The sequence below is a fragment of the Dermacentor variabilis genome, chromosome 10, assembly GCF_050947875.1.
Source record: "Dermacentor variabilis isolate Ectoservices chromosome 10, ASM5094787v1, whole genome shotgun sequence".
NCBI classification, from domain to species: Eukaryota; Metazoa; Arthropoda; class Arachnida; order Ixodida; family Ixodidae; genus Dermacentor; species Dermacentor variabilis.
The window spans coordinates 23,337,637-23,465,146 of record NC_134577.1 but is presented as its reverse complement, the minus strand read 5'-3'; the positions used below and the strand labels follow the sequence as shown (position 1 = coordinate 23,465,146).

Genomic DNA, 127,510 nt, shown 5'->3' with positions numbered 1-127,510 from the left:
TAAGTTCAAGACCATTAGAAGCTTCTCAGACAGGAGATAAGGGTCTACTTGCTTGTCTTAGTGACTACTTGTGCTGGCAGAGTCCCATCTAGATCTCTTGAATAAAGAAGAAAGAAAGCGTTGTTATTTGAGCCTTTCAAATCGTGTTCCAGAAATGTATTAGCCTGAACATAGATAACTTGTGTTTAGAAATCCAGTTACATATTTCAAATGTCAAAGGCTCAAAATGAATGTCGGTAGTGGAATGACTCTAATGATATACCTAATTGGCTTTCCTTGCCATATTGTTGTGCAGTTAATTTGTTAACAAAACGTTGTTTCATGCACTGAAGCACACAAGTAACTGGAACGCCAACGCATTTTTCCGCAAAGTTTGGGAATTTATATCTCGAAACTGGTGTCGTCCTGAGAATTCGTTCCAAGTGGATCCGCCTTGCGAAGTCCACTGCTAGAATTTGTAAATTGCAATATGGGTCGTAAGATAATTGGCTAGAGGTTAATTAGTGAGTCCTTGTTAATTAGTCGATTTTGCATTTCAGTTCTTTGTGCAAGTAGTATCCGCCGTTTCGAGTAGACCGCCTCATAAACTAGAATTGAGCAGTCTGCCACAGTCTGCCAAAAATTTTGAATAGGTCCAGTGCATAGGTAGTTGAAGAAACGAACGGGCACACTTACGAAAATTGCATGTTTAATGGTTTAACATTTCAGCTGTGGCACAGCCTTCGTCAGATAAAATCTAAGCTGTCTTGAGAACTAGCGCTGTCCTGTGCCTCTATCAAATCCATGTCTTTTTGAATTGCGCTGAAGGCTTTGCCATTGTGAGTAAACCGTACCAACTAGCCCGAGAATCAGCCATGTAGAGAACTGCATAGTAAATAAGAGTTCGATTTTTCTGGCAGCACGTTATTATTACGCTCGCAAATGGGAGGCAATGATCGCGGAGATAAATAGGAGGCAGGGATTGGCTGTCATTTGACGTAAGAAGAGCATAACACCTGTCTGCTCACGAGAAAGAGAGAGAGAGATAAAAAGTACATAGAATAAGAATAGTAAAGAAAAGATCAAAATGTTAATTTATATGCTGAATTAGGAAAACCCTAGAGACTGCCACTTAATGTGCACGACCATGAACAACGCAAGTCTCGGAAACAGAGTGGCTCTGTAGCCTGACTGCATACAGGGCAGTTTTTTTCCTTTTTTTTTTTCGTTTTTGTTTTTTTTTTTTTTCAAGCTGCATCAAATTTTCTAAAAATTGGCTGTGGCGATAGTACAATTCCAACCCTTCATGTAAATTTACTCGATGAGGTGGTCATGACTTCTTTGTGAAATCAAAATGCTTAATTAAATAACTAAAAGAGTTGCATTAATTCGCTTTTTAATTACCTTACGGCTCATATTTCAATCGATGAATTTTAGCTAATGAGTATGCAAGGCATGTCGACTTGGAACGAACTCCTTGAACGGCACTGGATCGCCAATGCACTTCGTCGGACACTTCAAAAATTAACATCTCGAAACTAGCGTCGTCCTGACGTTTCGTATACATTCAAATGCAGCCTACAGACCGCTCAAAACACAAGCACCGGCGTCAGCACCGCTCTTCGACTCGCGCCTTTCCGTTACTGTTTTCAAAAAGTGCGCGCGCGCGCCGCCGCCGTTTCTTCAATTAGTCGCCAGGTGGCGCGACGCCGGCAGTCTGTTTCGGCCATAGCGTACGAAACTCTACACGCTTTTGGCGTTGTATTTTCCCTAGCCGGGGCTACCAGCGCTGCACCACCAGCGCTGCCCTGGCGTTTCCGGGATAGGTGCCGCCACTGGCAAGGAAACTAGGGCGGCGCGCTCTCTTCCGCGTTTCAAGCGACCCGCCGGGGCGACCGCTCTATGTGGCGGCTCAGAACCGGTATTTTGACAGTTCACCGCCAGCCCCACGTCGCGAAGGTAGCGCTGCCGCTTCTCCCGTCCGACTCTCCCGCTCCCCAGTTTCGCCGCTGCATCGCGATGGCCAACGACGGTGGATTGGTGCTCGTCACCGGGGCCTCCGGCTTCATAGCGCTTCACGTGGTGCGAGCCCTGCTCAAGCAGGGCTTCCGAGTGCGTGGCACGGTCCGCGATGCCAACAACGACGCCAAGACCAAGCCCCTCCGGTCCTGCTACCCGGAGGCACAGCACCCCGTGGAACTGGCCGAGGCCGACCTCCTGGACGACGCCGGGTGGGCCGACGCCGTCAGGGGCTGCCAGCTCGTCGTCCACGTGGCGTCTCCGTTCCCGAACGCCGAGCCGGGCCACCCCGACGAGGTGATCCGACCGGCCGTCGAGGGCACACGGCGCGTGCTCAAGTTCGCCTCCGAGGCCGGCACCGTCCGGCGCGTGGTCCTCACCAGCACCATGGGCGCCGTCCACGGGGAGGTGGACACTCCGGCCGATCGCGAGTACGACGAGAACGACTGGACCAACGTGGACTTCAAGGGCCTGGAGACGTACGCCAAGAGCAAGACCCTCGCCGAGAAGGCGGCCTGGGACTTCGTCAACGCGCTGCCGGCCGCCAAGCGCTTCGAGCTGGTCACCGTCAACCCGTCGCTGGTGTTCGGCCCGCCGCTGCACGGCACGTACGGCACGAGCATCGAGGTCGTCAAGCGACTGCTGGACAAGTCGACGCCCCTGATCCCGTACGTCAACTTCGCCGTGTGCGACGTTCGCGACGTGGCCAAGGCGCACGTCCAGGCCCTGATCGTGCCCGAGGCGGCCGGTCAGCGGCACATCATCAACTCGGGCAACATCTGGCTCAAGGAGATCGCGCACACCCTCCGCGAGGAACTGTGCAGCCAGGGCTACTACATTCCCTTCCTGTCGGCCCCCAACATCGGTCTCTGGCTCGTCGGCTTCGTGGACCGGTCGGCCAAGATGCTCTACCCTCGGGTCGGCAAGGTGTTCAAGTTCTCCAACAAGCGCATGCGCGAGGTGCTCAAGGTCGAGCCGAGGCCCATCAAGGAGTCCATTCTGGACACGGCCCACGGTCTCATCCAAGCCGGCGTCATACACGAAGCGCCCAAGTACGTCCGCAAGGAGCTGCGCCTGGATTGACCTCCCGGTTTTGCGGCTGTGGACTTCTGACCAAGGGACCGACTGCTGCATGCGGGTCGGCCGTGTATGCTGTATGCTATCATTATTGCTAACTTGTGGCATGCCTGTGGTTTGTTTTCCTTCCGAGGCCACGTGGGAGCTCCGATGCAAACAAATGGTCGCGTGCTATGACGGTGTCGCCCCTACGTCCGGGGGTATGCCGCATTCTTAACTGTCGTAACCGCGCGCACGAATTTCGGGTAGCATTCGGCGCCCCCCGTCCAAGTACTGCCTTTGTCCAAAGTTTGGCACAGCCAGTGGGCTTGCTGTCTTACCCGAGTAAGTAATATGCCGCGGAGCGAACATCTGTATGGTTTTTTGGCGGGCTTGAAGCAAAAAGAAAAAAACGAAAAGCGTCTTCGGTGTTTTGGCCGTGCATCCTGGGCAATGCACTTTAAGACTTAGCAGAAGTGGCTTTGACCTCTCCACTATTGGGAGTCGGTGTGTCGACGACGACCATCGTGGTTGTCGTGTGCTTCGCCTGGCCGTTTAACGCTTTCTCGCGCAAACGTTTCTTACCACCCATTCCATGTGCATTTCGTGCGTACACCGAGAAACTGTACATCCTGAATAAAGTGTAAAGGCATTGTTTTGAATACGTAGTCTGGTCGTCGTGGCTTCCAGTGGATACGTGTGATGTGCCCTACAGTGTCGTCTGGATGCACGATACGCGATGTTTCCCAGCTGGCACATCCAGACTTTCACTGCAGTTCAGCTTTAGAGATGGAATGGCTTTTTTTTCCCCTCAGCGCCCTGCCTTTCAATGCTTCAACGGGACTTGCGGCGTGACAAAAGGCCAAATCCTTCGTGTCAGCATGCGGAAAACTCTCCTTTCGTGGTAAAACCTTGCTACTCTCAAGGCACGGGGCTTTGCGCTCTTCCACGAAAGTGTCCGCAAACAATAGATAGGTACACCCCAGCAACCGGTCTCGCCAACGTCTGGCAGTTTACTCTTCGCACGGTTAAAATAAATTTCACGCCGGCCTGATACCTTCTTCGAGTTAGAACTGAGGTGGCTGAATTTCTTTTTTTTCCGCGGACGTGAGGCGCTGACGTAGCTACTATACGGTAAGGGACATCTTATCCTGATATGAGCATGAACGCTTGTCAATGACTGCTGCATTCGGTGAAGATGGTGCGAGCTCTAAAAGCGACGTTACTGCGTTGGACGCGAACAGCTTCGGCACATTTGTTCAAGGAATAAAGCTCGCACTCTTTTATTTTTCTTCTTATTTGTAAAAGAGGTATGACCTCGTGGAAAAGGATGCGAGAGTTGCGGGATACTATCTCTTCAGATTTGAAAAAAAAGTACTAAACCCGAAAACAAACGTTTCCACAGGAATTCACTTAAAGCAAGTTTTAAGAGGACAAGAACCGCGACTTCAGACGGGACTTAACACGAAGTGGACAACTGGACCAAAGTTCCCCCTTCTTGAACGCTTAAAGCAACTTCGCGTTGTCCACCGTTCGCACCTTCAGCCGTGCCTACAATACGAACCACAATGGCAAGTATAGTAGACGACCGCGCGTATATTGCTCGCATTCTCTCAGACGTGCGTGTGATTGGCCAAGACAGTGAAGGGGCGCAAAGGTGGCCTTCGTCTGGTTTCACCTGGCGAAGTGTGTTGGTGGGGCTCCAAGGAATCTGGCCACGTTCTCTGAAAGCAGAATGGGGGTGGGTGGGGGGGAGTGGAGAATGGCACCCCCCGTAGTCACCATTAGCACCGCGCCCTTCCTCTCCTTTGGAATGAGTTGTAGGAGAGTTGATTGTTGGGCTACTTGGTCGCCCATAATTGAAGTAGTAACATAGGGCGACAAAAACACGGAAACAAGAAAGGTGGACAAGGACGCGCTTGTCCTTGTCCACCTTTCTTGTTTCCGGGTTTTTGTAGCGCCAAGTTACTACTTCCATTATGGAATGAGTTGGTACGACAGACGGCTGCCCGCCAAGCGCGATGCGTGCTCGGCTAATGAGGCGTGGAAGGGGAGAACCACAACTTGTACAAAAGTCTTCGGCGCACACCCTCATCAGGAAGGAAGTGAGGTTGATGTGGTCGTGCGTCCGAGACGAGCCTTCACCGTACAGTGAAAGCTACGGGTCCCGTCAACCGACCCGAAAAGATAACAAGATAGGCTCCCGCGCATGGCGGTAAAGCCCTTCTTTCCCTCGAATGCATCGTACACCGCCGCTACACAGCCCAATCCGCCCCGGGAAGGCCCCACCGAATTCGGCTCGGCTTTGGGAGGCGCAGCAGACGACTCCGCACCGCGCCGTCTGTTTCGACACGATCTCGTCGCCAGGGCGACAGTCACGGGCGATTGAGTGCAAATGGCGTTGTCGTTCCACGCGCCAAGTTGTTTCCTTAACTGCGCCGGCGACGTCAGGGCACTTATTTGCGAGTGCGTCGGGTACGCCCGCGCTCGCTTCTTCGGTCAAGACCAGGGCCGCTTATGGTACGCTTGACGTCAACCGGCCAGGAAAAATAATAATAATAATAAAAAAGAACCCGAGGGGCCACTCGCTAGCTTACGCAGCGCCGCCTCGGTCCGCGCTCTCGTTATACCTGTGCCTTCCTTTCTCCTAATACAGTTTGCCCCGCCTAACAGACGCACGCGCCGTGCGGGCCTGCCTGCCTCAATTATTTCCTCCCAGGAATTTCAGGTTTCCTTGCGCAAGTACCGTATGGACTTTCCGCAAGTGCAGTTATCTGAGCACGTATGTACAGTTGGCACTGAGCCAGATCGTCGAAGCCGAGTGGACGACTTGAAGAAACGTGTAGGATGGGGACTTCCCTTGCACGAGAGAACTCTCTGTTGCAAATAAACACGTTCGTCGCCGGACCTACTACCTTTGCGTGTGTTCTCAAAACCAAAAAGGAAAGATGCCACGTTGGCGCCCAGCAATATGCCTCTGGACGTCCCCTATCCCCGTCAGGGGCGCACATTGATAGACTGTCCACCAGTGTGTCGAATTCGCACAACTTTATTCCAAGGCGCTCGACAATCCATTCCAAGAAGACAATGCGGTAGGACGGTACTTCGTGTATTGTAGAGTGAGTCATCGTAATTAGAGAGTAATTGTAGCTATACATTTGTTGTGTTCTCAGTAATGTTCTTGCATAAAAATGGTTGAACCGCAGGCGTCGAGTACACGCAAAATTTAGCTTTTCTGCATTCACTAGGAGGGAAAACATTCTTCTTTGTTTTTTTCTGCGTTGCTGCGGTAACGCTGCACGTTGAACGTCCCCGTCAAACGTAGTAGCGCCTCCACAGCTTTGTGCTGAATTGAAGAGAAGGCGCATTCAGTATGCAGAGGATTTCATTCACCGTCCCTTTATTTTTTTTTTTTTCGGCCGCCCCTGAAAAGAGCTGGCAAAAAGCACGTCGCGTCCACAAATAGACGCGATTTGTTTGGTTCCATGTTTTGCAACAGATACAAAAAGAGCAGGCGACTATATATGTAGGATGACACGTCTCTTCCTGGTGAAAATGGAAAGAGCCCTGGTGTGCTTATACATAGTTGCATGCATGTTAAGTAACCTCGGCTCCCAAGAAAAGTATCGGGCGACATTAAGAACAAACTTTATTAAAGAATGGTCCTGCAGTTTTGTTGGGGTGGCCTCAGGTGGCGGCTCGAAGTCCTTGGACTCGGGTGGCATCTTCGACTTGCTGGACGGCCCAGAGCTGGTTGGCAGCTTGCCCATAAAAATCTTGGAGGATAGCAAATAATTTTGTACGTCCAATAAGGTCACCCTGAACGATTTCCTGAATGGGAGGCGGTAGAAATTATTCCAAACCCACCACTGCGCTACCAATTTCAGACCAAAATGGAAATAAAAAGGGGTGGGAACTAGGTGAGTGGATAGGTAGGAAGATTCTACAATGTGGCTTGCTGGGCTGCTAACACCTGGAAGGAGTTGTAAACATTCGTACAAGGGCCTGTAGAAGAAATGTTTTCTTTTAAAAAAATAAAGGAAAGCCATGTCGACGCCTGCTGCGTGATACTCACCTTGTTCCCTCCGTCTTTTATTTCCATCTTGCGCTAAGTGGGCCATAGATCTTCCTTTCTTGACGGTGTGTAATTCAGCATGAACCGACTAGCACAGCAACACGTGTTGCTCGACTGCCGATGGGATCTTCAATGGAGGTCCCATTGCAGTCTTTGACTTCGGGATTTCCTTCAGTATCGTAACATCCCGTAATCTTTCTAATCATCAGAGTAAAACCGATTCTGATTCTTATTCCGACGTCCCTTATAGCATAGCCCGCGTTGCACTGTCGGAACGTTGAGCCCTACGATTTCAAGCTGGCGAACTCGCAACGCCATAACTGCTCAGCAACCGCGGCGAACCTGGATCGTTGACGTATTCCTATTCCCATAACTTAGTTAAAAAACATCATCAAGTACAATCTGTGGGCGGTCGTTTCGAAATCGCATGGCGCAAGGGTGTTTGGCGCTTGAACTTTGCACCGTACACATCCTCCAGGTTCGCACAGACTCCTGGGTGCGCTGTGGCTGCTCGGCTGAACCAACGAGATTTATTTTATCATAAACTACCTGAAAACCAGCTGTATGTAGTAGGCAAGGTTCGGACGGTAAACCAGTTTAAATGGTCCAGTATTTTCGCCTGGCCAGGCCGACAGTTTTCGTTGGTTGGAGCGAAGGCTTACAGGGCAGGCCGACTTGCAGAATAGCCGATGGTCGGTAAAACCTTATGTGGAAGCCGTTTGCGGACAAAAGCCAAAAGCTACCTTTGGCAAACAAACGCTTGCGCAAATTCTGTCTCTTTCGGTGTTGGCAAGAAGATAAAGCGTGTAATTAATTGTGAACTGGAATGTTTTAGATGTGCCTTTGGGGCTCGCAATGAAGATGATTGCTAATCGGCAACTATGTACATAAAAAAAAAGACAACGCCATTAGAACGAGTCTTTCTTCAGCATTGCTTCCGAGACCGTCTTGACTCGAGAGGTAGTTTTACCACGGGGAGAACCAATGGGAGAACTCCCATGTCACTAGTCAAATACACATGACACGCGGAAATACCCTCGTTGATGAACTGGTGAACCGATGGGAAGTAAATTTGGGGCATCTGAAAGATAATTCTTAATTAGGCAGGAAGCAAAATTATGATTTAGAGCGCAAATTTGTTTACAAAATGTGCGAAAAATCGTCATGCTTAAAAAAGAAAAAAAATCCCAGCAGAACGTTTACAAGTTGCAAAAATAGATATCGCGGTTCCGCCAACCGCATCTGTTAAAGGACCTGAAGCGGACAAATGTTTGGGGCTTACCTGAAATTGTTATAATTGTATATAAATTTTAAGGTTCTGCAAAAGTCGTATTCTCAGATCAGCAGTACAAGTACATTGCAGAGTTGTGTATAATACATCAGTTTTGTCCGCTTTTGATTTCTCAATAGGTAGTGGTGCAGTTTACAAAACTGTGATATCTTTCCTTATCAGAGTATCTAATACAAAGGTTTAAATTTGATACCTGTTCTTTTCTATAATTTGTATGTTATTATGTTCAGTACATATCTTTAATGCATGTTGACCCAGTTGAAAATCTACTGGCTACAGTCGGTAGAAATTAAATGAAAATTTTCTAAATGCAACATACCTTCAAAATCGATGCAGTGAATGCTGAGCGAAAGAATCTCTCCTGTTCGAGTCTATTTAGTGGGAGAGATGCTGAGCAAAAGCTTCCACTCAAGGCCGACACAATTTTGCTCTCTGATGTTTTCTTTTTTTTTTTTTGTTTGTTTGTCGTTGTTAAAGGCCTTGCAATTAAAAGTCCTTTGACGGAGTCTAGTTGGTGCGACATATGTCATGGTCGAAGTCGCTCTGTGCATATATAAATGACATACAAAGGGATATTGACGATTTCATGTGTAAGTAACGCTAAACGTAATTTTTTGGCGGCTTGTTCATTCGCCCGAGGCTTCTCGTTGAAAGTAGGCAAGTAACGGATGGTATGTACGGAATACACACATAGTTACCCGCCGTGGTGGCTTAGTAGTTACGGGGTTGCGTTGCTAAGAAGCACGAGGTCGCGAGATCAAACTCCCAGCCGTGGCGACCCCATTTCGATGGGGGCGAAATGCAGAGAAGCCCATGTACTGTGCATTGGGCGCACGTTAAGAAACAAAAAAAAAGAAGGAAAAAAAAAGAACGGGGCGAAAAAGAAAAAACTAAGGTGGTCAAAAGTACGTGCTAGCCCACCGCGTCATACGCGTGAAACCGCGCATGACACGCGGATCACGTGCCAAAAACGCATGGCACAAACCATCATCCGGCACGCCACCTTTAATTTACGAACGTAAGAACGTGTTTATGCTAAAAAAAAAAAAAAAAAAAAAGGAGAAAGAGGCGATAGTGCATCGGCAGAGATCCACGCAAGCTGTTGAGTATGTCCCTTCGTTTTTATAGGCGGGGCGATCGAGCGTCAAATGAACGAATAAACACTTGCTAATGCACACAGCCTCTGTAAGTACGTTTCGCGTTCACGCGTCAGTGTCCTCTTGTATGTCACATTGGCACAGCGCGACTTCAGAATCAAAGCAGACCTTACAAAGGACCAGCAGCGCAAAGCATCCGCCGATCCTTGACAAAAGTATACAAAGTCCCTAGATAGTAGATTTTTTCAAGAAATCGAGGCTACGAAGGCAGTCAGTCTAGGGACACAATACGTTACGTCAGCCATATCTGGGCGCCGGAATCAGTTGATGAAGTCGGCGGCGAGCGAGGTGGCCGCGTTTTTTTCGTTTACCGGCCTAATATCTCGCTGTAACCGTGTTCCCGCAGTCGAACGGATTCCGCTGTGTTCGAAACGCAAAGTGTGAAGGACGCAGTGTCGTACGGGAGCGGCGGCCCACCATGACCGAGGCGAGTTCGTTGGAAGTGCGGACACCGGGGCAACTGAAAACGACGCTACCCGCCATTTTCCCGCTCTTCCTGCCCCATCACTCGCCGTCGCCGGTTCGTATATGCATTGCAGACGCATCGCTGCTTCTTCGTAATTGCTCATCGTCATGCTTGTTCTGTACTTTACGTGACAACATTGAGCGAACTACTTCGTGGCTCGGTGAACCCTAGGTGAACTGTTGCGTGTCCGTTCCTGCCAAAGGAAGCAAGCCGTCATGGCGTGGAAAGCTGATTAGCTCCGATGTCGCGGCTAGGGTTAAGAAGCCGCCATCTTTGAAAGGTGAGTACGGCAACGCTTTACGCCGATTCTTGGCTCTACGAGACGTTGATTTCCTATTTGCGCTTAGCGCGTCAAACACACGTAAAGTGTGAAGGACGCAGTGTCGTATGGGAGCGGTGGGCGATCGTGACCGAGGCAAGTTCGTCGAAAATACGGGCATCGGGGCGACGAAAAACGACATTTCCCGCCGTTTTCCCGCTCTTCCTGCCCAATCACTCGACATGGCCGATTCGGGTGTGCTTTGCAGACGCATCGCTCCTTGCTTTCGTCCGGAAAACTTTGCGTGATATGCTCCGTTAGGCGTATAACGTGTTTTTGAGCTATGCCGTATAGCTTGGCGTTTTCGGCTTCTGTTTCGTGCCGTAGCCCTCGGTTGAAGACGAATTCGTTTTCAATACGCTCTCGCTTGCTTACTGGACGACGCGGTTTGTGGCGAGCGCATTTTTGGCGCGTTATAAAGTGTTGTGCGCGAATCGAAATGCACCGATGTGTAACTGCTCTTGTCTCTTGTGGACAGCGGTCACTCCCGCTGTATATTGAACGAGAAATTTGGCGGGAAAAAATCGCGCCAGCAGGGCAATGTATTTATTCGTCCGTGTCTTTTTTTTTTTTTTTCCATAACGTACGACCAACTCACCCTGCTACAGTTCGTGTACAGCACCGCAGCATACTGTGCGGAAAGTAGGCTACGAGTATGTCCGTAACGCGTAAAAAAAAAAAAAAAAATGTAGAGATCAATGTATGCTGGGGGGGGGGGTACCCACGTCTGGAACAGCCTCGCCGTGTCGTCCAACTGCCCGGTCTATTCAACTGCGCAGTGTTGGTAAATCGTAATCAGCGGCTTTTCTTTCTTTCTTTTTTTTTTTTAGATCCTCTAGCGTTTTCTGTTTCGATGCAGCTGAGGATGCTGATCATGCAGATTGCTTAATCAGGGGTGGGATGCGTTTTTTTAGTTGCGCCCAAGTATACATCACTCATGGGCTGTTTTCTTCTTTGGGTGGGTTAGGAGCCTTGAGCTGTGGAACGTTCTTCTGGGCACTTCCAAAGCATTTCTACGCGACACAGGCCTCAGTGGGAAGACTGAGGTGCCTTGAATTACGCGCTTGTTTGTTTCGGATGTTGGCTGTTTTCCATTATCAATTTTTTCACGCGGGTGGGCATGGTTACGTTTACGTGATCAATAATGGTCAGTCATCTTGATCGCTTCTTTAGCGTGTGCCTTTCTAACTTTGGATATAGGATCCTTCCGTATTGGCCGTTTGGATCAAATGGAAGGGAGGTGGGGTGAAAGCGTCACGAGTTTCATAGATCGTGATCTCTCGATCGTTCGTGCGCATACTGAATCACGTTCTCGAAGATCGTGTCTCGAGTACCTCCGGGCCAGGTGTAGGGAGCAGCCACGAGCGAATTTCCGTTGATCTAAGTGGCCGCGTACTCGTGGCTTTGGAAGGGGACGGGTGTGTGGCGGCGTACATCTGTGCAGGGTACATAGCTACGTATCCGCTTACTCTCCCGAATTTTGTTTCTTGTAAAGTGCATAACTTTAGGCTCCTTTACGATGTGACAAATGTTGCGTCAGTACCGAATTTAACGAGAAAAAAAAATCGTGTTCGAGAAGACGTTTTGCTCGTCGGTCTGCGAGCCCTCCTTTAGAGCTCTCACTCAGGATGTGAAAGGGTGCCTGAGGGATATTTGCTCCGAGCAACTTTATAAGCGTAGTTCATGAAGCATGCGAAAATTCAATAGCAATTCTGGCCGAAAAAGCAATTGATTTAAAAGCAATGTGTTGCCTGTTATTCCTCGCTGTTCCAGGTTTGCTGCTGTTTGCGTGCCGGGTGTCGTTGCTAATAATGATAATAAACTAAAGTGCGTATACAGCCCTCTAAAGGTGTATGCGCACTTATTCAAGACAAGCTTTAAACGACAAGCGTTAAAAGAAAAACTTTAAAAAAGACAATCTTTGAAAAAATAAATGCCATCTCCCAAATTCGGCGTCGAGTCCGTGGTATTTTGCGCATTTTAATGCTTTTGCCCGTGACACCTTAGTTTGAATCGGTGTAGGATTCAGTGCGCGTGTTGGGCTGGCTTACGACGGCGTCTAATCATGATCGTAGCATGGCATGGCCTCTGAGATCTGAAGTGTACGCTTTCTCCGATCTCGAAGGTCGTTGTTGCAATTGTGTGTAAAGGCGACAGTATACGACCAATTGAGAAATTCGAGAATCTCCTCCGTTGTGAGTCTGTCGGGTATTCGTCTTTTACTCCCTTGTGACCCAGCTGGGACTCAGCGGGATGCACATTAGACGCGCGCCAATTGGTTTCACGTTTGCCCACTAAGTGGTGGATCTCCGAAACCGCGCTTTCGTCGCTTGGTGAAATGGTACAACAGATCTTCATCTTCCGTGCAAATGATTTTATTCTTCCCCACCTATTATACGTGAAGTGACATGCCAAGCCTTGGGAAAGTACGGCACAGAAAAGACGTGTCTGCATGTGTGTCTGCATTGTTCTTTTCTTTTTTTTTTATTGCGAAAGCAATACTGCCCGAGGTTTCCGCTCTTGGCCGTCGTCCCGGAGAATCCACCATTGGCCTTTAGCGTGACCTATGTGTGACGTCATACCAGCTGTGGAAAAGCGGGGCCCCAAAGCGGCTCGTCGCGATCGTCCCAGCGAATCCTCCATGCTGTAGCTGCGCGCCGCTGCCGCGAGGGGCGCTCGCTGTAAGTGGCGTCATGCCAGCTGTGGAAAAGCGCCCCCCTCCCCCAACTCGGCTCGTCGCGATCGTCCCAGCGAATCCTCCATGCTGTAGCTGCGCGCCGCTGCCGCGAGGGGCGCTCGCTGTACGTGACGTCATGCCAGCTGTGGAAAAGCGCCCCCCTCCCCCAACTCGGCTCGTCGCGATCGTCCCAGCGAATCCTCCATGCTGTAGCTGCGCGCCGCTGCCGCGAGGGGCGCTCGCTGTACGTGACGTCATGCCAGCTGTGGAAAAGCGCCCCCCTCCCCCAACTCGGCTCGTCGCGATCGTCCCAGCGAATCCTCCATGCTGTAGCTGCGCGCCGCTGCCGCGAGGGGCGCTCGCTGTACGTGACGTCATGCCAGCTGTGGAAAAGCGCCCCCCTCCCCCAACTCGGCTCGTCGCGATCGTCCCAGCGAATCCTCCATGCTGTAGCTGCGCGCCGCTGCCGCGAGGGGCGCTCGCTGTACGTGACGTCATGCCAGCTGTGGAAAAGCGCCCCCCTCCCCCAACTCGGCTCGTCGCAGTCGTCCCAGCGAATCCTCCACGTTATGTCGGATGATGTGTATAAGGTGAAGCTGCAACGATGTGCTGCAGAAGCGGCGTCGTGCGGAAGAAAAGCGGGAACAACGTTTAGCTAAACGGCGTGCACATTATGCAGCCAGGCGAATGCGCTCAACATCTCTTGATCTGGGTGCATCTATTTCGTTTGTCTTCCTTGTGTCGTTTGTATTATTATTATTATTATTATTATTATTATTATTTATTATTATTATTTATTAATACCTCAAGGGTCCAAAATAGGGCATTACATGAGGGGTGTGCATGTAAAAGGCAGGATTGATGATGTGGAGATTAGAAAGATGAGTCGGAACACTCAATGGCAGATCTAAAGCGTGCTGTATCGCGGATGAGTGCAGTTTGTCTGGGAAGGCCATTCCAGTCTCGGGCAGTTCGGACGAAGAATGACTGCAGGAACGTAGTGGTGCGGGCTTGTGGTGGGATTACGGAGTTCGGATGGCCTGTTCGACGAACACGATGAGCCAGCTGGACCAGCTGGCTGTCACGAGGTATGGAATAAAAAAACTTGTGATAGAGACATAGGCGAGAGATGCGACGACGAGAGGCAAGAGGCGATAGGTCTAGTTTAGATTTTAGTGATGAAACGCTAGTGTGATATGAGTAATCTGAAAGAATAAATCTAGCAGCACGGTTTTGAACGCTTTCAAGGGCTTTAGGGAGATTAGTTTGGTAAGGGTCGAAGATAGCACATGTATATTCAAGTTTTGGTCGCACAAGCGTTTTATAGGCAACTGATTTCACGGGTGGTTGTGCCATGAAGATATTACGGCGAAGATAACCAAGAATTTTGTTAGCTGAATTAATTATGTGGCTTACGTGATTTGTCCAAGACAAATCTTTGGATAGGTGAATTCCTAAGTACTTGAAGGAGTCGGTAGTAGATATAGTGCATCTTGTAGGCAGGGGGAATGTAGTTAGGTCGACGATGGAATGAAATATGCACAGTCTTACTAAAGTTTAGGGACATGAGCCATGTACGCCAGTCTTGAATATGAAAGAGGTCCTCCTGAAGAGTAGAGACGTGTGCGACGGTATTGATAGGGCGGTATAGGACACAATCATCAGCGAAAAGACGTATGGCAGAGGTTACAGTGAACGACAGGTCAATAATGTAGATTAAAAATAGGAGTGGCCCAAGAACAGTGCCCTGAGGTACACCAGATAGAACGGAGGAAACGGAAGATGTAAGGTTGTTAGCATATACAAACTGTTTTCAGTTAAGAACAAGTGGGTGGATTTTAGGCGTGATAATTTTAGTAGAAGGCAAGAATGTGGAACCTTATCGAAAGCCTTTTCGAAATCTAAAAACAGGGCGTCAGTTGGAATGTTAATCGAGGTTTAAATGAATATCATGAATAAATAAAGCTAACTGCGTTTCGTATGAGTGATCTTTCCTGAAGCCATGTTGATTAGGGTGAAAGAACTTCACTGAAGTTAGGAAGTTAGCAACATGAGAGTAAATGACATGTTCCATGATTTTGGAGCATACGCTGGTGAGTGAAATGGGGCGGTAGTTACCTGGGGAAGACCGATCACCTTTCTTGAAGACTGGAATGCCGTCGGTTCCACAGGATGATGAGCACTTCAGGCCATCTATTACCTTAACGATGCCTTCCGGCCTAAAATTAATACCTTCAATTGGTGTAAAATCGAAAAATTGTAAATCTGGTAGTTCATTAGCAGGTTCTTTTGTAAACGTTGAACAAAGTGCAAGGTTCAAGGCATCAGGAACATTTGAGTCAGAAATGGGTGAGCCAGAATTATCACATAGAGAAATAGAGTTATTAGTTTCGGGTTTTATCGTTTCTCCAAAACGCCGCGGGTTAGAGTGCAACATGTTTGGGACGGTAGTAGAAAAGAAATTACGTTTTGTGTGTGCTTTTAATGAGTTATATTCTTTGGTAGCTTTGATATATTTTTCCCAGGCAGAAGAACCTGAGCATTTGGCTACACGAAATAATCGTTTTCTCTTATTGTTTAAGCGCTTTAAAGTAGTGTTGAACCAGGGGGAACGCGCTCTTTCATTTATCGTGATAGTTGGAATGTAAAGACCTATTAAACGCAGCATTTCTATCTTGAAAAGTGCCCAGTTAGTCTCAGTCGACCGCTGCTGATACGTAAGGGCAAGTTGCTCATGAAAGATAGAAAGTTCACGATTAATGCTTGGATAATCGGCTTTATCATATAGTGTTAGTACTTTCTTTGATATTTTACTTTTGAGTACATTGCAAGGAAACGTGGCATGAATGACGGTGTGATCGCTAAGACCACTGACGTACGTAAGAGGAGGCATCTTATCGGGGTGCGACGCTAAGACGAGATCTAGGATATTTGATGAGTGTTTGGTTATTCGCGTAGGTTTAGTAACGAGCTGCGATAGACCGAACAGCAAGCAAATGTTTATAAATTCGCTAGCCATGTTTGTTTGTGTTAGACATGACGCAACGTTACTCCAAACTATAGTTGGAAAGTTGAAGTCCCCGAGTAACAATATGGGGGTGTTAGGATAAGCCGTTGTTAGTTCAAACAACGCATCGTGAAAAAACGAAAGAAGGGAGCTATCAGTGCAGGGTGGACGATAGCAACAGCCGATGAGCGTACGCGGTGAAGTGGCGTGGCAGCACGTCCTAATCATTTCTAGAGGCGTTCTTATATTTACAAAAGAGCACTTAAGTTGGCGATGAGTAGCAATAGCCACACCGCCGCCACGGGTTCCATCGCACCTGTCTTTGCGAAAAATATCAAATTCTGGTAGATCTGGAAGAATTTCGCAATCAAGCATTGTGGAATTTAACCATGTTTCCGTTAGTGCAACAATGTTACTGGATGACGAGGAAATGAGGCTGCATAACGAATCCCGTTTGGGTATCAGGCTGCGCATGTTAGTGTAGAGCAACGATAGATTGTGCTTAACACGCTGGGTCAGCCTCAGTGGCTTTTGCACTTGCTGCTATGATTGACGTTCGATGACCGACTGTTTAGCTTGATCGTAAACGTAGGTTTTTCGGCCACAGATAAGTTTGTCGTAACGGAGCTTGAATGAAGATTGCTGCGCTTTTCCAAATTCGATTAGACGTCTCCTGGCCAGACCAGTTTCTGGGGAGAAGTCTTCGCTAATGCCGTATTCGGTGCCCTTCAGCTTACCGCTTGAGAAAAGGATGGCTTCTTTATCTTTAAAGGGGGCGAATTTTGCTATTATTGGCCTCCGTTTTCCCTCCTGCAAAGTGCCAAGTCTGTGGGCACGTTCTATATCACGGCTGTGAATAGTTACGCCCATGTTTTTGTGGCAGTGTTCAATTATTGATTCCTCAGAATCACGCCACGACTCATTTCGCGCATCGCTGATACCGTAAAAAACCAGGTTACATCTGCGGGATCTGTTTTCTATCTCATTAATGCGGTCAGTCCGCACAGTTACCTGAGCAGCGCTGCTATTAGCGACGCTTTCTATGTTATTTACTTGGGACTTTATATTCGAAAGTGACAACAGGTCGGATTCAATCTTGGTCAACCGTGCGCCGAGTTTGCTGAACGTTTTCTCATGATCAGCAAGGGTTGACCTAATTGAATTTAGCTGTTCAAGCATGGCCGACTGCCCGATTTGCAATGTCTTCAGAACATCAAGCATATCAGCAGGGAGTACAGTTGGATCATTTCTAGGTCCAGGATTAGTCTCAATATCTCCTGCCAACAAAAGTAATTTCAATAGCATGCGAGCACAGTCAAATACCATACAAAGAGAGCGCCGTGGGCTCGGCAGCACGAGTAATGTTCGGTAACCAGTGCGTTTAGCGAAAAGGCAACAGCAATTTGTTACCTGCGTAGCGAAGAAGTGAAGTCGGTTAGGATGGCCCATCACTGACGTGCCGCCAAGCCCACTGAGCGTGGCGATGGTTTGTCTAGGCTTTATATCGGGGATCCGAGGGAAGATGGCGCTGTCAATCGAAGATAGTGTGCCAGGAAGCCAGGGCGTCAGCCGATGACACCGCAGCGACAGAAGTGGCGTAATCTGTGATGCGCAGTCCGATGTTCCGTAGAGGTAGGTCCGGCGCAGCTCGCCATGGCAATGCGGGGCGTCCTCATCGGCAGGCAGTGGAATCCAGGCAGGCTGTTCAGAGCACGGTGTTAGCTTCAGAATCCAGGACAGCACCAAGAACTGCGTAGCGAAGAAGTGAAGTCGGTTAGGATGGCCCATCACTGACGTGCCGCCAAGCCCACTGAGCGTGGTGATGGTTTGTCTAGGCTTTATATCGGGGATCGAGCCGTATTTGGTACGTGTCAAGCATGTCGCCTGGCCGTAACCTCCTCAGTTATCATTCAGCTTTGTCTGTCGTAACCGGGGTTTGCAGCCGTCCCGAATTTAGCGGGACTGTCCCGCCTCCCGACTGGACCAAACCGGGGCGGCCAAATGTCCCGACTTTCGTCCCCCCCCCCCGCCCCTATGTTGAATAACAGTCAATGAATTAGATTTTATTTTTATAATGCCGGGCAGCTTTGTTGCATATTCTTACTTGTATTATGTCGTACCGTCATAAACATAAAAGCGGCCGCTACTTGCGCAGCAGGCTCGAACCTTTCACAGGGCCACTATATATCTGTATCGGTAGTCGTGTTAGCCAGGGTACAAGTGCACCTTTCTTGTTGTAAATCGCGATATGGTAGGGCTGAATAATAAATATTTGCGCAGTTTTGTTGCACGTACCAATTGGCGGCTGTTGATACTGACGAGGTCAGTCGTCGCTAGGCGCCTCCTCTCCCGACTTAGTGCACTCCAGAGTTCGAAATCATAGTCGTAACTCCACCGGGTTTCCGCAGAACTATTACGTCAAACTCTTGCCTTCGCTTCGAGTTGTCGATGAATTTGACTTCGACCGGTCATCTGCTAGCCGCCTGGCTAGCTCGGATGGTGGAGCGGCTGCCCCGAAAAGGCGGTGGTCCCGGGTTCGAGTCCCGGACCAGGACGAATTTTTCTACAACTGCTAGTTTATTTTTCTTTCGACGAACCCGTATGAGTTTTTCTTTGTAGCAGTTTGCTACGTTTGGGTCGATGTCTCATTTTACCTTCATTAATTACTCTCTCCACCTTGCGGGTTTCCGCAGGACTAGGTTCCCTCATATACTCCTGGACCCATCTGTAAATTATAACCTATAAACAATGTGTGGTCAGCTGGCTTTCCACTTCCTTGTTATCCACTCTCCTATATACAGTGCGTGCGCGCGTCCGTGTGTGTGCTTTAATGTTAACCGAAGTGTTTAAGGTCGCCTGTGGCTACATTGTACACATCTAAATACGCAGTGAGCTAAATTTCTCGAAGAGGTGGGCATTAGTTGCGCAAAAAATTAAAATGCCCAATTGCCCAATTAGCACTTTCATTAATCAATTGTTCTGACTTACTACTTTTGCGCTCATATTGCAATTAGGAATATAAGCGAGTGACTTCATGTGCAAGACAAATCAATCTGGAACGAATTTCGAAACACTAGTTTTTCGCAGTACTTGCCGTCAAACTTATGGGAAAATGCAGTGCTGTTTCACTTCTCTTTCGTCATTTACACAAAGGTTCTTTTTTTTTAACGCACCGAAGCTCAAGAATAGCTCGAACAACAGTGCATATCGTCGCGCGTTTCGGGAACGGATAATCCGAAACTGCTGTCATTCTCAGCTGCTCTCATCCTCAGAATTTGTCCCAAGTGGGCACGACTTGGAATTCCTGTCCGGCTACAATTCGTAAATTGCAATTCAACGGCAATTAGCGAAATAGTGTCCGTCTCACCGATAGCCCAGCTCAAGGAGCACGTACGTGCTGCAAGCTACGGGCGATTTAAAAGATATTCCTCTATTCTTATTTATTTAAAATAAAAAGAGCGTACTTTATATAGCGTGTACTGTAGAAAATTCTTTGGAAGAATTGTCGAGCAAATGGTGAGCCTCCTCCCCAGCCTTTGAGCTGGGGAGGAGGCTCCAGTGAGTAGCGTTACATTACGTAATGCCTGCATTTAGTTCTCAAGTATATCCTTTAATTGGTCAGCGCTCGTGGTTAAAGAGAGACAAAAAGAAAGTCGAGCTATAGACGGAAAGAATAGGCTTCTGTAACAACGCATTCTTAATTCATAGAACATCTAGGTTTTGTAAACGAGAAAATTACGAAAAAGAAAAATCGATGTGGCGTCACTCGTCGTTCAGACTGAGGTGCTCCCCCATGTGACGTCATTACTTATTGACACACAGAACTCGTCCGTTTTGGGCCGTGCTATTCAAATGTAGGAACAACAGAGGGACCTTCGGCGGTAATTTTCTACTCAACTGATACATTGGTTCACCAAAAACGATGACAAATTTCTAGACGAATAATCTATCGATCTACCTCCTCTTAATATTTTTCTTTCGGCCGGGTCCGTTTGAAGAGGCAGATTCATAGTAGCCGCTAAGCTTCAATAAAATCAGGTGGCCCTCCTGTAAGTTTCTGTAACGGTCCTTTCTTCTGTGTTCAGAATACACGGACGGAACGAACACGCCATGCGAGCGAGATGGTATCTAAGAGGAACGGAACGCCATGCAAAACAAGACGATAAAAGAAAACAATATTTCTCCCAAGTTTGCAAGAAGGAGCCGAACGTTCTGTTTTCGGCGCGCGGTCCTTATAGACGGAACTGGAAGCGAAGCTGTAGCCTGCGTCAACCTAACCTTACTGCCAATGTAAACGGATCCGGCGTTATCCGCGTCTACCAGGAAAGTGCGCCGTTCTACTACCCCTCGTCGCCAGTTGCTTCCGGCTCCGTTTTCCAGATTTAGCTCGGCGGACACGCACCTTTGTACTCGAGCTCGCAGTACTCGCTGCTATTTTTACTGTACCGGCCGTATGGGGGCGGCACCGGCGGTAGAGGAAACGAACAGCTTGATCGCGTGCTCACAGACGGTAGCATACTTATACCGGATACACCGTAAAATAACCATTCGTTGCGTGTCGCTGCCTCGCCTATACACCAAAAAAATTGCTTAGCGACTGGTGGCCCGAGGCACCTTGCGTGTATTCGCGGGCTTACTGAGCACCTATCGAGCAACAGAAAGCTGCATCGGGAGTTTTTCGTGTGAATAGGATTTTAGCGCGTCCGCTATTCCGGCAAACGGGGGCAGATTGGTGGATGGTCGGGGTCGTAACCGTGAGCGGCCGGAATGGTGCATCCGCCTGGTGGCGTAGAGCGCAACTGGACAAGCACAGAGCTAAAATTGCAGTAACCTACTATATTCTGCTTCCCTGCTGGCGCAAATTTTCGGCAGCGGCGTAATTGTGAACACGATTGCGCCGCTGTCTAAAATTTATCCCAGCAACTGAGAAGAATATAGTAATTGGCTCTGCTTGTATGTGGTTGAGCTGGCCGCTCACGTTTACGCGCCCGCTCATCCGGCAAACCGCCCATGCTTGCCGGAATACGGAACGCACTAAAATTCAATGTTGCTCTACAATTTTCTTATTGACACTTTTCATCTATATATAACATTCGAGAAGTTGATTAATTAAGACTAATTATGTAATTAAGAATAACTTCTGCTGCTTGCGCAGGAGGTCTCGTATTCGATTTCCTGCTTGGCCTCCATGTCGAGTGCAGAATGCAAACCCGCTCATGTGTTACACCGAACACTACTTGCATGCGCGTGCATACAAAAGGAACCAGCTATAGGCTGTCATAATTCATCCGGGGCTCCTTGCCGAATCGAAGTTCGCATGTATAAGTACTTCAGCAGGTTCCAATGGACACATGGCGTTAAAAGTGCGGCTGTTCGAATGGCGGTCGAACGGAGCACAAGTATGACGAATACTATAGCTTCGAGGGATCAAATCGGATTCCGAATATTATTTCCTTTAGGATAAAGGAATAAAGGAACATGTATAGTGGATGCAAACTGTAGGAGGCGGCGCAGAGATGCAGCCGCCGTGGATACGGTTTATTCAGGACGGCCAGCCGTAGTGCAGTGGGATCCCGGGCGGCACCCCGACACAAGCGGTTCACAGAGCGTGGTCGCGCGCTGGAACACGGCAGAAAATGACATAGTTTCGGTCATTTTTCCAGTCATAGTTTCGCGCGCGATTGCATGGCGTAGGAACAAGCAGACGAAACGGAAGTACATTTCTCTTGCTACGGTGCAAAGTAAAACAAACGCATGCAGCCATTGGGTTTGTGTGTTTTATTATCGCTCTAAACCTTAATTCGTCTATCGACGCAACAGATTATACAACTTAGAGATGTTGCCTTGAATAAATTCTCGAAGTCACTAAGATTGACGTCACAGCAAAGACACGTGCACGTAGGCGCACTGGCGCATGTCTAAGGTGTCTGCATCGCCTCCCGACCCTGGGCGATTAATAAAAGTTTATCTTGGAGGTCGCGCTTTGCCGTATCTGCAGACGCTGGAAGTGGTGTCGACGCCATGTTTTAAACATTACTCCGAGGGCTGCATAGGATGGTGAATTCGTCTTTCCCCCTCCCCGCTCGGATCCGCTCGAAAAACAAAGAAAGATATCAGAATCAATACAGCAGTCACGTAATGCATTTTTCTCAAGGAGTGAAATAGCTCTGGTTATATTGAACTATCCAGATCGTGAATACGACATTGCTGCAAAACTTGAGTGACCACAAAGAAACAGGTATGCGCGTCTTTTTTTTTTCTTTACAATTTGAAAAGCAAAATTTAGCTCTCTGTATGCCAGTCTAGAGTTAGCAGGCGTTGTTCTCATTCTATTATACGTAAGCTCCCAAACCTCGAGGGACCCGAGCAGTGCAGTCGTATCCTACGGCGCGGAGTTCCTTTGCGTGCACTGACCTAGAACTTTGCTCTTACAGTGGACGATTGTCCAGTCTGCGGAGCATTGCGCGAAAAAAAAATAAATAAATGATATCATGGAGTGCCAGGGTCTGTTGCGCGCGTTCACAGCGGAAGAATGCAGCGGCACCAAACGGACGTTAGGAGCGCGACCGTGAGGCAGACGACGGCGTTCTCTGCACATTTTTCTTCCTTTTTTCTTTTTTTGCTCGTCCTGGAAGCACGACGCCGCAGCTATCATCAAGAACAAGACCTGCGCTCACGTTCGCCGTCTGGTCGACAGTCGGCAGAAGGAGGAGGAGGAGAGGGTGGGAAGGCTTTGATCTCCGGGCGGTCGAGGTCGGTCATCGTTGCCTCGGAAGCGTCGTTTGTCCTTTGCGCTTAGTGCGTCCGCGCCGTACGGTGAGGCCTAGCTTCGAAGCATTTGCGTGGAAGACAAATGCACTGAACGACGCACGATTACACCTCGGAGCTGCGCGGTGAAAAAAAGAAAAAAAAAAAAAGAAAACGGAACGTCTCACTTGTGCGTGGAATAGAAGCCCTCGCCTTTTGCCCGTTCAGAAGGGGAAATAATCGAACGGCGGGAACGAGTTCAGGGCGATGGGTATACGTACAGGGTTCGTCTGCACTCCGTTGTGGCGCTGCCCGATTGCCTTCTTGCCTTCGTTGATTCTTTGAAGACATCACAGGGCCCCCGAAGGAGCACTGAGTGTGAAAAGGCACAAACAAAGGAAAAATACGTAGGCCGACAACGAGTGAAGCTAATAAGTTTCATAAGTATACAGCACGAAACTATTCAGTATTAAATTCAAAGCGAACAGCTCCATCGTTTATTAAACTGTTCGTTGCTACGGTCATCAGTACTGGAGACATCATCGGCATGATCATTCCAAAGCACAATGAGTGCGGATGAATTTGAAGGCTATCTGTTCTTTCAAAAATGCGTTTGATGCTCAAGAAATACGGGTGTAGCCGTCGAGGTGTGGGTGCAGGGGGAGCAGGGATCGGTAATTGATGTGGTGGTAGGGTACGAATTTATTTATGTGCAGTGTACATTTTGCGTCCGTCGATTGGTAGTTGTTGAATATTCATATTTCGGGTCTTCATATTTCGCAAGCTTGTTTGTCTAATTACCGACAGCCTTTCAGTGCAGCTATCTCTGCACGGTCTATACGTAAGCGTGCGAATGTGGGGCACGACCGAAAGTGCGGAAGGAACTCGACGTCTTTCGACTCTGGCGCTGGCGTACAGGCCTTACTTAACCATTCGATCGAGCGACTGGTTAAATTAATAATGGCGTAAATAAGCATCCCCCTTGAAACGGGCTGTTGACACACTCCGCCAAGCATGCTCTCTAAATTGTTCTGTCGCGTTTAAATGGGTAACGAACCTTATACATTAAGTTACATAATCCGAGGAAGTTCTCTTAATTGCTTGTTTTTTCCCTCATCCATCTGCTGTCTCCTTAGCAGTTTCGATCGTGTCTCAGTAGTGCCCTTGAAACCAAAAGCCTCCGAGAGTCAAGCCAACCGCTTTTCACATTTATCGCTGGATGGACACTCAACCGACCGGAACTCTACGCCATTTCCACACGCTGTACACGAATCTTCTCATGAAAAAAATTCATTCTATATTTGCGCGTTCTCGGACACCCTGACCTAGCTTCGAACAGTGAGGCACTGCCCCTTGATGATGATGATCTGTGATGCTATCCCCTTCGAAACGGGGTGGCAACAAATATTACCTTGTAGTCTGCTTGGGCTAAGCAGGTTTTACTGCACCTATCAGTCTAGCATGAAGTATACCTCTACTTATCTTGTTAAGTTACCTGTCCCAGCGACGACGTACCTCGCCCCCATCTTTTCCACGCTTTCTATTTGGTGGTGTCCAAATCCACGCCCCAGTGGCTGTTGCCTCTGAATGACATAACCACATCTCGAAGGCTATGTTTTTGTGGGCTGCATGCGCCGGAAGTCATTGCGGAGCCGGAAACACGTCATGGCCTCCGCGTTTTTAGACATCAGTATATAGATATGTATCTTGACACGCGCACATTACCGTTTTCTGGTGACAGCTGCGTTTCACCGGCTCACACACGTTTAAGGTTATCGCTCAGCGCAAGACGCGCGACCACCTACCGGAACATTCTCGATCGTTCTCACCGATTCTATCTGTTGCCTGTGTTCAGACGAAGACCACGTGGTCAGACTGCATGTGCGACACGGAAAGTGTTGTACATTCTGGAAGGCGCGCGAGCTTTCAATAACCCCAGCTCTTCTGGAAGGTGGACGTTCCCTATACGGTTCTGGCTGGGCGAATATCTTGGCATTGCGTACCGAGTCGAGTCGTCTCGAGATTTTTTTTCTGCTGCAGACACGTGCCTCATCACCCTGATGCGAATATTTGCCCCTGTATGCTTTTTTGTCCCGAGGCAGCTAGCTCGAGCGTCAGAGACCCAAACCACAGTCATTTGCGTTACCGTACTAATATTAATGAGCAGCATTCCGGGTAAGTTGGTAATCCATTACTTAAATGATATTGCTGGACAAAAAAGAAAAAAAAAAACGACATGGACGTTAGAGAAGACGCTTGGTATGTCGTCTTCTCTCACGTCCGTGTCGTTCTTTCTTTTTTTGTCGCGCAATATCAATTGAGTAGGCACTAATATTGTTTACTGATTGAATTCGACGGACTGAGCGTCCTGCAGGGGCCCTTTGTTGCAACATTCCTCAAATGTTCCGGGCTGCTTTCGGGCGTTCAACTCCTAGCTGTAATGAGTCTTCCATCAACCCCCGTTCTTACAGACGTGGAAAAAAAAAAAATTTTGTAAGCGAACGGCGCTCGGAATCCCGCGACCTTTCGCGCTTTCTTCGTGACACGCCGCCAGCGTCGCCGTTGGGTTTTCGGTCGTCCCGCTCCCCCCTCTCGCATTTCTTTTTATCTCTTCTCTATGCTCGCGTTTCCTCTTCGCTATAGCGGGCCGTCGAGTTCAATGGCAACCGGTTTTTGGAACCATTGGTGCGGACGCCATCGCCGGGTCAACCGCCCCGGCCGCCGCTGCTCGGGTTTCCTGATGGCCCACATTGGGGCCCCGCCGTGTGTGTATGTGCGCGCGAGCGCGCATTCGAACTCGCCGCCAGCGCGTGCCTCCTGCCGGAGTGCGGGGAATGCGCTTTCCGTAGCGGCCCAGGCGGCCGGCTGCGTTCAAGGTCACGCTTCGACGCGGGCGTCAAAACACGGTTGAGAGTGCGAGGAGGAGAAGGAGGGGGGCACGAACGACCTTGTAGAAGAGGCACAGAGTCGCCGCTTTCCCGCACTCGAAACTAATGAACTGAGAACTTCGAGTACTACTACTTCGATATATATATATATATATATATATATATATATATATATATATATATATATATATATATATATATATATATACGCTATCGAAGTAATTTGCTCAGTATACGCAAGTCATGGACGGCTTCAATTCGAAACTGGGGGAAATGGAGGCAGGTGAACAAGCAAGTGGCAACTACGGTCTCGATTCTATAGGGACACTCGAGGAGAGATGTCTGTAGAATTCGCGGAAAGGAAGAAGCTGCGAATAATGAACACCTTCTTCAGGAAGATTTGGCACAAAAAGTGGACCTGGAAAAGCCCTAACGCTGAAACAAGAAATGAAATCGATTTCATACCTTTCGGCCGATTCCAGCATTGTGCAGGATGTGGAAGTGTTAGGTGGGGTAAAGTGCAGTGATCATAGGTTAGTGAGGGCAGAGTCCTTCCATGTTTTTTCTGGTCACGAAACTGCCGCCTCAGTTTCATATAGCGCCAGCGCCCGCCGCTAGAGGCGCAACCGTGCATGAGAGGGCATGCGAACGCCGCTACCGCTGTGGTTGTGTGTGGGGCAGCCTCGGTATTCTAGCTTTCTCAACTTCCTCAACGATCGCTTTAGTTTCACGTAACTATTTTTAACATTGAATATAATTAAATTACTGCCTGAGCGTGTCTTCTGCGATGATATGAGCGCACGGGACGAAAAAAAAAAAAAAAGCCGCTCATAACATGGAGCTTGCGGCGGTCTCAGACCAAAAAGAAGAAAGATCTGGAATTTTAAGAGCCAGAACCGCGATACGATTATGAGGCACGCCGTAGTGGGGGACTCAGGATTAGTTTTGACCACCTGGGATCCTTTAAAATGCACCTAAATTTAAATAAACGGGTGTTTTGCATTTCGCCCCCGTCGAAGTGCGTCCGCTGTACACGGCCGGGCGGTCCCGGTCCGGATTTCTTCGTCATCGCCGTTCGCCTCAACGCTTCGGTGGGCTCCGCTTTTTAATATTTGCCTTAAATTAAACACCGCGCATTCGCAACAAAACGCCAGTTGTCCCACTCATCACCAGAGGAGTAAGCGCCAATTCTCCGTTGCGCATAGCGCCAGATTGTTCGCCGAGCACAGCTGTTCAGTTTCTGTTAAACTGTGGCATAGAAGGACTCTGTGGGCAGTATCTTATAACGAGATCAAAAGAATGAAATTGCTATTGCAAAGGGCTGCTACCGTAGAATACTTAATGACAAAGAAAAGGGAACTGAGCTGCTCCATGCGCTTAAGATTTCTTGCAAAGCGATATCATTTCTGAATAAGATTTAGGTAGAATTAATGCAAGACGAACTTCGCTACTAAATGTCTTCCTAGACAATCACATGTAAGAAGACAGGACAGACAGACAGACCTGTCCTGTCTTCTTACATGTGATTGTCTAGAAAGCGCAGCCAATGTTTCCTATTACAATGAACCAACTTGCCCAACAACGCATCCTGCTAAATGCCTTCGGTGCGGCTTTTAACAACGGATGTCCTAACACCTGAAGTGTTAGGACCTGCACAGTTGAAACTAGCTGTAATTAGGCAATTGCCTTAGCAAGCAGTCGTTTAGAAGCGTCAGTAAGCCCAGCACTTCACTGCTCGTGGTTTCGACGCAGAAACGACGAGACTAGGTATTTTGGTTCTTAATTCGCAACTATTTACAATATGTTAAAATGTTGCAATCACCGGTCCTGATATTCTTATCATGGTCGAAAAATGAAAAAAAAAATACTTTATAATTCGATTAACAAAATAAATAAAACGTGTTGGTGCAAAAACAAAATACAAGCACGATCATTTATTTATCATGTAAAATAAGCGGAGCGAAATACAGATAGCACGGAGGCGTCCGGTCACAAATGGTCCACCATTCACAATGCAAGAAGTTTGTTAAAAGCATGACACTGATATAATACGCATAAAGAAATAAGATCAAACGTGAGAGGTATGCATTGGGAGGCAGGAAACAAACACCAGCAAACGAATGGCAATAAGTACAGAATGCATAGTCGATTGTTTCTATAAACAAGAAAGTGTAAAGCATAAGCATTTCATAACACACGGCTAAAGAACTCTCAAACGAACACAAGTAGCCACATCACAAATACAGCAATTTTTTTTAAATGGCTTGTTAGAGATACCACCTTTCTACTTCTTCAGCTGTTACTTAAACATGCAGACAAAACTTGCTCAGCAAATCACAATACAAATGTAACTAACAGTGTGCTAATAACCTTACTCATAGCAGCTTATAGACTTAATAGTACGTGCAATTGAAGAATTGTAGCCCATCATTAGCCAAGACTAAAGGACAATGGAAAATAAAACAATGCATATTATTCTGTTTTAACACTTGCATTTAAAGGAATTCTAATGCTATACCTTTCATAGATGGTCGGGGTAAGGGCGCTATTGCTGTGAACTACTCTATCCTGGTATAACACAAATTGAGGTTGCAACAAAGCATAAAGCAAATGTGTTCAGCGTCGGCTTCTCACGCTCCAGGGACACGTCGTCGCCGTTGATGTTGAAATTGTACGCAGTGACGATGTCCGAGGCGTCAAAGTGTTTCGCGCACACACGTGTATACTTCGATTCGAAATTAAAACCGCCACTTTCCTGCCGCGGTATGGCCCGCTTCCATTTCTCGCGCTGCTCCTTGTTATTAGGTAAACAGAACAACGACACCTTTTCGGTCGTGCCCTTGTAGCCGGAACGGCACCCAGGCACGCAACACGTGTTCGGCATCGTTGTCCCACCCCACCACTTCAACCAAACAGCCCAACACTCGAAAAATAGCACAGCACATGCACAGAACGTACCCGAAAAGTCAGCTCGCCTCGCACTGCGCCCGCATTTCGGTACACGAACGATGCCCTCTGTGGCACAGTGGCGCCGCGTCGCGGCACCTTTGGGCAGCATATGAACCTCTCCCATAGCGTGACGGCGGAGTTTCGTGACCAGAAAAACATGGAAGGACTCTGGTGAGGGCTAGGATTCACCTCAATTTGAAGAGAGAAAGGGTAAAAATGACCAAGAAACAGGTCAACTTAAAGGCGCAGTAAGGTTAAAAGCAGACCAATTCAGTTTGGCACTTTCAAACAAATTTGCAGCCTTAGAACAGAGAAGGTGAAGATGACGTAGAGACAATGAATGAAACCATAAGTAGGCTGGCTTCAGAAGCAGCAATTGAAGTGGGACGTAAGGCCTCAAGGCAACCAGTAGGTAAGCGCTTCCAGGTAACAAAGGACCTAAGAAAGAAACGACAAAGAATGAACGTGTCTAACTCAAGAGATCAGATAGAATTCGCGGAACTGCCAAAACTAATCAACAATTAAGGGTAATATAAAGGATATTCGAAATTATAACGTGAGAAAGACTTAGGAAGCAGTAAAAAATAGACGCAGCCTGAAAACAGTGAGAAGGAAACTAGCTAGCATCGGACAAAGCAAGATGTATGCAGTGAAATATCGACATGTTAATATCATCTGCAATCTGGAAGATATAATAAAAGCAGCGGAAGAATTCCATACTGACCTGTACAGTGCCCAAAGCAGCCACGATACCTCCATTCCACGTAATAAAGAACAAATTAGAGAGGCTCTTTCTATAAGTAGAGATGAAGTTAGAAGGGCCTTGCAAGACATGACACGGGGAAAAGTGGCAGGAGAAGATGGACTACCAGTTGATTTAATCAAAGATGATGGCGACATATTGCTTGAAAAACTAGCAGCCCTTTATACGAACTGCCTATCGACTTCAATGGTCCCAAAGAACTGGATGAATGCCAACATTATACTAATCCACAAAAAGGGAGACGTTAAAGAAATGAAAAACTACGGGTCCATTAGCTTACCTCCAATATTATATAAAATATTCCCCAAGATTCTCCAGTAGAATAAGAGCTACACTGGACTTTAGTCAACGAAAAAAACAGGCAGGTTTCAGGAAGGGATACTCCACAGTGGATCACATCAATGTCATCAATCAGGTAGTCGGGAAATCCGCAGAGTACTATCAGCCTCTCTATATGGCTTTCATAGATTACGAAAGGGCATTTGATTCAGTCGAGATACCAGCAGTCATAGAGGCATTACGTAAGCATGAAGTACAGGACACTTATGTAAATATCTTGGAAACTATCTACAGAGATTCCACAGCTACCTTAATTCTCCACAAGAAAAGTAGGAAGATGCCTATAAAGAAAGGGATCAGACAAGGAGACACAATCTCTCCGATGCTATTCACCGCACGCTTGGAAGAATTACTCAAGCTATTAAACAGGGAAGGCTTAGGAGTGAGGATCAACGGCGAATATCTCAGCAACCTTAGATTTGCAGATGACATTGTCCTGTTCAGCAACACTGGGGTCGAGTTACAACAAATGATTGAGGACCTGAACAAAGAGAATATAAGAGAAGTTGAAGATTAGTATCCAGAAGACAAATATAATGATCAATAGCCGGGCAAGGGAACGCCACGTAAGCCTTGCAGTGCGGGATCGCCAGTCAGCCTCTAGAGTCTGTGAAGGAGTACGCTTACTTAGGTCAGTTACTGGCAGGGGACCCTGACCATGAGAAGGAAACTTACAGAAGAATAAAAATGGGTTGGAGCGCATTCGGCAGACATTGTCAGATCTTGAAGCTTACCATTATCATTAAAAAGAAAGGTGTACAATCAGTGCATTCTACCGGTGCTGATATATGGGGCAGAAACTTGGAGAGATAAAGAAGCTCGAAAACAAATTAAGGACCGCGCGATGAGCGATGGAACGAAGAATATTAGGCGTAACGTTAAGAGATAGGAAGAGAGCGGTGTGGGGTCAGAGAACAAACGGGGATAGTCGATATTCTAATTGACATAAAGAGAAAGAAACGGAGCTGGGCAGGTGATGTAATGCGTAGGTTAGATAACCGGTGGACCATTAGGGTTACAGAAAGGGTACCAAGGAAGAGCAGCGCAGTCGAGGACGGCAGAAGACTATATAAGTGAGGTGATGAAGTTAAGAAATTCGCAGGCGCTAGTTGGAATCGGTTGGCGCAGGACAGGGGTAATTAGAGATCGCAAGGAGTCTTCGTCCTGCAGTGGACATAAAATAGGCTGATGATGTATATACACACACACTGAGCGTTTCAGCAAAAAAAAAATAATAATAATAATTTTAGTTGTCTGTGGCAGATAGCACAATTCTTACATTCTATAGACCTAATTATTCCTCATCACATTGAGAATGGCAGCCCGCAAACAGATAATATCATGAAGCGTAGCATTCACATATAATCCGAGACTATGAAATATTCAGAATGAGAACAATATCAGTGCTTAAACCTGAAAGCGATCTAATTTTATACTGGCGTTGTTTTTTACCCGCAGCTTATATATATAATGGCGCCGGCGCGATACCGTTACAGGCCCTATACAGGGCGTGTCAAAGCTTTCGAGGGTGCCAGAAATTTAGTCCCACTCGCGTATGTCGCGTCTGCGTTTAGTCGGACTTCGTTCTTTAGTCAGTGCTTCGCTCTTCGGGCGAGACTGCCAATTTCGTTCAAAATGAAAACGAAGTCAACTTCAATTTACAGAAGCCGCAGCACAACCAAGAAATGCACCGTTATTTTAGATATATTAGCGATAACATTTGAAAAAATCTCAGCACGTCGCAAGTTAGACGGTTAGCGCGCACGAAGAGTCCGATTTCGCTCAGATTACTCCATAGTCATCTCCTGTCGTTGGTGAACAATTTTGGGCCTTCCAATCGGTCGAACGGTCGTCTATAGTGGAGTCATTTATGCTTTGCACATCTATATGAGCACTAAAATCGAGTTTGTCTCCAAGTGGAGCTTTGCTGTCTAGCTATCTTCTCCGTTTATCATGTCGCAGCTGAGAATGCAGAGTGGCCGACACTTAGGCACGCACGCACGCACACGTATATACGTATACACACCACCTGCGCACAGCTGTACACTCTAAAAACACTTTACACCCTTTGGAGTGCCCCTTCTGCCACGCAACAATAATCGTCATCTGCCTCAATGCGTTTCCTTTCTTTAACGCTGCGAGCCCGGTACTTTCCGGTAACGAACGGCACGCGCGTTATCAGCATGATAGCATTTCCTGTCGGCAATGCTATCATGCTGATAACGCGCGTGCCATTCGTTACTGGAAAGTACCGGGCTCGCAGCGTTAAAGAAAGGAAACGCATCGAGGCAGATGACGATTATTGTTGCGTGGCAGAAGGGCCACTCCAAAGGGTGTAAACTGTTCTTAGAGTGTAGTTGTCTAACGTTGTTACTTTCCTTGTTTTTCTCTTCACCAGCATCCCTACCCTCAGTGTTATTGCTGAATATATTATTGATTGATTGATCCCCCTTGTGGGGCTGTCTGCACCGCAACGCACCATGATGTGCAAGCCGAGGAGGAAAAAAAAAAAAAAAAACTTGTGCCCCCGCGTCACCGTTTGCTCAGCCGGCGCGTCTGTTGGCGGGCGCGCTCGACCTTGCCGTTTGACACGGTTCGAACTTCCTTCCCACTGGCTGTAGCTGCTGCACTGTGTCCCACTACATCCATGCAGCGAAGCGAACGCTGCGGGTCTATTCGGGCTCCGAATCGGGAACGAAAACCACGTTCGTGTATGCCCGACTTGAACTGCACAAAGGCTCGTTCGTTGCGGACCGCTAATCCTCACGTGACCCCCGCATTCCATGTAAATATGTCGCCCGATGCTTTCATACGGCTAGGAAAAGCGCAAGTGGTATCACCAAGAGGGAAGAAATTCACGACGCGTGCGTTAGTTTCAACCAGTTGTTCAACTAACTTAGGTGGGTTGATTACTGAACGCTGACGCGACCCGTAGCTTGGGCTACGCCACACGGATCTAGTTAGACAGGTGCCGCGAGGGTATGAAGTGGAGCGCCGAGTCGTGATGGCGCAAGTCGGTAGCAGCAGTGTTGCGTCATGCTTCGTCATGCTTCAGACGGCGATGACATTTCACGGTCGTATCGGGAGTGCGCGCGCTGCCGAGATATATGCGACGGGCGTTCCTAACCTCTTTACAGCCTGAATTTCCAGCCTGGCGAAAATACATTTGGTTTACAGATTGAAGCGCGTCTATGCGACGCTGGAACATTGACCCAAATTACTTTTTTACACCATTTGGTACCCTTCAGTGAATTAAATTTTGGGGTACGGGAAGGAAAGCTTAAAAATTGGTGTCAGTTCAAAGAACGCCTCCATGCATTCGCAAGCTCTCGCACTTTACAAAACTTCGTGGGTGACCCATATCGTAAAACAGTCACAACTGCGAAGACGACGACGACTGCAATATGTGTGCACCTGTACGGACGCATTCGCGTAGGACGTAGGCTGGGGTAAGCGTCAGGAGGAGACCGGCGCCCCCAGCCAGTCAGCACTTCAGTAGCAGACGAAATGAATATGTCCACTAGGTGGGCACTTACAAAATGTCGCCCATCTGGTTCGGGCATCGAAGCCGGCACGAACGCCATTTTGGGGCGGTCGATATATATATATATATGCATTCGAGATAACTGGGAGGTTAGAAGATTACAAAGTGAGGCTGAACTAACAGAAATGTTGAAGAGCCGGGACACACCTGGCTAAAAACTCCTGGTTAACGTCTTTATTCGCTTAATGTTGAAGAAATGTTGAAGAGCCGGGACACACCTGGCTAAAAACTCCTGGTTAACGTCTTTATTCGCTTAATGTGAAAGCTAGAAATTACAATTGGTGCGGTGATTGTAAACAAACAAAAAGTTTCTGCCCTCACCCCAGTTCTTGTTGAAGCTGATTTTGATTAGGCTGATCTTCCACATCTTTCACAATCGTCACTGACATCCAAAAAGGACTGCGGAGCAGGCAGGAGAGAGAGAGAGATAGATATGGGGGGGGGGCAGGGATGTTAACCAGAAATGCGTCTGGTTGGCTACCCTACTCTGTGGGACGGGAAAGGGGGAACAGAAAGATGAGGTAGGGGGAGGAGTGGGGTCCAAAAGGCCGGACCTCAATTCGATATGGGGCTGCAGAAAACCACGAATAAAGTCGGCGCAAAACAAACAGGAGCAGACGACACAAGCACTGTGTCGTATTTATGGCGTTTGTGTCGTTTGTTCCTTGTCCTGTTCCTGTCTGTTTCGCGCCGCCTGTAGCCACGGATCCGTACTGACTACCAACTACACTTGGCGACAACTTTTTGTAGCAGCACGGCGAAGGATACGGAGCCGAAGCACCTACCTATTAGCGTTGGTCGTGCTGCCACAGAAAGTTGTCGCCAGGTATAGAGCAATGTTAGTTGCAGAATTGTGCGTTGCTCTATTCTTTTCTGCTGCGGAAGTCGACTTTCGTTTTGTTCTGGTCCTTTTCCTCTACCTGTACGCGGTGTATAACTGTACGCATTATCTGAAGAGCCACGCGCCATTTTTAGACAAAAACACGCCCACAGAGACGGTATAGCATGTTCGGAGAAATACCCGCATACACCCAACTATAAAATATCAGCTCGTCATGTGGAGCGCCCTCAGCTCGTTACATGCAGGAGCGTTGTCCAGCCGGTTGTTTCATTATCTCAGTCGGCACTCGAAAAAAGAAAGAGTACGGTCAGATAGGCACGCCATATATACCGCAGTGCTTTGCGTATGCTTTACACAGTAGACATGTCCTTGTTGTCTAGTAATGGTGCTTCGATTGTTCGATCCATGTTATGCAAGGCCCCGTCCCCGCCGTTGTCGCGCGTCCCGCATAAATCACGCGACGGATGATGGTCACTGTCCATAGGGGGCACGTGCATGATTAATAGTGCCGGTGATGACGCTAAAATGCTTCATTACTGAAAATAACACTGAGCTGCGCGCAGGAGCGTATACGCATGTGACGCAATTCTTCAATATAAAAACCGCTAGAGAGGATGCATTTATCAAATGAGTCATCACTTTCAGTCGGTTCCGACCCCTCTTCGGACAAAACAGTCGCTTACTACCCCATTGTCGAACGTGGCACCCTTGGTAGCAACACCTGCTACCAATAAGTGCAGTCTAACTAAAAGTCGCAATTTAGCCCGAGAGGCGAGGCATCGATAGGGATTACAGAGTGTGAGGCAACTACACGAACCAAGGTTCGTGGTTTTATCGGCCATACAAACTGAAGCAAACATTCGCTTACTAATTCAGCTAAGAAACGTGGTGTCACGCGCCCACGGGCAAACGTAAAGAGATCTTACTCGATGATCGCGAACACTCACTGTCCCAACGCTGGCGTGACGTAGAGCACGCTTCGCGCTGCCTCTGGCGTCAACGCGTCCCCGACACTTATTTGACGCCCAACGCTAGGCGCGCGCGAAGACAGCGCACTTGGAGCAACTAGCCATCTCGGTCTTTCCAGCCGCCGCAGACCACCTCCGAAATAGGGCGTGCGTACAACCATGCGCAGCCACGACCGGGCTATAGGAGGAGGCGGCCCTCACTCCTCCCCCTCCCCCCCCCCGCGCCACCAGGACGAGCTTCATCGCTCGACCTTCAGCACTGGGCGGCGTTGCGCATTAAGCCACCATCTTTCTCGGCTCACCCTGGCGCGTTCTCCCTGGCACCTGCTGCAAACTTGCCGCGCCTAAATTTTATGATGAACCTCACGGCGACGCCGACGACGAAAATTAACCTGGGGTATCCGCAGTTGCTGTTGTAATAAAGGTACTCTCTGTGCTGTAACGAACTCTTGCTGTACCAGTTGATATCATTCAGCTGCGGCTTTTATTGTTAGAATCGAATACTGCGCAAGTACCCACGTTTACATTATCAAATGCTGGAGGCGCAGGCAAATATAGCAGCGATGGCGGCTACATCGCGCCGTTGTGTTCGAACACTGCACGTAGAACTTGTTGCAGTGCATGGCCGTGTCCTGGTTATCTGCTGTTTAAAGTTGCCGGCAGTGACGAAATCTTTAATTGTGGAAGTATTCTGCCTCCTCCGTGGCCGAACACCACTCAAGGTGTGGCGAGGTGCCCATGCGCAGAGCGGATCATAAAACGTAAAACTTTGCCTCGTGACAGAAACCGTTGCGGTTAATCGTAAGAGTCAGCGGTAGCTTTCTCGTGTGACCTATGTACCGCCTATTTCTGAGACGTCTCACACAGGGCGAAACTTACCGCCATGCATCGACCAACATACCGAAGCAGCAGCGAGGGTGTTTACTTCAAGACGAGGGAGTGTTGACAAACTTGAAACGCGATCCGGCGCATGCCTTGTGTACGCTCTGTACACGTGTTGGTCGTGACGCGAGGCCCGCATCTGTGTTGGGTGCGCGCCTGTCTTTCAACGCTCCGCACTTAGCTAGGCGACGGCTTCCTCCGAGATCGTGTGGCGCGTCGTTCGATCTCGGAGGTCACGTTTAGATGACGTCATTGCGAGCGTTCTGCAATCGCGCGATCCGCTCTCTCCGGCTCCACACCCGCGCTTCCTCCTATATATGCATCCTGTTGCCGCTCCATCTGTGGAGGGAGAGACACCACGCATCCAAAGTAATTGAAGGAGCTAAAGTTATATCGTCTTAGCAATTACTATTTCATCAGCTGATAACAGTACCGCGATTGCCGTGGAATACAATTTCATACTAAGCGCACGTTTAATTAGGCCTTTAGCAACACAGTGTTGGGTGTTTCTCTACCGGGAAATGTTGCTTAGTGCCTCAAAAGGTACTTCCGGCGAGTTGTCTGCTTCCCATTCGCTGATGTTTCTTGCGATCAGAAATTTTCAGCTTTATTTCTCAATTTCTTTTTGATGAACTCCCACTGCCACAAAGAGTTCATTCAAGGACATACAGCGTCACGCAAGGCAAAAAAGTGAGAGATTGCATTACAAAGGTACATCTCACTTTATTTTTCGTGTGATCACAGTGCGTAAAAAAGTACAACACGACGATGACAGCAGAACACCGACAGAGTTCGAAAAGATCACCAAGCTCTCGTCAAACAGAGTTCTTCGTAATTTTGGCTTAGTTGCTGTCGCACGCACGGCCACAATGGACTAGCACAAAGACGCACCCATTTATATATGCCGACGGACAGTGGGACCCTGGTAGAAATTGACTTCGCGACTTCGGACCGACGTGGCAACATACCTGACGTCAGCCTGAAAGTTGTCTGAACACTGTTTTCCGATGCGAGGTCATATACAAGACAGACGGGACACAGACGCGGGCGACGAGATTCCAGTTGGCACCAGTACCCAGGAAAAACGAGGCAGCGCGTCATTTGGCGTAGCTTACAAGACAAAATATAGAGCTTTAGATTCGGGGTACGTAAGAACGCAAGAGTTGAGGGGCCCCGAGCGCTAAGGGACCCCCCAACGCTTGCGTCCCCCTAATCTAAAACTCTCTAATAGCTTCGAACTTCTCTCCAAAGTGCGAAAGTGATCACAGAGCAATGTTGCAACAACATGGCGCGTAGGCAAAATAATAACTAAAGCAAAGAAAGCAAAACGCACAGGACACCCGCAGTGGCCAAACCTGGCAGTGCAACACCACTGTCGGAGAGGGCGTATGCGGGACTCGTTGTATTGAAAGACAAAGTAGCGTAGGCCGACGCCACTGCCGGCGCTTAAGTGAGAATACCTATAAGTATTGCAATGTGCTCGGTCGCACTGCCTTGTTGTAGCCTAAAGTGCCGTGTGCAGCAACTCTGTGCAGAACAGAACACAAATAACTCACGAAATGTGGCTATAGTTGCCCTTTGAATAAATTACTGGCTAGAGGGCATCTTCAAGGGGGTCTGTGTCGTATACCGGCGTTTTGTTTATGAGCTGACACATTTCGCATGCACTTTGAGCAGGTGCTTAAGTCTCTAGATACAGCGTAATGCGAAAGCCTCATCCGAGGACGCTTACTTTACTAACGCTACTTCTATCCACGCCAGCCGCTACTCTGCCTTCACGCTAGCTTCAGAATCGCGCCATCGTGATATTGAAAACGTCAAGAGAAAGCAACGCCAATCAGCTTAAACAGTGACGTAAAAAAAAAATGGAAGAACAGCTCGGGCCACTTTACTGGTACAGACATGCAGACACAGGGTCTGAATTGTGACATCCCAAGTGCAAAGTGAACAGACGGCAACGAAATTCGTACAGTCAACAGCAAAAGTTTGCGGGATGCGGTTTCCCCTTCAAATGTGAATTCCTGCACTGTTAATGCATGACACTTCGTATTTAATGGATCACTGTGTAGGTGGCGAAGGCTACCACATGCTGGAACATTTAATTCGAGGCTGTGTGACTACGCTTCGCGAGAATTCAACTTCTTGGCAGATCCTGCGTCCCGTAAACTTTTGCGGTTGACTGTACCTGTAGTAGAGAAGAAGACAACGCTTAAATCTTAAGCTGTCCATGGCAGACGACAGGTCAAAGAGCAAGATTAGATAACGCGATCCGCATCTCTCGTATAAGCGCGCAAATAGAATGTTTGGCTATATATCGTCTTTAGAAACCAGATCAAGAGACATCTGTTCTCGATCTACGGTTTTCAATAGGCACTTCTGGTCCTATTTACGGGCACCCACGAATTCCACCATGTTGGCGTTTCGATCCAAAAGCAGCCGTAGGTCGCCTGTGAGCCACTGTTCTTTTTTTTTTTATGTGTGTGTTTAATCCCGCTACTTGTCAACACTGATGAACTCACAAGGGGGCTCTGGATTGGCTCTGCACAGAGCTCCGATTGGCTCGGAACGACGAAATGGCGGCATTTGACGGGATCTAGAATAACGCGACACGACAACACTCTCGGACGCGGAAAGTTGACCGTGGACGTATACGTCATCGTGCTCGAGGGGCAAAAATGACTCGGCGATTCGACTCCGCAGAAGGGCAGACGTTCCGCGTTTTCGCGGGCGTTAATTTGCGGCTGTACAAATCGGACACGAAGGCAGTTCGCCGAAAGGGCCCCTCGTGTTGAGGATGTACGTGGGGAATCACGTGAGCCCCAGCCGCTGCAGGATCTGGACGAACCGGCTGCTCTCGAAGAGGGCCGAGTTGACCATGGCCAGGAGCACGGCGAGCACCATGATGGGCAGCACGACGGCGACCACGTAGTAGAGGATGACCAGAAGCGAGGCGAGGAGGACGATGCCGACCAGGAAGAGCGCGTCGGCGCCCCACGGGTACTGGAGTATCTCGGACGCCACGACCAGCGCGGGCTCGACCACGCGGGTGCACCAGTGCGCGGTCGCGGGCTTCTCGGGGCAGTCCCCGGGGTCCGGTGCGGCAGCGCCGCCGCCGCAGGGTTTGTGGGTCGCCGCTACGGCGACGCTGGGAGTGCAGGGCCGCGGCTTTGCGTCCCGCGGTGAGATTTCGTCGGCTCTGCGTGTTTAGGGGGAGGAGCGATGCGTAAATGAATCACTGAAGGTACACTCAAGAGGTGAGAGGGCGGAATACTGAGTTACTTTTCTACATATAAGGAGTCGCTGGAACCGTGATACAATCAATCAATCAATCAGTCAATCAACAATCAATCAATCAATCAATCAATAATTTATTTATTTTCTTTCAGTGTTAAATTCCCACAATATTTGTGGGGACGCAACATTCATATGGGGACGGATTAACAGCGAAGCCGTTTGGACGGCAAGCTCGCGTGTATGCATTATGAAATCATACTTTTCTTTTGTTTTGCATACGGCACCACACTATGCCCACACAAGCGCCGCCGCGGTCACCGCAGCCGCGCCGGCACCTCCTACATCCGTGACGTTATAACCACAGAAGCGCAGTCCACTGCACAGGCGCCGTCGCCAGACTATTTGCACCCCCCCCCCCACTTCATTATTCGTCAAACGGGATTTAAAACAAAGCGCACGAAGGTCAACTTGCTACACTTGTGCCATCTTCGGCTGGTCGTTTCTGAGCGCTCTGAAGCGCTATCGCGAGCGGCGTTGTCTTCGGCTGGTTGAAGGAGGGTGCGCGCCCTGCGTTCGGCTGGTTCTTCTCGATTGCTCTCCTCCATCTTGGAGCGCTGGCGCTCCGAGCCCTGTCGTCGGAGCAGCCGTCGAGATTGAAACTAAATATCTCAGCGCCGCGTCGCAGCTGTTGGCGACAGCGCTCCGTAACCTAGGCAACCTAAGCCACTTCAGGCATCTCGACGAACGCTCGTCCTGCCGATGCGTCCGCCGGTTTTCACGGCAGCGCAGCGCCGGCAGCTTTGTATGGCGAAACATATGACGTTGGCAGTAGTTACGTGGTTTCGTATCTGCCATTTCCTCCTCTGAGAGTGAGTCGCACTTTCGGCTTACGCGCTTCTCCTCCACCTCTGAGCTCGGGGAACGCCGGATCTGCCCGACTCTGCTTCGGGGGATGGAGGCCTTCAGTCGAAGATACCATTAGTCGAATTTATGCGGTTCTACTTGGACCCCAGATATTAAAATTGCTTTTGGAAGTTGGCGGAGTGCTTCAAGCCTGCTTCACATCCGCCGCGGGTAAGCCCGGTATTGTATATCTCCGGGATCGGCCCACGCATACCTGTCCACGCGCCGTGATACGGACGTAAGCCGGCCAGGGTATACCGCCCCTGTGAACGCATGCGGAGGCCAGAGGTAAACTGCTTCGCTGTGAAAGCTGGAACAGCTTAATGAAGGTCCAGGCTCATTTTACAGTCAACATCGTGTGTAGCAAACAGCACCGTTGTTAAAGCAACGTAATATATTTTTGCAAAGCGTCCGCTGATACGAAAAGTCGCAACAAGAAACAATGTCAAGAGCCGTACTAGGCGTAGTATAAACCACTTCGCTTAAATAAGGATCGGTAAGCCAAAAACACAGAAAACGAATCAAAGGTCGCGACGCAACCTTGCAAAATCCCGCTCCGACTCGCCATGACGTCACACATTTTAACGACGTCTGCTCGGGCCTTGCTGATTTTTATAGATAATAGATAATGTAGATATACATTTATAGATAATAGACACTGCATTATACAGGAGCCCAAGGCGGAACTTGGCAAGATTTTGGGAAATCTTACAGCGCCGAAATGGGCCCACGTAAGAGAAGATGCTTTCAAATTCGTGACGTCACACGGGCGTGCCGACGGTGAAGTTCCGGTACGAAATTTGAAAAAAAAAAAAAAAACGTTTGGTGGTCATTGTTCTGTTCCTGTAATCAACCTCTTACCGCGAAATTAACGGCAATATGATTTCGAAAGCACATATTATGTGTCTAGACTGATCTAATATTTATCGTGACTGCATGGCTCCGTTGCTTGATTTTAAATAAAATCGGCAAGAAACGTGGCTTGACGACCGAAAAAAAAAAAAGTGCCTTTGAAGCTGGAAGGATACTTGTCACCCCGTGCACAGGAAAACGCCGCAGCTGCTCGACAGAGGTTCAACAAGATATTTGAACGAATGAACAGAGCTTCGTTCCCCTCTTCTTTAGGAAGATGGGACGGCAGGCTAGAGGCTACCGAGCCTGCGTGCGCCTGTTGTCCTGTACGCAAACCTGGCGCGAAAGCGCGCATTTAAACACGACATTTCGAAGTTTCGGTCCTAAAAATACCGTTCATTAATGGACAAAATGACAGCATGACGATCATTCACAATAAACAGCGTAGCAACAAACACATATGTCAACTGCACACGTGTGTGTAATTCGCCTGTGTAATATTAATGGAATGTTCCTTCTATTTCTTTTACGTGTATTTTTTGTTGTATCGAGAAGCCCGAGCACAAGCGCGGGCAATGCCAGCGCTAGCACCCCTTTTACGTACGTATATTACGTGCACCTCTCATCCGTAAAGGGACAGTGTTTTCTTTATGGTCGTGTATATCGTACACTCCTTCGTGTCAGTTGGCGATAATTTTCGGTGGTATGTATAGCTCGAGCGTTTTTCGGAATACGATTTCTTCAGACCCAGTGCTGCCTGTCTTCCGCTGTGTTTGTTTGAACACGTGACCCGCAGCAGGCGTCTCGCTGGCAACGCCGTTTCGCTGCTGCTGCGCAACATTGCAGGTTCTATTGCGGGTCACGGCGCCCACATTTAGATGGTAGCGAAATGAGAAAAAAAAAACCATCGCGTACTTGATTCAGGTGATTATTCAGGTACTTGATTCAGCATTTGTTAAATTACTCTCCTCGTGTCCGTGTTTAATCCGTGAAGACCACAGTCGCTTTACCCGACTCCTCTCATCGCGTCATAAATGCTCTCGCCTTTTTAGAGCGCAGCTCCTAGGCGCCCGTTCGTGCGTTGAGCGTCGGCATCCTCGGCGTAAAACTCGAGCGAACGAGCACAGCGAAGGACGAAAGAGCGAAGGCGGGGCGTGGTGGGGCGGAGGTAAAAGACGGGGAGAGCGAAGAGTGCGAGGAGAAAAGCGGAGGAGGACGGCGCAGCGGTACCGTGAGGAGGGTATGGCAAAAGCGTAATGTTATGATCGACCTGTCGGGTGTGAAAGACATTCAGGCGTACGTTCCCATGACAAGATGGTTTGCCTCGTACCAGAAAAGGCTGTTAAGATAAGCCTGAACCTCCACCTGCCAAGTGTGAGAAGCTTTCAAGCGGGCGTCCCCTTGTCAACGTAAGCCCTCTCCTTCGAAACAGCGTCACCCCTTTTTTCCCGAGCTGACGCAAAGGGAAGGACGAAGGGAAGAAAACACTAAAGGCAGGAGGTCGCCGACGGCAGAACCCACTTCCACAGGCTCTCCACAAAGACGTCGACGACCGCAGGACCGCCAGGGGTTATTTAAGGCCGTCGTGGCCCCCGTTTTAATCATAACCGCTCGACACTCGGATGAGAGTCACCACCATGTACCAATGAAGTGAATATAATAGTTTATACTTTTTTTTTTCATCATCACGATGCCCGCCTTCATCGTTGTTTTTTTTATCCTTGCGGTGAAGACCCACCTTTCCCGCTCGAGATCAGTAACGAAGAAAAGCATATAGTGCCGCGCAAGACGGGCTCTGCGGTGACGACCGCTACGACATGGCGCCATACTAGCGCGCCGTCGTCTGTTCACCGATGACGCCATCGATAAGGCATGCGGCGAGCGAGTCCACCCATACCACATATGGAAACAAAGCACTGCATGAGCGGAGGTCTGTCTGCGGCGGCAGCTGTGAATGGCGCCCACGAGTCACCCACGCGCTGCCTCTCGCGATCTCCCGATTAGTGAGGCAGTCGCGCCACACTTCGCTCCGTTTTCAGTGTGCCGCAGGAGACAGATTGTCCGCGACAGGCGCGCTACTCACAACATTCTCTACTAAAGCGTGCGCCTATATAATCATAGTACAAAATATTGACACGCATACTTCTCTCACGTACAGAGCTGTGCTAAAATTTCGCGCTAGGGAGTATCGTAATCGTCGATGAAATCTTTTCGCTTTTTTCTTTTATTATCATTTTTGCGAATGCATATCTCGTCTGCGAATGGAGGAGAGCGAATGCCACATCTCCCGCTTTCGCTCATTTTCCGGCTCAGCCAGGTCACGCGAATTTGCTGGAGGCATTAGAGGGTTCCTTGTCAGGCCCCGTAAGCAATTTTGGTTGGCCACAAGGAGTTGTATATGGCCGTCCAGGCCCGACGAGACGCCGTCAAAATGCACGACACCGCGGCGAGTACGCTACGAGAACGGCGTCGCCCACTCGCGTTTCTTTTCTTTCTTTTTTATGGGCCTTTTCTGGCTTACTAAAAGTTTCAATTCTCACGTTCAGAGTAGCTTTTGTCGCTTTGTAGAATTCTAATTTACTGACGCAGCTCAACTGAATTTCCCCTTCAGTGTCTCTTTAGAGAACCTCAGGGTGGTCAGAATCATTCCGCAGCCTTCTTACTGCGGCTTCTCTATTGATCAAATTGCATGTCGATCAATTTCTCTTTGTCCAGTTTTTCGCACGCTGCGAATTTACTCCTCATGCAAGAATAACATCGCGTAACGCGACCGATCAAATGTGAGAGCGCTCGGACAACCTCGCCGTGGTCTCTCTCGGGGGGAAAGGGTGTTCTAGACGGGGCCACCTGAACTGGATGTGGTAACGAAATGCCGAAGGGCGACTCCTTCCCCCTCGAACCGACGCCACTGGCTCGTTCAGGGTCAAGTTTACCACCTTGACCCTCTCTTGGATTCCTTATCTCAAGGTCCTTGAATATTGCTACACAACACGGTTTCACCGCACGCGCACAGCGCGCTGTCTCCCCCGCCAGTAGAGAGGGAGAGGTTTTTATTTTCGCGTCAGCTCGCGGCTTTCGCCATGCCAGGAGTTTCTCGTTGCTTCTCGACTCGCGCGATTACAATATTCAAATATAGAGAAATGAAAGTGCAGTGCGTACTTTCCTTTCGCTGTTGCCCCCCAGAAGTCCTTTGCAGGCTCCGGCATCTCGTTTCTATTTAATTCACCGTAATTCGTTCGCTTGGAACTTTTCAGTGCCTGTTGTAAGAGTTGAGGAGGACTTCGGGATGAAAAACTTGGGAGGTTTATTTACATTATTTACAGTCAGACGTCAATTAAGTCTTTACGGGCCGGCAGCAACTCGGACGCTGTGGCCCGTCGCAAGAAGCTCGAAAGAGAAGGATCAAGGAATGCTCTAGGAATCCTCCTCTGCTGCTCCCGGTCTGCGTCTTTTAAGCCCTTCGGTGTCTCGAAGACACGTCACGTTCGGCCAATGGGAGAGCCCGCTCAGGTGACGCCATTTTCGGCCAATCGGCGAGCCCCCTCGGGTGTCATTTTCGGCCAATGGTAGGCGCCCGTGCGATGGAGTCACACCCGGCGAAGAGAGTCGCTGCTTGGTCCCCCTGCGGTCTTGCCTTGCTGACTTGCAATGCGCCGTCACAATAGATGGACGGGGCCACGCCGCCAGGTTTTCACGGTGCATTACAGCCGTCTTGCTTCGGGACCCACTTTACCCGCAACAGTGCCAGGCTCTCGCTTCACTTTCGGGAAGAGTCAAGCAGTGAATAGCTCCACCGGCGGCACACGAAGTGGGGGCCGCCAACTTGTTTGCACGTGCCGCGCCTCGGGAATGTGGTATCCGTGCTTCTACGCTTCTTAATTAGCCGAGGCGCGATTCGATGTGGCCTGGGAACTCGAAGTAGGCTCAGGAAACGGTCTCGTACCTAACACTGTGCGTAGCGCGAACACGTTCGCGTTGAGCAGGTGTTGGGCGTTTGATTGGCTTCTTACGACACCGAAGGGAAGAGAGCATCGAGTTCCTGTACTCTAGGTTTTGTTAAGAGGTGCTCTTCTGGGATGGGATAACGTAACGATCCCGTGCCAACGACATTTTCCGTGGCCTCAATTTTGCAGCGATGCCTTCCGCTGTGTTCTATGCCGCTCTGCGATTCACCGTTCGCGGCCGGCCGATATCATCATCATCATCATCATCATCATCATCATCATCATCATCATCATCACCACCACCACCATCATCATCATTTTCTTATGTCCACTGCAGGACAAAGGCGTCTCCCTGCGATCTCCAATTGCACCTGTCCTGCGCCAACCGATCCCTCCCTCTTTTTGCTTGGTATATATAGCGTGGCAAATATGGCAGATATAACTCAGTTCCGATCCTCGAACTGGATTACTGGAAGAGGCGGGCATTACTTCCGCGAGAAACTAAAATGCGTCAACGACTAATTAACAAATGTGCACTGTTCTTTAATTAATTAGTTTACGTAGCACATATTTGTAATTTACGAATGGCGTAGCCCATGAGTTCGCAATGTGTATTCACTAGGAACGAATTCTCTGGACGACATCAATATCGATGTGTCCATTCCCAAAGTTTGCGATGGAATGCAGTGCGCGTTCAAGTTACTTTATTATTTTTTTAACAGAGAGAACGCCGTTTTATGAGTAAAGGCACAAAAGTAAGTGGACCAATTTAACATCGCACATTTACTGCAAGTTTGGCGGCACATGCATCTTAAGACCGGTATACCACCCTCAGAATTCGTTCCAAGTCGATATGCCTTTCAAGATCGCCGGCTACAGTTTGTCAATTGCAATATGTGCATAAAGTAATAAACATGTGGCGAAGAAGACAGGGCGTGTGCGTCAGGCGGATCGTCAACGCCTCGCTCGAGAACAGGTCGAGCTCGCGCGCTCGGTGTCCGACGCTTGATCAACAGACCTGCCTGTGTATCGTCTAACGTTCTGGCTTGTTAGTTAAACCGCCTTACATATTTGGTGGAGGTTGCTAGGTTTCACCTAACCCAACCCTATAACTCCGCTGTCGGAAGTCGCCGCCCATCATGCCTGACGATGCAAGCCAAACACCACCGCCGGCCTCTAAGCTAAGGAATATTTGTTAGTTACTCGATGACACATTTTTGTACCTCACGGACGTAACGTCCATCTCTTCGAGTAATCCAGTTCAAGAACTGGAATTGTGCTATACCTGCGCCAAAGGCAAGCGGTGTACCGCTCGCCTTGTCGTCTCCACGTCAGGCTGTGTACACGCGTCTCTCTACTGTCGAACATTCGCGAGCTGCTGCTGCTGCGGTGCCGTGACCTATATGCCCCGCTTTCAACGCCATTAACCTCTGCGTTCATTCACCTTTCTCCGGGCACATCACGGAGGGCGTGACGCCGTTCTACTAAAGAGTCTTAACCCGTGTCGTCCCAGCTGTGCGTTTCACCCCCACCCCCCCTTCGCGACGTGGGACAGCAGTTTGACTAAGGATTTTATAAACCGGCGTGTTTCTTTCCTTTTTTTTTTCCCCCCCAGTCGTCAGGAGTGGCTGGGAGTCGCTCAAACGGTGCCGAAAGCCACTCGCTCTGAAGTATGGCGCTGGGAGTGTCGCGCTGACGTGTAGTATCCTGGGCGTATACATACAGGGCGACACGCGTGTTTACCGTGCATGGACGTCGACTGCGCCGCATTCGCCTCGACTGGCCGCATTCCTTTGCTCGTAATGAACGCGCGACGTATGTAGGGTGTCCCAGCTGGCTAACTTTAGCCAAGCTCTTCGAGGAAAAAAAAAACATGGGAAGAACACGGTGCAAGACGCGATTTTAGTAAATATAGTGTGCTGTCGTCAGAGGTCTGGCTACCGAATACCGTAGCTTTTATCTTTCTGTCTTGCAACTTGATAAAACACGGGGAACGCGGGAGGTGGAAATTCAAGACGATGAGCAAAACGAGAAGAACAAGGTAAGAGCAGGAGCCAACGTTTCGACAAGTGGACGTGTCTTTTTTTTCAAGGCGGCTTACAAATTCTCCCAGCGCTACAGTTGCATGCTCGGCGTGTATACGCGGTAGGCCATATGCGCAGGTCACCTCCTTCCAAAGCGGCAGATTGCGCTTTCAGACGATTAACGCGTTGGTCACGTCACATTGGAAAAATTTCTCTTGTAGCTGCAAGAGCGCGCGCGTTACTTTTTTGCTTGAATGCATAAAACGTCGTTCTATTAATAAAGTAACTGGAACGCCAGTGCATATCTCCGCAAAGTTCGGGAATTAATATATCGAAACTGGTGTCATCCTGAGAATTCGTTCCAAGTGGATCCGCCTTGCGAACTCCACGGCTAGAACTTGTGAGTTGCAATTGGGTCATTAGGTAATTAGTTAGAAAGTTAATTAGTGATTATTTTTAATTTTCGATTACGCATTTCAATCTTTTTGTGCAAGTAATGTCCGCCTTTCTAGTAGACCAGCTGCACGAACTAGAACTGTGCTACCTGCCACAGGTAACATTTAAACAATTTTGAATTGAAATTGTCACCTGGTATACATGTATACTGTGCCAGCTTGCTACCACTGGCTCGATCGGGCTTAGGGGACCCTAGTTCCCCCGCAGACTTTAGATATACCGCCATTTCACATATGGAGCTTCGCGCAAACTTCAAAATGGGCAGTATCGTAAACGTCGGTGAAACCTCGGTGAAATCGGTGAAAAAAGATATGCGGCACATCTTTCAAGGCGGCAAGAAGGAGGTGTACGAAAATTTTTTAATATTACTTGTTCCGCGCCAAACATATTGGGACTCCGGAACCCAGATAAAAGTTGTGAGATAAAAGTTCTTTGGGTGATTACGTGGGATTCGGTACACCGTAGACAGATACAACAGAATATAATGACGACGTACGTAAGCCATGTCCTGTTATACCCTTCTGGATATGGCTCTGCGCTGCAGGGTGGTCAAAATTAATCCTGAGCCCCCCCAACTACGGCCATGCGCCTCATAATCAGATCGTGGTTCTCGCACGTAAAATTTCCATTTTGATTTTCTTTCCCTTTGTACCCTTTTGGGACACACCCTAAAGCGCATTTTAAACAGCACACCCACAATTCGGAACTGAAATCTGCGCTGTGTTTACACAACGTGTTCCTCGTCGCGTGCTGCCTGCCCATGCCTTTCGTGCCATATATATAGGATCATCTGGGAGCTCAGTCTGCCGAGTTGAGAAGGTCGCACGCGACAGGAGTCACGCAGAGTATACACGCTTGCCGTCCTTTGCTATACAGCGTCTGGAGCGACGGCATAGAGGGACAATAGCAAGCTAGGAGAAGTAAAAAGAAAGAAATAAAGAAAAGGAAGCTCATTTATGGCGCGACCGCAGGAAGCGCAGCGGTTCTGATAATTCTCACTCACAATGGCCGGCGCGTATATGACTGTCTGGGTCGACCGAACGAACGAAGCACACGGGGACGGAAACCGCAAAGGTGACACGCACCGCGTCAGCGGAGATCTTGGCCAAGAAACGAGTTTCGGGATTACGAAAGAACAATTCGCGGGCCCCCAGCCGGTCGCGTGCTTCGTCGAGACAATGGGGCGTTCCGACCGAGTGTGCGTGACGCCGTTGCGTATGGGAGTCGCATGCCGCGACGCTTCGCTTTCGGGGCGCGCAGCGTATCCCAGTGAAAGAGTCCACCCAGTTGGACACGGCCATTTCGCCTGCTCCTGAAGTGCTGATTGGCTCGGGTGGTGTAGCTGATTGGCTGGGGTGCCCACCTAATTGGACACGTCCATTTCGCCTGCTGCTGAAGTGCTGATTGGCTGGGGTGGTCCACCTAGTGGACACGTCCATTTCGCCTGCTCCTGAAGTGCTGATTGGCTGGGTGGTCCACCTAGTGGACACAGCCATTTCGCCTGCTGCTGAAGTGCTGATTGACTGGGGTGGGCTGCGCATACGCGGCAGTGAGGCGCAGCCGTTTTTTCTTTCGTTTTTTTTTTTTTAAATTTCGGTCAGTCAATTTTTACCGCAAGTTCGACGCGGCAGATTCCGAAACCAGTGCCCTCCTCAGAATTCATTCCGAAAGGATACGCCTTATCAACACACTAGCTACAATTTGTAGATTGAAATGGGCCATACAGTATTTCATTAAGAATTCAGTTAGTGCACTTATGTTATTTATTCAATTACGCATTCTTTCTTTTTTTAAGCACCCTATATAGGAAAATATGACGCTTGCGTCTACGGGAGCCACAAGCATAGCGGTTCAGCCGCCGTGGGAATGATTGCTGTAGTTACAATGCAGTACATAGTTTCGCATGAACTTCATCCTACTGCTTCGAGCGATTTTGCGACTACGCGAAGTTATTGTTTGCTGTACAATCTTGCGTTACAAATACAATTCGCAACGGCTATGCAAGTGCGCAGGGTGTTGCGTACTCCAGGGTATCGTATCGTACTGCTGCCGAGTTATAGCGACGCCTGTTTATCGAAGCTCGACCGATGTTACTATTGGGTAGCGTGGCGTTGTCGGCGGGCTGCAGGCATCCGGTAGACCATGGCGACCAGGCAAGGACGAGACGATTTCTAGTGCGAAACTTGCACGGTTTATTCAAAGGTTGGTGAAAGATGATGAGAACAGAATGAAGTGATGAAAAGTATATTTCGGAGCCCCTTAAATGGGCTCTCTAAAATCGTGGGAGGGATATTGCTCCCGTCGACGTCACGTGACAGGCACAGAGTCTGGTTTGTGGATGGGCGTGCCGCCTCCGTATATACCAAGCCGCAGGTCCGGGAATGTAGACGCTTTTTCCTTTCTTCTAGGCGACGTTGGTTCGCAGAAAGGGCGTCTAGTTGCGGAAGGTTGACTGATCCATTCTCCCAGTTGACGTTTTCGCGAGCGCCTCTCTGCAAGCGGCAGTCCGCGGTCCTGGGAATAGTAGACAGCTGAACCCTTCTCTTTCGCGCATTGCTGGTTCGCGGAAGTTCTCCTGCAGAGCTTGACAGTTCGAGGAAAGGGTCCCTCTAAAGTCGCACACGCACAAAAGGGGCCTGTAAACATTGCAGGGCTTTCGCCAGACCGGCATACACTCGAGACAACCATGGCGAATTTAGGAAGTCGCACTTCGTTTTGATGAGGCATGGTGGGCGTGAATCCTTTTTGCACGGGGTGCTAGACGCCAACCGTAACACGGGTCTTATCGCCTTCGTGCGTTCAGGCAAACATGCGTGCTTGGTAATTTCGACCAATAATGGCATATAAAACGTGTTAAAGCCACAAGGACGTCTGAAGCCACGACAAGCGCGAGGAATAGACCGATTAAACACGGAATAATCCTTGCACGAAGGAATAAAAATTAAATCGTAGGGTTTTACGTGCCAAAACCCCGATCTGATTATGAGGCACGCAGGGGCTCCGGAAATTTGGACCACCTGAGGTATTTTAACGTGTACCTAAATCTAAGTAAACGGGTGTTTTCGCATGTCGCCCCTATCGAAATGCGGCCGCTGTGGCCGGGATTCAATCCCGCAACCTCGTGCTTAGCAGCCCAACACCACATCCACTAAGCAACCACGGCGGGTGATCCTTGCATGATGCAAGTGACTTCAAGCAAAAAGCTTGTTACACTTGTAAATTTGTTTGAGACGTCAGTCCTGATGCTGTCTGCTTTATGTGTCGAGACAATGATAGATAATTGATAGTATATCCCTAGAACCGCTGCGTTCTTCATTAGAAATCTCACCAGAGGCTGCTAGTAGCGTTTTGTAGAGCACATGCCTCCGGACCATTGTGAGACAGTAGTATAGTACTGGAACTGACACAGTTTTGTGTGTCATCCCTTCGTAAGACGTTTTTATTGCCATACCCCACAGTCATTGACATAATATTATAACTTCCGTATTTTACGAACTATACGGCAACTGATGTTTTTTTTAAGGTCCCTCTACAGTCACGCTACCTTCCGCAATTCATTACTGCATTGAAAACTCGAGATCACTTGCTCGGCGCTCTTTGGCCAGACCTGCAGCCTTCTCGTGACGAAATCCTGATATCGATTAAATCAAGCAATGCTTGCTGGCGTTCGACGGACGTGCTACAGGTTGTGAGGCAATGGTCGAATTAGGCGTCATTGGCACATCGTCCAGCCAGTTAATGCGGCACGCGTCGCAACGTACGCAACCCTATTGATCTTGTGATCAGTAGGATCACGTGATCACGCTAGTGTGTGTGAAGAGAACCTCGCTTTCCGACTTTTTCAAAGAACATGCGGCTAGTTGAAGAAACCGAGCACGTCCTAGCGTCGTAAGCTTCTTTTTTCGTCCGCTCCTTACATCTTCATGTAGCCCACTTTCAGCTTCATCTGTATACAATTTGCCCTCCATTTCCTCTTTTGACATGATTCCGCATCATTGCCGGGATAATCCTTTTGTGCCACGCTGTAAGAGGACATTTCATACAGTTCACACTCTCCCTCCACTTGGGCGTAAGCGCCAACAACGTGGGCGAGTTCTCAACTTGATTCAGTTGTCAACACGCGATGTATCACGTATAGGATGCGCGTAATTAGAAAAATCCGCTTGGTTAAAGTGTCTGCAATTTCCTCTCACGTTGTTTTTCAAGCCGTTTAGTGATATTCCTTATCTTCACTGCTCTCATGAATATGGTTGCACGTCTTGCAGTTATCTTCCTGATACGTGAATGCGGCGAAGTATCATAATCGCGTTTTTCGGATTGAACTTTATTTCGCACTGGTTTCTAGCGAAAGCGAAAAAAACTACGGCAGCTACGTGCCGAAGCAAACGTCTTCATGCATCTCGGCGAAAGTGCAGGGGCAGGGGATTCCGCAGCAGAGGGTTTTAGATCAGGGAATCAAGCGGCTTGCGTACGCAAGAACTAGGGGCCACGGTGCTGCGCGCATGCGCAGACTCCCACGTCGGTGTGTGCGCATGCGCAGTACCGTCGCCCCTAGTTGCGTACGCAAGCCGCTTGATTCCCTGATCTAAAACTCTCTAATAAAGCCGACAACACGCGCGCAGGCAAGCGTGCATGTTGTCTGCCCTTAAGTTTCGCGAGGTTCGAGGATATAGTTGTTCAAAACTGGCCGAAATCAGCGAGACCCGACGACTACGACGCCGATAAGCAGGATGGCCGAAGTCTAATTCCTGCTTGAAGAAAAGAGCGCTACGAAGACACAGACTAAAAGACGAACATGTACGACGGACAAGTCGCTACTTTCAACCAAACTCTTCCAACTTCCTCTTTTAGTCGGCGTCTTCGTAGCGCTCTTTTCTTCAAGTATTCAAAGCCAACTCGGCCACATCAAGCTTCTGCTGCTTCTAATTCCTACGCGGGCGGCTGCGGTCGAGGTGAGCAGACGATAGAGTCGGCTTCTTCCGGAAGTACATAAATTATTATCGAAATTCGAAAGCAGATTTTAGCTTACTTCAACGTGTTTATTAAACGGCGTCGGTAAATATACACAGTAGCATCAGGAAGAAGAGCGCTGATCCAAACGCCTTTCTTGTTTGATGTCAGCTATTTATTGGCCAATAGCAGCCACGTATGGGAATCTGCTGTATTATGAAATCGAGGGTCCAGAAAGAAAGTGAGGAGCAGGCTTCTGTTGAAAAGAGAGCGTTTGAGAGAAAAGGGTGACTTCGTGCTCCGCTTGCGAGTCCCACTCGTCGCTTACGACTGCAAAGTTTGGCTGAGATGTTCACAGCAGCGTACGCCATCCGCGCGCTGTTTTTTTTCACCCAGCCCCGAGAGATGGTTCAGGACCCCTTCAAAAAAAAAAAAAAAAAGTCTTCGGCACGAAGCACGTCGTCGCGTGCGGCCGAGCAAGTGGCCATTGCCTTGGCCCTCCTGGACGACAAACATGCCAATATCTTCAGCGACTCCAGGGCAGCCATCCGCGCCTTCAACGTTGGCGCCGTGTGTAAGGAAGCCTGGCGCATCCTCGACGGCAAAAGCATCACCACCCACACTCTCACGTGGTACCCCGCTCACATGGGATCCATCATGCATCCCACAAACCTCAACGAGCGCCAACCCCAAGGCTCGAGGTCTCGCTTTCCGCGACCATGGAGAACTCCAACGCCGGCCCGCAGTGGTCGAGAACAGAGATCAAGTGATCACATACAATGAAATTACGCAGCACTTCTATCTCAGCAGGAGAGACTTTCCCCTTCCACACAAGAAGTTAACTAGAGCACAGGCATTGACCCTCAGATTATTGCAAACAGGCTCATATCCCAGCCCGGCTGTATTCCACAAGCTTTATCCCGACACCTATGCCACTAGTTCTTGCAGGCACTGCAATGACTTAGCTAGCCTAGACCATATGCTCTGGCGTTGTCCCTCGTTGCGAGGCACAGAACAAATCAATGAGGACAAGTGGCTCTCCGCTATCAAGAGCCCCGATGCCGGGGCGCAACTATGGGCTGTCCAGCGGGCCCACGATGCGGCGGTCGGGCATGGCCGGACTGTCCCAACGCGGGAGCGGCCCGCAACGCTCAGAGTCGCGTACCTCAGGACCATTCATTCATTCATTCATTCATTCATTCATTCATTCATTCATTCATTCCTGAATTCGGGGTAATATATCGATTATTAGAAGAGAAGGTTAAGGTCAAAGTTCCATCATTTTTTTTTTCGTGTCCGTAACCCCAGCGTCAGTACCGGCAGTGTGACGTCACGTATTTGAAAGAATTTTTTTTTTTGCATTTGGGCCGTAGTGGCCCAGTAAGACTTCTTTTTTGTTTAAATCGATAGTTCGATGTGTGGCTCTTTAAGAACACAATGTAATCCGTTATCTTTACCGATAAAATGTTAACGTGACTGCAGCAGACGCCGTCAAAATCCGTGACGCAACGCCTAGCCCATGCGGGAACTTCGTGGCGACGTCGCCACCTGTCTCGTTTGTGCCTATTTTCTCGTTTATTAACCTTCGCTTCATTGTAAAAGTCCCTTTTTTATTGGTATTGTAGAAGCGCATTTTACAATACAGGTCCATCGTATTTCTTTTGAAAGTCTCTCTTTCAAGTTCTTTTTTTTTTTCGGTAATTCGTTAGAAGAGCACTTGAGTAGACGCGTGGTGACTCAAGCCCACTGTCACGCCTGGTGATGCAAAAGGCGCCTCGAGCGGAAACTGTCTACGACGACCGACAACGTTTCCTTCCCCGACCGGCGTCTATTTGGTTCTAAAGAGTCAAGAGGAAACCGCCGCTCGACAACGCGCCCAGTTCATTGCACCCGCACAGTGTGCGCGCTATCGACGGGAGAGGCATTACTGCGGCAGGATGCCGAAAGACGGAAAGAGCCGCGCGCCTGGCCTCTTCTTTGTTGCGTTTGTTCCGGCAAGGGCAAAACACTCCAGAGGGGAAAAAAAAAGAAGTTTTTGGTGGCGACGCTTTCTCCGCGTCGCCAATACTTCGAGAGACGACACCACAAAGTATACGTATACCGAGCAGCGTCTTGCGCATGCGCACCTTCGACTGCACCGAATTCGGGGCGAGAGAGGTCGTCAGCGCTTACAAATATTTTAACGCGATAGCAATATATATACAAGCGGACCTCAATCACTCTCTAGGTAGGATGCCTCAATACCTCCTACTATACGCCGAATCAGGGGTGAGAGAAGTCGTTAGCGCTAACGAATATTTTAACGCGATGGCAATATACAAGCGGACCTCCATCACTCTCTAGGTAGGATGCCTCAATACCACGCTGGAATCGACGGAACCCTATTTGGACGTATCACGTCCCTCTGGCGAAAAAATGTTTTGCCCGATCCCACGCAGCTCCTCAAAGCGCTATAGCGGTCACCTCGGAACGATGCGATTAACCTGGCGCGTTCAACAGGCGCCAGGCGTTTCGAAGAGCGACTTTGGCACGCGAGAGGCATGCGTGCGATGGTGACCATCCAATGGTTTGGTCATTGGGCTGCTGCGCTGGGAGACAGAGGTTCGATGCCACCGTCGGTCGCGCATTTGCTTATATCGCTACATATAGACTGACTTCGCCTACTTTGAAGCTTACAGAAAACGCGAGGTTTGTCGAGGCTATAGAAACGTCACGACAGGTTACGAAACAGGAGGCTATAGAAACGTCGCTTCAGTAAAACTATTTCTTGGGCGAGTTGGTCACTCATTGCAGGCATAACAGCAGCACACACACAAAAAAAAAAAACGCACACACACACAAAAGAAAGGAACACTGACAGACACCGACAATCGCTGACACGACAATATCAGTGCGGGTGCAGCAGCGATTGTCCGTGTCTGTCAGTGTTCCTTTCTTTTGTGTGTGTTTTTTGGCGCTGCTGTTATGTCTGCAAAGAAAAAAAAACGTCACTTTGATAACTGAGGGTACCAGGTCGCCCGTGTTGCGGAAACGCACTGCTGTCCGAGCGTCGGAATCATCAGTCTTAGAGAGGTAGCGACGGTGCTGGCCTAATGTTTTTCAGTCTTGCGAGTCCACGTGACGTTTACAAGCATTTATCCACGTACAGTCGCGTTCAATAATAGAGCTGCAACGCGGTACCCGTGGTCGAAAGGGCTCCAAGACTGCAAGGTGGCACCAACGCGTGAAAAATCCGAGCACTAGACATCGTTCCAATTGCGGGCATTTACTAAACCAGTTTTCCGTATGTCGTCGCTACCGTGCGTGTCTTGGAGCCCGTTTGACCGCGGGCGATCTGTCGCAGCTGATATTGAACGCGACTGTGCGTATACCCACGCAATGAAACGCACCCGATGCGCGTAATTAACTGGATATCGCGATGTCACGCCTCTAGGCAGTCTGGGTGTGCGAGCCAAAATTTCATTGGTTTCTCACGGACTGGAGACGACGGAAACGATGGTACGCTTACCATTTAGTCATAAATTGGCGCGTTTGAAATTCCCGCACCAGCTCCTCCTGACGTCACAGATTTTTGACAGCATCTTTTCGGCGCTGCCCGTATACAGAGGAATTGCATATTGTAACCACAAGCAAGGAAGCGCTGAACCCGGTGACCTTTGTGGACTCCTTTTTTTTTTTTGCTACACAAAAGGAGCCCCCCTCCCCCCCCCCCAAAAAAAAAGAAAGAAACGTAAGGAAAATCGGTACGTTAGGCTGACGTCACTGGCACTTCCATGGGCGCCAAATTCAACAGGATAGTTTTCTCTTCCATATTATTCGTGCATAATCAGTCTGTATCAGTCAAAAAATACCAGTAGAATTCTGAATGCCTTCACCCAAAACTGATTTGAGGCTTTCGTGTGTCACATTTATGACCGTTGAACACTTCCACTGCGGAACTCAGCTCGTTCACGTTGCGCCCTTTGTTATCTGTATCGAGTGGTTAACATAGTTACTTAAGCTCACCGCGCCCTCTGCCGCCTGTAGACACCTCGGCATCGGCGACAGTGTACCTCTTCAGTGCTGTCATCGGGCAGCGTCTGCGTCCTGCAAAAAAAGGAAACAGCACAGATCTTAGCAATTACTGCTACTCGGAGCTCGTTTACTGCTACAGCAGTCAGGCAATCAATCAATCAATCAATCAATCAATCAATCAATCAATCAATCAATCAATGCGTCCACCTACAATCAAATAAATGCTAAATTATTATATGCATAAATCACCCATCAGCCCTAAAAAAACGACTTGTTTGCGTTGACAATGTCATTATTCTATAACAATTTGTTTCGTGTTCCTGAAAATATTTATCTTGTAGTCGAGGACGTAAATATAAATATTATGCAGATCCCACGCACTGTGGAAATCGACGTCAGCGGAGCTTTCTGTGCTGTGCGCAACTGACTACCGTCAATTGCACTTCGTTCCTCGAAGAGAGCAGGAAGTGTGTTGAGTTATCTAACGAACAACACTTTGCAGTGTGATGAACGCGGTTTCAATATGGATCCGGGACCTCGGAGAAGTGCGACTTAACGCTAACACGTTTCTCTCGCATTTGCCGCTACATCGCCACTGCATTTGTTTTTTTTCCTAACACGAAGCTTGAGCATCATATTTGGGCTATCCCGTGGGCGCCGACACGGCCAGTTTGGGGGGGGGGCGACACACGACGCTCGCGTGTCTATCGCCGTCGCTCAAAAGTGGGCCTACGTTTCGCTGGCCCAGTTCCGGGCCGTTCACAGGTCACCGCCTCGACGCGCTCCTTTTTTATCTGCGCGCTGGGGCGCTCTTGCAGAACGGGCCGCCAGGTGTCGACCCGCGCAGGTCATCGGAGCGGTTTGGGGAGATAAAAGGAGGCGGTCCGACTGCGAGCGGGGACACCACAAACAACGGAGGCGTAAAAAAAAAATCAGTTGCCAATAGTGCTTCGGAAAGTTTGATCATCGTCAGCCTGGTTACGCCCACTGCAGGGCAAAGGCCTCTCCCATACTTCTCCAACGACCCCGGTCATGTACTAATTGTGGCCATGCCGTCCCTGCAAACTTCTTAATCTCATCCGCCCACCTAACTTTCTGCCGCCCCCTGCTACGCTTCCCTTCCCTTGGGATCGTCCGTAACCCTTAATGACCATCGGTTATCTTCCCTCCTCATTACATGTCCGGCCCATGCCCATTTCTTTTTCTTGATTTCAATTAAGATGTGATGTGAGCATTTCATTCTGTCACTGTCATTCCCGTCATCAAACTTTCCTTTGACATCTTAATTGGAAAATTTGATGACGGGAATTTAAATAAAAAAAACAGGGGGGTGTAGGACATCAAGCAAAATGAGAGAAAGAGCTTGGTGGCGCAACCCACCCGCCCGTTTCAAAGGGGACGCTCGCAGCATCCATCCATGTATCGGAGAGCGGCGAGTGGTTCAGCTGCCCGTGGAGGAAGCGTATAACCGTGCACAGCACGCTTGCTTGGACAAGCCACTTCATTCGTTGGGATTTAAAACTGAGCAAGTTCGTGGGTATTCGTCTTGCGAGTTGTGCAACGCCCACGAAGCGTGAAACGACAGAAATGGAACTGATGGTGGCCTTCCATATCGAAAGGGAAGGAGGTGGTTGCCTCAGTCAGCCAGCCGTCCATTGTTATGAGTGACAATTTAAGTATATGTATAGCTTATCTGCGCGAGCAGAAATTGAACGGTTAGTGCGCATGGCCTTAAAAGAGTTTCAAGATGCTGCCACGTATATGCTGCCAGATGCTGCCACTCTACAGAGTATGGAGACTAAATCATCTCTGACTAAAAAAAAGTATTGTTAGAAAATTCAATAATTTCTAAAATTCGGTCTCAACAGCCACTATATTATACCTTTTTCTTTTAAATGTAGCAAGCGTCATCAAATACGGTACAGTGGTTGCCGAGAAAAATTATTTCTCTTTTCCCGCGTATATTTAGACTTCGAGCTGAACCTTCCTCTTACGACGTGTGTCGAACTATTTTGACACAGCGAGGACCTCGAAATTTGCCAGGTCCAGTGCGATTCTTATAGAACGCAATTTTCATCCTACTTTTTTTTTTTTAACTGATAGGGAATGGACTGAGCCCCACTGACTGTTAAACTGATGACGTCACTGCGTGCGACCTGCTTCGGCAAATTATGGGCGGAGCCATCGTCGTGGCACCCTGTTTTGGTATTGTTCGAGCTTATAGATGCAGGCCGTCTAATTGTTTTAAGCGTCACTTTAAATAAATTGTAATTATACTGGTCTATGAAAACCGCTGCGCACGAGTATTGGCACTGACGGAAATGTGCGCACCAGCTTGCCAATGTAGACAGTTGGCGTACGTGTGTATCGAGACACAAAATGCCGCTGAATTTCGCGTCCTGGTAAAACGCCTGTTCACGCAAAAAAAAAAATCAAAAATAATTACAAGTGATGCTTAAGAGGAAGCCTTTGCCTTGTATGTAACATATTCAAATATACGTGCAACGCAGAAAATTGTCCACCCCTCCCCACCCCCCTCTCCGCCTCCCTCCGAAAAACCCGTCATCGCGTCGCTCTGACGTTCGCATCTTCCAAGATTCGAACGTTTCCCCATTACTTTGCATAAACTCCCGACATGCCTGCATTAACAGATGCGTAAATGGGTAGCTACTGTTTTTGAAGCCGGCTTCGTCTGTTTGCTGCCGTCCTCGCAGGATTTATTTATTTTATTTATTTATTTTACAGAATACTGCAGGCTGGAAAGAGGGACCAAGCAGGAGGGGCAAAAGCACATAAAACTACATCCAAGCAACGCGTACAAATATTAGCATATAACAAGATACATACACCTAGCAACAAAGAGGAGTAATGGTTGTGAAAGCAGAAAAATGAAAGGAGGCACGAACCGTACCAATATTAGCAAATAGCAACATCAAGTTCAGGGCAATGAAGCGCAGCAACACAATGATATATAAACTTGTTTACGCACTTGAAACACAACCAAATCGTCAGAAGCATGTCACACACGCAGATGCACATACACACACAAAAAAAGAAAACAAAAAACATTTAAGAGGCCGTTACTGCAGCCAACGAGACACAGGATAACCGAACACAAGAGAGTGTAGGTAAAAATTCGCAGTACATTAATTCCAGTGATGTTAAAGACTTACATGTTCTAAAAAATCAGCACTATATAACTGTGAAAGAGGTACGTTGTTCCAATCTCTTATGGTGCGTGGAAAGAAAGAATATTTGGAAAGGTTAGTTCGGGTCTTATAAGGTGTTAAAGAGCAGCATGACGATGCCGTGTTCGACGTGCTGTTAGTGGTTTTAAATAAGGATCTGGGTTCATATAGAGAAGAGATTATTCTTGAGCGAAAACAGAAATTTTAGTCTGTATTTTTCTTCGTAATGGTAGAGTCTGAATGTTATGCTGCGTCATTAGACTAGAGGGAGAGTCACTTGTACGATATTTAGAATAAATGAACCTGACAGCTTTACGCTGTATCATTTCAACATGATACATAGAGGATACATGGATGCGTCATAATATGACACTAAAATGACGCGCGGGGTGACGCATTGGATGTGACCGTTGCGTATAGAGAGTACATATGAGGGAACTGAATGCGGAAATCCAAGTTACTCGAGACCTTATTTATAAGAGATTTCTTTTAGTAGGCTCTCGGTGACCTTCGTGTGCTGTAGGCAGCCGTAAACTGAGAAGGATGTACGCCGCCCGTCTTAGCTCTGGAGCTTCTATCTGAATACATGGGAAGAGCAAAATAACTTTGCTCGACAACAGTAGTGCGCGGAATTAGATGAGATTTGATTGTTGTGCTTAAAAAGAAAAGCGAGGGTCTAATCTATGTATAGGAAGCGAACATTTTTTTTTATAGGTGTGTTGAGACAACTATGCACTGAAGTTTGTCCGCTTGAAACAGAGCCAGTTTACAGAACTGCGATATCTTTTTGGTGCAGATACAGATTTGTAAACTTCGCGCTTGGGTGTTTCTTTTTTTTTTTTAACTTACCAGACTTCGGTAGTTTTAGTAGACTTCCCCAGTATCGCATGATTCGCGCTGCTCAACTATCTTCCAACACTCCTTCATGACTGCTCAACTCTTTCCACAAATGTGGAATCAACACAAATGACTTCACGCCCTCTTAATTCCGCTTTACTGTTTCAAAAGTCGCTGCATGCAGTTATCATTGTTTGTGGGATTATTCTGTTATCTGCTTTCGTGACTCCATCTACGTTCTGTAATTCCGCGCTCACACTGTAGCTGAGAAAAGCTCGTCAAATGACATATTTGTGTCTCGTTTTGGCGGTGATCATCGCAAGCCACAAATTGCGGCTTGTCACCTCTGCTTCCCCTATTTTTCTGTAAATCGAATATTGATTATCTGAACAAATGTGTCCAGCGCTCAGCGATATGCATGCAATTTCGGTCGGGTCGGTTTGAGTCGACGCGACCCGTTCGTGGAAATGGAAGCTACAGTTCGGGGATCCACCGTTGCGACCGGCGAAACTGTTTCTATACGGCAGGGGCCGATATCCTCTTCCGTTGCTTCCTTGTGAACTGTAAACGCCGTCTAAAAAGGCAAGTGATCCCTGCCCTGCGAAGGTGTACGTCCGGCGAAGCTGTGGAAAACCATAAAACTGCTGAGGGGCCCCTGAAGCGAAAGATCCGGCGTTAACATCCGAAGGTACCAAACCCACGTGAACTATAGAGGTGACGTCGCGATTGACATGATGACAAAACATCGCGCGATGACGTCATCACTTCAAACGTGACGTCACGCAATGAAGTCATCGTCAAGTGGTGATGTTACTTTGTGACGTCATGTGATGCCTCTTGGAGAAGCAGCACACGTGCGCTTTCCACTTCTTCGCACTGTCTCCGGGATCGGCCCACATTTATGTGTGAGAAAATGTCGCGCACGCGGGCTCGAAAAATCCAGGCCAACGACAGGCTAACATCTAAGCTGTAAAAGTCCAGGTTACACGATGAGTATCAGTTTTAAGATGATTTCTCGCGACTGGAGCTTCGTTGCTCGTTGACCTATATTGAGGAAGAAACATTCGCAGCCAACCAAGCTGGTGACTAGACTACACGCTTAAAAAAAGTTTGCACCCTTGGGGACCAATCTTGTCGCAGAATAATAATCGCCATCTATCTTGCCCGCATTTCCTTTCTTTAACGATGCGAGCCCGGTACCTCCATGTCACGAACGGCATGCGAGTTATTAGCGTGACGGAGCATTCTCGACAGAAAAGTAACGAGCGCAAAAGTTTTCAAGAAATCGAATGCAATCAAGGCAGGTGACGATTATTGTTGTGGTACAAGAATAGCCCCGAAGGGTGCAAACCATTTAAAGTGTAGTTCAAGAAAAGCTTTACCGACCACCAACAGAACAGTATTCGAAAAGCAGGGATACATTCAGTACAGGTTTGCTCCATTCTAGCCCGGCTTTCAGCATAGGCAGTGGGCACATTCGAATGTCCACTTCGCAGAAATGTTATCTTTCTGCCAGTTTTATTGAGGCTTTAGGGTCGAGTGTTCGGAACAGAAACTGCCGGACAGCACTATCGCAAGCTACGTTGTCAGAGCCGCGTTTGTAAGCACATGACGTCTACATCCTAAAGCTATGGTTGCACCATTTATCCAGTGAGCAGCAGTGATTAGCCCAGTCCAGTGATTGGTCCAGTAATTGCTATTTTTGTTTGCTAAGTCCCAGTGTTTTTGGGGGATAAACGAAATGAGTCGCCCGCTTAGTACTCAGCGTGAACTTGCCTGCTGAATGTTACCGCGTTGATGCCAGCCGACGTCTACACATATCGCAGTATATGATATCGCCACGTTCGCTGTCAGCAGTTTGAACTACAAAAAAAAAAAAAAAAATATCAAGAGCAGCGTTTCTCGAGTGCTAGCAGTGGGAAACAAGTGCAGGTGGTTTCCTGTGTAAACGCAACATTGTCCACAGCGTCGACTTGAACTGCACCGTGTCGTTGACCCGAGAACAAATACGACTGTCTGTCGCCTAGCACTATAGGGTTTTGTTCCTCCGCTCAGATGTCGCGCGTGTAAATAAGCGCAGACGTCTAAATGATCAGTTGTGACTCGATTACAGGCTGGCGATGGTTAGTTGGGCTTCGCAGCTTATCCTAGTGCGTGTGTTCAACGTATATAGCATTCGCACTGCCATTTCGCCGTGCGTTCGGCACCTGTTAATCAATTTCCGCAAGCTTTGGTTCTCGTGGCGGATACGGCTTCGGCACGAGGTCGTCGGTTCGATTCCCAGCCGCTGCGGCCGCGATCCGACGGAGCGCAGGGATGCTTGTGTACTCGTATATAACTGTCATTAAAATAATACAACCTCTATTGTTTTTGAACTAGCACTGCAGTGTAAAAAGATCAATGGTACTGGTTGGATGTATGTTATGAGCGTTCCCTTTGGAACGGGGCGCTGGGTTGCACCACCAAGCTCTTGCTATGTTAAACGTCGGTTAAACAAGAAAAAAAAAATGCTGTAACCTGAACTAAGGGACCTCTGCAGGCGCTTTTATGGTTAATGGGGAGCTCGCCTCTACAGCGCACTTCGTTGACCGCAGTGGGTTCTACGACACGGAGTTACCGGTAATCCGTACTGCTTCATTTCGATAACGGGTACTACGAAGAAACGGCTAGAAAAATAAACGCATCCAGGTTGCTGTAGCCTCTTTTGTCGTCTGCTCCGCAGGTAACGAGCCACAGTGTGGAACTTAGGGACGACGCTTTACAAAAGAAGTTGGTGGCGCTGTATAGTACTCACTGTGCATCTGAGAAAGCCGGTGCAGAGGGCGCCTTGGCCGCTCCGAATCGAGCTCCGAAGGCGTTCTGCACCGCCAGGAGTCGCCTGACACGCTTCGCAGCCCAGGACGCGCCGGGAACCTGCGGCGATGACGGAATGCGCGACTGACGGCGAGACATTTTTCGGTCATCTCACGTCGGCGACACAAGTGACACGTCAGACACAACATCCAAGAGGTTCAATCTCCGCTGCAAATTCCTTTTTTTTCTCCTGCGACCCGCCGTGAAAGCGCGCCGCGGTAGAAACGGTGAGCCGGCCGGACGTCGCGCCTGCGCAGTGCCGATCGCATTTCCTCCCCCGAACTCCCGGCGCAGTACGTGTTCGAAGAGTCGTCGTTGACTGACTGCCGACGCGCGCCGTTGCACTTGCACTCCGCGTGGGTAACGAACAACAGTTTATCGAAATCTGATTGTTAGCGCGCGCCGCGTGGAATATGAGAAGGGGAAGAGAGAGAGAGAGATCTGGGAGTCGCGACGCTCTGTGTCTCCTCTCCGACACCGCCGGTTCATTCGAGCGCCGAGGCCCGCCCGCCCGTTGCGTTTGCTGCTCCCAGGCGAGACGTAAAAGCGCGTCCTGTTTCCGTTCGGAACAGGCCGCTCGCCAGCGGCTTGGCCGCAGAGAGGTTTCTTCGTGCCAGGGCCGGACGTTGTCGTGCTAGCTACGGGTGGCCCCGTTCGAAATGTTTGTTTTCTGCGACTGTCAGGATTTTCGTGCGTGCATGGCCTCGTTTTATCTCTCTCTCTCTCTCTCTCCTCGCCTTTTTCTACTCAACGGCAGGGTCCTGCCGTCACTGTGCGTGAATCTTTGTTGTTATCTTGTTCCTTTGAGTGTTAGAATGAGCAGACGACAATATGGGATGGGGCAACGTGGTATGGGGATCGTATGCGAAGGCTCGAGCAGAGGGATTGGAGTTGAATGGGGGTGAAAGGTGTGGTGGAGTGTGATGCGGCCCCTCGGGAAATTTATGCAAGATGCACAAATGCTTGGTTGTTAGTCGGTGTCTAGCTCCGCGACCTTGTGTAGATGCGCCAGCCCTAATTACGTTTGTTCATATCGGTGAACCCGCCGTGGTTGCTCAGTGGCTATGGTGTTGGGCTGCTGAGCACGAGGTCGCGGGATCGAATCCCGGCCACGGCGGCCGCATTTCGATGGGGGCGAAAAGCGAAAACACCCGTGTGCTTAGATTTAGGTGCACGTTAAAGAGCCCCAGGTGGTCAAAATTTCCGGAGTCCTCCACTACGGCGTGCCTCATAATCAGAAAGTGGTTTTGGCACGTAAAACCCCAAATATTATTATTATTATTATTATATCGGTGACGTCATTGCGGAGCCGAAGGAATCTTTAAATACCAGCGTCTCGTAGGACTGTTATTGTATTGTTATTGGAGTATGAGGTTGGAGCTTGTACTGAATGAATTCTGAGGCTGCCGCCGAGAACATATGGCTTCAAGTCGACATTAGGCTTCAAATCGACATTACTGAACAACGGAAACAATGTGGACGACACATTCACATTTAAACTTTCTGCCTCTCTCTCTGTATCTTGCCTGCAACCTGCGTTGCTTGTGTAGCTTGGGACTCTGGGCCGAAAGGGCGTTTCTTATTATCTCTATTCTTTATCTAAATATTTCCTTCTTATCTAAATTTCGAAGCAGTCCCGTTTTTTCGACACGGCGAGGCCAATGATGCTCCCAAGAACACGATTACTCATTCCAAATTGTTGCATTTATAGCGTAGTAAATTGCCGAAAATGACAACTTTCCATAGTTTCAAAGCTGTTTGAAGCCAGACGGACGAAGTTAATTTTGGCAAATCCATCTGCACTTACTAATCATTGCCTTAGGACGTATGAACCGAATTGCTACAGCTCCTCCTACATACCATCATCAGAGTTCCCTCTGGTGTATTTTTGTAAAAAATTCTCATCAGCGTTCCCTCTGGTGTATTTTTGCGAGAAATTCTCATCAGAGTTCCCTCTTATGTATTTTTGTAAGGAGTTCTATGCTACTAGAAGAAGGAGGGTAGGGGGGGGGGAAGGAGAAACGTTGAAGGCGTTTTTGTGTCCGCCGTTCGCCAGTCAAGGTTTCAAATCTGCTATAAATGCGCATGGTCGCGCAGGTGTTGTGGCCAGCTATATTTGGACGTGACGCAAAGTAAAAATAGCAGCTGCGCAGTTTGGTTCAGGGATGCGCTGTCCCAAAGCAGCGTTTCAGCTAGCTGCAAAGGTCTGCAAAAAAAAAAAAAAGAAACGCGGTAAACCCCAACTCAACACAACCAGTGGCAATGAATGCGAGGAATGTTTACGGGAACGCTAGGAAAAAAAGAAAAGATGTGGATACTTTTTCATATTCATCGCAAGAACTCTCTTGTTTATTCGCTGCCCATATGAACGTAAACGGCCCTCAGTAACCATGTAAACCAGGAAGACGATCATGTAGGGAACATTAATAGATGCCCGTGTTTAGAACTAATTCGCGCGGTAATTGTTGGTACGTGTGTAGACGTCAACAAAGGTATACGGACTGCATGCTCGCCGAAAAACGCTGACTTTTTTCGCATGTATGGCATACAAATTGGAATACACGAGTGCACTAGAAAGTTCGCTATGCCATGTCTAAACAGAAATCCTCAATTTCCATTACATTCATAGGCGGAGAAGGAAGTCGGCTTTATTGCGGAATCTCTGGATTGGGTACTTTTGCTCAGAGGAGCAAAATAAAATATATGAAAATAATAAACAAATAACAATCCACACATTCAGGGACTTAGCGTGGCCCCTCATCAATTATCCTTATCAACATTTCCTTTTTTTTTTTTTTGCATAAACGTCTTTCTAGCACTCAGCTCTTGCCAACTGTAAGTACCGGCCACGCAGCTTTAAAAAAAGAAAAGGAAATACGCGGATGATATGGGTGAAGATATTTGGGAAGAAGAGAAAAGGCACCAAAAACATTCTAAACTCTTGCAGTGGTTCAGTTTTGGTTCCGTAGAAATTCAATTCGCTAGGCACATCCGCTTGTCAAGCGATTCGGAGGCTGGCACCGGTTTCAATCAATAAATCAACCAATTGCGTCAGTAAGACTCAATCAGTCAGTAGATTCATTCTTAACACTCAATCAGTCTCAGTTTTCAATTTCAGTCAGTCAGTCACAGAGGACTAGGGATTGTCGATTAATATTCTTATTCGCTTAATGATTAATCATTCATTGTTTCAGCCTTTAATCGATTAATCGCTTTCGATGCAGGGTTTGTCATCGATTAATTTATTAATCTAAAATTTTGCAGGGCACCTTTGAAAAGGTTGCAACAGTTCTCTACTTTTGTTGCACCCCATCTCGGTGTCGATCTGCGAGGTGGAACCATGTTTGAAACACAAGTGTATAAACATTTGATAAAGGATAATATTTAACTTGTTAAAGACTTATAGTTCGCACTAGTGGCTTTTGAAAAGATAAACAATACTTGTTATAAAATTAAACTTAGTGAAGAATTAAATAACATACGCACAGTGGGGCACTGGTGAATCCTTGTACAGTTAAGAAATAAGAAAAATTGCATAAGTGAAGGGTGAAGCCCAACTGAAATATGCGAGAAATTCCAATATCCACATGGGCAATGAAAATTACCGGTTTAGGATTTTAAACCGCATGCTCTTTTCTACAGCGCGAAGGAATATCAATTGGCTGGGATGTTTGGGTGAAACCGATACCTTCTTTGAATGGCCACACAACTCGACACATGCGAAAATAGATGCTCGGACGCTATAGATCTGATTCGCTGGAATCGACACGAACTCCGTCGCTATGTCAAATACATGCTCCAAACTGGCATGCAAGCTGTGCCACCTCTTTAGTGGACTATAGGAGGGGCACGGCAATCAACAGCTGCGTTGCTATACTATAGTATGCCCTGAATCGCGAGGGAATTTCAAGCCTCGGCTTGAATCCATGATAGAGTGTACAAGCGCGACTGAACGAGGACGCCGAAAGAAACAGATACACAGAGATACGCGCTGTCGCTGTGTCTGTTTCTTTCAACGTCCTCGTTCAGTCGCGCTTATACACTCTATCATGGACCCTAACCAACTAGCGCGCCAACGTGTTTTAACCTCAGCTTGAAGTTGAGGGGGAGGCGCTCGACACGGCATCTCTCCTGACTCGGAAAAACAGTCGACAATCGCTGCTCTTGCGCCGCCATTCCAGCACACAATTTCGAAATTTTGGCGCCATTCTCGCTCAACTCGCTAAAACGAATAATCGAACAGGTCTAATCGATTGAGTCGATTAGCTGAAAGGTGGACATCGACGAAGGTAAATCGCTTTGGGGGATAAATTTAATCTATTCATCGTTCATCGATATTACCAACCCTATTGCGGACGGACGGACGAACGGATTCCGCGACGTTTGGACAAAAGTCGCCAAAAACAGCAACACGACTATTTGTAATGGTCAGGACAAATAGTAAATGGCCGAGTGAAGACGCACAGAACCGAGTTTCAAGACATGCGAGTTACCGAATGTACAGTGAACTGCAGTGATGTTCCGGTTACGTTTGTCTTGCATTGCTTAAGAAGGGCGTTTTCGTTTTATGTATAAAGATTAACGGAACAGCAGGGGCGCAGTTTGCCGCGCAAGCATTACGGAACTTAGCTCCGAACTGGCGCTATACACTCTTAAAAAAAGTTTACACCCTTGGGGGTGTATCTCTGCCACACAACAATAATCGTCATCTGCCTTGCTTGCGTTTCCTCTCTTGAAAACTCGGCGCTCGCTACTTTCCTGTCGACAGTGCTTTGTCGAGCTGATAACGCGCAAGCCGTTCGTAACCAAGAAGTACCTGGCTCGCAGCCTAAAAGAAAGGAAATGCGGGCAAGACAGATAACGATTATTGTTTGGGCACAAAATACAACCGAAAGGGTGTAAAAAAAAATCTTTTTTTTTTAGATTCAGAATTAATTCCACGCGGACGTGCCTACAGACTCCCCGCTGTAAATTACAGTATGCGACCTAAAGCCCATTGGCCGTACACGTTAATCAATGAGATATTGATAGTAAATCACGTAATTTGAATCGTGGGGTTCAAGGCAACACTTGTGGAGGAGAGAGAGACGCCGTACCGAAGGCCTCCGGACTCACGTTGTTCTCTATCGTGCAACTAAATTTTGCATGTAAACGTGGCCGCTGCGCCTTGGTAGCGAACCCGCGACCTATAGGAGGGCCCAGGAGCAAATCGTCAGAGTGCGCCTTCGCGGCGGTTCGTGGAAGCAATGACCTATTCTTCGAATAATCCAGTTTAGGTAGTAGAAAGTTGCTATCTGCCAAAGAGGTTGCTAAACTTTTCTTAAACTATGAAGACTGCTGGTTTAAAAAATTATAACTACAATTGGCCTCTCACGCGGTTTGCACAATTAGAGCTACACACTTCGTGGCTGTCGATCACGTCTTAATTGACGCAAAGCGCCCAGCTGTGAGTTGGTGGGAGGGGAGAGGAGGGATGTCGCGCAAAGGGCGTGCGTACGTGTTCTGTTGATGACAGCAAGCAGCAGCGGCAGCAACAGTAAAACAAAAGGACATAGCGAAAGCGCTCAAATGATCGATGACATAGCTCTTCTGTGATTCATGTTTAAATATATGCACACTCGCGCGTTGAACTTTGGCCGCCCGCCAGCGCGAGGTGACGACAGCAAACGTGGCGAGCGGAACGGCGGGCACCCGGCCGCGTCCTTTGTGTCACGCCAGCTTTGTCTCGCAGATTGGTCGTATCGTGCGTGGCCCGTCCAACAGACAGTGAGGAAAACGAGAGCGCCGCGTCACTCAATCGTCGATTTACGTGCAGTTGCGCGACCTACACTCCAATTTTTTTTTTTTTACGCCGTTAAGGTTGTTGGCTTCTCCCATGGCTGACACTTTTATCTTTAAGGCTATAGTGTATTTATTTTTTTGTTGCGCACGACAGGCGAGCTCCAACTGCACGTGCGATGAGAGCAGAAGTAGTTGAAAGCTGCCTAATAATTGTAACCAGACTGTAAAATCATTTACACCCTTAAAGTGAAGAAAGGTGTAAATGTGTCTAACTCACACACTTAGGGTGTGGATCATTTACACCCCTAACAGTGAAAAAAGGTGTAAATGTGTCTATAACTCACACATTAGGATGTGAATCATTTACACCCTTAAAAGTGAGAAAAGGTGTAAATGTGTCTACAACTCGAAGTGTGTGAGTTATGGACACATTTACACCCTTTTTCACTTTTGAGGGTGTAAATGATGTTACAGTGCACCTGGGGCGCGCAAAAAGATATCTGACGCAAGAGTGTGACAGCGATAGCTATACGAAAAATTATTTAATGTACTTTTCGTGTCATCTGTCGCAGCCGTCATCGATTTGACTTAATTGCCGCACAAGGTCGGCAAACAAGAAAACTTCATTGGTCCCCACCAAAAAGACTCGATTCGATCTTACACCCATTAAACGAGAGCGTGCTGGCCATGAGGCAAACCTACCAACCTTCCCGAAGTTTCCGAAACGTTCCGAATTCGGTCTCCTTTTACGATTCTACATATATTGCGTCGGAATGTACGAAAAGTAAACCTTGCGGCGCGAAAATCTTGCGCTTGTCGATCGTCTCCGAACCTTCTGAAGGACGTGTTATGATGCTAAAAGAACGCTAGAGGAGGTACTGGTTTCGAGCAAGTTTATTCAAACAAATTCCCCAAGCAGGCGATGTCGGCAACAGGAAAGTCGCTGAAAAAGTGAGTGATATAAAAAAAACGACACGCTTGTTTATTTGTTTTTGCTGCTGCTTGCGTGCATGCGTTTAAAGTTGAGTAACAGTTTATAAAGTGCTTTTCCATTCCACGAAAGGCGTATGCTCAGGGTGCGTTATAGAGAAAAACAGGTATTACTCTCTTGGTACACTTCTATGTTTGGCAAAAGTAATTAGCTAAAACGAACTTTTACTTGACGTCAGCAGTTACATATATGCCTGGATTACGGGCTAATTAAACACTCAAAAATTTGGCTTCACAGAGCCTGTACTCCGTAAGGTGTACATACCAGTCGGACAAAATAAATTAACGAGTACAATCTGTTGCAGAAATCTACGTGTCATATACAGATAATTCAGCAGAAAATACATGGCACAGAATGGCTCTGCCAATTTAGGCAGCTGCTACGGCCAACCGAACGCATATCCTCGTCAGTCAGGCACACTGACTTCAGTTATTTGCAAAATTAACTTTGAAAACATGATGTGAAGTCGCAGGTGTTATTGGGGTACGGTGATCTGTCGTGTAGTCGGACGTCGCTTAGAGGGTCGCTTTAGCCTGCGTCGTCGGAGCGTTTTGGAAATGGGCAGCTGGCTATACGATACCGGTGCGTCACACGGAACAGCAAATTGTTTATTTATTATCTTTTTTTGCAGTTTGTTATAGAGCATGTTTATTTACAGGACTATACTTTGTGGTATTGCAAGGGAACTCGTATCTACAAGTTTTGGGGCACTCACGTAACGCGCGAGATTCCCCGTACAATATAAACAGCCTGTCTGGATCCGTGGGCCAGGGAAACCAGTGACGTGACGTATGGCGAATCAGGTGGCCCGAGGCCGTCGTAGAACTCCACGTTTGAGGGTAAAGCGATGAGGAAGGAAAAAAAAAAAAAAGAGCGGAATGGAGCGTCGTGTGACAATTCTGATGCCTAGTCATAAAAACGTGAAGGCTCGTGAGAAAGGGCGCCCACCACGTGATAGACCAGCCGCGATTTCTCGACTATATACGGGTGAGGTGTGGAAAGCGACTATGATGCGAGGGCGTCTCTAAATGCTGCCGCTAACCGAACGATCCAAGCAATCTTGCAGGGCTTATTTTCCCAATGTATCAACGCGCAACCAGCAGGCTCCAGAGGCGAGGATTCTCCATGACGATCGTGATTGACGTCCGCACGACAGCAACGCAAGACGCGTTTGTCTGAGCCATGAGACGAGACGAGAGGTCAGCGCGCTGATGGGCACGGCATGCCGAACAACACCTTCGCTCGTTGAATAGGCTGGCCATGTCATGAAGCATCAGTCGGCTCTCCGTGGCGTTATCGGCACGGGCCGCTTGCACATCTCGAAGGACCTGCGCGCTTTTTTTTATGGAATTTCTTGCAGAAGTCCTAGGAGCCCTGTCGTCGTCTCTGTCTCGGGACGAATGCCGCCCGATAAGAACGATAAGAATGTAGAAACTGCCACTGAAATTTGTTCACCGGATCTATTGCAATCATACTGGCATTAGACCCAAAGGACACCTCTTAGGACCATAACTGATAATGGTATTTCCTTGTCTTCTCTGCTATAATGTGGACACCAGTTCCTTTCTTTTCTGTATGCGTGCGTATTGTGCCGCGCCTAATTTTCATATCGTTACGCTAGAGCGACCGCAAATACGCAAGGAAAAGGAAGACGATGTGGCCTTGTCTGTGGAGCGGCTCGGTGCCAACGCGGCAACCTTTCTTCCCTTTTCATCATTGCATCTTTAAATAAGCGCACCCCACTGGCAACGATATAGTTTTACGTTTAGCTTATTTGCTAAGGACGTCTAACATTTCTGCTCATGCAATGCTGTATAGCTCCCCCATGCATACCTATCGCGCGTGTTCAAAACTGATATATTTTCACTATACCCAGAGGTCGCGATTTTCGTTTTGTTTGTTCTTTGCGTCGTCGTTCGCGCTGTGTTAGGGAAATGGTTGTTCCGGCGTCCCCCCCCCCCCCCCCCCATATTTATGACAGGTATCCCGTGTTCGCCGCAAGGCATACGAAGGAAATCCGCCTTCTCACGCACGATTGGAAGCAATCGTTAGAACAGTTTTTGCGCGACTCACCGTTCTTGAAGTGCGCGCCTCCGTCACTCCGGTTTCGCTGGCCACCGAGGCGGTGTCGGTTAGTTCTCCATCCTCGTAGTCATCAGCCTGTAACGAAAAAGAGGGAGACTTCCGTGTTTCAGTTGCCCGGCCGAGGCGGAAACAACGACTTCCGCCATCTACTTCCGCAGATCGTTTCCTTTTTCCGGCTGCTACGCGTGCATATCTTGTTGTAATGCTGTAATACTGGCCGAGCACGGACAGTGTTGCTGCCAAGCAGGGTTGAGTCATTGATCGATTAATCCTTCAAACCATTCTGCATTTTAATCGAACACTACACAGGAATATTAAGTTTAAATGGCACTAATGAAAAGCATTACGTCATTTCGCGGTAAGAGGTCGATTACTGAAGGAGTAAGCGAGTGCAACATTTTTTTTTTTTTTCATTTTCGTGCCTTTATACAACGCCGCTACGTCACTGTGACGTGGATTTCAAAGTATGTTCTCGCCTTGGGGACGCTGCGGCACTGTGAATTTTCTCCAACGACGAGAGTGAATTTTTGGGTCTCGCAGAACGGTAATTTGCTAATAAGCTTAACTTTGTCTTTAGTGTAACTTGCATTTATATATAGTACACGATTTAGCAAACCCAGCCATAGCGTCCTGGTGCTGAGCACAACTCTCTCTCTCTCTCTCTCTCTCTCTCTCTCTCTCTCTCTCTCTCTCTCTCTCTCTCCTTATATATATATATATATATATATCGCTTTCATTTGCTCTTAGTGTCCACTCATGAGGGAATATTACCTGTTCGGCCAACCTTCCAAAGTTAGTAGACCTGAAAGTTAGCTCTGAGTAAGTGTACTGCTGTCAAGTACGAAAGTATATATGGACTGTGTGTTACAAGCGCACTTTGCACCCCGGCGCTGAATCGTTGCCAATCGATGCTCTTGGCAGGTGCTGCGGGGACGTGACGAGACGGTCACTTCGTGACCCTAAACGGAGATGTGCACGTAGCGGTAAAAAAAGCGCCGGTTACCTAACCGTAAAGAACCACAGGCCGAACGCGACACTTCGCTGGGTGAGACAATCAATCGATCCAATCGATGTCGTGTTTTATTTTTTTTTTCTGGGGGGGGAGGGGGGAGGAGTCTGTGCGTTGGCTTGTTACGATGTAACCACGACGACTCGCCCAGTTTTTCTGCGCTGCCGCGGTTACCTTTAGGTGGTGCAAACGAGCAACTTTGTTTGCAGTGTACGGTGACAGAGGCACTAAACGCGGGGTTCGGTAACAGAGGGATTCGCCGCGCAAGCGAGATCCCGAAGTGAGCCTTTTGGCTTTGACGTTGGCCATCAATCTTCGCAACTCTCTCTCTCTCTCTCTCTCTCTCTCTCTCTCTCTCTCTCTCTCTCTCTCTCTCTCTCTCTCGCTTCTGCTGCTCGTTTTTTTTTTAACGTTTTCCTTTTTTTTTTTCGCTCGAACGAGCTTTGTTCTGTGCGTGTGACACACTCGCGGTTGTGACCCTGCGGGACTCTGACTCCACGATCGAGTCCCGTCGGTCCTGGACACCTGTTGTTAGTGCGCCGTTCCGACCGGGACGCGTGTGTTTTGGGCACCGCTGCTCGCAGCCTTAACGTCAGTCGGCGGCCTTGTTCTACTGGTCGGACAGAGAAGATGCGTTGCGTTTAATCTTCCCAGTTGGAGTTATTCATAGTTGCCAAAGCTCCCTCCCGCCGCGGTCTCGGTGTGGCCATGGCGTTGAGCTGCCGGGCACGAGGTCGCAGATTCGATTCCCGCCGCGGCGTGTTGCCCCCCTCCCCCCCCCCCCCAAAAAAAAAAAACAAAGAAGAAAAAGCGCGCTCGTGTGCTTATATCTAGGCGCACGTTAAAGGTATGCCCAGTTCGTCAAAATTAATCCGTTATCCCCGGCTTGCCGTCTACGGCGTGCCTCACGATCTTCGACGTGCCTCGTCGTCAGATTCTAGTTTTTTGCCGCGTTAAACCCCAGAATTTGATGTAAACTGCCAAGTCCTTGCCAAATCTCCCCGAGTTTCCCGTAAGTTTCACGAATTCGGGCTCGTCTTGTACGTTCTTACGCATGTTTCTTCAAATCTTACGAAAAGATGAATTCTCTTGGCTAATAAAAGTTTCGCTCGTTGTCTTCTAATTTTAAAAAGGGGGGTATACCTGCTCGGATCGAGTTTACTTGGAGAAGTTCTTGAATGCCGAGAACAACAGTCGCGTTAAGGAAAAAGCCGCCGTGATATAAAAAGTTCGTTGTTTGTCATTTTGTGCTGTTTCAGGTTTTCCGTTGCTTGTGCGCTCCGATTATATGTATATCAGGGTTAATAGCGTGCGTATGTATCACACAATATGTGATGTATGTGCTAAATATGTATGTGCTCAGGGCAATCTTAAATATGTGTGCGCTGCTACCCCCCCCCCCCCCCACACACACACACACACCTCCCGGTGTTCTTTTTTTTCTCCATGAATAAGATGCTTCCATATTGAGAGGCACAGCGATTTAATCGTACAGGTTTCAGCTCTACCGCTCCCTAATCAAGTAAGTGTGAGCCGGAGAAATGGTCTCATTACGGAGCTGCTGCAACAATTTTTGAATAAAATTTGTCACATTTATTTTAGCAAACCTGCTTATAGCAAACCTGCTTTTAGCAAACCTGCTTTTAACAAACCTGCTTAAAGGCGGGCACAGTTTCGATTGCGCGTAAAATCTCAAGGAACGAGCTGCGCCAAATGTCGGCCAAAGAAAGACGAACGTACGTACTACACGTCTTCGGTGTGAACCAATGTTAACAGCACGCAAAACCCTATAAACTGAAGCTCTGGCACCTTTATATATAACTCAAATTTCGAGAAAATCAATACTTTCACTCTGATTGGGTGCAATTTACCCAACGGAGAACTACGACCGCACAGAGTACTTGTAAGTGTACTCAGTCGTTTTTTTGGAGTACAGTTGTCGCGCGGATTGCTGCACCGAACTAGTTCAACCAACGGTACGAAAAAGGCCTCCAGTGTTGCAGGTTATTCCGCGCAGTTCTGCGAGTAACACTGGTGCGCGGAGGCGTGTTCGAAAAGGTCGCCAGCAGCGAAGCTCCCGCAGAGCCGGATGGGCCCAAACATTAGCGCGGGTTTTCCTCTCGGCATATTTTCTCGAGAAACGTGCAAACAGAGACCAAGCCTCGCGAGGGTGGAAAGAGAAAAAAAATATGACATGCCGTTGCTCGCGCGGCAAAACCTTGACGGCGTGTTTTGACGTCGCGGAGCCCTTTTCGGTTCCTTCTATATTTTTCTTTCTTTTTTTTTTTTTCCCGAGCGCACCCCTTAATAGGACAGACGACTACATGAGCAAGGTCAGAGAGGCGGGGAGAGGGCGCGTGTCTGCTTACGTGGTCTTTATTAAACGGGCTAGTGCATTCAAAGGACATCTGTGGTAGTCGGTAAGGAATCAAAAGAAGAGTGCAGTCGTTGAGAATGCTACCCACTGCAGCAGTGACAGGGGCAGCTATGGACGCAGGAGCGATTTTCTAGCTCGGATAAAGTCGGTTATGGTCTACATCGCGAGTTTCCAAGGAAGCCCATTCAAACAGTTTTGAGCCTACATGAAAACCAAGACGCGCAGGTGCAGAAAAGTTCCTACGCTTATAGAATTGCTCGCAAGCGACAGTGTCAGCTTACCGTGATGTTGAACACACAGCGAAGGTGGCCGTACACTAAACGTAAATAGTACTTACGAACGAAAAAGCTCTTTGTGTACTCGGTCCTATAGATTTGCGCACATTTTTAGCAAACTGCTCACATTCGACAAAGAATAGTTTCCTCTTTTTGGCTGTTCGAAGAGGGTTGAAGCCGTTTCGTTGATTGTGTATGGGGGCAGTTGTTTACGAACTGTCTGAATCAGAATCGGTTTTTATTGATATGATTAGAAAGATTATAAGATGTTAACATACAGAAGGAGGTCCCGAAGTCAAAGACTGCAATGGGACCTCATGTGGGACCTCACATTGTCATGTTGTAGGAAATACATAGGACAGTGGTGCCTTACGTAAGAAAGAAGGCGGGGAACGTGACGCATTTGTCACGCGATTCTCCAGCTCCGGTATGGGACGACGCAGGGAAAGAATTTAGCTTGCAAAGGCTGGACGGGGACAAGTGGAGAGAGTGTCTCTGTTGACGGTGTCGCTCGCCTCCTGAAGTCAGGGGTTCGCGGCACTTGAAATATTTCTATCTCTGCTAATAATGAACCAAGTTCAAAAATTCTTGCGGTAGAACGCTTTCTAGAGGGCACGTAACAACTTCAAGCTTATAACCAAAATTTGCATGTGGCCTTGTCAGGGGCCCGTTAAGGGTGCTTTCTGACTAAAGGTGCGAGTTATTTGCACCCTTAAGTGTGGAAATCGGTTTACAGCGTTCAAAAGAACTCAAAACAGAACTTGAGAAATAATGTACTGCTTATATCGTGCTTCGGCTTGTTGTAAAAGCCGTCACCGAATCAATGGAGGTTAGCGGCAATCTATGTGCTCACATTTATCGAGATTGTGATATGGATCTGGGGCCCAATTCACGAAGCTTTCACTTCTTAAGTGGTCCTTGTCATTGACCGGCCGTCTTCGTTAACGACATGTCCAGCATCTAGATTAGGAATTTGCTCTTGCGAACAATTACATAGTGTCAGAGGTTTCTGTGAATGCAGGCAACGGGGTATGCTATGGGGGCGGTTCTAAGCGTATACTATTTTTTTTTTTTTTTTTTTTGCTGTTGTCGTCGTTATCGACACGCGATGCAAGTCGCGGGCGTTGACTGAAGAACGCGCCTGGCGATTAAACAATTTGCCCGAGATTGCAGCTTATCGAAGAAAATACCTTCTTGCTGGGCAATGTTCACGACTGCAGCACATTTCAGAAGCCATATGCTGCAGTCAACGCTTACGGCTTTGTTTATGAGGAAGGGTTTAATTCCAGCACGGGGCCACCATGTGATGTAAATAAGTGATGTGAATAAAATCTGATGTAATTAGGAGTGAAATACTGTAAGAGATTTTGATTTAGGGCCTCAAATTTTTTTTGCAAACGTTTTCCAAGATTGAGGAGCTCTTAAAAAATATTGAAGCGCTAATTTTACAAACCAGTAACTGCGACATAAACATGCATCTCATTTCTCTAAACTGCATCTGAAACGGTCAGATTTGGTACGAGTTAAATGATCAGATTAAATCGTTACAGTGTTTACGGAGATTTTGCCAAAGCCCTGTTCACAAATTACTGGTATACTTATACAATACTACATTTTTTTGGTCAACTCTAGATGTCTCAATAGATAGAGTTTACACAATTGCTATATTTCCTTCTTGCCCAGTTCATTCGATACTCCCATGTTTACAATTTTGCAGTATTCGAGAATTATCTTAAAGCAATTACTGATCTAAATAATCTAGCTCCTACATTCCGAAATTTCAATTTCACTGCAACAAACCGCACCGAAATTACCATGTACCTTTTAATTTTACCATGTACTTTCACAGACAAGTTCCTGAACTAAATGAGTTGGCGAATTAATTAGTTCAAACATACATGATGCAGTTTCACAGCTGAAGCCACAGTGTACGTGTGTTACATTGTATAGAATCTAATTTTCATACATACTTGCCAAAAAACCAGCCACGTAAAAAAAAAAAAGAAAATGCAGATCCAGCGCACATCTCAGAACACTTGTTAAGGGATCGAGCTTTCGTGAAACGAATAATGAAATGCTTGCGGACTCAGGGCTGTCTTCTGAGCCACACTGCTGCAGCTAAGGCTCTGGGAGACCGACAGACACACGCGTGGAGCACCACCACAACCACTTTTACTTGGCCGCGTTCAGGATACCAACTGCCAGCTATCCGGCTTCCCGGAGCGCTTGCATCGCGATGGTGACGGCCACGGTAGAGCGTCTCAATGTAGAGGCACCCTAGCATGGAAGAAGGAAAAAAAAAAAAAAAATAGGAGGGAGCATACCGCAACTCGATTGAAGTCAAACCTGGTGGCCCAACACGTGATCGCGCGTCAAAGTGCGCGTTTGGTTTTAGGGTTCCCGATCTCCAGGCAGAGCCACCGCAGGGCAGCCGAACAAACGCGCACCGAATAAAAACTACTGGCACAGCTACTGGGAACCCAACGTCTCGGCAAATCTCGATTCTTGCTCCCTGATCCCGACGCAAGAGGTCACGTGTTGGGCCACCGCTGTGGCTTCGTGGAGCGTTCGCTCGCCTAGGCTGGCTGCGTGACGTAATGATCCGTCCTATATTTTTTATTTCTTCCATGCACCCTCGGCCACGGTTGATGGCAGCGCCCCACGCGCTGTAAATTTGCTTGTTTCATTCCTGCGTTCCAGTGTACTATAATATAGGTGTAGTAGAATGTAAGGGTTGTTTGCTCAGAGGCACCGCGTGCGTGAAGCCGCCGATGTCGACTTGGAAACGGAGGAGCAGGAGGAGATTAACTTTATTATAGAAGAGGTCTTAGGCGGGGGTTGGGGTGACGTTCCCCTCCCCGCAGTGAGCTCCTCTTCTAGGCCGGACGCCAGGTGGCCTACCGACGATGTCGTTCGGCGACCTCTTCGGCCCGCTCCGTGACTCGGAGTTGAACCTCCGGGTCCGAGCTGAGCAGCGCGGCCTCCCACTGCAATTGGGTAGAGAGCTGCAGACTGTTCGACGGCTTGTCTTGATTACATGAGTATAGGATGTGTGGTGTGTCTGCCTTATGGTGCCCACAGAGAGAACAGACGGGGCTGAACTGCTCTGGGAACCATATGGAGTATATGTACGGATTAAAGAAAGTGTCTGTTTGGAGCTGTCGCGAACTGACTTGTTGTGTTTTACTTAGAGATCTATGTGGTTCTGGGAAGATTTGTCTTTCTTTCTTAAAGTGGGCAGTAATTTCTTTGTAGGTCGTCATTCGCTCCTTGGCCGACCTGAGCTCGGGGTAACCTACACATTGACTAGCAACGTTTGACTAGGGCGCTTCGATGCGCGCGCCCCCCTCCGCCGCTCGGATGGGGGCGCGCGCATCGAAGCGCCCTAACATTGACATCGACGGTGCGACGCCTGGTGTGTCGCAGAAAAAGCGCGCATTGCTACACGTGCACAGAAGAGCGGCGTCGTACACCGTCGAGATCAATGCAGCGACCGCGTTCGCGCCCTTTCCGTTTGTGCTTCTTCGCCGTGGCGTGCGCTGTGCATGTTCACGGCGTCTCTTCTGCTATGCTATATTACGAGGAAAGCGTCAGCAGAATTGTAGCTGTGTACCAGTGTCAAACCCCAGAAGCCTGAGGGGCTTCCCCGAGGGTTTAATCATTGTTATTAAGCATGCGCGAACTTCGACGGCGTCAAAGCTAGTTCCTCGAGAAGGGTGTATACCCGAATGCGCATATACCTTTCGCCGCGCTTGTGCTGTTCATTTGGGCAACCAAAAAAAAAAAAAAAAAGAGAAGCGTAAGCGATTGCGGGCTAATGGTTAGAGCATCGGACTGCCGTGCTGGGAGACCAAAGTTCGATCATCCCTCTGAAAGGCCCGCAATTATTATTATTATTATTTTTTTGAAGTGTGGGCTACTCTGCAAGACTGCAGTAGCGCAGAGCAGCCACGGTCAGTGAAACCCTGGAGGGCTCGCGAAGAAAGCTTCGCTTAAGAACAAAGAACAAAGAAAGAAAGAAAAGAAACAAATCAAGGATAATGCGTTGACAAGCTTTCGCGGCAGTTTGGCCACCCAGGCTTTATGGGAAATAGCGATATATGCGTGCACCGCGGACGCATTTCGCCACGAGCCTATAATACGCAAACATGATCCTCAAGACCTTCGTTCGGGGGGGGGGCGACTGCCACGCTTCGGGCTGCAGCACAATCGGCTATTGTCTGCGAGTATGACTCATCTGCTTACGCGGCCGGCGGCCATGTCTCATATGATCATGCTGCGAAGCGCACATTTTCTGCGAGGTTATAACTCGTCCTCCGTGTACAGCGGTTGCCTTCAACATTTTGCTTGACATTAATGTACGCACATATTAAATGCGCGTGTATGTTTTCTTCGCTATTTTTATCCGACCTTTGCTTCTATCCGCCGTGGTGACTCGGTGGATGTGGTGTTTTCGTTTGCCGTGCAAGAACGTCGCGGGATGGACTCCCCGTCGCGGCTGCATTTATGTGGCAGCGGAATGCGAGAGCGTTCGTGTGTTGCTTAGATTCAGTTGCACGTTCAAGAAGCCCCGCCCCGCTGTCCAAAATATAGATATGTTTATAACGCAGCTGATTGCACATAGGTACGTGCCAAACTCTCCAGAATTTCCCGTACCGTTTGCGAATTTGGGCTCGTTTTGCGATTTTAAGAATGTGCCGTCAAGTCACACGGAATAGAGAGAGAGAGAGAGAACTATGTTAGCGGAAGAGCTTCGCTCGTTGGTCTCTGAACCTTCCGTAGCGAGTCTTATGATGATGAAAAGTACATAAGAGAGATGCTATGCATCGACTCGCAAGTTAAAACAATTTCTTGAAGCAGCCGATACCATACACTTCCAAGTCGCCTTGATGTTAAAACAAATGTGTTGCGTGTCAGTCTACACTGTCACAAGTTGGTTGCCGCATTTGTGCGGACGTCTAAAAGTGTGACTCATCGTTTATCCCCGAAAAGGCGTGTTGCCCAGGGCAACATTTAAAGTACCCGGGCTATTCTGAATATTAAACGATGAATATTTTATTGCGAATTTCAAAATTCGCAAGATCTTCAGTAAACGACAGAAAAAGAAAGAAAGGGGTGAGGGGAGAGCGTACAATTCGCCTACGCCTTCCCTTCCCTTTTTTTTCTTTGTGTCGTGTACGTACGAATTTTAAAGTTCGAAGGTTGCCAGGTGCGTGATTGGCTTTGACCCCGTTGGCATTTATGTGGAACTTCGGCCCAAAAAGTGGCAACCTTTTTCTTCCCCTATTTTTGCACAGTAACCCCAGAAGCCTGCTTCTTTTCGAAACGAACAAAGACGAAGGGGGTAAATGGAGAGGAAGTGTCATGAAAGTAGGTTTCTTTAAAACATTAGACAGTTTTAGCTTGTCCGTAAACTCATCGTTTGTAGATTACCGGGTCACCGAAGAAGCGATCGAACGGCATCAGTAGCGCTTGCAGCGCCATTCTTGTGACGCAGAGTTTAACGAGAGAGCGCACATAGCTTATGCCCCCCCCCCCCCCCCTCCCAATGGATTACCTTCTTCTACTTTACTGCTGCATAAGGCGTTGGTATAGCGACGTAATTAATTGAACGCGAGTCAATTTATGTTCACACGGACGCACCGTAGTTAAACAAAACGTCACAAGACGTCGTTGCCAGCTTTGCCGTATCCCTAAAGGGAAAGACGATTACTGACGCGCTAAGCTGTCTACTGCGGTATCTCAGTGGCTATATATAGCGTTTTCATCTGCCGAGCACGAAGTCGAGGGTTCAATTCCCCAACGCGGCGGCAGCGTAACGATGCGTAGGCGGGACGCAAGAAAACGTTAGAGTAGCGCGTTGAAGAAAACATACAAGTGAAGAATAACCGGGAGCGATCCACTAGGGATTCTTTCATATACCTTGTGTTTTCGGTACATGTAACTTCATCGATCAATCAAATTGTTTTCTCTTTGACGTCCTTTGTGCTGCAGAGCACTGCTATTCAGAAAAGGATTTACTTCTGCGTGTCTTTTGGTTTGCAGGTCTAATATTGTCCTTAGTTTACGCATCGGTTACTGAAGACTTAAAGGGACCCTGAAACGCTTTTGACGATTTTCTACAAACGTATTGAGTCGTTAGAGTAGTCCCTTCTGATCATTAATTGACACATCTAAGTGCTCCGCGTAAAGCGTGTAATTTATTATAAGGTTTTAAATATGCACATCGCTGCCGATCGCAGCGCACTGCTCGGCGGAATTTTAAGCCGCCCCTACCCATATGACCGAAATCACCCATACGACGTCAGTGGGGCGAGCTATCCGATTGGCTGACAAGGGCGCGTGATCGATAATTTCTCCAATTTTATGGTAAACAAATGATCTTCGTAATAGTTGCAATGTTAGTTAATTTGTTTTTATGAAAAGAAAGTAACATAAAGAGAATGCACAAGAATAATTTTTCAGTACACTTAAGCACTTCCGGCACACAGCGTGTGTCGTCTGCTTGTGTTACAACGTACTCCATTTTGAAGAGAGCTCCGCGGTCATAGTCGGTCTCAGTCTTTTCGCGAGCACTATGATTCGACTTTGTTGCCTTGTGGACTGCAAACGTAGCGACTGGCAATGTGTCAAGCTGCGACATCGTGTCCCTCTGCAAGGCAGCGTACGAGCGAACTGGCTGCTGCGCATCGGACTGCCGCTATCCGATCGGTGCCAGGATTTGCGCGTTTGTGGCCGTCACTTTACAACGGAAGATTACTAACGCAATAGCGTTTCCCGAGTCCGGTATTAGGGAAAACGCAAGCGCAAGGGGACAGAGTCTGGCCGCTTGACTTTGCCGTAACGGGATGAGCCATGAGATGAGCAGAAGGGCAAATGCGAATGGTCTGCACGGTGCAGCCACCTGGTGGCACAGAGCTCAACCACACACAGTAGCAGCAACGAAGTGTATTCTTCTTTGCTGCTGGTGTGTATTTTTCGCAGGAGTGTAATCGTGAACACGTTTTTATAAATGTTTAAAATGTTTTACACTTGTTTAGAGCAATATTAGCGCTTTGTTTGGCTGGTTAAGCTCTGCACCAACAAGTGTACGGACCGTGCAGACCGATCAGGCCGCTCACGTACGTCTACGCTAAAGTTCCTTCATCAGCTTGAGTTTATGCCTACAGTCATTTGCCGAAAAGACCAGCTTGCCTGTGGTTACCGGAATACAAGACACGTTCGGCGCTACGACAGAATGCTCGCAACGCACGCTGCTTCGATAGCTCTCGCTTGCGATCGACGGCCAAGCGGCTAGCGGAGCGGTCTCGCGCGGGCGGGGGCGGGCTCCAAAACAACCGGAAGTGGACGATGTGACGTCGCATCGTGACACAGAACCAGTGAAGGCGGAGCTTAGCCCCGCTCGCTCGGCGAACGAGTTGAGGAGGAAGAACATGGCTAGGGAGGAGGGTAACTTCTAATCGCTTGTAGCTCCATTAATACGTAACGCTTCACTTAAATTGTGGTGCGAATGTTCTACTTAAGCTGTACCCTACGCGTCTACAAAATTTGTCCGAACCGTTTCAGGGGCCCTTTAAAGAAAGAAGTCCGTTCCCCAGTCTTCCGAATTTAATGTGACCCTGTCAAAAAACATCTCATATAACACGTGACACACATCCACTAATGTTATGGGATCATATGAGATATTGAGTAAGTGTCATATGTATCACTTTTCTTTTTTTGCTGAGGATACTATATCGTGTGAGATATTATTTGTGATATACTATATAATTTAGCGTAAATGCTACATTTGTGCGCGTGTACTACACCGAATCATCACATAAAAGCAGCGGTAAGCAGAGAAGTGAGTTAAGAAAATAAATGTGCGGCTACAGGAAAGAACTGCGAACACGGGCGCTAAATACCAAATGAATGTTTTAGGTCAAACGACGTATTCATAGGAACATAATGTTCCTACGAATATTTTTTTGCTACTGCTATCGTACTGTGCATGTGACATTGACTTTTTGTTAGCAATGGCTATTGCTGCTGTTAATGTATAATGTTCTGTTTCTAAACAGTTGCGATCCGTTCATTATGTTCCTCAGTGTTGTTAATATATTTCTATAGGTTCGCTACATACTGTTTGTGTGTATGCAATCATGTAACTGTGCAGCTACTATTTATCGGGGCTCCTGTAGCTTAGTCAAGCTGCCGATCTCGACAGCTTTTCCCGCTGGTTTCCAATTATGCATGTTGCGTACGATGCGAACAAATTTATTTACTATAAATATAATTACGTTGCAGGCACGTGGCAACGGCGGCCGGGTGCAATGAAACAGCAAAATGAATTCTTGGGGAAAATACATATAGTGTTCGATAACCCTCTCACCTTGCACGATTTATATACGCATACGTGCTTTGGCCAGTAAAGTTCAGTTAGTATGGTCAACGCCTGTGTTTGTAGGTCTTACTTTTCTCTAACCACACATGTAGTTTATGACCGCACTTCGCTGCTTTACTTTTACATTTACATCATTAACTAAATTCGATAAAATCGCCCAAGCCGCTGTACCGAACAATTCTGGGTCAAATTTCGCGTTCCGCCATTGGTCCGTGCCGCCCATTTCTATACAGGTCGTAGGCACTGTAAACGCATACCTTCCTTTTCTTTTTCACTGACACAGGTGCTACGCGGAGTTCACAGACATAGCAAACTGGCAGGTGTCTGTTAATGTGCCGCCGTTTATTTGTTGTTATACGTGTTACGGCGGCGCCGCTCGATTTCCGCCGTTTAATAGGGAAGACGCAGAATAGCTGGGCGCGGAAGCAGGTGCGAGCGCGTCAGCGTCAGCCTAAAATTTCTAGACATTTCGTCGCGGCGAGAGTGGAGCAGGTCGCGTCTTTTTTTATGCAGGTGCGAACGTCTTGCACGTGTCACGCGTCGCTGTCTTTGATAGAAAGCAGTTTTGCGAGCACGCCTCTTTTTAAACTCTTCTCGTGTCCTTGATGTATAGCTGGCGCGTCGAATGCTCTCCGTCTCATTACGCGACAGGTGGTCTAACAGTTCGGCGTGATAGGGGTCCGTACTTTGCAGGCGCAGCTGGCTCAATTGCATGCGACGCTTCAACGGTGTCGCGACCTTGGAGACGTCTTCGCCTTACATACATATACCGCGTTTTGTCGAGTATAGTGACGGCGGCCCCTATCCCGCTTGGAAACTCATCTGGAGAAAGACAGGAAATATACTAAGAAAGAATGGAGCAAGAACGCAAGTAAATAAGGAATAAGAGGAGAAGGAAGGAAGCAAGAAAGGCGAGAATAAGAAAGGAGCTAGAAATGAGAGAAAGAAGGAAGGGAAGGAAGGCGAAATGAAATCGAATTCGCGAGAAAAAACCGAGAAACGAAACAAGAAATTGGGGAATAAGAAAAACAATAGAGGAAGCAAAGATGAAAAAAAAACAATGAAGTTAAAAGCTAGAGAAAGAAAGGAGCAATGACGTAGACGAAAGAAGCTTTGAAGGAATCGAGAGAGAAATCGAGAGAGAGAGAAGCATTGAAACCAAGAAAAGGAAGGGAAGCATTAAGGAAGTAGGAAGTAAGCAAAGAGATAAGCAAAGAAGCCACAAATGACGTTGTCCTTTTGAAAAGCTTGGAATTGCACACACGAGCATGGTCAAAAACTCTGTAAGAGTACATGGCGGTTAGCGCTCCACGGATGTCTCAGTTAACACTTATCAGCAATGTGGGGAAATTTGCTGAGCGTTAACTGGAACAACTGGAACATGTTATTTCGGTTTTGTTACGCTGTGTTACGTTAGATTAATTGTACCTGGATTCTTCTTGTTTCATTTTTTGAACTGGTGGTGGTTTTTAAGCTGGCGTTCAGCGTTGATTTCTGATGTGTGCATTCATGTCTGATTGTACGAGCTGCTTTGTAGACCTTTTAGCCCACATTCATTTCCAGGACGCTTTCTGGAGGAATAAACGTGAATTTAATTGTTCATCGGCACTTCTCGCCACAGGTTTTAAGGACCCACTTCTCGAAAGTGGTCAGATCTTCTTAAACATGACGTCATTACTGATCCGCTTCCATTTCTCTTCTAACGCATGCCCGAGGATGAATAACTAATGTTAGTGAACTTCGTTGTATAGGCAACACCACCGTGGCGTACAACTCATGTCCTCCTCAAGTCTTACACCTTGCGATGTATAGAGAGGAGGCGTTACGTCTGTTTGTACTTGCTGTGTTTTCTTGTTTTTGGCGCGAGGACAGCCGAGGCCATACTTGTGCCACGTCGGGTTCCGTTTACCACACCGGGAAATGAAAGGCAGGTTAGAGAGGAGAAAACGCGGAACACGGCTCGCCATAGGTTCACTCACTGCTTCGTCGCCGAGCGGCGTCTGTGTCGGCTGCTCTGCGCCGGTACCTGGATCCCGCTGCGACTCGGCCAACTTCTCTAGTTCTGCCTTGATGTCGTCTTCTCCGAAAGGCTCGGGAGAGACGCCATGTAGCAGAGACGTGACGCTCCTGCGAAGATAGGGCAGCATCGATGGGAACTGTCCGTTTCGGTCGGGTTGAGGCGTTGGGTTTTTGAACCCCGCTCGAAAGTCGCCCTTTGCGCCTGCCGTTCGGCACGCATGTGTCGCGGTGAATCACGTGGCTCTTTTCTTCCTTCTTTTGAAAGCGCGTTCCGACTGCGTTTAAAGCAGATGCGCACAGCTGTTTTCGGTTTTGTCCTCTTCCCTCTTCTTTTCTTTTTTTTTTTTTTTTGTCGCGTGTCGCCGTATTTGGATCGTCTGTTCCTTTTTCTGTGCGTTTCTTTTTAGTGTTCATCTGCTTTTGTTTCGCCTGTAAACATGCGAACATTACACTTCCTCACACACACAAAAGGGTGGGGGGTGGCAATCGAATGTGGAATGCATCGTGTATGTTTCAGGGCTAGTGACATCTATTTTTTTTTTACCTTTTATCTTTTCGTATGTACTGGTTCATCTGAAGTTTCACCTGAAGTTTAATCTGTTTTTCCTGTTCGTCTGTTCCGTTTCGCATGGAAACAATTTGATCGAGCAGACGAAGACGAGGTGGGCTGCATCGCGTTTGAGAGCGACTGCTACTTTCCGTTTTTTCTTGGTTTTGTTTACATATTTCATCTTAACTTTACATTCTTCTTCATTTAAGTCTTAAATTAAGAAAAATGGGAAGCCAGCACTATGCAAGCCTGCTATCCCGAAATCCCCAATACACTGATCAGGCAAGAATAAATAAGCAAAAGTAAGTGAGAAGGCGTACGCGTAAACAAGCACTTCACGCGCGAATTCATCAGTATAGCACGGTCCAGTGCCTGGGGCGCTAGCCTTCACGCACCGGCGTCTGTAAACAGTTTAACAGCACACGCACGCACACAGAGAAACGACAGGTTGTCCCGACTGCGTTTCAAAGCTGGCGACCCGCAAAAATTTCCTTCGTCGAGTCATCCGTGGATAAAAACAACACGCTGTGCTGCCCGGGTCAATTGTTTTAGAGATGTAGCAACCTGCGGCGCACGTTGCCATCCTCTTTCTCAATTTAAGCAGCGTCGCATAGTCGGCGCGCTATTTTCGATGCCGTGACTGTACTCGATCGTGTTTCTTATTGTATTGAGCGCAACTGCATATATATTAAGAACGGTTATATACCGTAGGAGCTGCTATTTGCATGGGAACGGAAAAAATTTTTTCTTCTTCTTCTTCTTTTTTTTTTTTTTATTGGCACGAGCATCGAGCGACACTTTTCGTTCTTGCGCAGTACTTCGGGTTCACCTTCTGAGGCGATCGAACTTCTGAGAGAATTTCTGCAAATATATTCAAAATAAATAAAAGAATAGGAAAATATAGTACAGTACATAATTAATGGGTTTCATTATAGATATATCAGATAATAAGATTAGTTGCAAGGTGAGTTATCTAAGTGTTTGGAATAATTAGAATTAGCAATCACTGAGACGACTGATGATGAAATTCAAAGTAAATCAGAAAAAAAAAATTAACGGTACAAAATTCATGTGTTTCGTATAGATATATTAGAGCAGAAGTTAAGTTACAAGTTGAGTTACGGAAGTGTCTGGAATCATTAGAAATAATTAGAAATCACTGATTACCGCACGTCAAAGCAATTAATGGACCCGACACGTGTGGGCACGACTTTTGCGAAATTCCTGGAAACCTGGAAGTAGAAAGCGGAAGTAATGACGTCACTGTTGACGTCACACACGAGAAGGTGGCGTGATATTTAACCGGCTAATTAATGGACAACAGCTGCCTCCGGTGTTTGGTTCATGCGATGCGTCCGCCTAAAGTTAACCTCAAGAACACCAACGCCGAAGATTAGGGCCGCCTTCAATTTCTCAGCGTATACGCTGCACCGTACTTGATGACGTGTATTACATCTATAGGGAAAATTTGAAATTGCTGACTGTAGGGAGCAAACTTTCTTTATTGTGGCCATCAAGTTTTCTTTAGGAAAATTCCTGAAAATTCTGAAGTTAAAAAATTAACAACTAGGATCAAGCCTGCACCTATGTAACTAAGCAATGAAAAAAGCAGTATCACAGTTCTGTCAACTGAACCCACTGAGACGTCGTTATAACGGACAAAAATTCAAGAAATATACGCAGCTCCGACATAGAGCGCTGATCTGTGAGTAGGACGTTTGTAAAACCTCCCTGAAACACTGTAACAGTTTCGCGTATAAGTTGCAAACGCTCATGGCAAACTTGTCTGCTTCAGGAGCACGCTCTGGAGACGCATTTTAAGAACTGCGATGTCTGTTTTTTTGTCGCAGAGTAATGGATCTGCACACGCTGGTGCTTTACTATTTCCATAAACCTGCTTATTTACGAGGACTCGAAACAATGGCAAGCTTGCTTAGCGCTTCGCTTGAACTTCACACATGGTTTTCTAACAACACGCGCAAGCTGCATGGCGCCACGCAGCACACGAGAGAGAGAGAGAGAGAGAGAGAGAGAGAGAGAGAGAGACAGAGAGAGAGAGAGAGAGAGAGAGAGAGAGAGAGAGAGAGTAAAATGCGTTTATTTAGAATTAGGAAGGAAGGAGAGCGTGGGGAGAATCCCTTGGGGGTCCTGTTCCCTTTGATGTACTCCAGCGACACGACTCGTACCCGAGGGGCATCGTGGCCCAGTATCGCGGCGCGCTACATACTCGGAGGAATCTGAAGATTTGGCTGTGTCGCTCTCGTGATGCCTCGTCCTGATTAGGGATGCAACATTTCCGGAAATTGTGAGTGGGAGGAAACAACCGGTTTTCCTTTCTTTTTAAGGAATATTTGAAAATTTCGAGACCGGCTCAAATAGTTGGTATTTATTATTCCAGCAATAAAAATAAGTAATCATCCTCAACTACATGCAATCATAGCGCAGAGAACACGAAGACAATGGAATGAGCGCCTTGCACTCTTCTACGCAAGGTCGCTAATCTGATAAACTGAGATGAGGTAACTCGGTGTCCGAGTCAATCTCGCTGGCCACACTCTCATTCGAATCGGTCGCGGCTGCTTCCACATTCAGGTTTGATTGTGCGTGTAGACGAGTGTTCGAACACGTTAACTTGCGAGCCCTTGCGAACATAGTTTCTCACTACAATACCTAGAGGGAAATCTGGTGCCGCTGCGCTGCAGTGTATGCATGGGAATGCCGGTATATTGCGACTTCGGATTGGCATCGTTCTCGGAGAGCCAGCAAGCACCGTTCCGTCTGTCACAATGATTCATATTCTACTAAAACAGCGCATCGAAAGCTGTTTTAGCGTTACTATTACACAAAAACATGTTTTATTTAACTATGAGAAGGTGTTGTTGCATGTACAGTTATATGAAACGTAAAAAGTATCAGCTGGCTGCTAAAATTGGAGGACAGACCACGATATTCGTGCTCGCTTTTGGAACAGTTCGTCGTCTGTTCTCGTTTTTCTTCCCTTCGTCATGCATTGTAGGTGAGTAAAGATGCGATTTGCGTGAATGGAACCATGTTATGAAGATTTTACTTTTAAGAACGCGTTATTTGTGTATCCATATCCACGTTTTAGACGAAGCCTCGTACAACACCAACCAACACAAGCCCCGCAGACACACATACCGTCATTCCCATGACGGCACGGCGCCCCTTAAGAAACTCCCATAGACGGCGACGCCAGATTTCCCTCTAGGTGTTATAGTGAGAAACTCTATGCTTGCGAAGCTTCGCGTGACCATTTCCAATCAAAAAGCAGTTTTGTTCACAACCGGCAGATGGCGAAAATACCTGCAGCAGCCTAAAAGGTATACGTGCCAGCGGCCGATTAGTTAAAAGGCTTCGCCAACAAGTTGACGGCTGCCCACGAGCTTCAGGAGAGTCTCAGACGTCAGTCCTGGACCAAAGCCCTGAAGGCGTCCTGTATTACGTTACGCTTGAAAGCTACGCAACGTTTTTGTTTGTGAACGAAACTGAAAGCATGCATTAAATACACGTAAAAACCGTGCTGCCGTTTTCATGTCGTCATCGTCGCCGCATTTCCGTTTGTTTTTCTTTGTTGGATCTTAAGTCCGGGTAGCGGCAAATCGAAGTTGATGAGCAGGATCGTAAAAAGACACCTGACGGTCTTTATGCTGCGTACGTGACAATGACAAGTATAACTCTACGTAGACGTGTAAGCGTTTCTTTTTGTTGCCACATTTTCTGTGCTGAAAAAAAAAATCACGAAAAAGACTCGGGTTTCCCCCCAGTGTTTCCGGGTTTTTTTCCCGGCCCTTACATCTCCAGTCCTGATGCCTGGCATGTCTGTCGGGAATCTATTAAAACGTATTACTTCATCAGGCGCGCTGGTACACTAAAGGGGGTCCTGCAGGGAGTGAATCCCGTCCAACGCTATGCCGAAGGATGGATGGATGGATAAAACTTTATTGGATATATTTAAATGTGGTTGGGCCCTTAGACGTGCGGGAGCCCCTTGGCCGACATCTCTAGGCAAGCACGGTCCACCAGGCAGAGCTGGTCATCCGAGCAAGTGGCCCGAAGAGCGGCCTCCCACGAGGAAAGGGAAGGCTTGGGAATAGGCTCTACCGCCATGGGCGTGGGGCTGCTCCACAAACAGTGGAAAAGATCTACCGGGGGCGCTCGGCAGGTGGTACATTGTGTGTTATGGAGACCGGGGTAAAATCTGCCAGATAGGGAGAAATAAATCCTTTAAATCAAGCCAATCGTGGGCTTCAAGTCAAGATGCATTTATGAAAACGGCGGTGAGTATGTGCCAATGTGTACATGCGTGCCGCTCCCCAACGAACCTCTTCTACGCCCACATGGGCCACTGTAGTGCATGCGGGACTTGCTAGGTGCCGCTTTTCGAAGCCTACTTTGAGCACTCGGTATGTGCCACTTTCCCGTGCTGGCATTCAATGAACATTTTATTGCGATAGCAATTATATGAACACTCCAGGCGTATTTGTGCCGTCGCCGTGAGGTTCCGTATGAGTGGAAGGGTGTTAGGGTGAGTCGGCGAACGCGGTTCGATCTCGCGTGCGCGAGCGGGGAATGCGGCCCGGATGTGTGCCCTCTCCTGTGGCGCGCGAGGCAGGGAGGTGAGACGAGGGAGGTGAGACGAGGAAGGAGGGGCGTTCTTCTCCGGCGGCTGCTCGGCGCCTCGATGTCCTCCTCGCCCGCTGCTCCGTACAGAGTGGACAAGACCGCGGCGTCTACTACGGCGTTGACCACACGAATAGCGAACGCTGTATATAGTACACGCCTTTGGCGGACGCCGTAGGGTCGCGTTGCCGCCGCTTGTGTATCTTGAAAGCGGTCTGCGACGTGGCTAAAGTGCGGAGCTCATCTTCAAAGCGAACTGCGATGCTTGCAGAGTGCGCTTAGTGCCGGTAGCTTCGTATACGCGGTGCTTTCGACGTTTCGTACGCGTTGAAGCGACAGATGCATGGAGGGCATTGGCTCGAGGCTGCTGCCGCGATTCCTAACTCCAGCGTTTTCACAGACAATTTCCACTGTCATCGAGCGATGTGTGTTCATGTTTACCTGTGCGCGCATGGCACCGTGCTGTTTAAATTAGTTAAAAGACGTTGGCGAGCTAGTTTGTTTGAATCCATGATAGAATGTGTAAGCGCGACTCGGCAAGGGCGTACAAAGAAGCAGACACGTAAAGATAGCGCTGTCTCCGTGTGTCTGTTTCTTTCTACGTCATCGTTGAATCACGCTTGCACATTCTATCATTGTTAATTTAGTTAGTAAGCGAATTTTCACAACTTTCTACTGCCGATAAATTACTATCCTTGCTTCCTACAGCTATCTACTAATTTGCTATCGCAATCGGTGCTTCGCCTTTCGGGCGGAGCTGCGAATTTATTGATGCCAACTAGGGTCACTGGGTATGTGCGAGTAGGTGTGTGCCGCTCCACAAAGACGAAAAAGACCGCTTAAATTTATCCGATGGTGAGCGCAATCGAAGCAGCATCTCGAGGGTTCCTCTAGGACAGCAACCCGACGCATTAGCAGGCTGTGCCACAGATGCACTGGATATGTGCCGCTTTCAATGAACGCCTTTAACGCCGACGCTTTAGCGAGCTGTCCCATGAATACACTCGGTATGGGCCACTCTTCAACCAACCTCTTGGCAACTTGGGTCGCTGAGTATGCTCCACTGAGTGCGCGGGGGGGCAAGAGAAAAATTACTGAGCGGTCGCTGGCACCAGCGCGCCACGCATTTCAGAGGATACGCGCAGGCTTCACGGCGGCGTTGCTAGATGGCGCCCAGTGTTCTTATTGAAACGAGAAATTGGAGTCCCGCTGCAGTTTGCGCCTCGTACATAACTCGTTACGGCGGTGACGACATGTTGTGTCGCTGTGTTGATTCAATGTTATTCGATTCACCAAATATTAGTCCTAAATGAATATGCTGGTGCCCTTGCAGTAGGAACCTTCGATGGTTATGCAATTGTTAAGGCGAAAGCCTTAGATATCTGTTTCAAGGTCGCGTTGTGAGGTACAGAAAATACCACTGACCCAAGGAAGGCCAGAAGCTAATCAAATAATGTCCAGCCGTGCATAAAAGATCATTAATGATTAGTAAAGTTAATTCTTGATTGATGAATGATTGGGTTAGGCTGGATTAGGGTGAATTAATGTGAACTAAGGAGGACTCAGCTGGATTATGTTACATTAAGGCGATCAGAAACGCTTATAAGGGGGATTAGGATGAATTAGGGTGGATTGAAGAGGATTAAGGTGGATTAAGGTGAATTACAGTAGGCTTTACAAACCTTTCCCATTCGCCCATCTTAAAACATCGATAAGGACAACTGCGAGTTTTTTTTTATTTTTACCAACGTCAGCATTCGTGACTGAAAACTGGAACTGCGGAAAACGTGCAACCCCAAATAGCTTCGCCCCATCTTCATTACCTGGCTCTACTTTTACGCACCTCAATTTTTTTCTTGGAACAATGCACGCTGTTCCACCATAAATCCTGAAGTATCGATTATGAGTCCCCTTTGCAGTCACCGCACTCAGCTTTTACTTTCGAAAAGCTAGTCTGGCTGTATTACCTTCGCGTCCTGTATTACCTTACGCGGTGAACAGGATCCAGTTTTGTGGCCTGCGATTCGTTTAACAAATTTAGGATAAAAAAAATTGCGAAAAAATAAATATTAACCTAGCGTTCGTGCGTCTTCGACTCTGTTGCATTTTTTAAATATTTTCGTTTTGAGAATGCTGCGCAGGACCTGGGCAACAACTTTGGTTTTGCAAATAGTGATCTAGAAAGATGAACATCGTTGACGACGCCATTGTGTAGCGCTATATTGGTGGCCGTTTCGGCACATTGCAGAATGATCTCGGCAGTAAAATAGATCAATGTACCCCAGAATGCCCTAACTACGGGTGGTAGTATAGGGTCATCTTGAACAGTTGTTCAAACTCGGTGAAGCAGAGTTTCTTCGCCGCTGGTCTATGCGGTATCTGACCGTATTCCTACAGCCAGAATGATGCTCAAACTCTGTTTGTCTGAGCTGACAATTTCTATTTGTATCTGTTCTGGGTGTCATTCATGAATTCGAGGCTGGCAGTATTGCTTTTGCATGGAACCTCTAATGATGTTTTGTCGTTGTTGTTGTTATGTGCGGCAAAGCCAGTGTCAAGCCATTTACGATATCATTTGCTGATCTGTTTTGTTTATATCAAGTATGATGTATTACATGAGCGATGCCTTATATTGTACATTACGTTCATACCGCAGTTGTAAGCGTGCCTACAGATGAATAAATTTCCTCGTCAGCTCTCTTCCAGCGGCTATATTTGGTGGGCCTACTTGGCCTCCAGGTGTTCCATCCCAACTGTTCGCTTCTTGCTCCCGTCGCCAAAGTAGGCGACAAACCAGTTCGTGCTTTTTCTCGTTCATTGCTCATACCAAGTTTGGTTAGCACGCTGTGATGAAGTTCTCGGGGAGAGGGCGCGGGGCCTTCACGAAGTGCTTGCAAAAGTGTGGAAAGAAATCTGCTTCCATCTGACCCGGGAGCGACATCAATTAGGCGAGAAGTTTCTCGAATTGTGGGCTCGCACTGTTGTGATTTTTGACGAGTCAGGTGGAAACATTTCCATTAACTTATGATGCATGCGTCTAAAAGGTTGCACGACTTGGCCGTGTGTGCCAGTCGACCCACGTGTTATCTGTTCGTCCCAATGGAACCCAGAGCCAGAACCGGTCGTGGTGCTGCACCCTCATGTGGTCGCGCCGCCCCGCGGACGGTCTTTTAGGTAGCCATAATATGTGTGAGCGTCTATTCGCTGTTGCATGTGTCGTACGTGGGGCTGTTGGCCATTCCAATCTGCGTCTGCCCGCGATTTAGCGCCCAGAGACAAGTGATGTGCAGAGTACTGGACCAGTTGGACAATCGTCCACTATCAGAACTGAAAGCTTTAGGTCAGTGCTCTGAAAGAACATCCGCGTTGAAGGCCTTACTCGGGTTATTAAAGTTCCTGCGGTCTACGGGGCTTCACGATAGACTTTAAGAACGCCGCCCCCAACCGCTGTCTAGTGTAAGCGCTTTGTTAGTGCTCGTCTCGCTTTCTCTCTATCTCCCCCTTCCACTCTCATTCTCTTTTTATCCCCCTTAACCATTCTCCCCGTGCAGGGTAGCCAACCGGAACTACCTCTGGTTAACTTCCCTGCCTTTCTCTGTATTCTCTCTCTCTCTCTCTCTCTCTCTCTCTCTCTCTCTCTCTCTAGGTCTCCATGAATGTTTGCCTTGGCCTCTTTTTTGTTAAGGCAATCCGAGGGCCTGTTGGGATCGCGTCCCGTAAGACCAACATGGCTGTCGGCGTGTTGTGCGCAGTAGCTCAGTTCGTGCTGCTCCGCAGCAGCTCCTTGTTCGGGAAAGACCGTTTGCGCAAACCGCCGCGGTCATTGTAGTGAATGATGCTGATTTCACGGGTACATGTCAGTACATGTCAAAGTGACTAAAGCAGCGAATGGATGCTCCACACGAAAAAGAAAGTGTGTGTGTGTGTGTGTGTGTGTGTGTGTGTGTGTGTGTGTGTGTGTGTGTGTGTGTGTGTGTATATATATATATATATATATATATATATATATATATATATATATATATATATATATATATATATATATATAAAAATCCAAACTTGGCCATCGCGGAATATGCTACGGCCACGCACTGTAGCGCGGAAATTACGCCACTCAAGATCCGCTTCGTTATTTAATGTACACGTAGCGACATCTAGGGACGGCTGTGCTGAGTACAGCGCGGTTGCTTTCTTATACCTCCGATAGGTGGTAGTACTGGCTGTAAGCGTATTTTGGGCTCTTCTAATGTTCTTGCAGGATGACTGTACTGATGCGCACGAAGCTTGAGCGGGAGCTAGCTGTAACAAAGGCACATTAAACCTTTTTTGAGACCGGAGATCTCGTTGCTGTTCTTCGCTAGTCAGGCATAGCTGCCTGCGACAGATCGCGGTTAACCGAAACAGGGCAATGGCCGCAAAATATTTGCCCGGGTTTGGGGAGTAACTTCTGCGTTCCTTCTTTCGAAGCGTTTAGAGTTCTCCCTTTGAGCAGCTAAATTGGTTTAGGCACCGTGCCTCGTCCTGCCCGCCGTGGTGGCTTTGGCGTTGCGCTACCAAGCTCGAGGTAGAGGGATCGAATCCTGGCCACACGGTGGCCGCATTCCGATGGGGGCGACATGCGGGAGCGCCCGTGTAGCGCGGATTGGGTGCACATTATAGCAATTATTTTGAAGTCCCCACTACGGCGCGCTTCATCATCATATCGTGGTTCTGTCATGTAAAACCCCAGAAATGATTAGCCGTGCCTCGCCGTGGTCCTGATATCTGTCGGCTGCGAGGTCGTAGAGAAGGGTGACCAGACACCCTAGCACAGTGTAAGACATGACGAAACATAACGGGATAATAAGAATAATGAACTCATGCATATATTTTTTGTGCAAGGAGCAGTAAGTCTAGCGTTCGATTCAGGTATAGGAGGTGTTGGTTCGGTTCTAGGGTAACAAAAGAACATATATGTGGCCTGAAAAAGACGCCGCAGCAACTTTGAGCCTGTGCAGACTAGACTATGAGTGGTTTGGACCAAGTGGAGGACGTCGTGTGTTCCGAATGATCAATCACTCCGACTACTCGGAATTTAGTAAGAAAGAAACATTGAGAACATGTGAGATTACCTACGTGGTTTTGTTAGTTTGGGGCCGATAATAAGCCGCACGGCGAAAAGCTCGTTCTTAGGTTCCGCCGCGATTTCAACACTTTCCGTGAGCGGTCACCGGTGCTTCGTCAAATCTCAGGAGAAACTGCTCCAGTTTGATTGATTGATCGATTGAAACTCTTCTTAGAGCGGTTAGCCCTTGGCCTTAGATGTGGGTAAGGATCCATCAGGTCAAAGGAAGGATACCTGCCTCCTTAGAGAAGGCAGTTCGCATGGTGGCGCCTATAAGCGTGTGTTTTGCGTTGTAGTGTGTAGAGGGCGCCACATGTTCTAACAGCCATTCACGAGTACCACGACGACGCTACGACGGATGCATGACCTCCGAGCTTTCTTGTGCCAGGTGGCGCAGCACTTCGTTGGCCATCACGGAGGCTACAGGTTGCGCAGAAACCGAAGTGTGCTTTACGTGTAGATGGCGCTAATCACCCGGGAAATTTTTTTTCTTGACGTTTGCTATTGTAGTATTAATCACGGCAATATTTCGATGTTCTTGACATTTCCAGCGCTTGTAAAAGGGCGGCACCAAAATTTTTCATTTGGGGGCGGAGATTTGGAGGGGAAAGGTGAGGGGTGGAAGCGTGATCCCACGGAAAAGAGACTGTAGATCGGACGAGCTGGTTTGAGCTGCGTTGAGGGTTTGCACAACGAAGTCAATGACAATAGCTTTGGACGGGGAATAGCTTTGTGAGCCGTTATTACCAATCTCTAATGTCCTGTGCCAAACGTTCTCTCTGCAAATGAAAACTGATTTTTTCGGGATCATTGTAGACATGACTCCTGTAGACATGCGCGATTATTCACTTACTCTTTTGCAGGGGCGGCTGGTTCAAGAAATTATCGTTGATGTGCGTGCGTGCGTGATGTGTGTGGCCGCCACATGATAGGACAGTCACCTAACTCTACCAAGCATTACTTTGGGCATGGTTGTGGTAGTTGTAGCTACAGCGGGAACTGCAGTTACTAAGTAGGTACGGTAACCGCAAGAAAGCGCCGTGGCAAATCCCTTGAACTTCCACTAGCTTCCGGCTCAGCAAGTTTCACGTAATTCGTCTGACCTCCACGTGGAAATAATGAGACAAGTGCTAAATTATTCGGTGAGAAACGTCTTAAAGCTGAATGAACACCTTTCTTATACTGGGTTCTTTCTTTCTTTCTCTTTCTTTCAATTTCTTTCTTTCTTTCTTTCTTTCTTTCTTTCTTTCTTTCTTTCTTTCACTGGCGCGTACGCGTTGCGGCAAATGACATGGAGCGATGTATTTGTGGAAATAGCCTGGAATGAACGAAAATTCCTTAAAACGATAATTTCGCTGTACCGCGCACCAAGTTGAGAAATGGAAACTTCGGTTTTGTATTTATTTTTTCTTCTAATAACTAACCGTTTTCCGAGAAGTGACTGAACATAGTTTTGAAAGAAGATTTCGCCAGTGTAACTTCATTTCGTATTGATCTTTACACTGTTTTAAAGTATGATGAGGGAATGTATTGGACCACGCCGTTTATCATCCGTTGCCCTTTGCATGCTGAACCGCCGTGCGCCTCCACGAATATGATTTTGGATCTCACACAAGGCAACTGGTAACCCTTGTAAAATATATCTAGTGTTGTTACAGCCAAGCGACAAATAACGCCCGAACATTTCACATCAAGAAAACTGTCAAGAAAAAAAATGTAATTTGAATAATTTACTGTAGGAATTAGTCACCTTTTCTTCACCGTCTATAACTGAAACTTCACTCCACCATATCAAAAACGTTACTTTTGGTTTGCGTTAGGTCTGCCAAGCTTAAATCAGTATTTTGATGCATCAAGCTCAGCGTCTCAAAAATGACACGTTGGTGTTTGTGACATTCAGCGCTTTTCTGTGAGGTAGACTGACCGGCTGAATGTTTGAATTGTCCTCCGTTCTCGCACACAGGTTATTTCTTGGCGCTAAATTTGACAAAGAACCCACATCGTTGGAAAACATAGGCTTGAAGCGGTTGAAGAAACAGACTCATTGATGACGGTGATGGTTTTTATAGTTATATCTTCTAGAACGGGTGGTTACAGCACCCTAGCCGATACAACCAACGCAGAAAAAAAAAAAAACTTAGTATGTAGAAATATTCACATTACCACACAGTTAGAATATGCACAGACAGGCAGCTATACCGTTCCGCATGGCATGTTGGGTTGAGAAAAAGGAGAGAAAAAAGAAAAGGAGGAAAAAAGGAAGCACCGTTTCTCCCGTGGCTCGAAGTGGAACCTAAGAGGAGAGAGAAACGATTACTAGACGGTATAGTTCCCGGAGTTGCTGCAGTGACTGTTTCACACTTTAGGCGAGACCACGCGTTTTTCTATATTTCTTCAGTTTTTCTTCTGTACAATTTTTTCTAGCGTAGTGGGCGTGTTACGGTCCCACCATCCGGGGACCCTCCGTGGGGGCGGTGTGTCTACGTCTATACCGCACAAGTAGAGGAACCGCAAAAACGGGCACATCCACCCCCGCGCGCCTGGGTTTGAGACCCCGGTTTTCCTAAGGTGCTGCTTAATTTTTTCTTGCACGTATAGTGCCTCCCCCATCTCCCTACCCGCCCCCGTCTCCCTTCGCTCCCCACCGCTTGGCTTCGCGTGATCCGTTTCAGCCTGCAAAGAGACGGTGGGCGTCGCACGTCTTTTGCAGCGACCTTTCACAAAACAAAACAAGAAAGCCGAAAGTGCGTTTGATTGATTGTATAGATGGCGCTGCGAAGTCGCGCGCGGCGTCTGTTCGGGGAAGTCTCTCTCCCTATACCGCTAGGCCTATTTAGGTTGTATAAGTCTTTTCAGATGGCCACGCTGCCTCTATTGACAGCGTGATCGGCGGCTTCCTTTCTCCCTCCTTCCTCCTTCCCTTCTTCTTGATTAATGCCGCGTCGGAGGCTATACGTTTTTGGCAGATGTCATATCTTCCTTTTGTAGCGCCCGATTGACCCCCCACCGACAAATGAATATTTGAGTGAAGCCGTCTTGCCAACAAAATGAACCCGGGGCAAATGGAGCGGGGAAAAATCGAAAAATAAGCAAGGGAAACTGACAGAGAAACACCCTGGCTGGAGAATTTCACAAACTCAGAATAAGCTCGAAAAGTGTGTATAGCCTCTCTTTGAATCACACGCAGGAAGACCGTGACGCACGTGTCCTTATTATTTGCTTCCACTTTTTACGTATCCCCCCCCCCCCCCCCCCCTTTTAAATACGAATCATATTGGGCTGCGTCTTGTCCGTGCCTGTTTCCTGCACTATGCCGGTTTGTTCACAAGCCAGCAGCCCGCCATAGAAATCCTTCAGCTGGTACTGCTTTCAAGGTATCCGTCCATGATATGTGCACCATATATGCAGCCACGTATTTGTAGACGGTGTGACTGCATCAGTTTCGCAATGAGAACAACGCGAAAGGCACGGGCGATTCGGCAGGCGACACGAGCGCTGGCTGGCAACTACGGGGGCTAATCAGTATGTGTTTGCCGCCCCCCCCCCCTTTTTTTTTAGCCAAATTACGGTTGTAAATGCCAAGTGAACTTATCCATTCCCAGCGGTGGACCTTATCTGCCGGTAGCTCCGCGGCACGGCGCTGCTGTCGGTTGTTGAAGATGGCGGTTGTGCTTCACACGTCCACGGAGTACGAGCAACGAAGTGTGATTCGTTTTCTATGGAGCAAGGGACGAACACCCATCGAAATCCACAGAGGAATGCAGCCCACGTGTGGGGAAAGGTGTCTCGATTTGGGATGTGTGAGGTGGTGGTGCTGCGAGTTCGCAAGAGGGCCGCGAAGACTTGCATAACAATGAGCGTTCGGGGAGGCCTCGTCAGCCGGACGAATTATCCCACGTGAGCACCTCAAATTTAGTGCTGCGATGGGTCAAATGGGCCTGAACCGGTGCGGGGACTATGTGTAAAAATAGACAGACAGAGAGAACTTTAATAAAGTCCTGAGAAGAGGCGCACTTAGAGCAGTTCTGAAAAAAAAAAGGGGGGGGGGGGTTCACGTGCCAAAACCACCATCTGATTATGAAGCACGCCGTATTGAGAGACTCCGAAATAATTTGGACCACCTGGGTTTCTTTAACGTGCAACTAAATATAACTACATGGGTGTTTTCGCATTTCGCCCTCATCGAAATGCGCCCGCCGTTGCCGGGATTTGATTCCGCGACCTCGTGCTTAGCAGGTCATCACCATAGCCACTCAGCAACCACGGAGGGTCGCAGTTTTGAGTATGGAACTTATATGCAACAACTAGCCGAATCGAACACAATACTATTAGTTCACTGCTGTTTCCACGTAGGTGAGCGCTGCAAGATGCAGAAGTAAGCGGCGGGGAAAAAAGGCGGTTAAGGTGAAGGGTGCAGAGAAAGGGGTTAAAACTGCGAATTCAAACACATTTAGACGGTGCGCGTAATGATATGCTAGGTTTCTTTTTTTTTATTTCGTTGAAATAATTCTAAAATTTCTATAACGCGCTCGCGTATGTTGTTTTATCCTATGCCATGCACACGCCAGTTCGCATAGAACTGACAATGAGTAGAAATCGGTGGTGATATGGAGCGAATGTTAGGCGAGAAAAAAAAAATTGACTTGATCTCCGTTGCTCCACAGCTGAGAAAGAGGTGACAACGTGTATTGCTTTTTTGGGTATACATATTACCGGTTGCATTAGAAGTTAACCCGATATCTTCAAAAAGGAAGGGCCGTAAATGGATGAATGAATGCATAAGTCGTTATTGATCAGAAAGATGATTCGGGATCTGCGTGGGTCAATTCGTCTGCTCAGGCGAACTGGTTTCTGGACCTGCGCAGTAGCGGTCCCTAAATGTTTTGGTAAGGACAATATGAACGCTTGCATGCTCCGGCTGGTATCCTCGGACCGCACCCTTATAGGGACTTTTCGAGCCATACTATACTGGAACCTTGACAGAGGTTGCCCCTAGAGGCTTTAATAACATTTTTAAATGCAGGCGATATTGTACCTATACATGTAATGAAATTTAGCAGTTTTATGAAGCTTAATCCTTCGAACATACTTTTTTTTTTTTTTTTCGTCTGCGTTTTTACCAGCTTCAAGCACTCGGGACGGGCCGCCGGTTTGCTGATTTATATTCAGTGCACTGCGCACACTTGTTAACGACAACTATACTAACTTGCCGGAATGCTCTTATGTCTCCTTACTAGTAACCTAACGAGTTACGGTTAGTGGAGAAGCCGGCGACGAAGTAGTCACCAACATTAATTTCCAATGTCATCTGATAAAAATAAATAAATAAATAAATAAATAAATAAATAAATAAATAAATAAATAAATAAATAAATTGATCGATTACCAATCCAACGGAAGCCGACTCACGCGAGTTTGTCGCCAACTAAATTGAAACACATGCGGTATTTTGCTGTAGGCAGCAATGCGTATACGAGCCTCTGGATCCGTTGTCTATACGCCTGCATGAAAGCATTACACCTCTCGGGCTCCCTTCTCCGCGCAAAGGGTTGAAGACACAACGGCAGCAAGAAGGCGGCGGTTGATGAGCGAAGCAAAAACAACTGATCCGGCTTGGCGTGCGCTGCCGAGGTGGACGCGTCCCCTAATTACAGTTTAATGTAACGCGTCAGCTTGTGCGTGTCGGTCGTCTTTTGTCGCGCCGCACTGCACTTACTTTGCGTCCTTTGCTGGCGCTCGCCTCACGTTTGTCTTTTGTTGCACGCACAGCGTTCGGCGATTGCCCGGACGAGCGTACGCCGGTCACGTGACAGCGCGCGCGCGGGCATCGCTTGCACTCGCAAGAGGATGGGAAAGAATGTGCTGCGGAAACACAGGAAACCGTGGAACGCGTTATAAAGTTCGTACCGTTATTCCTTCGTTCCTTCCGTATTTTTCTTTTCTCCAAGCTTTGTAGTCCACCCTTAGTATTCGCTCTAAGTGGATATGCCTTGCTAACTCACTGCCTACAAATCGCAAATTGCGATATGTGCAGTAAATTAAGTAAAACGATAACTGGTGATGTTTTTTAGAAATATGAGTTAATTAAGCATTTCGTTTTCTCGGGCGAGGTTTACCCGCCTCTTTGAATGAACCAGCTAGAGGATAAGAATTATGATATCTGCCACAGGCGATTAAAAAGAAAAAATGGTTTAATGTCTTCGCAGAAACAGCTTGTGTAATTGACATTCACAAGAGAGAGGCGCTGTATTGTCGCTTTGCGTTTTTTTTCTTGCCCCCGTTTATGTGTCAGCTGTAACTTCAAGGGAAGTCCTTCGCGATGGGAGTATTGAAAGTATACTTTATCAGTGCAAACTAATACAGCGTTTCTCATTCATGTCCCCACGGTCAGCGATTGGTCGGGGCTCGTTGTAAAAAAAAAAAAACCACACACAAACAAAGCTAACTTGTTATTAAATATTTCTGCATATCGTAATAGCTTGTCGCAGTCGTCGACCATTATGCATTACGCGTGGGTCTGTCCATAGCAAAAGTCCAATAATTAATTAGCCGCCAACTAGCGCAGCAAGGAAGCCTCTGTCGTGCTTTTTTTGTTTGGTGTTATGTGAGGCGGCGATGTTCTCCAGCTCTATACGGAGCACCACGAAGCAAGAAATTCAGTGGCGAGTTAGCCGTAAATGCGAGAGAGATGTGTTAGCATTACGTCGAACCTCTTTCAGGTCCCGGATGGATGCTTTAAACCGCGTTCACCACATTGTACAGTGTTGTTCAGGAGTTCGCTCGACACAAGCCCTGCCTCTTCGAGGAGCGATGGTCCCCAGCGAATTCCGCCAGTTGCACTAATATATAAAATATGTGGCGGCGAAAAAAAAAAAAGCAACCTGGCTCTGTTGGTATAGCATAAGAGAATAGACACGACCTATGTGCAAACGCGTTCTTTTTCACTCTCAAATGTTTCGGGCGGTGGGCCAGCTTCGTCAGAGTGACTATAGCGATATGTCATTCATTCATTCATATATATATATATATATATATATATATATATATGCACACACATCTTGACAATACTTATGCTCATCCATTAAAGGAGTCGCTAGCCAAAACGCCGTGTGCTTAATTTCCCCCCGCACGGAGAGTGCCTACAGTGAACGCAGCGAGGACCTCAGTGCGCGCATAATTGTTCCTCGACCCGTCGGCGACTTGTCTCTTTGCGCCGTGTCGTTCCCAGCTCCGAGCCAGCGGCTACATCGCGTACATCTATCTAGCGTTTAATGAGAAAAGCGAGCTGTTGAGAAGGCAGCAGATGCGAGCGGGCTTACTCGTGCCAGCTTCGAATTCGTGCTGGCAGGAAGTTATTTGGCTTGCCAACGATCCGCGCGCGACTTCGCCACACGAGCAGACGACACGCGCAGACGATTTTCGTCTGCTCTGCGCATTCCGCGAAAGCCGGCCGCAGAAAGAAAGCCGGGACTCTCTAACACACGTGCATGCGTGTGTGTGTGTGTGTCTATACGGCGTCTGTTCCACGAAACGCGGTAGGCTCGACTGAATCTCTCTTGTTTTTTGGTGTTTGCTTAGAAGTGAACAAGGTTCCTCGCGTGCCTAGAGAACATTTCCTTCGAAGCCGAGTGCAGCCGTAGCTTTAGCCAAAGATTTCTCCTTAGCAGAGAAGGAGGGGGAGGATGGGAAAAGTTACGGCGGAAGAGATGACATTTGAGCTTTTGGATGCTCTGAACCGACCCCGGTGTTTATCCTATTACGTGGCCGAATTATTCATTTACTTAGCCACCGTATTGTGCCGGGACCTTTCAAGCTCCCGTGCTACACATGAGCAGGGGGGCCGTTCCGCGGGCTTTCCTTAAAATGCGCTGTCTGTGGTCTCCGCTGGCTTTCTCAGAGATCTGAAAACACGCCACAAGTTCAGGCTATATGCATTCAAAGCATGATGGTGATGCAATATAGTGTGCTCCGGATAACCTTATCCAAGCTGTTCAACAACAACATTAAAGAGAGATGGTGCATGATACAAATGCAAGACCTATAGGGCCTTCAATCGTCAGTCCTCTGACGTTACTGTAGGGCTTATAGTTGTATCTTGCAGCGTATTTTTCTAATTTCTTTTCCTGTTGAACAACTTGGCTAACGTTAGCTGAGACGCACGGTATCGAGAAAGCTTAGAATCGCCTTAGCGTTGTGATAAATGCCACCATGGAAAGATGACAGCACTGTCAAAGTTCAAATGTACAAGCAGAATCCTTTAACTCCCCTTATGCGTACATGACGTGCGCGATTGCTCCATGCACTGATCAAACCAGGTAATTTGTAATCTGTCAGCCGTTTTCGAATTCCAAGACCTTGGCTGCACAAAATCGGCACTCTCCGCAAATCGCGAGGGCGTCTCCGCACTTGCACCTCGCACCAGCGGTCGCAGTTGATGATTGGGTAGAGTGAGATAGAGAGATAGAGATGCAAATGAAAGAAAAGCAGGGAGGTTAATTAACCAGAGTTAAAGGCTCCGGTTTGCTACCCTGCACTAGGGGAAGGGAAAGGGGAAGTAAATATGGAAAGAAGAGCGTGGACAAAAAGAAAGGCGTTAAAAAAAAAGGCATGTGATGGAATCATTATAATCTTTCTAATGAGCCACTGCTAGGTAAAAAGGTCAACAAAGCCTTGACCGACTTTCGGTGCGACGTCAGTTCGTGTCGACATTCCGGGACTGTCTGTTCTGCCTGTCTTTAAGGCGTACCAACATGGCACCTATAGTGACAGCCGGTGCGCTCTGTATCGAGGACAGTGGCAAAGTACGTCTTCTATAGTCTCCTCGCCGCCGCGGTGACTGCAAGCCGCGCTCTCGTCCATTCCGGCCCGGAAGACGAAAGATTTTGTGCAGGCGACATCAAACCACAGTCGGCGAAGTACTGCTATTTCGAGTCGAGAGAGTCCAGATGGGCGTCGAAGGGACGGATCCAGTCGGCGCAGACGTATGTGTTTTGAGCTTGGTATGTTCCATGAAGATCTTATGGCTTCATTTGCAAGCACACGAATTTTCATTGCTGCGTCTGTTGTTGAGAATGGAATGGAGTCTTTGCAAGGTCTCCTCATGTGCAGATCGTGCTGCTACATTGGCATGTTCGTTGCCCATTATGCCACAGTGGCTTGGAATCCACTGTAACGTGATGTGCTGTTCTCAATTGCTCGACAAGGTGGTGAACCGGCCGACTGATTTCTAGAACTAGTTGTTCGTGGTGTCCGCGGCGTAAAGGCAGAAACCAAACGAGACAATATTCTCATCAAGCGACAGCAAAAGTAGCAAGGGGATCGTGTTTATTCGCCGTGAACTCACTCACGTCGTCCATGCCTGTGCAACCTCGTGACAACAATCAGTAGGGGATCGGGTAAATATTTATTGTCAGTTATCAAGGAGATCAATGAGCTCATTGCTATCGAACGCCGACCCCTATGCAGCTATTGCCCGCATTACTCGGGCCTATTTGGGTGCGTTTAGGCGTCGTTTTTATTTTCCCCGACGACGAACGCTTAGTGTAGCCCTCAGCGTTTTCACCTCGTCGTCTCCATTAGGGAGATCGTTATTTCTTTATCATGACGTCACGTGTTCCTCCCGGCTGGCTTTCTGCGGCTCACGCTTTTCATAAAACGCCTGGGGCGTTCGCCGTCTCCGTTGATTTATCGGCCGCTGTATACCGCAACGTTTGCCGGCTCCACTCTGTCTTTACGACCGCGACGGCGTCTGCCGGGAACTTGGATTGCGTGCGGGAAGGGGTTATTTTCGGTGATTACTGCGCGATGCGTGGGTTTTGCTGAAGGGGACTATCGTTTGCAGTCTATAGTTTCTACACACGCTGAATCGTAATCGATGGCGGGTCAAAAGAGCACCGTCATTGCGACGTGAGTGTGCGTAATACAATTTTTACGGTTCCCTCGCTCGGCTCCTTCTGAAATTGCAGTCGGCATCTTATAGTTTCACTTAGTTATACACAAGGGTATAGACGTTCTTGCTAAACAACATTAACGTTCTTTGGCCTGTGCGAATGTTTCCTATTACGCCTTCCTTGCTTCTGTTTGGAGTCGGACTGCTGGTACGATCTGTTGGGAACTCGGCGCTGACGCCCGTGGTTGTACCTGGGTCGCACGCCCCAAGGGTAGCGTTGGCCTGGCGGCCTGGGGTACAACTGGAAGCATCCGAAGGTCCTCGGCAAAGCATGAGTCGACTGGTAACAACGAAACAACTTGTTTATTTTAACATCGCAAAGAGTTGGCGGTCAGGTTTGACCGAAGTAGAGAGACGGGAGAGCACTTCACTCAACAGAAGAAATCGGAGCCCTCCTTTTGGCGTCCGGGGGCAGCTGTTTTTATACTCTCGCAGTTGAGGGCAAGAAGGAACCCCTCAAAAGACGAGCACGTGAATGTACAATGGGCTAATGGTGACGCACACTGTCGTAGCGATGCCGTAGCACCATGACGAGCACGATCTCGTAGCACCCTGTCGAGCACGATCTCGTAGCACCCTGTTGTAGCGCTGCCGGTCGGGCACAATGACTGTAATGAGAGGATGGTCCCTGCTTTGGCATCGCCTGTTTCGGGCACAATGACTGGAATGAGATCCCTGCTTTGGCATCGCCTGTTTCGGGCCCAATGACTGGAATGAGATCCCTGCTTTGGCATCGCCTGTTTCGGGCACAATGACTGGAATGCGAGGATGATCCCTAGGCGGTCGCATCGCCGCAGTCGCGCCTGGAAACACCTGGCGATGAGTGTTGCGGCGACGACGATCGGGCCAAAATGTCTGCCGCCCCGCCGCAGTCGCGCCGGCAAAACCACGTGTCGCAGGCGAAACGCAACAGACCGCCCCGCCGGGGGAAGGAGATCCCGATGGACAGGGGACTGCATCCGCTGTCCGGAGGGATGTCGCTCGATGATGCTCATAACCGAAGTCGGGCGTCCCTCGACGTTTCTTGAGCGCAGCGCACAGAGAAGGCCTCGTTCTCTTGTTCAGGTTCGCACGGGACACTGCAAAGTGACTTCGGGAGAGTTCACATTTTTGTTCTCGTTCCCGGCAAGCGTTAGAACTACGCTGAAACTCAACCGCTCAGTCAGCAAGCACGGCACAACCCTCACTAAGCCCTGCCAGGCTCTTTCCCCTTTTTATACCACTGCCTAGTTCCTTACAGTAGTCTAGCATCACTCAGAACGCGTCCACAAATTGAAAAATTGCACTAGAAAGCATATCATCACTTTGAAACACTAAACAAAAGCAATATGTTAAAAAAAATCCTGCCTCAGGAAGAAAAACATCAGTAACAAACAATTTTGAGGCTGATTCCTACGTTAGGGGCTTCGACTTAAGCCATCGGCGTTACCGTTGAGACTCCCCTTTTTGTAACGCACCTCAAAGGAATATTGTTGTAAAGCGAGGCTCCAGCGCAGGAGGCGGCCATTTTTGGGAGAGATGGTCTGCAGCCATTGGAGAGGGCAGTGATCCGTCTCAATGATAAACCTCGAGCCGGCTAGATAGCATGACAATTTCTGAACGGCCCACACGAGACACGCACACTCTTTCTCGGTGGCGCTATACGCCTGCTCACGACTGGTCAGCTTACGACTAGCGTACAGGACGGGGTGTTCTACTTCTCCATTTTCCCGTTGGCACAGTACAACGCCCATGCCTCGCTCACTAGCATCGCACTGAACAATGAACCCTTTTGTATAGTCTGGCGATCGTAGCACAGGCTGGCTTGTTAGGGCACTCTTTAGGGCGCTAAAAGCTCTTTCCTTTGTCTCGTCCCAGACGACTGTTTGAGGCTCTGTCTTTCTTAGAGCATCCGTCAGGGGAGCCGCGATATCAGAGTACCTAGGGATGTACCTCTGATAGTAGCCGGCGACACCCAAGAACGACCGAATATCGGTCTTTGTGCGCGGTTGCGGAAAGTCTCGCACAGCGGCCACTTTTATTTCAGAGGGGCGGCGACGACCCTGACCAATCACGTGACCGAGGTAGACAACCTCGGCCTGTGCTAACTGGCACTTAGGAGCCTTGACTGTCAAGCCCGCTTCGCGCAGGCGGGTTAGCACTGCCCGCAAGTGTGCCATATGCTCAGACCAGGATGCGGAGAATATCGCTACGTCGTCTAGATACGGTAAAGCGAATTCTTGCTGTCCCCGCAACACTTTATCCATGAGACTTGAAAAACAGTATGGCGCGTTCTTCAAACCAAAACTCAACACTTTAGGACGGAATGTTCCCATTGGTGAAATGAACGCCGCATACCTACTAGCCTCTTCTGTAAGTGGAACCTGCCAATAACCCCTGACAAGATCTAGGGTGGAAATAAACTGAGCGCTACTAACTTTCTCAAGGCGCTCCTCGATGTTAGGGATCGGATAAATTTGATCCTTAGTGATGGAATTAAGCCTGCGGTAGTCGACGCAAGGACGAGGTTCCTTGCCCGGTACCTCAACTAAAATCAAAGGGGAGGTATAATCACTCTCACCTGCCTCAATAACACCGAGCTGTAGCATTTTCTTTACCTCAGCCTCCATAATATCGCTCTGGCGGGGTGACACCCGATACGCCTTGGATCGTACTGGCTCTGTGGAGGTAAGTTCTATATCATGAGTAAGTACAGAAGTCCTACCAGGCCTCTCAGAGAACAGACCTTGAAACTCTTGTAATAGCCGGTGTAGTTCGGTTTTCTGCTCGGGCGACAGCGGTGCTTTACTGATAAGGTCACTAATGACTTGACCGGTGTCTTCCCTGTTCGTCACTGAGCCTAGTCCCGGAAGCTCGACCGGAAGCTCTTCAGGAACGTTTACCATCATGCACACCACTGCTTCCCTTTGTCTATAAGGTTTGAGCAGATTACAGTGGTAAACTTGCTGTGCTTTCCGCTTTCCTGGCAGACTTACCACGTAGTTAACGTCCGACAGTTTCTGAACAATTCGTGCTGGGCCCTCCCACTGCACGTCTAGTTTGTTGTTTAGCGATGTGCGCAATATCATGACCTCATCGCCAACCTCAAAACGACGGGCCCTGGCTGTCCGATCATAATAAACCTTGGCCCTCTGCTGGGCCTTTGTCATTGCTTCACCTGACAACTCCTGTGCCCTTCTTAAGCGTTCGAGGAGCTTAAGCACGTACTCCACCACGACTGGGTCGTCGCCCCTACCTTCCCATGATTCTCGAAGCATGCGAAGCGGAGATCGAAGCGAGCGACCGTACACCAGTTCAGCTGGCGAAAACCCCGTAGCCGCATGCGGCGCGGTCCTTAAAGCAAACATCACCCCAGGCAGACACAGCTCCCAGTCAGTTCGATGTTCAAAACACAACGCTCTCAACACGCGCTTCATGACGGAGTGGAGCTTCTCAACGGAATTCGACTGTGGGTGGTACACTGAGCTGTGTAGCAGCTTTACCCCACACCTTTCGAGAAAAGTTGTCGTCAAAGCGCTAGTAAACACTGTGCCCTGATCTGATTGAATTTCTGCAGGAAAACCAACTCGCGCAAATATGGACAGTAGTGCATTAACTATCTCAACTTTGCTGAGTTCTTTAAGCGGCACTGCTTCAGGGAACTTTGTCGCTGGGCAGATCACAGTCAAAATGTGTCTGTACCCCGTGGCTGTTACCGGCAGAGGTCCCACAGTATCAATAACGAGCCGTCTAAAAGGCTCCGTAATGATAGGTACCAATTTCAACGGCGCCCTCGATTTGTCCCCTGGTTTGCCCACCCGCTGACAAGTGTCACATGTCCTCACGAAATGGTCTGCGTCCCGAAAACACCCTGGCCAATAGTACTCTTGCAAGAGACGGTCCTTAGTTTTCTTAACTCCAAGGTGTCCGGACCACGAACCCCCGTGTGACAAGCGCAACAGATCCTGACGATAGCATTGAGGCACGATCAGCTGATCGAACTCCACTCCTCTTCGGTCTAGATACTTCCGGTACAGGACTCCACCTCTTTCCACAAAACGCGCAGTTTTCCTGGCGATACCTTCTTTGACATTGCAGCGCACGTTTTCCAGGCTGCCATCCTTTTTTTGCTCGGCTATCAAAGCCGACCGGCTGACTCTTAGCAACCTATCAAGTCCGTCTGACGTAGGCGCGATGAGCAAATCTGTAGATAGCTCTTCTAACTTTCCCGTGTCGGGCGTTTCCTCTCCAGTATCTGGCGCCTTCAACGCTACAGACTCAATTTTATTCAGTTCGGGCGTGCTCTGAATATCAGCTTGCTGCGCCTCTGACCCTTTTTCGTTGTTTGATAACGTCGGCCCCGCAACTACCGCCTTTGCAGCGAGCTCCCGAACCTTCGATCTGGTTAAGGCCTGAACACTAGCTTCACCAAACAAAAGCCCCTTCTCGCGCAGGAGGTGATCGGACCTGTTTGAAAATAGGTACGGGTACTGGGGTGGCAGCATAGATGACACTGCCGCCTCTGTCTCAAGCGCTCCGAAAGGTCCTTCAATAAGCACCTTTGCTACTGGCAGACACACGCTATGAGCTTCCACGGCTTGCTTGATCCACGCGCACTCGCCCGTGAACATATGGGGTTCTACGTAAGATGGGTGAACTACATCCATCGTAGCTGCGGAATCGCGAAGCACTCGGCACTCTTTCCCGTTCACGAGGAGGTCTCGCATGTAAGGCTCGAGAAGCTTCATGTTCTCGTCAGTGCTGCCTATTGAAAAAAACACAACTTTTGGTGTTGTTTCCGGACACTGCGCCGAAAAGTGACCCGGCTTCTGGCACGTATAACACAAGCGCGCTCGCCTCATCTCGAACCGCTTTCTGCGTTTGGCTGCCGCCGTCTCTTTACGTTTGGTCGGACTGCTTTCGCTCGCATCCGCACTACGCGTGTCCCCTTTTAATCTCATGGGCGTGAACTTCGGCCTCTCAAACTTCGAGCCAAATTCACCCTTTTGACCGTCCTTAGCTCCGCGAGCCCGACGCGTCACAAACTCCTCGGCTAGCTCAGCGGCTTTAGCCACCGTACAAACGTCTGGCCTATCCAAGACCCAGTATCGCACGTTCTCCGGTAACCGACTATAAAACTGTTCTAGCCCGAAACACTGCAGAACTTTATCGTGGTCACCAAACGCTTTCTCTTCTTTGAGCCACTCCTGCATGTTCGACATAAGCCTATACGCAAACTCTGTATATGACTCACTTCTGCCTTTCTCATTTTCCCGAAACTTCCGACGGAACGCCTCCGCAGACAGCCGGTACTTTTTTAGCAGACTCGATTTTACTTTGTCGAAATCCTCTGCTTCCTCTCTATCCAAGCGAGCGACTACGTCGGCCGCCTCGCCGGGTAACAAAGTGAGCAAGCGCTGTGGCCACGTTTCCCGAGAGAACCCCTGCTTCTCGCACGTTCGCTCAAAGTTAACCAGGAACAAACCAATGTCCTCTCCAAGCTTAAACGGCCGCATCAGGTCAGTCATTTTGAACAATACTCGTTCTCCTGCACCGTGTGCCTGACTTCCATTACGAGCGCGTTCCATCTCTACCTCGAGACGCTTCATTTCCAAAGCGTGTTCGCGCTCTTCTTTTTCTTTCTGTTCTTTAAGTTCACGCTCTTCTTTTTCTTTCTGTTCTTTAAGTTCGCGCTCCTGTCTTTTTGACCTCTCCTCAATAGTCTCAAGGCATTCCGACAGCTCGTCATCCTCAGCCTCTAACTCAAGAATAGCCTTTAGCAGTTCAGGTTTTCTTAGTTTGTCTGAGACATCCAGACCCAACTCTCTTGCAAGCTCCAACAATTTCGGTTTGCGCAACGACTTCAAATCCATGGCTGCTCTGAATGCTGCTTTCTCTACTGCTTACTATTGTCTTGCCGCAAACTAACCCGGCAGCAACGACAACCACAATTACCAGCTCTGTTTTTGACACTAACAAAAGCCTGGCAAAGCTCAGAAGAAGAAAGTCCCGCACTCACCAAACCTCGCAGGCAGGAATTCCGCGCAGTCGTTCCGCTGCAGGCAACCAGTCGTCACACAGGGCTCGTTGCACTGCTCCCGGATCGTCGTTGAGCTGCACAGCATACAGTCAACTGCATCTCTTCGCTGCTGGCCTCCGTTGTCGCGATCTCACCGCTGGCAGACAGTTGTTTGAAGTCGGAGGCGATCCCACCGCTGCCACCAGATGTTTGGAGTCGGACTGCTGGTACGATCTGTTGGGAACTCGGCGCTGACGCCCGTGGTTGTACCTGGGTCGCACGCCCCAAGGGTAGCGTTGGCCTGGCGGCCTGGGGTACAACTGGAAGCATCCGAAGGTCCTCGGCAAAGCATGAGTCGACTGGTAACAACGAAACAACTTGTTTATTTTAACATCGCAAAGAGTTGGCGGTCAGGTTTGACCGAAGTAGAGAGACGGGAGAGCACTTCACTCAACAGAAGAAATCGGAGCCCTCCTTTTGGCGTCCGGGGGCAGCTGTTTTTATACTCTCGCAGTTGAGGGCAAGAAGGAACCCCTCAAAAGACGAGCACGTGAATGTACAATGGGCTAATGGTGACGCACACTGTCGTAGCGATGCCGTAGCACCATGACGAGCACGATCTCGTAGCACCCTGTCGAGCACGATCTCGTAGCACCCTGTTGTAGCGCTGCCGGTCGGGCACAATGACTGTAATGAGAGGATGGTCCCTGCTTTGGCATCGCCTGTTTCGGGCACAATGACTGGAATGAGATCCCTGCTTTGGCATCGCCTGTTTCGGGCCCAATGACTGGAATGAGATCCCTGCTTTGGCATCGCCTGTTTCGGGCACAATGACTGGAATGCGAGGATGATCCCTAGGCGGTCGCATCGCCGCAGTCGCGCCTGGAAACACCTGGCGATGAGTGTTGCGGCGACGACGATCGGGCCAAAATGTCTGCCGCCCCGCCGCAGTCGCGCCGGCAAAACCACGTGTCGCAGGCGAAACGCAACACTTCTCTTGGATATTCAGTTACGCTGCACTTCGCTGACTGTGCGAAAGTGTTTCCGATGGTCTTGGCATTGTCCGTAACAGCTTCTGGGGTCAGTTTGAACGCTTGAACACCAGTGTTCATTTCGCGTTCTTGCCGTACCAAACCACGCTACAGGTGCGCACGAACTGTGCTTTCGCAGCTTTAAGTGGGCTTTTGTTGCCAGCGTTGTTTATTGACTGTGAAAGCGTGCGAGATCTAGAGCGGGCTCTTTTGAGCCGCGTGTAAATATCGTGTTTTTAAAGAAATGAAAAGTAAAATAGTGTTACCGGATATAACCGAGCAGAGCAAGGCAAAAATGCCACAAACATACTAAATACGAAGATACTGCATGACTTATGAACACCGTGGGTAGCCTTCCTTTCATATATACTCGGAGAATGGGCGCCGGAATTAGCAAAATGTCGTCATCATGTATCCCCCTGTATGACATTGCCGTTGTCAAAGTGGCTTTTTTCAGATCAGTGAAATGCAGAAAGAAAGTCGGATTGAAGTGCGTCAGTGCGGAGCTTTTGTGTAGACGTGCGCGGTCAGTTAGGCTTACAGATAAGTATAGGTGGCCATAATAATATGCTAAAGGAGGCCTCTCGCCTCCAGCCTTTAACCAAACGGTGTGTAGTGCATTGTCTCAGCACCGTGAGCATTACCCTCCTGTTCCAGAGCTGCTCGCCAGCATTATTATGGAACAGCGCATAAGTGGTCGTATATGTATATAGCTTGTGTTGACGCCATCTTGTTCGCCATCTTTGGGTATACTGGCACGTCGGGAAGCAGCGTAAATAAGAAATCTAAAAACAAAAGAACGCAAATGGTGCACTGACGTCATCTTGGATGCCATGTTCGGTTACTATAGCACGGTCAGAAGCTAGAGGTCATCCACTTCACGCGAACTCTATTGTTAAAACCGTATCGCATAATCTTCCTGTTCTTTCGTGATTTGTTACATAATAATGGCCGTGCGATTGCTCGGTGGCGCCAGATCAGTTACAGCGGTGGGCTGGTCAGCAATAGGGGTACCACGACAGAAACACAAATGAGGCAGTGAAGGGTATAGCGTAAGTTGGTGTTCATTCGGAGTCAGAGAAGCGCATAGCAAAACTGGTTTTGAACAATGAGCCTGGAACGTGGATGAAAACAAATGGGCGGCTAAAGTGCGCGACTATTTGTAGCTCAAAAGCGTGGGATCGGAATGGAGGAAGTTGTCAAGAAAGTTGCCAATGCCAGGTAAAGCGTGATTGAAAGCGTAAATAAACGACCAGGGCTCATCAAAATCGATAGGGCGAGAAACACATAGAGCAAATTGCATGCAAAATGTGGAACATGCCACGGAGATTTAGAAATATACGCCAAGAAAGAAAATGTGTGCGCGAACACAAAGAGCAGTGACTCGCTATTTGGGGGCCCGAGCTGGCTGGCTTAGGAGGAGAACGTACCGGAGGAAATATTTGCAACAGATCGACGCATCTGTCTGCTAGAAGCGTTGCGATTCGAAGCGTCTGAAAGTGTTAACTGGTCAGCAGTTGAGATAAGCAATGGACGTTTAGAGTATTGATGGAAGAAAGGGAATGTGCTGATATTCTTTCCTATATAATAGTTTCCAGTTACCAAAAAGGAATAGCGTTCCACATAAAATCGCGACATATATAAAACGGCGTTCAATATACTGGAATTTTCGTTTTACTATTTAAGTACACATGTAATAGTAAATATGTGTCCAGTTATATATAGCCACTGTCATCCGGGACAGCGTTCCACATACGTACATACCTGTATCTATTATCGGGAATATTAACACGCCTCTCTACCTGTAACATGTCTAAGTATACGGGACATCGTACCATATGCCGTTTTTTTTTCCTCCAGTCCGCACCCGGTATGTTCTCCGCAGGTGCCATTTTGAGTTTAAGCTTTCTCTAAGGTAGCACCCGTTGTGTTGTCTGCATGCAGAACTTCGACAAAAAATAGGTATTTTAGCGTGTCTGTAACCAGTACAGCAGGTAAGCAAACAGTTTTTCGACCAGTGAAAGCCTACTAAAAAGCCGTCAAAATTGCTCCCGTCGGCGCTGCCAGAACAGAAGTCAAGCCATTGTTGACCTTTGACAGAATTCTCGACGATATCGCTGATAATATGACCAGCATCAGAATCGGATGAAATTCTCCCTTACAAGGGACTTGCGCAAGATGTTATTGGTAATAAGGGCCATGATTCTGCTGTGTGATTTAGCGCGGTTAAGGTTGCGCAGGCGCCATCTGTCCTCGTTGCCTTCAAGCGCGCCTCCGATCTTGACAAATAAAATCACGTACAGGGCATATCAATAGACAGGCAGCGCCTCGTGAAACTTGCAACTTCCAAACTTGTATAGTCCGTAAATTACGGTATTTAAGCGTCGCTCAAGGTAGATAGGCGTGTGAAACTATATTCCGGATAAAAATTCCGGTTAAAATGCTCCTGATAAACATCGCCACCTTTGTTTCGTCTCCCGCGTCAACCCAGGTTTAATTCTATGCACCGGTATATCGGTCAAGTTTAGCGTTGCACGGCCTCCGGGCCCCGCGAGAAACCCAACAGCACCCTTGCTAACTTCTAGGGGAAGTAGGCAAATGCGAATAGAAGTCGGTCCTTTTCTTTTTAAGGCGTTAGCATTACGACCGTAAAGTGGGAAGAAGTATCTGTGAAGTGTGGGAAGCCGGTCACGTGGTAGGATAGCAAGGCATAGAAGAGCGCGCGCATATATATATATATATATATATATATATATATATATATATATATATATATATTGCAACTGACGGGGGTCTGCTCCCGACCACCATCAGATGAGCTACGCTCCTCGAAGAGGCAGGACGTGTTAGCTCGTGAACAGCACCTTGCAATCTGGTGAATGGTGAACACGGTTTAAATCGTGGATCCAGGACCTGAAAGCGGTGCACTGTAATGTTAACAGAGTTCTCTCGTAATTACCGCTAAATCTCCGCTGAGATTAAAGTTATTCATCCATCCTTCCATCAATCCATCCGCTGAATTTCTTTTTGTTTCTTTCTCTTCCTTTTCTTCTTCCACTTTTGGTTTTGTAGCTTGCCGTTAGTCACACGTTGTTGTAGGTCTTCTTTGCCTAGTTAGTACAGGTTCATCTCTGTAGAAATGGCTCCCAAACAAGCCGACAAATACGCGAAGACACCAGGACAGGCGCCTGTCCTGGTGTCTGCCCTAATTTCTGATCCAGTTTTGCGCCGTTTCTACCAAGAGAGTACACTGGATTCAACACGGTGTTTCCCAATGTTCGGTGGTGCCTCTCCGATAGGGCAACGGCTACGTCGAAGCTCTAGCTGTTGTTCTTCTCTCCTATGTGGCGCGATGATCGCGTGTGCATGCATGTATGTGGTGGCTCGCTATTATATAATGGCCGTTTGCGGGATCGCACCCACCGCGAACTCATCGCCTCGGGCCGGCGTGCGACCCCGCTGGCTCGACAACTGGCTTGGCTGTGGCTGCGTGCCGCACCGCGCCGGTGGATCGCCGCACGGGGAGGAAGAGGGGAACGATTAAGACGTAATAACGGCTTCGAGAAACATCTGCACCGTAGATCCGCCGAGGCCCCGCGAGCTCGTTGTTGCTACCGCTTGTTGCCTACGCGGTGGAGCTTACCTCTCCTCCGCGTTCTCTTCATACCGTATTTATTCGTGTAAGAGCTGCCTTCGTGTAAGGTCCGCACTCCCTACTTTCGAGGTCAAGAATGTGGAAAAAAAAAAAGGCTTTACCAGAAATCGGAATTTGACGACGTTGCGCATCACTGACCTTTTTTTTTGTACCGTCGCTAATGAGCTAAAAAAAGATAGCTGGTATAAATCTAACAGCATGGACGACACTATAAGGACGGCCAACTTCGATCCGGCAAGGCATAGTAAACTCAGGCTATGGTGGCAATAACATCGAGAGCTGGAGCGATGTAGAATGGATCGGAACATGATAACTGATGCCTGAGTATTGAATAAATGTGAGTATGGTGTGCAGCCAGTGTTTGCTCTATTTTGTACGTCATTCACGACGTCGTCAGCGGTTTTAGCGCGTTCTATAAGCCCGAATCGGGTAAGAGCTGCGCCCTGCTGAGAGCATAGAGAGACAGAGAGAGAGAGAGAGAGAGAGAGAGAGATGCAGAACCGGGGCGGTCAAGGTCAACCAGACACTTCCGGTTTGCTACCCTGCATTGCGAAAGGGAGATAGCGGGACGATAAGAGAGAAAGTAGGGTGATGGAGGGGCAGCATATCATATGTTCGTACAATTGAAGGTGCACATGTAGTCTGTAAACGGTCGCAACGTTTTCTCGAGCCTAGATACAATAAAAAAAGTATGTGCTGGTTTCGCGCGAATTTCCAAGTGGTAACTAAGATCGTCTGTTTTCTTGCTTGTCCGTCCAACACTTTACGCATTGTTAACCTATAGTCAGAATGCGGAAAACAACTAGCTCACCAGTCAGTCCTGAACTGCACGAGCAAATGCGGTATCTCTTTCTCCCTCTGTCATCCGTTGCGGCCATGCTTGTGCTGTGTCTACTAAACGTTGAGGGGGTGGTGGTAGCGTGCATGTACGGGAGGGTTGGGGGAAGGCGCCGAGTGGGGGGGGGGGGGGGGTGCGAGGGCATGCGTGGTCAAGAAGCCGAGAAGCCGATGGAAGATCCCGGTTGAGTCTTCTCGGGAAGGCGTCGGCAGAGGCCCCCCTGGCCTTGCCGCACCTGAGTCGTCATCTTTATGGGCTAGCTGGTCTCTGTTTCGGTTCCTACCTCCGAGACGGCGAAACGAGCGACGTGCTCTCTATCTTCTTGTGACGGTATATATATATATATATATATATATATATATATATATATATATATATATATATATATATATATATATATATATATATATACAAGAGAGAGAGAGCCGTCCGTGATTGAGACGTGTGCCAGGCGGGTTCGGTAGCGGACTACTTGCACTGGTGCCGAAAAGTGGCTGCAGCGGCGTGCGCAGCCCGCTCGCTTGCTGAGAAATGCTGGCGTTTGTATGCGGCGGCCTGCGTCAGCAGTTCCAGGTGCCGTTGTCTGCATGCAAGACCGTGTGTGCGTGACTACATGTGCACGCCTGCGTGCGGCGCATGTATAGCTGCGTTTGTATGCGCGGGTATGCGTGAGTGTGGTCCTTTGTGCCTTGTGTATTTAGCGCGTGCTGTGCTCCCGTGCGCGTGTTACACACAGAAACCCTCCCCCCCCCCCCCCCCCGAGACACACACACATCGGGTATCATTTCTAAGTTTTATGAAATTTTTAAATATTGCCTGTGGAAGATAGCATAATTCTTGTCATTGAGCTAGATTATTCGAAGAGGCGGACATTACTAGAACGAAAGATCTAAACACGTATTTAAGTAATTAACTATCATTAACTTTCTTATGAATTCTTTTGCGACACATTGCAATTTACGAATATTACCTGGTGAGTTTGCAAGGCGTATCTGCTTAAAATGAATTTCCATGGGAGAACACAAGTTTCGAAATACAATTTATCAAACTGCGGGACGAAATACATGGGCGTTGCGGTTGATTTTTGGCTTCAATGCATAAAAGACTTGTTTTGTTAAGGAAGAAAGTGGGCCAAGGCGGCATTTTTGCGGCGAGTTCGAGGTCGCACATCTTCAAGCTGGTGTCCTTCTCGAAGTTCGTTCCAGCTGGGCACTCCTCGTAAACCCGCCGGCTACAAAGCGTACATTGCAATGTTGTAACGGGAGTTGGCGCTTTGAATTGGTTCCAAGCGGTACATGACACCCCCCCTACCCAAATCTCAGCCGTTCCAAAAAAAAAAAAAAAACTGTTCCCTTGACCGACTACTACTCTGTATCCTCCTGCTTGCCCTTCCTCTTCTTTCACTTCGGCGTTCTTCGTTAGCATTACAATATGTGCCACGAACTAATTAAGAAGTTAGTGATTTCTGTGAATTAGTTGAGTATGTGTTTCCACGTCTCTTACAAGTATAGCGTCCGCGCCTCTGTGAATAATCCCGCTCAAGGACAAAAATTCTGCCACCTGCCACAGGCAATAAGTAAAGCTTCCGTAACGCTTAAGGTATGATCACCCCGCATACATCCCATTATAAGAGTGCACACGTGCATGATGTATGTGCACGCACGTGGGAAGTCAGTCAGTCAGTATGGACGTGCGGGTACGAGTGAACAGTTAGCGCGTATTATGCGAAGCAACCACTGCCTACCCGTATACTGTTTGTCTCGTTGCGCGGACGTGCGTTACAGGTTATGCGGCGAGGCCTCGCAACAAGCCAACGAGCCGGTTTCGTGGAAGCCCGCCGCGCAACGACTTCCTGGGACAGCTAGCGAAGATGGGGAAACCACTACCGAGGATGCATGCCTTCCGGCGCTCGAACATTCTCTGCTCGCTTTCTATTTTGCAAAGTCGAAACGAGCTACTTCCAGGTGAACGGTGCGTCGTAAAAATAATGGGCGGCTGTAGGATTCCGCTGCGGGCCTGCACAGCGATTGCTGTGGCGAGCCAAGTGAACGCACGTTCCACGTCGCGTTCTCCCCATGCGTGCGTTTTCTGCGCTTCCCCGGCGACATGAAGCCCACGTATAGTCGATGTAGTCTGCGATGTTATAGGGCTTGAGATCTATATATAGCGTGTGAAGACCTCTTGACCCGTCCAGAATGTGCTTGCTGGTACACGATCTACGGCGCGGGCATTCACCACGTAGTGTGGCTCGGCCCTGATCGAGGACTACTCTACAGAGCTGATTGTACTACCTACCAACGGACGATTATACGCATTGCTTCACATACGGAAATTTCGCTAATCCGCAGCTACAACCTCTTTAGACGAAACGGGTCTGCACGCTTTTATTTAAGTACACATACATACCGCAGGGCGAGCTGCTCAAAAATGTCAAGTAAGAATGTTGCCCATTCTGACGTCTATTCTGACGTACCAGGCCTCTTCTCTGGGTAAGGGTGTTTTTCCTTTTTTAGTGTCGTAGAAGTGGCAATATTACGGCTCAAATTGCTTATCTCTTTAGTGTACCTCTTTAACGTTCGCCCAGAGCATGGTGCAGGAGCTTTCTGCACTGCCATCATCGTAATACGGCCGCCGCGTCTGGGATTTGAACCCGCGACCTCGTGCTTCGTAACGCAGTGCCACAGGCACTGAGCTGCTGCGGAGAAGGATTTCATTGTTTTTCCTTAGGTTGTGGGATGATTCAGCATATCTGCCAGCAAAGCTGTGTTTTACCTGCGGGGCCTGCACGCGTGGCTTCGGAAACACGCGGCGCGATTTGAAAAATTGCGTTATCAAAGAACAAACCTCAACAATGACAGCGACGACGGTAATTTCGGCGTGTTATGGATTTAGCATTTTATGAGTCGGCAAGGGGGTTATAAGGGCGCCTATAGTGAGGAAGACATGTCTTAATTGAGTTCTTGCCGTCTCTCGTACGTAAGTAGGCAGTATTCCTTGCGTATTGAAGGCTTATTTACCCTGTCTGTAGGATTACGTGTTTAATTCTATATAGCATTGGCATTTCGGACTTGTAGTGTGGCATTGAGTAGCCTCATTGAACTTGTTCCTGTGATACTACTGGTGCAAGAATGATCTGAAGTATCTGAAACAGTCACAGATTGGGACGTGTGCTGCCCGGAAGTCGACCACGTGTAGCGACTTGCATACCTATGTGACGTTTGCGCAAACGCACCAAATATATGGTCTCTCTTGACAGGGGAGCCTTATCTTGACGGGGATGGCACCGCCACCTAGTAGCCTTGAAGCGAAGTGCTGCATCAGGACACTGACGAGCGCCGACAGTGAGCTCTTCGGTAGTCTCAGCGCAGCGGAGGCTCGATCGCGGTGTAGCCTGGTGTAGGCAGTGTAGGCCCTAGGCTGAGGTGAAGACGCACTTTCCGCGCATGGTTCGTCTTTCGCGCCCAATCAACCTGCGACGCCTCGTCGCCTACGGAGTGCAGATTCAACACGCATCAGCCGCGCTTACACGCCGTCTACTGCATGTGATGTCACCAACTACGAAAACGGCTGCGCAAAGCGGCGCAGAAAGGCAACGACAGCGACGAGCGAATCTCGCTTTGGTCCGGCGAGAGTCACGCCAGCGTGAAGCAGAACGCCTTCGCGCGTTCTCTGCCCCTCGCATTTTTGAAGCTGAACTCAACTGGCTGCCCAGGACACTCAGCCCCTCGCATTTTTGAAGCTGAACTCAACTGGCTGCCCAGGACACTCAGCCCCTCGCATTTTTGAAGCTGAACTCAACTGGCTGCCCTGGACACTCAGCCCCTCGCATTTTTGAAGCTGAACTCAACTGGCTGCCCAGGACACTACGGAGCCGGACCAAAATGTTCGCACCTTCGCCGAAGCGACTCGCCAACAGGACGCCGTTCGCCAAGAGGACGACGCGCTCCAAGCAAACTTGCAACACGATGTAGCCGGCCCGCAAATCGTGCGCTTTTCGCTGCATGCGGACTGTTAGTTGACGAAGCAGACATGCAACGGCTTCTGTGAAGACATGTTTCACTTTCGTGCCCCAGCCATTCCCGAAAGAGGCATGAAGCGTTCGCGTTTCAATCTATGCTAATGGTCTACACCGTGATTTACCTGCGCGATCCTAGCGGTTCCGGGCTGCTTGCTCAACGTGGTCGACGCCCGCGTCGCGCTCCCCCAGATCACGCATAGCTGTTCTCGCAGGTCCCGATCAGCGTGCGCCATCCCGGGATGATGATGCAATTTCTAAAAGTGAAACTGAGCGTGCGAGCAGGATTCCGCATTGTTGCTTGGCGGATAGCGGAGTGGCATCGGGTTACAGGAAAGAAAGAAGGAAAATAAAAGGAGGAAGTAAACGCAGAAAAGAAAGGAAAGAAAATGAAGAAGAAAAATAGCAGTGTTCCTTCGCGGTTGTCAAATTTATTAAGCTATTCGATCCGATCCGCATGCTTCGCCATAGAGAAACAAACGGCCGGCTTGTTTTGGGAGCGGTGGTTTCACCTGATACCTCGTACTGGCCTTTTGTCGGGGTAAAAGATGAAAGCGGAAGCCATAGAGCTTTTTCATTTATGGTGCGCACTTAGAGGCCAGCACAGTATTAGAAAGAAAGTAGAAAAGAGAGAGAGAGAGAGAGAGAGAGAGAGAGAGAGAGAGAGAGAGAGAGAGAGAGAGAAACAGTCTGCACGTGGGGCTAGCGCTCTGGTGGGGAATAGGTAAGGCGATCTGAAAGTCGTTTCACGTTCGGCATCGTTCTCAGGACGCCTGTAATGCTTTGGTTGCAGTGAAAACGTCGATGCGAGCAGGGCCTTTCTGCGCAGCAACCTTTTTGAAAAAGAAAAAAAAAAGTGCGTATCCTGATTACATGTTTACGGATGCACGTGACGCTGTATCCTTGTCGAACATGATCGCTCTTGGATACGGTGAGAAGAAGGGCTCGACATTTTGCTAGGTTTACGGAACGGTAGAGAGCAGCTCATGTTCGTAATTTCGAATGCGAAGTATTTGGTAGGCGAGATGTACTTGATTAGAAATATTGATATCCGATATTTTAGAATATATTCGTTGTTTTTGTGGTTACCCAGTGATCCGGGATATGATTTGTTAGAAAGATAGCCCTGCAAAGCTGCTTCAGGTGTGTGTTACTTGTGCATAAGCGTGTAAGCGTTATTGTTCGCGGTTAGGTACGTGATCAGGAATGTTAATTTCCTAGGCTGTCTGCAGTGTTGCTTTTTTTGCGTAAGTTTAGGCTATAGACATTTCCTAACGAATCTAAAATATGTTCGCACATAAGCAGCGTGCTCGTTATTATATATTTTTAAGACGAAATATTTTCTATTCGATGTGGCACCGGACGTCTGGGCCCATTCTTGGCCTACGTCCCACAGAATGTGCTATGTGCCATTATGGCACAAGGAGTGCGTAGAAGCCTTAAATGTTGTTTGATGCGCATCGTACTTTTCTGTGCATACACCTGTCATCACCTATCTTTCTCGTCAAGCGTCATGCATCGCCTTCGTCTTCGTGAAATATTGCTGCCTGCACGTTCCACAGTATGCATTCGTTTAATATGGTGCTTTCGTGATGGCATAGCTCGTGAGCAGTTTAGTGCATAAACATTAAAAAAAATAACTGCATGCGATTAGCGTCCGGTATTCGTGGTGTGAATAAAACCATAAGCAGTGCGTGAGCTGCCATGCACACAGTATGAAAGTAAATGCTATTTGATCGCCATAATAGTGGTGTAGGATGTAACACGCGTCGCTTCACGTGGAATGATACATTGGCGTTGGATCTGCGTCATTTCTTGTTATGATTGTAGGCTTCGAAAATTGTCACGTGACGCTACCTCCTAGTCGCTTTTTTTTTCTTCCCCTCCTCCATGACGAAGGGACAGCCGTCGCCATTAGCTTGATTTGTAAGGCCAGCGCAGTCGTCATGCCGAGGTCGTGGGTTCGGTTCCTACTGGTAGCAAGTTAATCTTCTTTTTCCCGCTTTCAATTCATTTGCCCTTTATCAAGTTCATCAAGTTCATCGCAAATATAATAATCATTCATAATGAGTTGTATAATGTATAACCATTCTAGGAGTAAGATTTCTTGTTATATATATAAACAGCGTCTTTATGTGCACTGTTATGAAAATTGCGCTGTGCTATCTGTCGAGCTTTTCGCGTTAACTTTTACTTTCTGTATGTAACTTTTGGATCAACCTGTGTACGCGATACTGTAAATCAGGCTGCCTTAGATACCTGCATGCACGTATTGGTTGCACCCCCTGCATTTACCTTGTATTTTTGTTAATTTTTTTACATTCCGTGTTCCCGTAATTATAATTTTTTACGCAACCCCCGGTGAACCCTAACGGATTGGGTGCGCTCCATTAAAAAAAAATAAATAAAGGGGCGCTGTTGCGTTGACTTTCGGTGGGCTTCGCTCGAAAGAATATGAAATCCCGCTCCAGGTCTGTCGTCGTCAATTAGCCAAAAAGCCTTCAGCCTCCCAGAAAAAATGAATCTCCCCCCCCCCCCCCACTGCTCAATAGGGAACATGATTCCTCACTTCCTCTTTCTTTATTGATTTGAATATTTCTTATTTTCCTTCTTTTCTTTTTTTCTTTCGTGCTTAGTGCGCGCGCGCCCTTCATATCACATGGATTGCCCCCGTCTAGTTTCGTGAAGAGCCCGTCATCCCCGAACGTATCTCGTTCGTTAATTTGAATGCGTGCCCGCATTTGACGGCACGTATATGTACGTATCGTGTTTACAGCGGTTGCCTTCGCTATTCAGTTCGAAGAACAAAAGACGGGAGAGCGCATGCGCAGAGAGAGCGGCGCGCGAGGGCCTATATGGCTTTCTGTCGTAGAGCGCAATAATTTGCAATATGATGAGCCCGACCCTCGGCTTTCGAATGACGAGCGCGACAGGCTTGTATTCTTGCGGTTGCGCTACGCTGGAAGAAAAAAGAATGAAAGGAAAAAATATATATAGAGAGAGGCGGGAGGGAGGTTGTAGTTTACGTAAGGGAGCGGCGGTAACCCAGCCGCCATTCTTAAAGAGAAATCGCCGCATTCGGCTTCGTGTTAGGGATGTAGAAGCGTATAGTGTTGTGTGTTTGAATACCTTGGTGCATCCGGAACGAGAAAGACAACGCGGACACACATGAGCTTGTCACGTATATGACTCACGACAGGAACGAGTGGGGAGGGGGGGGGGTTGAAAAGCATATACGGAAGGTGCTGTGTGCGTGCGTGCGTGCCTGCGTGCGTGTGTGTGTGTGTGTGTGTGTGTGTGTGTGTGTGTGTGTGTGTGTGTGTGTGTGTGTGTGTGTGTGTGTGTGTGTGTGATGTGTTTAAATGGGGATTTAATAGGGACTCCTAATAGGAAATGGGGATTTAATAGGGAATTTTCAGCGATAGAAACTGTAAAAGCGACTGTTCCTCTGGGCAGTGTGTTCGGACACTTGTTATTCAATCTGTGTGTTATTAATATCGTAAACATAACGGAACAGGCATCATTCATAATTTATGCGGACGACACTAAATTCTTTGCCTTAGCGCAAACGTTGTTCTCGATAAATCAAGTAATTGGAGTATAGCGAACGCATTGCAAATAAATACTACAAATACCATCATACCATAGCATCATACCTTACCAGAGTGCCAGAAGCGCATACACTGTAAATTTATTCTTAAATATGGTCTAAGTTAAACTGAACTAGTTTAACTAATTCGCATTGCGAGTCATTCGTAATTTATCCTTCCAAACGTTTGTGATCAATAAAAAGATTTACCTCGTTCGTTCGCGTTGCCGCCAATCATGGCGAGCGGATGTGACAACTGACCGCTGTAATTTTTCTCGAATTCCGAGTGTCTCTTTCAGAGGTCGCAGCAGTCATGTGATTGCTCACGCATTCGTCTGGCACGTAGCGGAATGTGAAACTCGAGTGGCGTTTTACGTTGTTTCCTCTGCACTGACCACGATGTCAGGGCGGCTTTGCTTATACATAATGATCAGCACTGCATGGGTTGAACAAGGAACGTCTTTCGAGTCAACTTTTCGTCAAGGGTACTTGTCTTCGTCAGGGCAATGCCCTGACAAAGACAAGGAATAATTAATTTCTCGTTCGAACCAGTGATGATTATTTCAAGGCTCCATCTTCCTGGCACACTTGTTCGCATAATAGCTTTTACGAAAGCCTTCGCATTCCTTATTGGAATGTCCGACACACCGCGATCTGTGACTCGCTCGATTGTGAAGAGGTGATCGAGCACATGTTGTGTTTTTGTAATCTCTATGACAAAGAACGCGACGTTCTGCAGGGGGTGTTAAACCGATTAGATAACAGACCATTTTCAGAGACTGAGAGATTCTCGGACCATGGCCCCACGCGTCGCAGGATTACAAAGCGACGTGCGGGGCACTGCTACGTTTTACGAGAGCGACTGGCCTCAGTGACCGATTATAGGCGTGAAGTTGTGGACATCCGCACGTGCTCACACCGATAGTACCTTCTTCCCTCCATCTGCTTCCTTTTCTTCCCTTAAACCCCTTCCCCTGTGCAGGGTAGCAAACCGTACGTGCGTCTGGTTGACATACCTACATTTCCTTCCTTCCTTTTCATCCTCCTCCTGTTCGGATGATAGCGTTCAGACACGCTGCTATTTGCGGTGCTGACGAAGAGGTTTCTGAGGGCAGAAAGTAAGAGGGGCATAAAGGAGAGATGCCTCGACCTGCACCACTAATGTATCGCAGGTGTGAAGAGAAAGTCGAATATAATATAAAAAATGAGGGGAGTAGAAAAGTAAAAAAATGTAGAAAAGGAAAAAGCTTTCCTTTTCATCCTCTTCCTGTTCGGATGATAGCGTTCAGACACGCCGCTTTTTGCGGTGCTGACGAATAGGTTTCTGAGTGCAGTCGGAAAAAGTTGCGTGTAGTAATAACGATCTCGACCGTGTTTACCATCGCGCGACCGTTGTCCGTGGTGTCGACATCCGGGACAGCGCACCGGCATAACTTCAACCTCGTCCTCCGTTTGACGCGTCTTGAAGAAGGCGCGACGACTTGCAGAGCCCGGGCTCGCCGCCACCGTGCACGGCGCCGAGCTCTCGGCGATCGCGGGGCCGGAGCTCGGCTCCCCGGCTTCCCGTTCTCGAGGAGTCCGCGCCCCGGTACATCTAGTCTCGTGATGAACGGTCCGTAATTGATCCTCCCTCGCGCAGCTCGCGCTGGGCACACCGGCCGCTCTCGGGTGCCGTTCCTTCGAAGTGTGTGCGTTTGTGTGTGTGGCTTCGCGAGGTCTTTGGCGCATCGATCTTCGTTCGAGGGCCAATATGTTCTTCCCCCCATAGTGTCCAGAGAGCGGGAAAAACGCGCCTCTCGTTTGGGGGGGGGGGGGGGGGCACCATCCTCCTACGAACGATGGTACGGAGTACACGAGATCCAGCTCTTTACTCTTAGAGCCGCGCTGTCTTTTCCCTGTTGTTCTCGTCTTGTGTCGCTGTCCGGCCGCGTGTGTACACTGGCCTTCGCCGGCAGTGAGCCGTGGCATGATCGGAGTGGTCGGTGTCGCAGGCCTGCA

General features: G+C 48.2%; 2 protein-coding genes across 3 annotated transcripts; one reads left to right on the top strand and one right to left on the bottom strand.

The window, feature by feature from the left end:
• Nucleotides 1-1,759: 1,759 nt before the first annotated feature.
• On the top strand, nucleotides 1,760-3,716 carry LOC142560128 (uncharacterized). The gene has a single exon (XM_075671970.1). The coding sequence runs from the start codon at nucleotides 1,882-1,884 to the stop codon at nucleotides 3,079-3,081; it is 1,200 nt and encodes a 399-aa protein (XP_075528085.1). The 5' UTR covers nucleotides 1,760-1,881; the 3' UTR covers nucleotides 3,082-3,716.
• Nucleotides 3,717-36,670: 32,954 nt separating this feature from the next.
• Nucleotides 36,671-86,387, bottom strand: LOC142560126 (uncharacterized). 2 transcript variants are annotated; one of them, XM_075671959.1, is made up of 5 exons: nucleotides 86,103-86,387; nucleotides 72,068-72,154; nucleotides 63,164-63,306; nucleotides 56,336-56,416; nucleotides 36,671-39,163 (listed from the first exon to the last, which is right to left on the bottom strand). In XM_075671959.1, the coding sequence occupies exons 1-5, from the start codon at nucleotides 86,268-86,270 to the stop codon at nucleotides 38,776-38,778; spliced, it is 867 nt and encodes a 288-aa protein (XP_075528074.1). In that variant the 5' UTR covers nucleotides 86,271-86,387; the 3' UTR covers nucleotides 36,671-38,775. The 2 variants fall into 2 exon arrangements, with proteins under 2 accessions (XP_075528074.1, XP_075528075.1); XM_075671960.1 differs by having other exon boundaries at nucleotides 63,164-63,282; nucleotides 86,103-86,385.
• Between the last annotated feature and the right edge of the window lie 41,123 nt (nucleotides 86,388-127,510).

Excerpts from the sequence above, each read along its gene's own strand:
- LOC142560126 (XM_075671959.1), bottom strand. The coding sequence starts at position 86,270 with ATGCTGCCCTATCTTCGCAGGAGCGTCACGTCTCTGCTACATGGCGTC. Across the intron at positions 63,307-72,067 it reads AGGCGCGCACTTCAAGAACG|TCGCGCATTCCGTCATCGCC; the intron begins GTGAGTCGCGCA and ends TCTCGCCGTCAG. Across the intron at positions 39,164-56,335 it reads TACAGGCGGCAGAGGGCGCG|AGCCGACGAAATCTCACCGC; the intron begins GTGAGCTTAAGT and ends CTAAACACGCAG.
- LOC142560128 (XM_075671970.1), top strand. The coding sequence starts at position 1,882 with ATGTGGCGGCTCAGAACCGGTATTTTGACAGTTCACCGCCAGCCCCAC.